Source organism: Calypte anna, chromosome Z (assembly GCF_003957555.1).
Source record: "Calypte anna isolate BGI_N300 chromosome Z, bCalAnn1_v1.p, whole genome shotgun sequence".
Taxonomy (NCBI): Eukaryota; Metazoa; Chordata; class Aves; order Apodiformes; family Trochilidae; genus Calypte; species Calypte anna.
In genome coordinates, this window is record NC_044274.1 from 3,138,314 (window position 1) to 3,249,645 (window position 111,332).

Sequence of the window (111,332 nt, forward strand, 5' to 3'; positions counted from 1 at the left end):
AGCCTTCCCCTACACCATTTGCACCATCTCACCCTTTCCCCCAACTTCTCCATGGAGATGGATGATGGATGGTGGATGATGATGGATGCAGGTGTTGTCTCTCCTATAGGACAAGGGGGAAGGGTTTCAAGCTTCCATAGGAAAGATTTAGATAAGATCTTTGGAAAAACTTTTCCTGTGAGGGTGCTGAGCCCCTGTGCCAGGTTTCCCAGAGAAGCTGTGGCTGCCCCATCCCTGGCAGTGTCTCAGGTCAGGTTGGATGGGGCTTGGAGCAACCTGGGCTGGTGGGAGGTGTCCCTGACCATGGAAAGGGGTTGGGAATGGATCAGCTTTGAGGTCCCTTCCAACCCATTCAATGATTCTACAGTAGGAAAACTTTAATCCAGACTCAACCCTGTCCTCTGCATCAGCACAGGACCCCTTTGCAGGGTTATGAAGTACCCCATGGTAGCCATGCAGCTGGAACAGTTCCTATTTTGAGCTCACCTCCCCTAAATGAAAGGGTCCCAATGGGAATTCTGCGTTCCACACCTGGGTGTAGAGAGAAGCAGAGTCTCTGCAGCACTGTGAACATGGACCCACCAGCCCTGCCCATCTGAGACCCAAAATCCATCCATGGAAGCCTTGAGCTCAGCCCAAGAAAAAAGAGCTGGAGTTTTCTCTGCTGGTCCAGGAGCAGAGCTCAAGAGGATCTGCATGTACATCTTCTCCTCTGGCATCTTCATAACTCATCATGCTGTGTCTGGGAGCAGCTTCCAGCAATGTGTTTTTGCTACTGCCCTGAAAATAAGATGCAGAAGGAAAGGTTTATGGGAGATAATTCATTTCCTTGGCTCTTCTGCACCAGAATTAATTGCAGCCATATTTATTGCTCAGGCAAGTAGAGATGAGGTAGATAAGGGAATGTCTTTGTTTAGGGCAATGAATAATTTATGTCATAAATTCACCAGAACCTTGAAATTCGAAGGACTGATTTTGCTTCCTTCCTCATCCGGGGAGGGAGGTTGAGCTTTAACCCTTGTGTGTGACTGATGTTTTATGACTTTCCTGGCACTGTGGTCATCTGCTTAACTCTTCTGTAATGGGAAAAGTAAAATTTCCCCATCTCAGGTGTCTTGGGCTGCCCACAGGGTTGGTTTCCAGGCTGATGTTGGGTACAGTAGTGAGAGGGGTATCCAAGGAGTCACTCATCCTGTCCTGTGACAAATGTCTAACATAGAATAAAGCAGAAAACTGACTACAGGAGCATCTTTGACAAACAGCTTTGATGGCTTATTTCCCATCTGCCAAGGCAGAGGTTAAGTGTCAAACCCATAACTTCCAGCTGAGGGGGAAGAGGTGGTTTCAGAAAGGCACCCTTGGAGAACATGGACTAAAAAAACCTCCCAAACATTACTAGAAAATCTTTTTTTTTTTTTTTTTTTTAAGTGACCTTCCTCCAGGCTCTTGATGAATAACAGGATTTGCATCCCCAGGAAATCCCTGATATCTGTGATATTTGTTTTTCTGCTGTTGAGACCTCTTCCTCCTGGGGTGGGCACCACCTCCCTAACAGATGACACGTGCCCTGCTCCCTGGAAATTGGACCTTTTTCTAGGCTTTTGCCATGGAATGGAGGGCAAATGTTGGTTTGACCTTCTTTCTGGTGCTCTGGAGCAGAGCTGGAGGGTTCCTGTGCATGTCTTGGTGTCCTTTGGATGATCTCTGGCTTCAAAGCAAGGGAAGGGGCTGGAGGGAAAGATGGTGAAAGTCAGAAAATGCAACTTCAAAGCCAAGCTGGGGTGAGAGCCCATGCCAGCTTGTGAGAGGGAAAACAGGGATGTTTTTGATTAGGGAGAAGGTAAAACATATGGTTAGACTGAATAGCCATGTCCTTTCACAGCTTGCTTCTGCTCGAGGAAAAGAGGACAACTGAGGAGGGGGACACACTGGCATTTTCAGTGGAAACTATTATGTCTTGGAAATAATAGAAATAAAAAAAAATAATAGAAAAAATATTAGAAATAATATTATTCTATTATTAGAAATAATAGAAATAAAAAAACCTCAGTTAATTTTAATTAACTGAGAAATAGGGCTATAAACCCTTCTGAGGCATGCCAGTTGCATCCTTTAAATGCCCCAGCACTGTGACCACTTCCACAAACAACTGTGGTATCAAAGTCGGGGTTAAAAACCTAAAAGGAGTGGGGGGAAAAACATTCTGTGGCCTAATCCTGCCTCCAGAAAAGCTCAAGCAACCCTAAAAAAGCCCCCCAGCAGCTGAGTGGTGGTCCAGGTTTCCCAGTCTGAAGGGAGGTCACCAGCAGATCTCAGCTGGACCTTGTACATTTTGATGGAGGTAAAAAAAAGTCCCTTCAGAGCCTAAAAAAGAATCTGGGCAGGAATCTGGAAGCAATGTGGATTTTTTCCAGAGGAGCTGAATGCCAAGAGCAGCAGAGGGCTCGTGGTGTAAAGTGAGAAGGCCACAGGATGGCAGATGGAACTCAGGCTTGGGAGAAGGCAAGTGCTGAACGTGGCAGTGGGGGAAATGATGCTGCTGCAGGGACTTGGGTGCTTGGGCTGGGGCCCCAGGGATGATGACAAACATCAACAGTGGCTGAAAATGGATATTCAGGGTTTGGATCTTGGATGTGGCCACCTAAATGGGGACTTTGTTTTCATAGAATCTTTCAGCCTGGCAAAGACCCTTGGGGTCACTGAGCCAAATCTTCATCCCTACTCTATAAAGTTCTCCCCTATTTCAGTCTCTGCATTTTTTTTTCTGTGAAAGCTTTTTTTCTACAGTCCCAGCTCCCTAACTCATTCTCCATAAGATTTATTCTCCAGGCCCTTCCCCAGCTTGGTTGCCCTCCTCTGCACTCACCCCAGCACCTCAAGATCTCTCTTTCACTGAAACACCCCAAACTGGACCCAGTACTCAAGGTGTGGTCTCACCAGTGCTGAGTACAGGGGGACAGTCACCTCCTTACTTCTGCTGGCCACACTATTGCTGACACAAGCCATTGGCTTTCTTGGCTACCTGGGCACACTGCTGGCTCATCTTCAGCCTCTTCTCAATTAGAACCCTCAGAGCCCTTTCTGCCTGGCAGCTTTCTAGCCACACTTCCCCAAGCCTGGAGCATCCCATGGGGTTGTTGTGACCCCAAGTGTTGTGACCTGGCATCCTTGCTGAAGCTCATTGTGTTGACACCTCGAGGTTCACACCTCGAGTCCTGTGTCCAGTTCTGGGCCCCTCAGTTCAGGAAGGAGATTGAGGTCCTGGAGCAGGTCCAAAGGAGGCAACCAGGCTGGTGAAGGGACTCGAGCACAGACCCTATGAGGAGAGGCTGAGGGAGCTGGGGGTGTTGAGGCTGGAGAAGAGGAGGCTCAGGGGAGACCTCATCACTCTCTCCAACTCCCCGAAAGGAGGTTGGAGCCAGGGGGGGGTTGGGCTCTTTTCCCAGGCAACTCTCAGCAAGACAAGAGGGCACAAAGGGTCTCAAGTTGTGCCAGGGGAGGTTTAGGTTGGAGATGAGAAAGAATTTCTTTCTGGAGAGGGTGATCAGCCCTTGGAATGGGCTGCCCAGGGAAGTAGTGGATTCTCCGTGTCTGGAGCTCTTTCCAAAGAGCCTGGATGTGGCACTGAGTGCCATGGGCTGGGAACCACGGGGGGAGTGGATCAAGGGTTGGACTTGATGAGCTCTGAGCTCCCTTCCAACCCAGCCAATTCTATGATTCTGTGATTCTATGATGTTGGCCCATCCATCCTGTCTGCCCAAGTCTCTCTGTAGAGCCTAAACCATTATATCCTATAACCAAAGAGGCTAATTCACCTAAAAGGGTGAGATGCTCTACTATCAAGAGATATCTCTCTATCAGGAGATGCCCTACGTGTGGCCCCTCTGATGCCAGCCCAGCAACTCAGGCTCCTCTGTCTCCTGCTGCATGTTGCCCTTTCTCTGATAGAGCCTGAACGATGTCCTGAAGCCCTCAGAGGTCTCTGCATCTGATGCCCAAGATACAAAACACAATAATCAATGGGGGAATGAAAAAGGACCTTGTTGTTTTCCACTTGATTATTTTATTTTTCAAGTACCAGCTTGCTGTCCTTCCCTGGGGATGCAAGGATGGCACAAACTTGGTCCCCCTCCTTCCTGAGCCCTCTCTTCAATTTGCAGATGAAAATTCATCCAGCAGTTGCATTTTCAGCTGTCACAGAGGGAGAGGGGAGGGAACAAGAAAACAAAACCCATCACAAAGCCTGGTGACTAAAAAGGACACCTGTGGATCATTCCCTAACCAGACAGCCCAGAGGTGGATAATTTTCACTGGCAGAAGTGAGCAAACAGTGGGAAGCATTTTCCCTGGCTCAGTGTTGAGGCCAGATGTTGAGGTGGTCTTGAGCTTGTGCTGGAAATTTTGGGGAGAAAAGAGGTAATTCATCAGCTGCTGGAGTGTGTCAGTCCTCAGTTTCTCTTCTGTTTTTTTGGACATGGCCCTGAAACTCATTTTCTGTGCTGCTCTGTTGCTCAGAGCCTCACCTTGAATATCCCCAGGGATGAGACCTCAATCACCCCCCTGGGCAACCTGGGACATTTTTCCCCTTATCCTCATGGCAAAGAACTTTTTCCTAACATCAGTGCTTTTCATCCATGCTTTCCACTCTCCTTCCCTACCTCAGGTTCTCCTTCGGTGTTTTTAATTCTCTTCAAACCCAGCATCTCCTTGGCTACAAGAGCAGCCAAGATTGGGGTATGTGGGTTAGAAATCTGTAGGCCACTATTTCTTGAGCCAGATGGGAGATGTGGGAACCAGGGGAAGGTCTGGGCAGTGTTTGGTATAACCTTTAGGCTTCAGGTCACCAAGGTCTGCCTGCAGCTGGAGAGGGGTCAGGAGGAGGAAGAAACTGTCACAGGTAAAAGGGTGAAAATCTCTCTTGAGCTCATCTCAGCAGACTCAGGTTCAGGCTAGTAGAAGGATGAGCATACCAGCTTACTGCAGGCTTGGATTTTTGGTGATTTGCCTCCTGAATTATTTCAAGCTTGGGTATTAAAAAAAGAAATTAAAAAAAAGAATTAAAAAAAGAAATCATAATTTTTGGTGTAGAGGGGACAGTCCACAGCAGGCATTGGCCACCAGCATGCTGCCTGGAGTCATCATCACTCCTTGGGGTTATGCTTTCTTGTTTTTAAAAAGAAATTTTTTTTTATGATTTCTTTTTTTTAAAAAAAGAAAAACTCTGCCAAGGAGATGAAGGTCCATGAAGGCTTCCACTTGTTTGCATCCACCTGAGATTCTTCAAGCTAATTTAGAGGAAAAGGCAAGAGCTGAGCCCATCTGTGCTCCAGGACTGAACTGAGTGGAAGACAAGGCTGCAGCCCCTACCACCAAGGTGGTCACATCCTGGCTGGACATCTTGGCTGGTGGGCTGGAATAAAAACCTAAAGGTGGTAAAGTCATTAAGGAAAAAAAAAATTAAAATGGAGTTGCAGATTTGTTGTGTGTCAGCAGTAACTTCATACTCATGGCCAAGTGCGCAGCTTTGGTCCAACCACAGCTTAGCCTTGGGGATAAAGAACATGGTCCATGTGACTAGAGTCCTAGAATGCTTTGGGTTAGAAGGGACCTTCAAGATAATCCAGTTCCAACTAAGCCCCTGCCATGGTCAGGGACACCTCCCACCAGCCCAGGTTGCTCCAAGCCCCATCCAACCTGACCTGAGACACTGCCAGGGATGGGGCAGCCACAGCTTCTCTGGGAAACCTGGCACAGGGGCTCAGCACCCTCATTTCTTCCTCATGTCTAACCCAAATCTCCCCCTTCTCATCTTAAAAACACTTCTTCTCATCCTATCTCAATGCCCTTGTTAAAAGTACAGCCAGGCCATATGAACTTTGGGTTCCTCTTCAGATCTGCTCTGATTCCCCTCCTCCTGGTGACTCCAGAACATGGTGTGAGTTTACACCCAAGCTTAAGCAACCTCAGTCTCCTGTTTGACCACAAAATATCATCTTGTTCCTTTTGTTTTGCTGCCCTGGTCCTCGTCTGGGTTCCCAATGTGCTGGCCCTGTGCTTTAACAGCTTATCTGGACTCAGTGTTAGAACAGATTTTGGTGTGTCCATCAGCAAAGGCTACAACCTCTGTCACGAATATCTGTGTCCATCTGCTTCAATACTCAGCGCCCACCTGGAATCCTCTGGAGAGAATTCACACACCAGGGGTTTTGCAAGGAGGTTGTGGGGGTTACATTAGCACCAAGCTGCACAGTGTGTGTGGGGGGGGGGTTGGTTTTTGTTTTCGTTTTTGTTTTTTTTTTAGAACACTGAAATGGAAAAATAGAGACTGAATTTGATTTTGATGAACCAAGAGAACAGATAGTCTCTCTCTTTCTCTCTCTCTCAAAATTCAATAGTTAAAATGAAAGTTAACGGAAGATAAACCCATTTTGAACAATACAGAGGGAAAAAAAAAAAAAAAAGAAAAAAGGGACTAATTACTCAGCCAAGCCATAATTTCATTCGTTGTTATTAGGTGGATTTAGATTACTTGCTCACTCGAGATTAGAGATCTGAAGTACACAGCTGAAATCCTCTTTCTAATCCAGAATTGCTAAATCCTTGGATATTTCTCCATTATTACACTTTGATTTGCATTTCTACTCATGTTCAGGCCATAGTTTTAATTCTCTGTCAAACATTCATTTCCATTTTTCTCCTGGAACATCATTTCTAACCCCTTCCCCCCTTTCCCTGATGGCAAATGCTGTGGACAGACCCAGAGCACCAGCTCCTCCCTTATACCTTATACCTCAGCGGGGTGCTGTAATTATAAATCTCAATTTAAATGAGAATTAATTTTATTGAAACAAAAGATGTCAACAACATGAAGCCACTTGGGAAAAAAAAAAAAAAAAAAAAGAAGAGGGTTGTTTGGATTTGGTTTTTTGGTGGTTTTTATGTTTGGATTTGGTTTTTTGGTGGTTTTTATTTTTGAAGAGATTTGCACACAGACTTGACAAACCTTCTTGTTTGGATTGCTGCTACCAGAAATTGAATTTGTGCTTTGTTGCTCAGTCCCTTGGGTCCTGTCTGGCCCAGAGCTTCTGCTGGATGTGGTGGATGGGGTCAAGGAGAGAGGGACCAGACAGAACTGGCACTCTAAGAACTCACAGCTAAGCCTCAACTGGAGAGGCCCTGATGGTCTCAGCAGAATTATGCCAACTTATGGCAGGGAAAGACTTGGTCCTCCATATTTTGGAAGAGGTTTTTTAGACTCTGTTCCTACCAGTTTTTATATAACTTGTTTCCCTGGGTGGCACAGGTGCCTGGGGAACTCCATGAGGTGCTGTCTGCCCTTTCCCATCACCCTAAAGGAGTGAATTATCACTAAAGGTGGAGTAGCTGGTGATTTCACTTGGCAGAGTCAAGGGAAAAGCATTGTGTCCCCTGATTCTGCTGGCTGATGTTCTGTCCAGGGACAACTTTGGGTCAGCAGGATGTCACTTGGTGCTCATTGCCACATCCCAGCACCAAGACAGGGAGAAGGGAGTTCACAAAGCCTTGTCCCCAGCTGTGGGGGACAGTTTTGAGGCAACTGGGATCCTTACTAACCCCATGAGTCCTGCTGGAAAAGATATCCAGATTTTCCTGTGTCAAGTGAAATAAAATCAGGGACTGTGTGTGGGAAAACCCAAACCACGTTTCACAAAACCAGCCCAGGGGAGATCTTTACTCCATCCATCCCTCTTGGGTTTTTTGTTTTTTTTCTCACCTTTTGGAACAGTTGGGGTGAAATGGGAGTGGTTGGGTGCTGCCTGGAGTGGTAACCACGCTGGTTAATGTTTCAGTGCTCAGTCACACCTGGTTTCTAGCTGGTACCTGCTCTCACTCGACTGCTTTTTAACCCACTTGGTATTTTCCGTGCGTGCGAGATGTTGGGTTAGATCCCTCCTGCTGCCTGTGTGGAAATAAAAGGCCAGCTAAGAACAGACAAGAGATTAGGCATTAGGTGAGGTATAATCCTCCCTAATCACATTTCTAAACCTGGTAGTTGGAGGTAGGATTAGAGTTATTAACATGCGGACACTTAAAGCGTATAATTTATTTAACAATTACTGGCTCTTTGGGCAGGGGGTTGTACACAAGCTGCAACTGCACACTGGCTCCTCCATCTCCTGAAGGATGAAGATGCTGTCCCAGCAAGGTAAGCAGAGGTGGCTGGCTGTTTGTTGGCACAAATGGCAGCAAAATAGGGGTTTCCTTGAGTAGAAAAAGAAGGAAATCAGAAATCCCCTCACACAGTCCTCCAGGAGCATACCTGACATGTAGAGATTGATCTGTATAGATATAGAATACCATAGGGTGAACATTTTTAGCCAGTGTTTCTTTGTCTTCTCTTTCCCTGAACATGGTGGAGAATCATGGAATGGTTTGGGTTGGAAGGGAGCTTAAAGCTCATCCATTCCCAACCCCTTTCCATGGTCAGGAACACCTTCCACCCAGCCCAGGTTGCTCCAAGCCCCATCCAACCTGACCTGAGACACTGCCAGGGATGGGGAAAATATAACTTATGTAGTTGTCTCATAGTTGAAAAAGCTGGAACTTGTAGGCTGAAGGCAAAGGCAACAAGTAGGGATGTTGTGCAAGAGCAACAGGGAAGGGGATTTCAGAGCTCCTGGACCAAACCCTTTCCTGGCCATGCCATAGAGTTTTTCCAGCCCAGCTGAGCACTCTGGTGTTACACTAGAGATTTACATGCCAGATAGACATCCTGGTAGTCAACAGGTTTCTATTTGAGTTCTTCAGTCTGTCATTCCAGCATACATGTCTGCCTTGGGAGAACTGAGGTTTGATCTTGGGGTTGCACTTTTTGGAATGTTTTGGATGTTTGGAACAGCAGAACTGATTTGTGAACTCAAACTCTGTGCCCCAGCCTGGTGCATGGTATGCATTAACCATAGTTAAGGTTGGTTTCAAGTCTAAGAAGGATGTCAGGTCTGCTTGGAGGCAGAAAAATAGGATGTCAAAGCCCAAGGGGCAGCTCAGTCTCATCCCAGGACCAGACAGGTGAAGATGGGAAGTCCCAGGAGAAATCCAACACATGCAGCTCTATTGTCTGTGCTCTTCAGCTCCTCTAGTCCCTGGCAAAGGCTTGGCCATGGGCCAGCTGCACTTTTCCAGACAAGTCTTGGGCATGGTTGGGGATTTAGGTCAGGCTAAGGAAGGGACAATTTGCAACAACATTTTTTTTCATGTGCCCGCCCTGTTTTGAAAGCTGAAAGTCTGGTCCTCTGGGTGTTGTTCATTCCACATCAGCTGGGATCTCTGTCTGGGTCCAGTTGGGATCTCTGTCTGGGTCCAGTTGGCATGGTGGGTGCCCCATGCACTGCTCCTCACTGGTGTACCAGGTGTGCTCATTGGTGCTGCATGAATGAGAAAATGATAATGTGAGGGTCAAGTTTAGCTCAGGTTCCAGGTGTAAATCCCACATCCTCTGTAGGATGCCTGAGGTCAGGCTTCTGGATTGGAAACCTCCTGAGCTATTAAAAAAAGAAAAAAGAGGTTCACTTTCTAGCCAGTGAAGAATAACAGGGACTCCAGGGGGTTATTCATCCTAGTCTAAGGAACAAGGGATGGGAGAAGAGGAATGGCCTCAAGTTGTGCCAGGGGAGGTTTAGATTGGAGCTTGGGAAGAATTTCTCCCTGGCAAGGGTTGTCAGGGCCTGGCCCAGGCTGCCCAGGGCAGGGCTGGAGTCCCCATCATTCCTGGAGGGATTTCCAAGCCCTGGAGATGTGGTGCTGAGGGACATGGGGCAGTGGTAGTGCTGAGTTAACAGTTGGATTTGATGATCTAAATGATCTTTTCCAGCCCAAATGATCACATGATTCTGAAACAGGCTCTGAGATAGGCCAGATGATCAGTCTTCTAGAGAGTCCTCTTTTCCTTATGACTGTAGAAAGTTTAGGGTGACCAACTTGGACTTTGACATCAAAGGTTTGGGGGAGCTCATCCAACCACCTGGATGCAAGGATGAGAGGCTGGTGCTGGAGGCAGCCTCAGGGCACCCCTCAAAAGACATTATTAGCCTGGAAATCCCATAATTTATTTTTTTTTTCTTGTGTATATTGTAGAGCAAAACCGTGTCTCAAATACTCCTTTCTAGGAATTGAAGCATCCCAGTATGGCCCCACTTCTCTGACCTTCCTTATCCAGGCTTTGTTCTTGCCCCAGTCAGTGGCCATGCAGTTCAGCCTTGCCAATGCTTCCAGCTGAGTCTGTAAATCTATCTGACATGTCACAGATTTGAGCCATATCAGCTGCTGTGAAGTTCTTGTGCTTAAAAAAAAAAAAAAAAAAAAAAAAGGGCAAAACCAAAAACTGGGAATGGCAGGATCCAATCTTATCTGTCTGGAATTGTAAGCTCTGCTGGGGTGATTCTCCTGCTCCTTCACCCGTTTACTGAGGAGCCAGCTTAGAAGAGAAACTGCTGATTTGTTTCAAAATAAATGATAAATGTCTTGAGCCAGTATGAGCCTTAATTTTTAAATGCATGCCAAGTGTGAAGTGTCATGGCTTTTCTTCTGGCTTTATCTAGCAGCAGGAGACCACAATGTACCCCCATTATCTGCTAAATAAGTGCAAACTACCTGTAACTGCAGCACTACATGTGCCTGGGGAATTGATGTGAGCTGGTATCAGGGATGTACTTTGGAGAGAAAAAAGAAAAAAAAAAAAAAAAAAAAAAAAAAAAAAGAAAAAAAAAAAAAAAAAAAAGGAAAAAACCCACACCAACCAAGCCAGACCATTTGAAAGAGGTAGAGCTGGCTAATCACATCTTCACCTGAAAATGTTGTGCCTGCTGCTGCCAGAAATAACCTCCCAGGGAAGGAGTGAAGGAAGATTCATGGGGAAAAGATTCTCCCCCCCCCCCCCATTTTGTTCACTTTGTGCCTTTTGACAGGGTGTCGTGGTGTCTAGACAGCTTCATGGGTAGGCTGACAATCAGCTGTCTGGCACTGACAAGTGGTGGGGGAGATGCTACGCAGGCTCTTCCTCAACTAGAGGAGGAATATCAAGAGCATCAGTTGAAAGGGGAGAAGGTAGAAGCCAGCAGTGCAGGCTCAGAAAGAAGGCCAAGCATTTCTTGGGTTTCCTGGCATTTCCCTTCTCCCAAGCATTTCCAGGAGGGGATGGTTCAGATGTCACAGAACCCCAGTCCTAGAGGATTGAAGGGACCTCAAGAGATCCCAACCCCCCTTCCAGAGCAGGGTCACCTAAACTCTGTGACACAGGAACACATCCAGGTGGCTTTTGAACATCTCCAGAGAAGGGCTGTAGAAGAATCATCAGGATTTATGCTGGGCACTTTCCTTGGGCAGAGTGGATTCCAAACCTGCTGGAGGTGTTTCCTCTGTGGTTTTTCAGGGTGGACAGAGTCCAGACTGACATTCCCCAATACCTCCTCCCCAGACAGTGTAGAGTCACCTGTAACCCCACGTTTGGCACATTGCAAAATCCCCCCCAGGACCTGGGGTAAACAGCCAGCCCTCCTGTTTCTCTGGAGACAGCAAAACCTGAGCTATTGAGCTCAACTCTGATTGAATTACAGCCACTGGAAAGGGCTTTTCAGATGAGTCCTCCTTTAACTTCATCAGGGCTTTCTCTTCACTGGTGGGCCAGAGGCAAGATGAGTTCCAGGCACAACATTTAACAGTAATAATTGCCCCCCCAGTTCATGGTCCTTCAAGGCTTTGCATTTTGATAATGTCACCTACCAAGGGGGCTTCTCCAAGACACCTCCTGGAGCTTCACGGGGCCAAAATGATCAGTCAGTCACTAAAAGCATCTGTCACCTGTGCTCACTAAGGTGACACTCGACACAGTTAAGGTCAAAGCTCCACACAGTGGGTCCCTTGACTCCAAAAATAATTGCCAAAACTTGCCTTAAATCCTTATGACCAGATTTAGCTTTTAAGTTTGTGCAAGATACTTGGATTCATTCTGGAAAGGAAGACACGATGTCCTTGGAACATCTTGAATATCGTGTCTTGCTTGAGGTGCAACACCCTTTTTTTTTTTTTTCTTATTTTTTTTTCCTTTAATCTTCGAGCCAGTGGATGGAGAACAAGACATTGCTTCTGAGAGAGGTTTCTGTTTGTCTTCAGCTGCTCTAGATGACAAATTGCTGCAAATTACTGTTTGTATAGACTTGGAAAGCAATTTATTTTGGAAGGAACACATCCACACAAGGCTATTATTGGACATTGGCCTCTTCCATTTGTTTCTTGCTCTTTGCAGAGATTTTCCTTCTATTTCAGTCACTGCTTCCATTTTTGTTTGTGCATAGCACAAGCTTCCACGTTTTTTCCTCAGGTTTTCATCTTCTGTAGCTTTTCCCTTCCCTGCGACATGGATCAACAGGTAGATGAAGTTCTGAATCTGACTTTTGCAGCCTGTGTGCTCTTTTTTTTTTGTTTTTTCCTCCCTTATCTCAGGTGTTTCAGACTGTGTGATCTCTAATTTCCTTCTTTTAAAGTTGTGCCAAACCCACGTGGAGAAGCTCACTCAGCCAGACCACAGCTCCAGATTTCATTTGCTGGAGTCTCTCAGAAGGCACACTCCTCTATTTCCATTTTCCCTGGCAAAACTGCTGTAAAGCTTTTTTAAGATCTCATCATGGCCTGACCTTTCCTCACCTGCAAATGCTAAGGGCTGAGAAATCCAAAGCTGTCCTTGCCTGTGGCTGTAAGCTGGGAGTCTTTTCCTACTGCCATGTTTCATAAATACTGACAAATGACTTTTGTAGAGCAATCTGCACAGCACAGTAAATGAAGTCCCTGAGATGTTTTTCTGGGGGGGGGGGGAAGGTTTAAGACACTGTTTTGAGGAATCAGGGCTGCACATCTCAACTTTTAAGAGCTGGGAATGCTTTTTTTTTTTTTTTTTTTTTTTTTTTTAAAAGCAGTGGCTTTAAAAAGGATTTACAGGTCACTGTTGAACACGCTGTGAGTGTATATTCCCAGTTTTACATAGCAGAGAAAATGGGGCCTTTAAATCCACGAGCAGAAGGCAACTGAAGTGTTGCAGAGAAGGGTTTTAATGGTGTAAATGGCTTAAAGGAGCACTCATTTTTTCAGTCTCCAGGCTTCAAAAAGGAAGCTGCAGAAGTAAAGAGGATTTGGGATAAGAGCTGAAGCTTGGAAACCTTCCTTGTGGTGAAAGACCAAAGTAAAACTCACTCAAGTTCATTTATTTAAGAAAACCACTGAGGTGCAACGTGCTCCAAGTCACCCAGTACTTACCTGCAATGAAGATTTCTATGTAAAAACCATCAGCCTAGCAAAACAAAACCAACAAAAAGGTCTCAGGAGGTCTTGGGGGCATGAAGTTGAAGCCAAACAGATCCCTCAGAGATAAAAGAGAGGCTCTTGTTTCCACCAGACCAGGTTTGTAATTGAAGGCAAGCAGCCTTTTCCATGGCTGATATGCAACAGCTGAGAGCTGCAAAGGTTATGAGCTCAAAACAAGGATTCTGGAAGGGGAAATTATTTGCTCTTTGAAAAATATAACCTAGAGGAGATGGCTGTAATGGTCCATCTCAGTCATAAATTCAAAGAGTCTGGTAAAATACTGAATTTCAACCTCTCAATGCCTTAAATCCTGCATCCAGAGCATGGCATCAGAGCTGTACTCACCCACACCTTGGCATGAAGTTGGTCTGTGTTGCAAGAAGGGACCTTCTGAAGTCCAAAGGGACAGAAATTCTTTTTATAGGGAGTAGCTTTTGCTGTGCTGGGAGAGGAAATGTGCCCAGCATCAGCTTCTTCAGCTTGATCCCAGGCTGGGGGAGGTCAAACCCAGCTGATTCTTACACCAAAAGGCAGTGGCAAAGATGATTCCTTGAGTTCTCCCCAACACCCTCTGTCAATCTGAGGGCTGTCACTGTGTCACACCATGGCTGCCCAGAGCAAAGAGCTCCTGTGGTTGAACACAAGAGGAAGATTTTTCCCCCTGAGGACAGTCAGACATTGGGATGGTCTCCCAGGGGAAGGGGTGGATTCCCCCACTTGGGAAAGTTTGAAGTCTCAGCTCTACAGGGTGCTGAGGTATCTCATATAAATAATCATTTTAGAAGGGTTGGACCAGATGATCCTTGAGGTCCCTTCCATCCTGAGATTCTGTGATTCTTTTGTCAGCCCCAGTGGAAGAAATCAGCCAGATTCCCTGGCAATGTGGAGCAACAGGGATGGGAGCTCCAGCACAGAATTTCTTCCCTGTCAGTTCCACAGAAAAAAGCTACCTGTGGGCTTCAAGCACTGTGAGAAGGATAGAGGAGTTGGTTTTTTTAATGTATTTCCTTTTTTTTTTTTCATGTTATTCACCATGATAAATGCCAAGAGCTGAAATAAACAACATGACAGCTGTGTTATGATAAAGCCCCTGTATTATTTGAAGGCCTGATAGTTTTTACTGTGGCAACATTTATATCTGGTGATAGCTTCACCTGCAGAACAGTAATATGCATTTCATATCTCTAAGTAAAACTAAGCTAGAAAGGATATTTCAGGTTCTTTGAATTCTTCCTGGATCTATTCCATCCATCAGCATAACAATGACTTTTAAAATGATAGGGTTGTAAATCACCAGTTTGTGAAAGCAGGAAGAGTCTGTTCCAAAAAATCTGTAAGTAGAGCTTTGGGAGACCACTAACAACATCAAACTTTTACCTCAGAGGCTTCTAAACACTCCATCAACTAATCCAGACAATGTACACAGAGATGACTTCCAGCTCAGCTCCCAGTCTTGCACAGATGGTGTAGAAAACTGGGGTAAATCTCATTGAGACTAATCTATACAAACATATGCTTAATTAGCATAGTGCATCTTACACAGAGTAAAACAGAAACAGACTGTATTGCAATAACTGATCACAGACTAAATTGGTTTATTTTGATCCTTCCTAAGGAGGCACCAACTATTTATTTGATTTTTTTTTTTATTATTATTATTTTGCAGTTTTCACTGTAATGAATGCTAGGGGGGGGGGGGAAGGGGGGAGAGAGCAAGCAGAAAAAGGAAATAAGGATGACAGGAAAATTTAAACATACCAAGGAAAAATTAATCATGCCAGGCTGAATTTTATTCCTGTGGCTGAGCCCACTGCCTTCAGCTGGCTTATTCTCTGCATAGGTTTAAACATGTACACAAATCCTTGCTGGACCAGGGCCTGCCATTAATTCAGAAACAAAGCTATTGTCCCCCAGGCCCCCTCACGAATTACACTTGCTTATTTAAAGTCAATAAAGACAAAGTTGTGTAAATCTCTCTGTAAACAAGGCTGTTGCACTTTAATGATGGCTTATCGGGGGTGAGCAGAAACCTGTTTCTCATCAGCCTCAAGGAATCCAAAATAAAGGATGCAGGCAGATGAAGGGGGCAGCATTTGGAAAAATCAGCAAGGACAGAGGGACAGCCCAAGGAAAAACAAAGGGGAATGGTGACAACACAAATGGCTTCACAGAATGGTTTAGGTTGGAAGAGACCTCCAAGATCACCCAGTCCAAACTTTGACCGAATCTATGAAAATCAGGCAAAGGGGAAAGAAAAGCCAGTTCCAGGGAAGGGACATCTCCTAGCCAGCAGGGAATGGTGGGGGTATATCCCAAGGGATCCTCAGGGAGTTTGGGTGGGGAGCTCCTGCCCCTCCTCATCTTTGCAGGGAGCAGTGAAGTGCTGCTGGACCTCAGGGAGGTCCTGCCAAACCATCCTGGAGGCTGCGTGGTCTGCCCAGCTGCAACCAGTCAGCCCAATAGAATTAGCAACTGGTTGGAGTTGAAGCAGTGGGAGACACATCTGGCTGCCCACCCCTAAAATCAGCCAGGGGATGGGATGAAATCAAGGTCACTCGGATGATGGAAATTGTCCCTGATGGCATCTGAGCCACCAGGCTCCCCAGGTGGATCCAGGCCTCCAGGATTTTCCTGTGGGAAGATCGTGCTGAAAGCTCCCCATCCATCTCAGCTCAAAGCCAAGCAAGTTTTTGCCCCTGTGCTCAGCCCTGGGGAGGCCACACCTCGAATCCTGTGTCCAGTTCTGGGCCCCTCAGCTCAGGAAGGAGATTGAGGTGCTGGAGTAGGTCCAAAGGAGGGCAACCAGGCTGGTGAAGGGACTCGAGCACAGACCCTATGAAGAGAGGCTGAGAGAGCTGGGGGTGTTGAGGCTGGAGAAGAGGAGGCTCAGGGGAGACCTCATCACTCTCTCCAACTCCCTGAAAGGAGGTTGGAGCCAGGGGGGGGTTGGGCTCTTTTCCCAGGCAACTCTCAGCAAGACAAGAGGGCACAAAGGGTCTCAAGTTGTGCCAGGGGAGGTTTAGGTTGGAGCTGAGAAAGAATTTCTTTCTGGAGAGGGTGATCAGCCCTTGGAATGGGCTGCCCAGGGAAGTAGTGGATTCTCCGTGTCTGGAGATCTTTCCAAAGAGCCTGGATGTGGCACTCAGTGCCATGGGCTGGGAACCACGGGGGGAGTGGATCAAGGGTTGGACTTGGTGAGCTCTGAGCTCCCTTCCAACCCGACCCATTCTATGATTCTGTGATTCTATGAAGTTAACACAGCCTCAGAAGAACCCCAAATTCAAGTTTGGCTGTGCCAAAGTTGTCCTCCCTCAACTCACTCTGCAGTTTGGCTAGGGGATGGCAACTGGGTTTGTGTGCAGGCAGGCAGTAGGGATGAAGATAAGGCAGTTAAATCATTTACTCATCAGAATTATACAGGGTAAATAAGGAATATGAGCAGACACAGAGATCTTCTCCCTGTGCTATGAATTTCTTCCAGGAGATATCACTCCTAAGGATTACTGTCTAACTCCATTCCATCTGAGAAATGTAATCTGCTTTATAACACAACCACCAACCAGTTTGTGCTGCAACGAGTCAGAAAGGCAAATCTTTGCTTTTAGCACATTATTTGGAATTTGTTTTTTCTCAAGTCCCCATTGACAAGGGGATAACACAGACACAGCAGCCTTGCATCAAGGGCTTCCACATTTTTATTTTTATTTTTTGCACTGTGGGACTGTTTCCCCTTTTTTTAAATTTTTTTTTTTTTTTTTTTTTTGCTTTGCTTTGAAATCTCCCAACAGCTCAGTCTGAGATGACAGTGATTTATGTAATATTGGAAACATGCTTCTGCTTTTTGGGGGAGGTAGTGAACGGATTTGAGTTTCAGCATCTCAGGGAAATTTCGTTATTGAAAAAGACAAATGGAAGAGCAAAAAAATATGAAATGCCATTTTTACATATTTTGCCATAATTCACAGTTGTTTTTTTTTGGTTTTTTTTGTTTTTTCAAGTGGCCCCTTGCACATATTTAATCTGCCAGTTGCTGGTGTGACTGAGTAGATGTTACTATTCATCTGGGGGATGTTTATGCCTCCTGAAATAGCTTCCTTTTCATTTATGATGTTAAAGCTGTTCTCCAGTCACTTCACTGTTATGGCTGCTTGGGCTCTACACCAGCTCTGAAGTCATCTGGAAAAAGGATGGGAAAGGCAGAGTGTGGTGTTGGCTTCATCCCTCTTCATCCTGCCCCAAGAAGTGATGTGATGTGGAGCTGCTTACAAGCTCCATGGGGTACCAGGAGAAGTGGTTAAAGCCCATGTTTAACTCTCTGAGGTTGAGGGAGATACAAGCTCCATCCTAAAGGAGCTGTTTTATGCTGTTAATTACATAGGGAAAGTGGCCAGCAGGGTCAGGGAGGGGATTGTCCCCCTCTGCTCCACTCTGGGGAGACCCCCCTGGGGTGCTGGGTCCAGTTCTGGGGTCAGGTTGAAAAATAAGCTGGCAAGTGGCTCTCTTGGAAGCACCCTCAGATCTTCAGGAGACAGCTCATCCCATGGAGTAGAAAATGAGAAGCTCAATATTGACCAAAAATGAGAGCTGACAGCCCAGAAACCAGCCCTGTCCTGGGCTGCATCCCCAGCAGGGTCAGGGAGGGAATTGTCCCCCTCTGCTCCACTCTGGGGAGACCCCCCTGGGGTGCTGGGTCCAGTTCTGGGGTCCCCAAGCCCAGAAGGAGATGGAGCTGTTGGAGTGAGTCCAGAGGAGGCCCTGGAGATGCTGGGAGGGCTGGAGCAGCTCTGGAGCCAGGCTGAGAGAGTTGGGGTTGTTGAGGCTGGAGAAGAGAAGGCTGCAGGGAGAGCTTAGAGCACCTTCCAGTGCCTGAAGGGGCTCCAGGAAAGCTGGGGAGGGACTTGGGACAAGGGCAGGGAGGGATGGGATGAGGGGGAACAGTTTTAAGCTGGAAGAGGAGAGACTGAGATGTGACATGAGGAAGAAATTGTTGTGAGGGTGCTGATCCCCTGTGCCAGGTTTCCCAGAGAAGCTGTGGCTGCCCCATCCCTGGCAGTGTCTCAGGTCAGGTTGGATGGGGCTTGGAGCAACCTGGGCTGGTGGGAAGTGTCCCTGACCATGGAAAGGGGTTGGGAATGGAGGAGCTTTAAGCTCCCTTCAACTCAAACCATTCCATGATTCTATGATGCCATTCCATAGATTTTTAAGACCACTTTCTGAGCTTTCCTATAGTTGAACTATTAGTACCAAGGCAGCAACGTGATATGGAGCAGAAAACAGGACTGGGGGGGTTGGAACTGGGTGAACTTTATGGTCCCTTCTAACCCAAATCAGTCCTTGATTCTATCTGTCGTCTTGCAAGTGTAGCACTGCTGGTCCCTGTGGGAGTCAGGGACACACCAAGGTGACTCTCCTCCCACTTGGCAATGAAATAATGTGGCATGAAAGTCAATCTGCCCCCTCTGACACTCCCCAGGATCAGCTCCTCCATGTGCCGTGCTCTCGATCTTTCGCAGATTGGTAGAAGATGAAAGCTGCCTTTTGCCTAAGTTTAGAGAGAAAATAACAGCCTCAAGTGGCCTTTGCAGTCAGCAGGGGAGCTGTGCTGCAGTCCCTGATGTGAGAGACAAAGCACTTACTGAGGAGCTTCATCTGAATGACCTCAGAAATCTGGGAGCACTTAGCAGTGGTTCTCCATGGATTTATGGTCATTTTGGTCATACATTATTTCCTGTCTTGAACGTGCTGCCTGATCTTTTTGTACCACAACTCTTCCTTTGTTGGTGAGGTTTTTTTTTTTTTTGATGGGGTTTTTTTTCAGTTTAAAAGATCATTTTGACATCTGGGTAATAATGACCTCAACACAGAACTGGAGGCTCTGCCTCCGAGCTCTGCCCTTCCTGGCACTGGGCTTCACACTTGTCTCCACCTTCACACTGAGATGCATGGATCATGTCAGACCACTTACAAAATCCTGGGTGTCTTTGAAGCCATCAGATCTTGGGGGTGTCTTTAACCTCATCAGGGATTTGGTCCCAGCCTTTGGGAAGTCCCCACGTAGCCTCTGCTGTAGCACAGTGAAGCCATTTCATCACATCCCCTGTAGTTCTGAGATTATTATTCTCTGCTCCCTAGCAGGCAAGGTGGCAGTGAGATATCCTTGTGGTGCTTCTCTCTGCACAAGAACACTGTTTGTGAGGGTGTTGATCCCTCTGCCCCACGTGAAACACACCTTGGGAGAGATGCTGACCCTCTCCCACTGCAGGTCCAAAGACAAACGGGACTGTCAGCCATCAGCCACTGATGTCCAGAACGTGCTGAGCTGATCATACCCAGCTTTGGTGTTCAGTTTTGCTGTTTCTGGTTGTTACCAAGCTGCAGGTGCCCTTTTTTAGAGCAGTGTTTAAATTGCAGATGCACATCTTCCATGGCTTTTCCATGGGAAAGGGTGGGTGAGGTGGTGACTTCTGGGAGGGTGACTTCTGGGCTCTGTGCTTTGCAGGTCCCCCCCCCCCCCTCCCCCCATGCCACTAATTTTCCATTTATTTCTCCCCCTGCTTGCAATGCCCTTTCCTAGAGAAAGGAGCTCTCTAAAATCACCTTTTCCTCAGTCCCTTGATAACAGCTCGGCAACTTTCTGACCTCCTCCAGCCTCGTGGGGATGCAGAGCTTCTGGAAACCCCAGGTCTGTCAAGGTTGGTGGGGAAGAGTGGCTGCGTCAAGAAAGAAAACCCAAACCCAAACAAACCTTGTTTAGTGCTCTGCCAGGGAGGAAGGCAGAGAAAGCTCAGCCCTTATCAGCACTGTTTGGCTTCTTTGCCAGCAGAGAAAGGGTGGGCAGCTGGCCAGGCAGCTCACGCATAGCCCTGAACCAGCCAGAGCATGTGCTGCTCCTGTGCCCAGATGGGAAGCCAATAGCAGAAGGTTGGGAATACAGAAGAAAGCTTTGGCTACCTCTAAGGTCATCACCAGGGACAGGAGGGGCAAGGGGGCTGTGGGTTTTCTGCAGGGGAGAAGTGAAGGGAATGGCTGATAGAGAGAGAAACTGATTTTAATGAACTTGCTGTTCACAGTAAAAAAAAAATTAAATTAATCCACTCCAAAGGCAGTGGAAAACTCCAGAGAGCAAGTGGTGGGCTGGCTGGATAGCCTGGAGCTGTTTCCAGGTACTACACCTCCTTATCTTTCAAAAAGATGATGGTAATCTGGTGGCATTGTCTGCCGTAGGGATATTTCCCATTTTCTGTGTTTATTTCATGAGCAGCTTCAATCTCAGACTGATGGAACTGGGGAGGGTGTGTGTGTGTGTGTGTGTGTGTGTGTGTGTGAGGGGAGGGCAATACTACCAAAAAGCAGTAAAAATACCCTGAATAAGCTGCATGTCTACTTCAAGCAGGGAAAATCCAAGGGTGGATGAGGCAAGAGGGAGATTCCACATCTCTCCCATCTATCAAAAGGGCTAAAATGTTGGGAGAGGTGGCTCCTGAGAAAAACTGAGCCTGCTGAGATGGGCTCCGTGCCCAAGATGCTGAATCATGGCACCTACATCACCAAGCAGAGAAAACCCTTTCAGTCTGGGAAAAGAAGGTATCCAAGGTGTTAGGCTGGTGAGGTGGGAGCTCGGGTGTAAGGAAGGTGCCTGCAGCTGAGATCCGTGGGGAGAAAAACAAGGAAAAGTGCCCAAAAGTGGAAGCACAAAACCCAGAATTACTCCAGCAGACCTGGAGGGGAGCAGAAACGGACCTTTCCACCTAGAAGAACCTCGTTGTGTCTCATGTTTTCCTAGGGAGAAACCAGGGGAACACAGGGGAAGCAGCCAACCAGCCAGCCATGTGGATTTTTACAGATGAAGCAGTGATGTTTTTCACTGATTTTTCTTTTATTTTGAATGTCCATGTGTCTCCTGCTGCAGAGCTGTGGGCAAACAGCCTCCAGTTGACTCCTGGTGAGCTGGGGTAGAGGATAAAGGTGGATAAAGCTGTGAAAGAGTATACTGAAGGCTAAAAAAAACAAAACCCAAACCCCCCCCCCCCCCCCAAAAAAAAAAAAAAAAAAACCACAAAACAACCCAACAACATTAGGAGGGGAAAAGGGCCACCAAGAGGGAGTGAGGGGACACTGAGAGACAGGATAAGAGAGTTGGGGTTGTTCAGGCTGGAGAAGAGAAGGCTGCAGGGAGAGCTTAGAGCACCTTCCAGTGCCTGAAGGGGCTCCAGGAAAGCTGGGGAGGGACTTGGGACAAGGGCAGGGAGGGATGGGATGAGGGGAAAGGGTTTCAAACTTAAAAGAGGGGAGATTGAGGTGAGATTTTATGGTGAAATTCTGTGCTGTGAGACATTGGGAAAGATTTCCCAGAGAAGCTGTGGCTGCCCCATCCCTGGCAGTGTCTCAGGTCAGGTTGGATGGGGCTTGGAGCAACCTGGGCTGCTGGGAGGTGTCCCTGACCATGGAAAGAAAGGGGTTGGGAATGGAGGAGCTTTAAGGTCTTTTTCCAGTTCAGATCCACCTGCAAGACTGTCTTGCTGTGACATCTTTCTCCTCTTTCCCCTGGTGCAAATCCAGAAGACCATCAGTCAAATAAATCCCTGGGGACAATCCCTGACTGCCCCAGGACAGAGAGGGACTTCTGACAAAGGCATGGAGTGATAGGACAAGAAGGAGGAGTTTAATGCTGAAAGAGTGGAGATTGAGATGAGATTTTAGGAAGAAATTGTTGAATGTGAGGGTGCTGAGCCCCTGTGCCAGGTTTCCCAGAGAAGCTGTGGCTGCCCCATCCCTGGCAGTGTCTCAGGTCAGGCTGGATGGGGCTTGGAGCAACCTGGGCTGGTTGTATTTAAAAATGTATTAAAAAAATTAAAAATGTATTAAACCACCCCCCAAATATCCTGTGGAGTCAGGCTGAGGGAATTAGAATTGTTCAGCCTGGAGAAGAGAAGGCTGCAGGGAGACCTTAGAGCACCTTCCAGTGCCTGAAGGGGCTCCAGGAAAGCTGGGGAGGGACTTGGGATAAGGACATGGAGGGATGGGATGAAGGGGAACAGTTTTAAACTGGAAGAGGGGAGATTGAGATGAGATCTTAGGAAGAAATTGCGGAATGTGAGGGTGCTGAGCCCCTGTGCCAGGTTTCCCAGAGAAGCTGTGGCTGCCCCATCCCTGGCAGTGTCTCAGGTCAGGTTGGATGGGGCTTGGAGCAACCTGGGCTGGTGGGAGGTGTCCCTGACCATGGAAAAGGTTGGATCTAGATGATTTTGGAGGTCCCTTCCAACCCAAACCACTCTAAAATTTATGACTCTGTGGTAAATCTCTCCCAGGTCAGGAGCGGGGACACAGGTCCTGCTGTCACACATCTCCCCCTCTCCACCATGGTGCCCTCAGGAGCTCCCACCCCACTTTCCCTTGGTCCAGAGGAGCGTTTACATTTCTGTTTATTCACGGCCTCACTGGGTACCCCGGGGGTGCACTGGGTGTCCCTGAGGTGATTTCATTTTGGCGGGAAGCGCCGCACTACTTTTTCTCAGCTTCACCCCCCTCAACCCGTTCTCCTCCCCCTCACCCCGCGGAAGGTTACAGCGCATCCCCCGCCGCCTCACTGCGCCTGCGCCAGCTCCCCCAACCCTGCCGTGCTCGGGGGGGGAAGGGGGGGAGGCGTGACTGACAGCCGCACCGACCAATCACCGCCGCCCTCTTTCCCCGCCCACCCAACCGCGTCTCCCTTCCCTTCTCCTCTTTTTTATTTGCCCCACCCCCCTCTCTGCCGGCAAGCGACTTGCTGCTCGATCCGCCAATCATCCCGCGGGCCGAGCCCCTCCTCCCTTTACCCAATCACCGCACGCGGTTTGTGAAACGACGGGCGGCGCGGCCAATAGCGAGGCTCCCTGCCAAGAGCCGGGGGGGCGGGGCATGGAGGCGGTAACCAATGGGACGCGGCGGGGGGCGGGCGCGCAGGGGCAGGCAGCGCTGAGGGAGGAGGAGGAGGAGGAGGAGGAGGGCGGCCGCGCAGCTCTCGGAGGAGGAGGAGGAGGAGGAGGAGGAGGCGGAGGTTGGTCCCGGGGCGGTTTCGGCGGGCGGTTCGGCCCGGTTAAAAGAGGGAGGGGGACAACCGCTGACCTGTCCCTGCCCGGCGAGGGGAAGCCCAACAGCTGGGGAAGGGTTGGAGAAGGACGGAACAGGGCCTGGTCCCGGCACGGGAGCCTCCCCACGCCCTCATCCCCCTTTGTTGTGGTGGGACGCGGCCGGCACTGAGGGCGGTGGGGCCCGGAGGAAGGGACGGGGACGGGGAGGTTTGGGAGAGGGTTGGAAAGGAGGCAGCGAGGGGCGAGGGGGTGGCTGATGCCGGGAAGGGAAAGGGAGGTGGCGGTCGTGGTCGCTGTCACCCCTGCTTCCCGCACCCCGGCTTCCATCATCTCCCTTTCCTCCCCGGCTTCCTGCACCCCGGCTTCCCGCACCCCGGCTTCCCGCACCCCGGCTTCCCTCGCCCCGGCTTCCCTCGCCCCGGCTTCCCTCGCCCCGGCTTCCCTCGCCCCGGCTTCCCTCGCCCCGGCTTCCCGCACCCCTGCTTCCCTCATCTCCCTTTCCTCCCCGGCTTCCCGCACCCCGGCTTCCCGCACCCCGGCTTCCCGCACCCCTGCTTCCCGCACCCCTGCTTCCCGCACCCCGGCTTCCCGCACCCCGGCTTCCCGCACCCCTGCTTCCCGCACCCCTGCTTCCCTCATCTCCCTTCCCGCACCCCGGCTTCCCGCACCCCTGCTCCCCTCATCTCCCTTCCCGCACCCCTGCTTCCCGCACCCCTGCTCCCCTCATCTCCCTTCCCGCACCCCGGCTTCCCGCACCCCTGCTCCCCTCATCTCCCTTCCCGCTCCCCGGCTTCCCGCACCCCTGCTCCCCTCATCTCCCTTCCCGCACCCCTGCTCCCCTCATCTCCCTTCCCGCACCCCTGTTTCCCTCATCTCCCTTTCCTCCCCGGCTTCCCGCACCCTCCTCTTTCCCCGACCCTGCAGTAGCCCCCGGTGGTGAGGTGGGGAGGGCCGGGTTGTGCCTCTCTTGTGTGTGTCTGGGGGGGGTGAGGGGAAGGGAAAAAAAATCCTCCAAAGTTCTGCTTCTCCTGTCTTCACCCTCTCTCTCTTTCGTCTCCCCACCCCCGACCCCGCAATAGCCCCCGGGGGTGAGGTGTGGAGGGCCGGGTTGTTCCTCCCTGTGTGTGTCTGGGGGGTGAGGGGAAGGAGAAAAAAAAAAAAAAATCCCCCAAAGTTCTGCTTCTCCTTTCTTTATTCCTTCCCCCTTCCATCTCTGTCCCGGCGTTTTGTTGTTTTGATTTTTTTATTTTATTTTTATTTTACCAGGTGCTGGGGGTGAGTGGAGAAAGGTAGGAGGTAACTGTAAAGAAGTGTGTAGGTTTGCAGGCTTGGCCCCTGCCCGTTTGTCTGTTCTTCTGTTGGTCCAAAGCTATGGGTGTGAAACTCTCTCTTCCTACATGAGACAACTCCATGGGAGTGGAGATGAATAGGTTTTCTTGGTGGCATTTGTTTTAAGGCTGCAGCTCTCTGTGCATTGTGAGATGTAAACAAACATAATCTGTTAAGTGTTTCATCTACCTAGATAAGCGCATGGGAGAAGTTGTCTTGTGGTTAAGTCCAAGTAGCTGGTGTTCCTGCAGGGCTGTAGAGTTCCTATTTGTAATTTTGTTGTTGTGGGGAGTGGGGGGGAAAAAGGTGATCCAGTACTGTCTTTACTCTGAGGAAGTAAAAGAAAGGATGGGGGGGAAAATTGGTGGGTGGGTGAAGAGCCCTTGTGATAGTCTTGGAGAGCTGCTGAGTTGGACAGCTGGGTTTCAGCTTGTCTGTCAGAGTGTTTTGCCTAAAAAAAAACAAGCCCCAAATGTGTGTTGTGCTCTGTTCAAATACTTCAAAAAAGAAGTGGAGAGCACGTTAAAAAAAGGTTTTCCTTCCTGGGTTAGTTCTGAAAATGAGTGCTGTAACCTGTGTGTGTGTTGCACCTTGAGCTGGTGTTATCCCAGCTCCTGGTTATAAACAAGCCAGGTTCTGTAGGAAGAGGTTTATAAAGACAAGAAGTTTGTAGAGGCAGCTGCTGGGGAGCCTTGCATATAACAGCAGGTTTGTCTGTTCTGAAGTGCTCCTCTCTTAGCCTGGAGAGCTGTACTTTCCAACTGATTCATGATATTATTTCTAGAGGGGTTGGATTCTGGAGGGAGAGGCTTTGCTCTGTTCTCCAGCCTGAAAAAAAAAACAACCCTCTTGTTGTTAAAGCAAAAGGCTTCTCTTAGTAGAATAAGACTGTTTAGACTTTCCTAGAATTTATCACAGTGGTGGTGGAGTTTGCATGGTCCATGAATAGATTATTTTTGTGTGTGTGTTCTGAGGCATAGCTTTAAAATCTTAGCATTTACAAACTGTAGTGAATTAGAGGGGAAGAACTTAAAGGAGAGGTTTTTGAAGTCCCTCCCACCCGTTTGCTTAGCACCCCCCTGATAAAAGATAGGGTGAGTTACAGATGCCTTTGAAAAGAGGAAAGGGGGAGGATCTCATTTCAGAGCACTTAAACTGAACTCCTAGAGGAGTCCAAGAACAGATTTAAAAACATATTTAATGCTAATAGAGTAACCTGGTAGCTGGCTGTCATTTCATGGCTCTTTGGGTCAGGCTCAAACTGCACCTGGAGCCACTGAAATGAACAAAGCTGAAGATGTGCTGGTGTTTGTGGAAGGTGCTGTGTGTGTGTGCAACACAATCTCAGAAGAATTCGTCACCTTTCTTGAGGTTCTGTTGATGATAAAAAGGAGGGGAAAAAAAAAGATGAAGTTAAAAAAAAATAATTGATCTCTCCACTGATTTTTTTTTCTTCTACCCAGAAGCTAGATTTAGGAACAGAATCAAATAGTTTGATTTACACAGTGACTCTCCAAGTGAAAGGTGCTCTTGGGTCCTCCTCCAGCTTCCTGTTCCACTTGATCTTTCAGAAGTGTTGAGCACCAGTTGATATAATTGAGTTTATTGGAGCTCAAAAAAAAAAAAAGTCTCTGGTACTGCGAGCAACTTTAAAAAACAAAACTTGTTTCCATCTCTCTAATCCCTTTCCCACAAAAGTACTGGGAGAACAGGCTTTGTAGTAGGTTCTGGGTGAGAAGGAATCTGGGCTCTGCTTGCGACTGAGGAGAATTCCTGAGTTTTGTTTGTATAAAGAACTGTACGCAAAGTTTTAATTATTATCAAAAGTGTTCTGGAGTTTTCAAATGGATTCAACACTGCCTTAATGATTGTGCATGTAAATGCCCTATAATTGAAAGCATCTATTTATGGGCCTGACTTGCTAAGTGAGCTGTAAATTCTGCTTTTCAGATTGGATTTAATGACTTTTTATCATAAAGCCACAAACTGGTTGTGAACTGTGCTGAGAGGCAAACAATACCTAAGCTTACTTTGCCAAAATATTTGTAATTGTTGATTTGTTAAACTGAATTGCTGCAGGTCATGCGATGGGATTAGGTTTTTTTTGGGGGGTTGGTGTTTTTTTTTTTTTTTTTTTTGTTTGTTTTTTTTTGGTAATAGAATGGAGAGTCCAGGCAGCCCAGTGCTCAATATTCTCTGGGCTAGACGAAGTTGTCTGCTGGAGAAAACCTCCCTCAACATTTCACTCCACTTCCAGGAAACTCAGTTAACAAACAGCAAAGCTTAACTCCAGGTGACATTTTATTATCCTTGTGTGTTTTGCCATAGTTTGAAGTCAGACCAGGAAGAGGCTACAAAAGAGCAGTTCCTGGGTCAGCTCTCAGTTTAGTCTGGGATTCAAACTTGATTTAATTACACTGGAGCAATTGGAGCTTAACATAAGATGCTCTTGTGTGCAGAGTGAGCTCTGCTTATCAGGGGGGGCTGGGGAGGTGCTGGCCTGATGGAGAACATTTGGGAAAGTGAACTTGCATTAAGCAGTCATGAAATGCAGTTGTTTATGGTTTAACAAAGGGGAGAGACTACTAAGCTCTACAGATAAAAGCTGGAACAGGTACCTGATAATCAGTTCATTGAATATTCTGGTCAAATTTAGGCCATCGTTTTCTAAAATAACAAAGCACTTGCCTGTTACACGTGGAGAAACTTAGGCAAATGAGGTGAGAAGGGCTTAAAGTGCTGTGGTTCTGAGTGGTTGCTCACTGGAACTGTTAAGATCTTTTTTCAAGGAGCAGTACCTTGAGGATGTTAATAATCCTGAGTATGTGGAAGAAGTTTGGTGCTTTGCAGGGACAGGTTTATTGGCTGACTAGTGCTATGGTAATTTTCCTCTTTTGTAGTTCTAGGAGAGTTGCTGAAAAACATTGATCTCTTCTTTCTTGTGTCCTCTGTTGCAATTTTACTGTGCTGTGAATGCACGTGTTAATACTGCATGATAATTTTCTAATACCAGTGAGCTTTTAATTATTATATTTGCCTGTAATTTGCAGGAGTCCTTAATGATTGAGGGAAAATTCAGCTACTGAAGCTTTCAAAAAATCATGGATGTACTTCTTTTAATTCTGTTCATGAGAAACATGAAGTTTCTCATTTGATTTGTAATCTAACATCATGAGTGAGGGGGGGAGGAAAGTCTGCTTCAAAGTAGGTAACTCTCTTTTGAGCTATATAAAGATAAAAGTTAGGCACTTTCAAGATTCCGTGCAATCTTGGACCATAATAAACTCAAAAATCAATGTGCAGTTTAAACCTACCAATAGGCATGTTCCAAAATCCTCATTCTAAAGCTGAGGAAGATTTTTTTTTTTTTTTCCTTCACTCCTGTCCCTCAGATCTCAGGCAGCTCACCTTGAACTTTGTCAGCTGCTGTCAGAGCTGACCCAGGAGCTTTGGCCTGGGAGCCAAATGGAGCCCCTTGGGAGGGACCTCTTTAGAACCCCTCCCTTCACCCATCTCTCCAGCTTTCCCAAAGCAAAAAGACCCCAAACACCCAAAAACTAGGAAGGGAAAACTTGAAGGTGTCTTACTCTGACTTGAATATGAGAAGGAGGGGGGGCAACATCTCACTTCTTGGTGTAGTTGTTCTTCAGTCAAGTATGTATGTGGCAGCTTCTCCAGAATGACAGAGCCAGGTGTCTTTAATATGTCTTTTGTAGGTGAAGAAATAAGAATTAGTCCTTTTGGAATCTCAAAAAGCAGCTTTGGAGGAGGGGTTGTGGGTGCAGTCGAAGTGAATTGTCTTCTCTTGTTCCCCAGAGTGCTTTTACTAGAGTGTGTTCTGTCTGTGAAAGGCAGAAGGCTGGCTTTGATTTTTAGCTTCAACTTCATAAAGAATTCAGATTTTCTGCAAGCTGAGGTAATTGGGGAAAAGGTTTTTTTTTAATTCAGTTTCCAACGAGAATAAACTCTCTCCTTGTTGTTTGGAATAGCACAGCCTCACGGATCCAGAAGCAGATCATAAATTAGTTTTGTTTTGCTTCTGTTCGGTGTGAGATTAAATACTTGTTTTATCATTTCTCTAAGCCTTAATGGCTTCTGATTAATATAATAAACAAGCAGTACTGCATAAACTTTAAAGCTTCAGTACTTGGTTTTGTTTAACCTACTGTGAGGTCTTGCTGCCCCCTGAAATGGTTGATACTGCAGTTATTTTGAAGTGGATCTCAGGGGTGCAGTGTGGGTATTCCCCCCTCATCTGAAAGATTCTGCACTTGGTGGAATTCTGTGAGAATCTTGTCCAAATTCCTGGATTAATGAGAAAAAAAACACCCTACCACATCAACTTCATAAAGAAAAATTAATGAAAATGGAACAAAAATAGGGAGGAAATGAACTTGTAGCCTCTCTCAAATGCCACAGATGATTTTCCTCGATCTATCTTCCTCAGCAGCTTCTGTCTTTACTCTAGAAGAGCTCTGGCAAATGGAATTCCTCAAAGCCAGAATGCTTCTAGTAAACCCAGGAGAGATCAGATTTTTTGATTTCAAGTTTAAGATGAATAAGCAGACTGATATGAAATATGTTACGTAAGGCTTGAGAATAAATTAGCCAGAAATCACTTTATTTTTGGTAGCACCAGTGTGTTTATAGCATGTTCCAGACACTCAGGGAAGGAAAATTTCCCTTGAAAATTTTAGACAGCTAGCAGGCTGCCCTTAAGGTTTTCTTCATCTTTTATGCTTAGTTATTGCTGGGATCATGGGCTTAATATTTAATACTTGTTCCAGAGAACCACAGAATGGAATAATAGCAGACATGACTCAAACTGTGATTTTAAAAGTTGCCAACCATGACACTGTTTGACCAACTATAGAAACATGTGTGCATCAGGAGACAGAGATACACCACGGGGGCAGAGATGAAACAAATACCACCAAAGTTAGGCAATTTGTAAATTTTCCAGGGTTAATCTGTTGGGAATAACAACATGTGCAATCCAAAGAAACACTCGTACCTCTCTGAGCAGCACTCAAAGCTGTGGTTGTAAGGCACAATTCAGAGAAGAGAGAAAAGATTAAAATAGTTCTGTTTTCTGTTCTGTGTTACATCCCTGCCTTGGTACTAATAGTTCAACTATAGGATAGCTCAGAAAGTGGTCTTAAAAATCTATGGAATGGTATCATAGAATCAAAGAATGGTTTGAGTTGAAAGGAGCTTAAAGCTCATCCATTCCCAGCTCCTTTCTTTCCATGGGCAGGGACACCTCCCAGCAGCCCAGGTTGCTCCAAGCCCCATCCAACCTGACCTGAGACACTGCCAGGGATGGGGCAGCCACAGCTTCTCTGGGAAACCTGGCACAGGGGCTCAGCACCCTCACAACAAGGAATTTATTCCTAATATCCAAATTAAATCTCCCCTCTTTCAGCTTGAATCCATTTCCCCTTTTCCTCATTCCATGGTGTGATATCCCTCCCCAGATTTCTTCTAGGGCCAGTGCAGGTAGTGAAGGGCTACAAGAAGGTGTCCCCACAACCTTCTCTTCCCCTGGCTGAACAACCCCAACTCACCCTGGCTCCAGAGCTGCTTCATCCTTATCATAATCTCCAGGGCCTCCTCTGGACTCACCCCAACAGCTCCATCTCCTTCTGGTGTTTGTTGGGGACCCCAGAACTGGACCCAGCACCCCAGGGGGGTCTCCCCAGAGTGGAGCAGAGGGGGACAATCCCCTCCCTGACCCTGCTGGGGATGCAGCCCAGGACAGGGCTGGTTTCTGCGCTGCCAGCACATGTTGACCTTCTTATCAACCAACACCCCCAAGTCCTTCTCTTCAGGGCTTCTCTCAGCCCGTTCTCTCCCCAACCTGGATTTATCCTTGGAACTGACCTTACCCAGGCTGCTCAGAGTCCCAGTATTTTGGTTTGTTGTGGTGGGAATAGTACCCAGGATGGTGAAAGATCAGATATGAGCTGTGATGTTGGTCCTTGGGTAAAGTGAGGGAGGAAGGGAGAGGCAGTGCAAAGAAAAAAAGCAATCAAAGTATATTTAAGGTCCTTAAAAGCAAAGGCTATAAATGAACACTTTGTTTTTGGCTGTAGACTATGAGAGAATTGGGAAAACTGTATCCCAAGAAAGAAGGGATGCTGAATTTTTAGGACACATTTAATCTGCAAGCCATTTTATCAGCATGGAAATGATCTGTGCAGTGTTGGATGGGACTGTGCATTTGGGAAAAAAACAGCCAAACATCTTGTGGGGTTTTTTGTGGATAAGGAAATCTTACAGGGAAAAAGACTTAGAGGAATGTTTTTAGCAAGGGTCTGGTGTTTGTCTTCAGTGGCAGCCTGTGAGGATGATCCTTGAGGAACAAAGATAAAAACTCCTTAAAGTACTGTATCAGTTTGGAGCCAAACTTTACAGGCTCTGAATTGAAATGGGATTTACTGCAACAGTGACTCCTAAAACTTCAGCATAAACACAGTTGCTAGAGACACAGGTAGGGACCCAATACAAATGTCAAGCTCCTCATTTTTTATTGTGACTTCTTCCAGATGTTCAGCAGCAGATATGTCTTATCTCCACAGGTGCAGTTTTCTGTCTTAGTACTTCTAATTTTAATTACAATGTTGAGAGCTTGTAGGATAATATGACCAAAAAAAGAGAGAAGTTAAAAGATCACCACAGACTGATAAAATTTCTCTGTGATCTTTAGATGAGTTCTTAGGCAGTGTCTTCAAGCAGTTGAAATGTAATTGGAGTAGTAAAGCTTTCAGGCTTGGCATCTCTCCAGAGGAGCTTCCAAAGCTGTGTGAGCTGTGTTCAGAGACTTGTGCTTTGTGACAGGAGGCTGATAGCCATCTCTTTGAGTCCCTCCCTCTTTTTGGGATGTGATTCAAACATACAGAATCCTGGAACTTGCGGAGGAGATGGATACAAAGTTCTTCAGCAGAGCTTGGTTGAACAAGAACACTTTCTGATGCTAGAAAGAGATAAAATTAAAACATCTACAAGTACTTAGTTAAACTCTGGTGCTCTCTGCCACAGGAGGTTGTGGAGGCAGATTCAGAAAGTGGTTGAGATGAGTTTGAGGACAAGAGGTCCATAAATGTCTGCTAAAGGGAGTAGGTAGGAATGTAGCCTTTAATTTAGGGTCTCAAGATGTGCCAGGGGAGGTTCAGATTGGATATTGGGAAAATTTTCTTCGTTGAAGAAGTGGTCAGGCATTGGAACAAGCTGCCCAGGAAAGTGTTGGAGCCCCTACTCCTGGAGGTGTCCAGAGAATTTGTGGACATGGTACTTCAGCTCCTGGTTCAGTTGGCATGGTGGTGGTGGGTTGATGGTTGGACTTAATGATCTAAAAGGTCATTTCCAATAATTTCCTACTGGAAGAGTTTTAAGATGCTGAAGAATTATGAGGAGCACAGGTTACAGAAACCAGGTTCGTGTGTTTCCTTGAGTAGCTTTTCCTTTTGTTACCTTTGGAGACAGAGTGCTTAGCAGGATGCTTCCATCTTCTGACCCAGTCAGCTGTTTTCCTTGCATAATTTACATTTATCCAGATTTCTTAAAATTCAGCCTAACCAAGTCTTAGAATTTTGCAGTGCCTCCTCTAGGCTTGGAGCAGAGTGCTGCTTTGGCATAAATTAAGCTGAATTTAAGCAGAAATATTCTCCAAAGGAATACTCGTCCCCATCAGTTGAAGTATGAAGCTGGATGAAGGTCCTGTCCTACTTGTGTCACATTCTCTCTGCTCAGCCTCTGAAAAGAGACAGGGCCACTACTGGAATAACTCAGTGAGATTCTTGTTGATACTCCTGGCAAATCCCTGACCTGCCAAAACAATGGCTAGAAGGAAGAAGTTAGTTTAAGCCTTCCAGACTCTTAGGCTGCAGCTGTGGTGCATGTTGTGTGGGGTTTTTTTATTATTATTTTAAATAGCTGCTAAGCTGCAATGATTATCAGTATTATAAGGGCCTTTTAAAGGATGTCCCTTTGTGTTGTTTTTGTAAAAAAACCCCCTAATCTAATTTTCAAAGGGTTAGCAGATCAACTTGTGCTTCTGCTGAAGCTGGATAAGCAAACATCTGTAAGGCAACTGGTTAAAAATAAGTATACTCTCTGGAAATCTCCTGATTAGTGAGGTCTGAGCTGACAGTTCTTTTGGAAATAAGAAAAGATAGCTTTATTTATTTTTTTTTTTGCCTCTGAGTATGACAAAATAGTATGAGAGTTCAAATATAAAGAAAACCTGAAATGCCCACTTTTCTAAATTCTTTCCAACTGCAAGGCTTAAATCACTCAATGTGCATTTGAAGCAGAAAGGCAAATCTTTAAGTTGTTTTGTTTTTTTTTTTTTTTTTTTAAAAAAAACAAACGTACACACCAGAGAATACAGAAAATGAGATATAGATCAGTGTTATGTCTTGAGGGAGAGAATAGTGCAAAATTGGACACCTCATCACAAAGGAGTATTGTAAAGCTGAAAAATCAGATAAAAGCAAGGGGTATGTTTAGAGAGCCTGGAAGAAAAGGCAATCTACCTGTGGTGGTAAATGAGACCCTGCTGAAGTGTGTGTGTTTTCTAAGGCTGGCAATCAAAGGAGTTATTCTGTGGCATTGCAAGGTGTCAAACTAGAAGCTAAAGAAGAGGGAACATGACCATGATGTGTCAGTGAGCTCCATAAATGGGAGAAGAATCCACGTGTGGAAGCAGTGACACTGGTACTTGGTTGCCTACATCTGCCAGCATTTTAACCATCCATTGCTGGTGTTTAAAATAAAATCTTGGCAGCCAAAGGCACCCAGCACTTTGGTTTGGGCCTCTTTTGAATTTCTTGCATGTGCCTCTGAACCATCTAGCCCTGTCCTCACTCAAAAGGGGAAGGCTTTTTATGAAGCTCCAGGTGACAGAAGCTTGATGTATATGTTTCTCCAAACAGCAGAGGCCACCCAAGCCTCCTGATTCAGCTCTGGGGCTACTCAGGGTACTGTGTTTGAATCCTGAACAGTTCAGGATGTGTAGGGAAGGGGTGTACAAAATCTGAATTGGGCTTTGCCACTAAAACAAATGATCTAAATGAAAGTACATTCCCTGGGCTGTGTTTCCAGCAGCTCAGTCAACCCTAACACCACTGCTGAAGGCTGGACTCCTTCATCCACATTCCTGCAACTCTCCTTTCATCAGCATGAATACTTACAGAACCTGAAAGCAAGCAAAAAAACCCCAACAAACCAAACACCCCCCCCCCCCAAACTTTGTAAGTTTTTACTTGGTGGTCTGGCTGAGTCTTTGTAGGAAGGTGTTAAGCCAAGGTGGTGGAGGTGTCCCTGAAAAGAAAGGAATTTCTTGTCATGGGGGGAAGCTGTTGGCTTGGCTCCCAGTGGAACTGTGCCTTAGTCAGCATTCAACTGGAAAGTGTTGGATATTAAGTTTATTTTTCTGGTGTTTGCTGCAAGCAGGTCTCCAGTGCAATGCTTTAGCAGTCTGCAAAACCTGCAGTCAGAAAGACTGGGGACAATTCTGTAATAATTTCTTGTAACTGAAAGAATACAAGTGCTTTTTGTATCGCTCTTGTGTGAAAAGGAATACTCTGAGTTTTTCACCAAAGCCTCTACAGACAGGACAAGGAGCCACTGGAAAAGTAAATTCAAAATGGGTTTAAAGCAGAATTTTTTTTGCAATGTGGGTGGCAGGGCACTGGAACCCAGAGATGCTGTGTGTTCCTCATCCCTGGAAGTGTTGAAGGTCAGGTTGGATGGGACTTGGAGCAACCTGATCTAGTGAAAAATGTCCCTGTCTGTAGAGGGTTTGATTAGATGTTTTTTAAGGGTCCTCATCAACCCAAACCTTCTGTGGTTCTCTGGGATAGATTCTTTTGAATGCCTTGCATAATGTCAGCTGTGTTCATCTTGACTCCCTGTTAATTGTATCTCCTGGCCCCAGAAAGCTACACTTGTTGCTTCAGTCATATTTCTAGGTGCTCTCAAGGGCTGGTTTGGGAGGCAGAATGTAGCTGAAGCTGAGAGCTTCAGCCCTGCTCAGTGTTCTGTTGTGTGGAAGTTGAAAAGGAACTATTTAAAGTTACCGTGTGGAATACAATGTAGCACTTGTTGCACCATCCTCTGCAACCGCAAAGACATGAGAAGGCATAAATTAACCTTAAAACTGGACCCTGAAGTATCCCAAATCGACCACTCTGCTCGGTGGGTGGGAAGTATCAGTAAGATGATTTTTGGGTAGAAGTGAGGATGGAGAGATGTAGCCTTGAAAGCTCATCTTGAGTAGCCTGAAGGTAGTGCTAGCTCTTAGGTAAAACAAGATATTTTCAGCTGTCTGGACTCACTCAGACAGCTTGGAAATAACTTTCTGGGGATCAAATACCCATTTGCTGCTTGGAGATAAGTTTTTTTTGTTTGTTTGGTTTTGTTTTTTTTTTTTTAAACTTGAACCTTACTTCTATCTCTAGGACCATTATGTCCTCAAGCAATTTCTGACAGCTGGCTGCATGAAATACTATAGTTGATTTGGGGCTTATGATTTAATACCTAAAGCTAGCCTAATAGAAGCTGCCAAAACCAAGATGTTTTTTTCTGAATGGCTCATTTTTAAATCATTTGAAGTACCAGTGGATGCTAAGCAAGTTTCAGTATCCCTTCTAATCTTCTGTTTGATATAAACATCCTGATCAGGTAGTTGATACTGAATGAAAGGCTATCAAAATTGAAAACAGGTCCACTACTCAGGTGCTTGCAAAGTTAGGCTTTAAATCTTATTTAATGAATTTTGAAGGCCTAGATGATTTAAGTATTGCCAGGTGAGTAGATTGATTATTTGTGAGCCAGTGAGTGAAAGATGGGCATAAGCTTATTGCCAAACTTTTAAATTCCAGATTAGTTTCTGCAGTGGAACAAAATCTGAAAGCTCTTTAAAACATGGCAAATAAAATGAGTACAGGCTGGTGAACTGGCTTGCTTTTGGAAGACTTCTGTCAAGCTGTAATGATGAAATGACATTTCACATGCAGTTTTGCTTCCTAACTTGATTTAGAGATGGGCAGAGCATGCATCCACGTGTGTGCAATTTGTCAGTCACTTGTGGAAAATGTTAATGAATTAACATCCAGCCAGCCAAGATGCAAAGCTAGAGTCAAGTTAACTTCTGTGTTTTTCTGGGGTTGATTTGAGCCAGGGAAGCTTGAGGAAAAATTACAGGTCTAATTCAACAGTAACCTCATTCTGCTTTAAGTGTCGGAGAGTCTGCAACAAACTTGCATTTTAACTTTACTGGTACCTAACCCTAATTCTCATTCTTTACACCTGATTTCTTCTGGGATTTAGTGTCCTCTGGCATTCAGTGATGAAGGGCCTTAGCAAAATATTTGTTTCCTGAAATCTCAGGGGTAATGTGTCTGTTTTGGTTTGTGTTTTTAGGGCTCGGAAAGGAACCTAATTTGTTGCTTGCCGAGTGTTGTGTCTGGTGGAAGTCATGTCAGCCATACTGCCATTCACTCCACCAGTTGTGAAGAGACTCCTGGGGTGGAAAAAATCTGCTGGTGGCTCTGGAGGGGCTGGTGGTGGTGAGCAGAATGGGCAGGAGGAAAAGTGGTGTGAGAAAGCAGTGAAAAGCTTGGTCAAGAAGCTAAAGAAAACCGGACAGCTGGATGAGCTGGAGAAGGCCATAACCACTCAGAACTGCAATACAAAATGTGTGACTATACCAAGGTAAGTGCTGTTGTTGTTTGAAATCATTGCAGCTACTTAAGAAATTACTAAACGTTTATGTAGGCTGTGAGCAAATAACTAAAAAAAAAAAACCAAAACCCAAACCAAAAACCCCACAAACCAACAGTTGCATGCTTTTAAATCTTTTAAAAAAAATGTATTAAAACCTAGTTTGTTTTTTATGTAGTGCTTGCTTACTGAATGACATGCATTGTGAAGTCTCACTTTCTAATGATAACTTTACATTTTTCCTTGACTACATAGATCCCAGTTTGTGTCCTGGTGGTGCCTAGCACAGCTCTTCGTTTCTAGCACTGACTGATGCTTTTATCTAATAACCCTGCTGTTACTCAGAAGGGCATACTTGAACCTCCACTTCAAAGCAAAACCCCAAACAACTAGTTTTTCCTTGGTCAACACTTCAGTCATATGATTATTTTCAGTTGTATTTGGTATCTTTGTTTCAATTTTTCAAGCTGCATCCATTTTCCCTTTGGAAAGGAAGTGTTTTTCTCTTGGGAGGCAGCTTGTCTGAAGACCAGTTTATTTACTGTAAATTGTTATTGGTTATTGAAAGTGCTTTTCATTTAACAACTTGGAGTATTTCTGGAATTGCTCTTTTGCTCCTGACCTGTATATACATTTCGGTGAACGACTTGTATTTGACTTTCTCAACTTAATTCATAGCAACTGCTGTGCAAGAGGCAAGGGTGATATTTGTAAGTATGTTGCAGTCTGCTCTCCAATTAATCTGCAGAAACTCAGATGCATGTGTAAGCTCATGATGTGCAACACAAGTATCGAATCGCTTCAGAGGTGTGTTTTTCTAGGAAAAAGTGGGAGGATTTGGCAACACAGGGAATTTCTGGGCACTTAGCCCCCTCTTCCACATTTAAAATCATGTCTAGGGGGGAGAAACTGCATCTGGTTTAGGACCTTAGTTCCTGTATTAGCACATTCATCTCAGCTGCTTTTAAACTTTGTATTAATCATAGCACAAACTAGATTTGACTGGTGTCAGTAATGGTTTCCATATATCAAGTGTGCTCTAGGTGTTATCTGGTAATGGGTTTAGAATTCTCTTTTACGTTTGACATATCTTGCTGGGAAACTCTGAATGACTGACTGCTTTAATTCTGTTCTCTCTCTTTTCTATTCTCCTTTTGATTCTAACACTGCCCTCTGCTTGGATTTCCTTCCTTGAGCACACCCCAGATTCTTAGGGTTTCCCTTCTGCATTCTGCCTTTTGCCAGCTGGAAAACAATCAGAAAATATTAGAGCGTTCTGATCCTAGTGTATGCCTGTAGACTAAGCTTGGAACATATGATATGGACATGAGATAACTGTATTTGGCAAGTCTTTACCATGATAAAGCTGAAACACCTAATTGGATGGCCTTTCACTTTACCATGATAAAGCTGAAACAATCGGAAGGTCTTTCATACAACACAAACTAAATGCATTTCATAAATTTACTTGATGCAAGATGTGTATCTTAACTTTCAGAGCTCTTAGACTTCCTGGAGCTCTCCTGCAGGGGTGCTGGGGCAGTAAATGTTGCTGCTTTAGAAGAATAACCATCTACATTTAATTTTGCAGATTATGTTAGGAGGTACAAACAGCATGCTAATTTATAATTATTTCCCTAGTCTACTTGTTGTCTGTATTTGGGTATTTCCTCCAGCTTGCATGACCTTTTGTGTTGGACATAGTAGATAATTCTTGCAAACAAGAATAGGAAGCTCTGTTTTACTCTATGTAGCCTCCAAGGTGAGATGAGAAGTTCTTGCTGGGTTGTGGGGTTCTCAGCTCTCTTCCAGTCAGCAGTGCAAAGGACTGGACCAAGGTTTTACTTTTCTTGACTACCTCAGGAGCAAGCTGGTAGCTAGAGAGCTCTTCAAGTGCTGGTGGCTATTATACAAGGTATAAAATTAAGAAATAGCTTTGGTATTAAGGAATGAGATGGTATCAAGGTTGCCAGCAGTGCTGTACAGAATTGTTGAGTTTCATGGTTGGCTTTTGGACTGTTGATATTTCACTTTGACAGGAGTAGACTGGGTTTCCAGGAAAGAAGAAATGTCAACTCAGTAGTGTAATGACTTCTGGAGATTCTGGTTCTTGGGTTTAGTAAGTTAATGAAGCTGCTGCTTGAGACCCACTTTTAATGAGTGTCTCAAAGATCTGCAGATCAGCAGAGATAAATAATAAAATGCTGAATTTCTGAATTTGGAACTTTTTTTTTTTTCCTCCTACTCAGCAGGAAGTTTGAGGTGCTAAGCTGCTGAGATGCAGTTCTGATGTGACAGCTGGGCTAACTTTCCAAGCCTTCTGAGTGGGGAAGGGCTTTGTTTTGTGTGGTTTGTTTTTCTTTTTTTTTTTCCTAAGTGGCTTTAGATTTAGTTCTTATTACTGTTTAACTCAAGTGTAGAGGGGTTGCAGGATGCTTCTGTTTGCAGCTGTTGCATCATTCCCTCAGCAGAGGTTTCAGTTGCCCTTTCCTAAGTTTCTGCTCCCCATAAAGATTCCCAGTTTGATGCAATAGTTCAGAACACCTAAAGCAGCTCTGCACCTACAAGCTCCTCCCAGAACCAACAGCAGCTTGGACCAAAGTTGAGCTCAGCTGCCCCTTCAGGAGCCTGCAAGACACTTTGTCATCCAGTGATGCCTCATTTCTGTTGCTGTGCTGTTTTTGCCAAGGTGCCTGTCTGCTGGGGGAGGCTGGTGCTGTGTGCATGATGCAAAAGCTGCTCATGTGGTAATTAACACAACTTCTTAGGCTGCCTAAGAGAGCTACTGAGAAAGCAGAAGCAAACAGATGGGGTGGGTGTTGGCCTTGCAATAGCAGGGGTGCTTAGCTCTTCATAAGTGGGTCAGTAATCTAGAGCAGAGGCTAAATAAGTACAGTGGTCCTTTTGACACTAGCCCTTTAAATAATTTGTAGTTATCTTGCTGAATCCTCCCTGCAAGCCAGTGGGATTCTAATCCCATAATCCCTGTGTATCCTGAAACTAAACGTTGGCACGCGAGTTCACTTTTCTGAAACACCCCATGAATTTGCTCAGAGTTTAAGGTCCCTTCTTCAGGCTCTCCCTTGCAGATTTGACACAAATGGAGCACAAGAAGCAGCCAGGGAAGTAACAGAGCATGAGCACACATTTATCTGTCTGCTCTTGGAGCAGTCTCTCACTGACTAGCATGGATTGTTCTGTTGAAATAAATACTTCTTAACAAGCTAAAATCAAAGCCTTTCACAAACCAAACCTTGCCATGTAGTGAATAGTCAACTGGCAAATTCCTAGTCTGGCCTCATTATTTAAAAAAGTCATCTCAGTGGTGACAGAGTAGTGGGATCCAAAGCAGAGGAAGGGAAATCAGTGGTTTCAGTGTCCCAGTATTGTGGTGTGATCAGCTGTGTGGTTTTTCTCCTTTAGAAAGAGTTACAGATACACTTTTTGCTTCTTTTAAGTCCAAAATGGAGTTGCTTTTGTAAAAATACCTGATAATATACTAGTAACATAGGTTAGTTGGGGCAGGTTTGGGATAATGTTGAGCTGAGCTGCTCTAACTGCTGAGTTTTTAAGATTAAAAAAAAAAAGCAAGGGGAAGGGAAACGTCGAGTTCAGGCTCCTCTGTGATGTTTTAAGTTCCTCCAGAGCTTTCCTATCTGCAAACTGATGTCTGGAGCTTTCATATCTGCAAACTGATGCAGAATGTGTCCTTCCTCAGCTGTAGCTGGGTACATCCCTATCACATGTTGAGTTCTGCTTCCATGCCAACATTTGGGTACTGGGACAATTAATCAGGGCCTCATCTTATAAGAAAGATGAGAAGTAATGGAGAGAGCTCCAACTGTACTCCTCATTTTGATTGCTAACTTCACAAACTTTTTCTTCTTGAGCAGCTCATAGTGCAGAATTTCCTCTCAATATTTCATCTGAATCTCCCCTCTTCAAGTTTTAAACCATCACCCCTTGTCCTCTCACCACACACCCCTGCAAAAAGTCACTCCCCAGCTTTCTTCTAGGCTCCTTTCAAGTACTTGGACTATGAGGTCACCTCAGAGCCTCCTCTTCTCCAGGCTGGAGAACCCCAACCTCCTCAGCCTGGCTTCCTAAGGGATGTGGAGCATTTCCTTCCAGCTAAGAGAGGGGCTGATCCTCCTGCTCACCTTGGCTTTTCTTGCCATTTGTTGAGTTTGAGAAGGTGCTATCTGAAAAAATGTTGGTTTTCCTTGCTTAACAGCTCAATATGTCTGTAAAAAATGTAGCCTTATCTGTGCCCTCTGCCCTCTTTGCTTAACACAGGCACAGCATCCTTGAGCTGTGTTTGCTGCTTTTCCTTATTTCTGCTTTGTTTTCAGCCTGTCCTAACTCAAGTGCTAAGAGGGGCTCAAATCCTGCTGCTGCTTTTTGAGGAGTGCAGCTATTTGCAGAACTCAACAGTTAGACTTCTGAAGCACCTGGCTTCTGCTTCAAACATGAAATAAATACTGCACTTATTCTTTATTTATTTTTTCACCCTCCAGAGGCAAAGAGGAAACCCCTTCTATGGTTTTTGGAATATAGAAGTTTGCTGAGGGAGTGCTTGGGAACGCAGAGCAGACAGCTGCAAGTGAAGTGGTTGTTTGGCATTGAAATTAGGAGCTACTTATTTACAACTTCACTAACACTGATTTTTCTTTGAGCTTGTTAGGATGAAGTAATAATAGTTGAAAGCTATTCCTGTTGCATGCATTTCAGTTCAACCAATTGTGATGGTTGGTAACTGTTTAAGCTGCTGTCATGGAACCAATCACACCCTTATCCTCTTGGGTAAAGGGAGTATTTAAGCATTGCATTCAGAATACCTTTTGAATATTTGTTTTTTCTTTGAGAAACTAAATATACAGTAATATGTATTGGCTGATTCTGAAGGCTGATGTTTTCAGTGGGTTTAGTGTAGCAAAAATCTACATATCCTGGATTTTGTCACATGTGACTTTTTCTTACAGTTCCTTACAGTGACCTGGAAAAAAATCCAGTGCATTTTAATTTTGTTGCATTTCCAATGTATTCTGCAAGGATACAGATACTTAAAACTGCAGAGGCTGAAAATTCATCACGTATGACAGCAAGACCACTTGATACAGGGAAAAATTCTCTAAAAACCTGATTTTCTCTGTTCTGCTGCTGTTATTCCTTCACTTGCTTGTCCTGCACCCCTTTTATTCACTCCCTGCAGTGAGTTGGTGCTGTGGAGAAGAGAAGCAGCTTGGCCATAACTTACAGCACATATTAAAATTATTTTCACAAGGCTGACCCTCTTTAGTAGTTAGGATGAGCCTCCATACCTGGAACTTACTAGTTAAAGGAGTTAACAGCAGAAGCAAACTGTGCAAAGACCAAAGATGGGATAAGTAGTTTGAAACTGCTGTTGGAGAGCAAACTGCTCTTTTAAAATGATGATCATTTGGTGCCTTTTTCTTCGTGTAACTGAGAAAAAAGTAATTTCAAACTGAAGCGTGAAGGGCACGTTTTTTCTGGAGTATAACCTCTGCTGTGTGCAAAGATGAGCCTGGTGTGACACACTTAAAAAGCCCCAAGAACTTCCTTTTGTCTTTCCCAGAGAATGCAGAGACAAGTTTCAAGTCCCAGCATAACTTTGGGACTGAGAAGAACAAGGGCAGTTTCTGAATTCTGGGGGAATATTTGTCAGGAAAGTGATCACATAGCTGCATGTAGTAACCTAGTTTTAGGGATGCTTTTGATCACCCATGGAGCAGAGTTGTCAAGATAATGTGCCTTCTAGAATAAGACTGTTTTCAAGCTTGGAGATTTTTCCCCAAAATAGGTTAGTTCAGAGGATAGCAATACAGAAATTCTTTTGTTCCTCCTGAGGTCCAAGTCATAGGAAAGGGGGGATTTCAGCAATTTACACTGCAGGGGGGGAGGTTCCTCTGGAAACTGTTTTAGGGGAGAGTTCCCAACATCTGCTGCTAAGATATGAGGGAGTTAGCTAAGAGGACAACAGCAGGCAGTTGGATTAGCACAGTAGATCCTAAAATAACATTGCTATCCAGACAGGGGTGAAGTCTGTATTTTTTTTTTTTCCCAGAAACAGAACTTGGCACTGCCTGTTGGTCTGCAGCAGAACTGGGATAATTCAGTGTCCAACTTTTGGGGGTGGACATTGACTCTTAACCATAGCCCACAAGTTGAGAACTCGAACGGTTTGAGGATGTTCTTTACCCATAGATCTTATTTCAGTCTGGATGCATTCACTTGGATGTAAATTGGGTCTATAAATGGTTGAAGGCTGTAGTCCAGCATCTTAAGCTTTCTAAAATAAATATAGATATTTAAGACAGTACATCAGAATGCACTAAAGCACCATTTTTATTGCTGAGATTACAGGAAGGAGCATGCCTGTAAATTGTTTGTTTGATAAGATGACTCCTTTTTCTCCTGACAGGATTATTGAGGATGAAGCAGAGCCCCCTGTACTTTTGTTGGAATTTCAATTTAAAAAAAAAAAAAAAAAAAAAGCCTTAGAACAAAGCCAGGGAGATCTTTTCTGGAAGTATGGCAAGAGGTGGCTGAGATTTTGAGGGGTGCTGGCCAAAATAAGCTTCCAAATCCTCTAATCCTCCATGTGATAGCTGGTGCTGTGAAGGCTTTGAATGTATTCACTAGGCAGGTGTAGCAAGAGGGTCAAATGGCCCTTCTCAGTCCCATAATTATGATGGGACTTCAATCTTGGCTCTGGAAAAGCCTAAAGGAAGTTCTTGGGGTTTTTTAAGTGCATCATGCCAGGCTCTGGGCTTGGCAAGGCAGTGAGGACAGAGCACTGATCATCTTTTGAATCACTAAAAGATTAAGGAGCTGCTTTCACTAATTTTATGCTGGTGGCTTTGGGCTGGGACATGTGCTGTAGTGCTGTATTGAGCAGGGAGAGAAAAGAAGAGTGCTCAGAGATTGCATCATTTTCCTTGGGGTTTCACTTGGAGCTGGCAGCTGGTTTTTCAAGACCATCTCCTAGGACTGCACCTTGGGTGCTGTGTTCAGTTCTGGAACCCCCACCACAAAAAGGAGTGGAGTGAGTCCAGAGAAGGTGAAGTGTCTGGAGACCAAGTCCTGTGAGGAGAGGCTGAGGGAATTTGGGAATGTTGAGTTTGGAGAAGAGGAGGCTGAGAGGAGACCTCCTTGCTCTGCACAACTCCCTCCAAGGAGGTTGTAGGGAGGTGGGTGCTGGGCTCCTCTCTCAAGTGCACAATGCCAGGAGCAGAGGCTGAAGTTGCACCAGGGGAGGTTTAGCCCAGCTCTGAGGATGAATTTCCTGCCTGAGAGAGCAGTCAGGTGTAGGAATGGGCTGCCCAGGGAGGTGGTGGAGTCCCCATCCCTGGAGGGATTGAAAACCCATGTGGGTGAAGCACTGCAGGACGTGCTCCAGTGGTGATACAGATATTGATCAATATATTTTACTTATTTTATTGGGAGGGGGTGTTGATGGTTGGAAGAGGTGATCTTCAAGGTCTTTTTCAACTGTGACAGTTCTGTGATTTTTTGATTCATAGTTTCCAAGTGTTGAGGATAGTCTCATTGTAGGCAGAAGGATGCTGACCCTGATTACATGGATGTAAAATGACATCCTGACATTGAAGGTTGCAGAACACCTTTAGGTGCTGCATGGACATAAAATGGGAAATAAAAATTCATGTCAAGTTTGACTTCAGGCCTCTCTGAAATTTAATTTCTAAACCTGAGGTAAGCAATCAGTAAAACAGAGTTGCTGACACTACCTTCATTTCCTTTAACTACAAACTATCTAAAATTTATTTGCAATTCTAGGGTAGGATGCAGGATTAATATGAGCCTAAGAAACTTTTTTTTTCTAATAGCATCTTTTTTCCTCTACCAACAGTCCTGCTCAATGACCACTTAGCAGCACAACCTTTATTCCTTATATTTGTCTACAAAGGGAGGGTGTATGTGGATAAGTAGGGCACTGTCCAGACACTGGACCCAGGCAGGGCCTTCCTCTAGCATAAGTAATTCTAATTCTTCAGAAAAGAAAAATTAAGTTTTCAAACCTTCTACCACAGTGCTAATTGCAATTAGTGACAGCATTCAAGTATAATTAAGGGAGGTTTTCTTAAAAATACTAAGCCATCATGGTTAACTGGGTTTGTTTTAGAGCTGTGTCTGATGTTGAGGTCTGCAATGCTGTGTCTAAGGTTAAGCTTTAGTGTAGCCATAGTTCAAGTTACATCATCTTATTATATTGATGTCAGCCTGAAAAAGGAAGTCTTAAGAGTATTAAACAAAGAAACTTAGGGCTGCCAGTTTTAGGCTCGTGCAATTCAGGAAGTCATGTGGCTTACCCACAGAATTTGTTGGAGTTGGCATGCCAAGCAGAAAATATTGGCATGTTATTTGAGGCAGGTCACCATGGAAAAACATAAATGTGCAAGATAGAATAATAAATGACAAACCCCTGCATCATTCAAAGGAGCTTGACTCTGGAGGCAGGAGGAAAAAATGGTAAATTTGGGGGCCTGTTAGTTGTATACTACCTGGAGTACTGGGATGTGAATTCTGTCCTTGGCTCTGCTGCTTTTTCCCAGTAGTCTTGCAAAATTTTAATTTGCTGTCATTTTTCAGGCTATAAATTGAGATAAGTATTTGTGTGATGGTGTTACCTCTTCACCTCCCTTATACAAAGAGCATTGTGTGGTTAGGAAGTGTGAATTTAAGGCATTGTTCCCAGTGGAGTGGCAGTGATGTGGAAAGCATATTTGGGGGTGATGAGTTGTTGGAGTTGGTGAAAATTCTTTATTTTCAAGTTCCTGTTGCTCCCCATTTGGATTGCTTTAAGAAGCAGGAAGAGTCAGAATAAAAATAGTAAGTGCTAAAGCTTGCATGATTCTTATAAGCCATTAATTATCAGGTTAACAGCTGATGCAGGGGCTGTTGGATTTTAAGCAAATGAAAAATAGTTACCTGGGATTACCTTAGTGATTTAACTAGCTTAGGGCATCTTGGTACCAAGCTCCAACCAGGAGGAGTAATGTCTGTCTCATTCATGCTATCGTTAAGGTGACATGTTAGTCACTGAAGAAAAAGATGTTGATGGTGCTTTATTGTTAACATTGAGCCCCAAGTTATGTCATAAAAAAGTATTTATTTTTTCCTCTAATAAAGGAATCTGGGCTTTAGTCAGCCCAAGTCAGTGCTAAGCAATTCCCTGGCTTACTCTGGTAATTAGTGTCATTTTATCAGGCCAGCTATTCAGCATAGCAAAGATTCCTCCCCTCATTATATTCTTCTGTAAAATTCAGACAATTTAGTTTTCTTGGTACAGGAACAGAACACCTGAGCACTGTTTTTACCTGTGCAAATGTTTAATGAGAAGCAGAGTGATTTTATAGGGGGGAAGATAAAAACCTTTCCAATTGTGTAGCTCTGGCTGTTAGAAGAATTTATAGGCTAAACAGCATACTGCAGTTCTTTTACTGCTGCAGCTTTGAAAGCAAAATAACTGCTTAACAGCTTCCCCCCTGATTTAATCCTGCTTGTAATCTACACCTGCTAATTTAATAAAAGTAATTTCCCCTGTCTTGTTTACTACTTCTTTCTGTTCCCTTCCTCTGGCTCTGTTGCAGTGCTGATTGGTGGAAAACTTCTCAAATTTAGTGTATACAGTGCTGTAGTCTCATCATGGGCAGCTTTGGTTGGCTTCTGTTGTGCTGCATTGTTTGAAGCAGACCAGCAGGATCCAAGAGAACAATTGGGAGCTGGAGTAAGTTCACATCTCACTGCATATGCTTCAAAATTGGCAGAAGAACAATGAGATTGGGGAAATCCCCTTGAACCAAGTGCTGCACAGTAATCTGACTTCAGCCTTTGTTCAGAAAAGATCCTCCCCAAATTGTGGCTGTGTAATGCAAAATGCCCAACCAAGTTTCAAGAGGTCAAGAACTTAAAGGTTGCATTTAGAATTCTTGCCTGTAATGGTGGTTAAAGTGATTATTTCTTCAGGTGCTCAGGTTATAATTTCTTAGGTACTGGAGTGAGAAAAGTCTGATGTAAAAGCTCTTGAGTTTTGCTCAAATGCAGAATTCCAAAGTTACCATTTAGTGAGTTACATCCCAGAAGTGATCTTCACATCCTCCTGATTTTGTGGAAGGCTCCCAAGTCCTGTTCCTCTGTTGTTGGAAATAATCTCAACTCGTGGTGTAGTTTTGAAATGTTGAAGGTGAAGAAGGGCTGATGCCAGCTGATGTGGAGTCCTACAGCTTTGTTTCCTGGGCAGGTGTGTTCAAAAGAGTGTTTGACTATCAGGTGTTTGGTTGAAGAAGTCTTTTTTCCTTTTTTGTTTTTTCCCCCCCAACTCCATTTGCCAAGAGTGCCTTATGAGCATCACTGTGTGTCTAAGCCTCCAGTCACCAAAGTTTATTGATAGGTTTTTCCTGTCTGTATAGTAAATCTCTCCTTTTACAGTGTGAGGAGCTTTAAACTTCACAGCCATATCAGGGAAAGAATTCAGGTGTGTCCATTCTGATGTATTCCACCACACTAACAATGAAAATCCCTTTTTACCCCCTTTGTATTTAAATTTTAGGTATCTAAGGTTCTGCTTGTGTCCCACAGTCTTGCAGACTTTAAGTGGTAGGAACACAATTTTACAGGAGCCCAGAAGTCAGCATGTTGGCTCATCATCTGGGAACCCTGCAACATTTTGGTCAATAACCTCAGACATCCAAGAAGGACTGAAGCATCTCTCCTTGCAGTGAGAAGCCACATAACAGTTTTCTTGAATGCTTCTGTTTCTCAAACCTTTGGAACTCATCTTTCCAGCAGCAAAAGGATGAAAGAGAGCAGGACAAGTGCCACCTCAGCAGAGGGCAGAAGGTGGTAGCTGAGGCTTGACTCCTCTTAGGTGGAGTGAGGGAAGAAGCAGTCCTGGGAAAGTGTTTTAACTGTTTTATTAAGCAATTACACATGAGGCAAGAGTACTTTTGGGCATTATCTTCAGATTCATGCTCTGGGTGTGGATTGTGAGCAAGATGCTGAAGGCTTCAGGACTGCTCTGTGATCTCAGCACTTCCTTTCTGGTTTAGCTCTGGGCAGCAAAGCTCAGGAAACAGATTTTGATTTGTGTTCTCAGAGTGTTCCCTGCATACTCAGATTTTTCTATCGACAGTCTCTAACAGGGGGTCCCATATTCTGTCCTGGGCCTGAGGAGAGCAGAGGTTTGTAGTTGGGCAGCTTGGCTATTAGTTCCTTGCTTGATTTTTGCCTTTGCTAACCCCATAAGGCAACAAAATATCTCAGCAGACACACCCCCTTAAGCTTTAAAATCAAATATTGCTTTCTTGTATCTGATCATTGAGGCTCTTCAAGCCTTTCTTTGGCTTCCTTGCTAGCTGTGAATTTTCTTTCATGTTTGTCAGAAAAAATGGGCATTGCTGTGAGGGACAACATCCATTGTCAGGCTTAATTTTTGCATTTGCATGTATATCAGAGTGGTGCAAGTCACAGCACGAGCACCGTTCGGTTCTCCTCTTCAAACATGTTGCTTGAGGAAGGTTCCTCCATGGCTCAAGCCTTGACTTCTTGTGAAATAACTGATAGGAAACACCAAGTGCCTGACTTCTGTAATCACAGACTCACAGAATGTCATTGGGAGAGACCTTCAGGATTATCCAGTCCAATCTTTGACTTGCTGCTGCTTTGAATTTTCATATCCCTCATCTTTAGGCAGAGTCTCTTGAAGGCATGAATCAACTTCAGTTAATTCTCTGTTTCACCAGTTTACTACTGGGTGTACATGGCTCGGGCTGTAAGGAAGGTTATCCTGGCTGTAGTGGCTTCCCTGCACTGAGAATTTCAAGCATCCTGCCTTCATTTGTCTTCCTGGATTTCTTAAGGTGTGCATTTTGTTGGGGAAGCTGTCTTCAGTTTGAAACAAGGTCTTAAATGACCCCGTCACCTGTGTCCTGCGAGTAATCTTTTTGCCAACTTTGCATTTTTTTTTTCTGTGGACAAGACAAATGGCTTGCAGAGCTAATCCCTCCCTCTCACTACTCTGAATACCCTTGAGTTGGAGAAGGTTAATCAAAATGTCACCTCTTTTTTCAGCTGCTCATCACTTGCCAACCAACCCACTCACGCGTTATCATTGCACTTGGAGGCTGATGGGCTGCTTGAGCAAAGGGATTTGACTTAGCCCTGGCTAGCTGTGCCTGTTAGCTGGTGGGGAAAGCTTTCACCCCACGTACTTTGACTAGTAGTGGTTAGAGAGCTTGAGAGAAAGGTTTTTCTTTTTGTTTTTTTAATTTATTTTTTTTAATGTGTGTCTGGTGCTGCTTCTATAAATGGGCTGCCCAGGGAGGGGGTGGATTCTCCATCCCTGGAGGTTTTAAAAAAAGAGACAATGTGGCACTCAGAGCCATGGTCTGGGAACCACAGTGGTAGTGGATCAAGGGTTGGACTTTGTCTCTGAGGTCCTTTCCAACCCGGATGATTCTGTAATTCTGAAATAGTATGCTGAGCTCTGTTTATGTCTTTTGAATATTCTGATTGCTATCTGCTGTTAACAAACCACTTTGTTGGGGATAGATCAGCCAGTATTGTGATGGATACATCTTTCTATAAAGATGCTTTGATACTTCTGGTTATGGTTAGGTCTGTTAAGGATGATACAGAACTCTAATCTGTGAAAGTTCCACCTCAACATGAGGAAAAAGTTCTTCCCTTTAAGGGACCTCTGGCCCAGGCTGCCCAGAGAGGTTGTGGAATCTCCTTCTCTGGAGGCTTCCAAACCCCACTTGGATGCTAATCATCTGTCCCTTTAGTTTGAAGCCCTTCAGTGGTGATAGTCAATATTAGAAAGGAATTGTTGGATCAGCTGTTTTCATAGGCATGGTGTAATGAAAGTGGAGGACAGGTGGTGTTTTCTCAGCTCAACTGAGTTGATGAACACACTTGCTTCATAGCTGCCTGCTCCATGGTGTGGTGCAACATCTCATCAGCCACACAAAGCTCCAGTTCATTTCCTAAGTGGACGTTTTTGGAGCCTGTGTTGCTGATTATGTTTCCTTTATCCTAATAATAGAGTTCTGATCTTTTTATTTCTCTCAGGGAGGCAGTAGTCCTGTGTTCTCTGGAAAGGTCTTGTTAGAAAGCCTGAAGAAGCTTTCCAGTGTGGTGTTCTCAGATAAAATATAGATAATATCTTCAGCATTAGTGTGCTCAGACACTTAATTAATGCTTTCAGCTACGTGGGTTTCAGACTTGGAAACTTGTCTCCCAACTGAAGCCCTCTGTTTGTGCTTCTGAAGATGCTGTGAAAACTGCAGAATAATCAATCAGAAAGCTTGGTTTTGGTATCATACTGTACCCCCTTATGAAAGCAGTGGAGGAATCCCAAGCTGTCATTTCAAGAGTGCCATCTTAAAGTACTAACATCCACATCCCTCAGAGCTTGTGGGTCCACATGATATCTTTTTTTTTTTTTTTCTTGGTTGTTGTTGGTTTGGCTTTTCTTCCTTCCTGCCTGGTTAGTCCCTGGGGAGCTGCCATCAGCCTTCACTAGATGCAGGGCATCACAAATTTGCTGGTTTTGATGAGCTTTTTTTTTTTTTTTTTTAATTGAACATATGATGGCAGGGGAGGGGAGAGTAAATCTGTGTTGTGGTTCAACTCATCTCCAGTAAAGACTGCTTTGGAGTTCATGAGATACAGACTGCAGCTGCTGAAAGCTGGGATGGTATGTTGAGAGCAGGGAACTGCAGGGCAAGTTTCCCAGCAAAGCTGTTAGCTCATGATTTCCATCAGCTGCTTTTGCAAGCTCCCTGTCTCTGAGCATAAGTCTTGTGGCCAGCTTCCTGCTGACTCTTTGAGTCAGGCCAAGCACCTTTTATTTTTCAGTCCCCATATCTCTGCCCTCCTTGACCTTGCCATTCAGATGCTTACAAGTTTGCAGGCTGGTCTGCACTTTGAGCAGAGAGTAAAGACTTCTTTTGGCAGGATCTGCATCTGAACAGGCCACATAGCCAACAAGCAAATAAATAAATATTTTTACTTCTTCGTTTCCATGGCATCCCAGAAGAATTGCTCTTGAACTTTGGGGTGCTATCCTTCCAGCATCTATCTCATGGCACAGAGAGAAAAATAAAGGTACAACTGATTAGTCCTGGCTTCTTAATTTTGTCTGAGTGCTGGACTAGCAGGTCAGGAGTTGGGAGAAGGGAGGGGGATGAAGTGTTCTGAAGAGTTCTGCCTCATAGCTGTATTTCTGCCTGTGCAGGTAGTTGGTTGCACATGTGATGAGGAAGAAGTTGTGCCTTTAGAAAAGGCAACAGAAGCATATACTGTTCACCAGGGAGGCAGGCACTCTGAAAAACTGGAAGAATTTAGCTACTGGCCCTGCAGTGAGCACTGAGCAGCTCAGATGTGAGGCTTGAACAGAGCATCTTTTGTACCTCACGTTCCACTTTTGCATCCCCTGTGGACATCCTTCAGGTTTCAGCTGAAGTCAATGGGAGTTGTTCCCTGACTCTCTGCTTTTCCCACAGTGCTGAGGTTAATTGTATCCTGTGCCTCCTGCTTTTCTGCCTATTTTGATGTGTTAATTTTTTTAGCATACATCCATTTCTAAGGAAGGTTACTTCAGTCCTTTTCCTCGGTTCAGGTGCTGGGTTCTGTATTTGATGGAAGGATTTGGAATGTATTTTGTAAAATTCTATGTAAACTTTATTCGTAAAAGGCTTCTTGATTATGAGAAGTTGTCTGATGGTTCCTGCTTTATATTCCTCTAAATATGCACATACATAAACATTTCTTGCTTGGATGTAGTATGTCTTGAATGTGTTTGTGTGGGGAGGAGGGAGGCAGGGAGAGGAGGTACAGTTATTACTGTCTTGAGCAAGTAATATTTTTGTGTTGCATATATTTGGAAAAAAAGTCTGCTTTTGGATTTTTGGGGGAAGAGGCTCCAAGAAAGGAACCTCCAAGAAAGGCTCCATAAGGCTTTTTTTTTTTTTTTTTTGGTGGTTGGTTGGTTTTTTTTGTTTTGTTACATATAGAGGACCAGTTGCTGAAATAATGGTACATCCAAGGGGCTGAAGGCACCTGGGGAAGCACTCATAAATATGGGAGCCCCAGCTGCCAGTTTTATTACAGTTTTGTTAAGTTTGTGCTGAGAAAGAAACCAGTGCTTTCAGTCCTATTAGAGCTTTCTTTTTTTGGAGGCCAGGTCTCTCTTAGACATTACTTAATATCCTCTTCCTAGACTTCACAGTGTTTCTCCTTTGAAAAACTGGGAGAACCTCTTGGGAAAATTAACTGCCCACCTGTGCTTACAGCATACGTAAACACCCATTTATTCCAGTTCATAATGCCTTCCTCAAAAAGAACTTTCCCAGTGGTCTGCTTTTCTACCTCAGTGTCTATCAGGGAATGGCCTCTGTGGAAGAATCTTGTCCAGCTCCTCCTAGGGGTGAGTGACACTTCAATCTGAGCACAAGTTTGAAGAGGAATTCACACCTCTGCTTTTCATTTGGCCTCAGTCAAGGTATCAGAGCATCTCTCTAGCAGGTGTTTAGAAGAAAGCTCATGAAATCCCACTGAATTACTGAATCTCTGTGTTTTCTCTTCTCAGGAAATGACATCAGGACCTCTCTGTTACTTCAGAGAACTGTAGGTTTGGGTTGTGCCATGTGATAAATATCCCTGCCTGCTTATTATGTGCAGTTCAGTGAGCAGATGACACTTTGGCCATGTAATGTGAGGTGCAAGTGAAAGGACTGGTCAGTTCTGCAGGGATGCAAAATGTTGGACTCTTAAGAGGAGCAGGATAGAGAGATCTCCCCAAAAAACTTTAACATTTGCATTGTTATTGCAGTTCTCTCATGTCTTCTAAGTGAGCACAGGGCAAATGACCTTTTTCCTGCCACCCCCATGGGGAAAATAAACCATGAGCATCATAGCTTTCTGTAGCTGAGAACTTAGGTGAACCAAACTATGTTTTCTGTAAGCTTCTGGCAACTGTCTGGACACGTAGTAAAGTTAGGGTTGCTCCTAACACAGACTTCTTAGGCTGTAGAAGGGAGTGATGCTAATTGGAGGTGGGCAGAAAGGACTGTCAGGTCAGAATATAAAAGCAGTTGCAGATGTGCAGGGAACTGCAGAGTGAAGAAAACCATGATCATGCAGCTTTGGTAGGAACTGCTGTCTGCTGAATACAATGCTGTATGTGAGCTAATGAACTTTAATTGCTGACTGCTTCATCTGTTATACATGAGCCTTTCAAATCAGTCTTTCCTTTTACTGTTGCCTTCAAGACCCCCTCTGAGCTAGTTCCAAAGGTCTGATATATCTCCCAGTTTTATGTGGACTTGAACCACAATTGCATCAGGGATAAAGTTGTGAAAGGAAGGGTTCTGTTGTTTAATCCATCAGTCCTTTTGTCATATTTGTATCAGTAATGGACAAGTGTCTTCACAAGAGTGAGACTTCAATCCATCTACACCAGTGATGATCCAGAGTGCTGTTCCCACCTTGGTGTCCTACTCAGTGGTTTCTTGTATAAAGTCCTGGATCTGACATCTTAAATAGCAAGGTGGAAAACAGAACAGCAAAAACAGCTTCCCAAAAGTTTGTATGCCAGGTAGAGATCTTTAGTCTGTTGGCTGTAATCTGTTTTCTCAGGCAAATGGTACAGAAGCAGCCATGAGTGATGCTGAAGCAATGCTATTTGCCCATTTGTTAGGAGGAAATGAAATTCCATAAATCCAGTAGCCTTTTCCTACTGCTCCCTTGGGATTCCTAGGTGTAGCTCTTGAAGCACATTCTGTACCTCTTTTCTTATCCCTTGACAAAACAAGAATCAAGGTAGGAAGTCTGAAAGTGAGGCTGGTGTAAAGGTGTAAAAGTGTGCTTGTGCTAGTAAGTGCCCAGATTCAGGTGAAAACCTCAGCATTGCATCCTGGCTTGTGTCAGTACTGTGTGGGCAGCAGGAGCAGGGCAGGGATTGTCCCCCTGTGAGGCTGCACCTGGAATCCTGGGGTCAGTTCTGGGCCCCTGAGGAAAAGAAGGAGATTGAGGGGTTGGAGTGTGTCCAGAGAAGGGCAAGGGAGCTGGGGAAGGGTCTGGAGCAGAAGTCTGCCCAGGAGCAGCTGAGGGAGCTGGGGGTGTTGATCCTGGAGCAAAGGAGGCTGAGGGGAGACCTTGTGGCTCTCTGCAAGCCCCTGAGAGGAGGTTGGAGCCAGGGGGGGTCGGGCTCTGCTCCCAAGGAAGAAGGGATGGGAGAAGAGGAATTGAGCTGGAGGTTTAGATTGGAGCTTGGGAAGAATTTCTCCCTGGCAAGGGTTGTCAGGGCCTGGCCCAGGCTGCCCAGGGCAGGGCTGGAGTCCCCATCATTCCTGGAGGGATTTCCAAGGCCTGGAGATGTGGTGCTGAGGGCCATGGGGCAGTGGTGGCCTTGGCAGTGCTGGGTTAAGGGTTGGACTGGGTGATCTTCAGGGTCTTTTCCAACAAAAATGATTCTGTGATTTTCATCTGACACTTTAAAATGGATAAATAGGGTGCTGTCACAGTTTACTGAAGTTATTTTTCATTTTATTCACAGCCTCAGAAAATGTAGGGGCAGGCAAATTAGATTCAGTGGCAGAAAGGCTCATGATTATAAGATGCAGGAAAAAGACAAATGGAGAAGATTGCCTTGTGCATGGACTGCAGACTTGCTGGTAGCTGTGGATTCTAAAAGATTAAGGGAAATTGTTAGGGATTCTATGTAATACTTCAGAAACAAGCAAGTGCAATGTCCAAGGCCATTCTATGATGATTCCTGTAGAACATGAGATTTGACTTGTTTGATCCTATTTGCATTTCAGGCTTGTTTTATTGTTTTTCTAGTGCTGCTGCTTCTTTAGGTAAAGAGGAGGCGGTCAGCTGAACTTTCTGCTTTTTTGCTCCTTTAGAGCTTTTCCACTTTGCAAGACTTTGAAGAAGAAAGTAGAACTATGGTTGTGTGCAAGTTGTGACAATATTTAACAACGTCTGTGTAGAGACTTTTGTACTTCACATGAAAATATCTTTGAAGTGGTTCTTCCTACTTTAATCTGATGTGCTTATTGTAGGCACTTCATTTCATACAAAAAGCACCTGGAATATGCAGCATTGCCAGCACTGTAAATAGTGTTAGGGTAGGATAGTTGCTGTGTTCATTCTGTCTCTCTAAAACTGGTAATAAATTCATAGTAGGAACAAAACGTAATATACAGGCAGCATCCTGAGCATGTGTGTTTTATGTTGGGTGCTGCTTAAAACTCTCTGGATTTGGGTTTTTACAGCTAGAAATAAAAAAGCATCTGTGTCTAATAGTATTGTTGACAAGACCCTACCACCCTTGTCTCTCCCCTCTTTTATTTTGCAAGTGTGCTTGAGGAAATTACATGAGTGTCTTGGAGCATGTGCAGGTTCTGCCTTCTTTGCTGCAGTAGTTACTGTCTGCATAAGACTTGCACATCCTTGGTGGAACCTGCAAATCAGCCCATCTGACTTTTAATTGTGCTGAGAAAATGAACCTAATTAAGTGGCCTGGGTCAAATACCAGCCTGAGGTGGCTTTATCAGTTGGCACCTGGATTATCAGTGAGGGGGTTGGGGATTGTTTTTTGTAGCAGCATCTCCAGAGAGTGAAGTTTCTTATTACTCAGGATTACTGCTTTATCTGTTTATATATTCACAGAATGTTAGGGGCTGGAAGGGACCTCTGGAGGTCGTGTAGTCCCAACCCCAGAGTTGGTGGGACATTTCACTTTGAGCAGTTTGCATGGGATGGCATCCAGGCAGGCTTTGAGTATCTCCAGAGACACTCCACCACCTCTGGACAGCCTGTCTCAGTGCTCTGCTGCCTTCAAAGCCAAGAAGTTCCTCCTCATGTTTAGGTGGAACTTCCTGTGTTCATTTTGTGACCATTACCTCTTGTCCTATTGCTGGGCACCACTGAAAAAAAGACTAGCCCTGTTCTCTGACACCTACCCTTTAAATACTTGTCAGTGTTGGTAAGATTCCCCCTCAATCTTCTCCAAATTAATAAGACCCAAATTCTTGAGCCTTCCTTTAGGAGATGTTCCAATCCCCTTCTTACTCTCACTTCTTGAACCAGGGAGCCCAAAACTGCTGTGGATGTGGCCTCACCAGGGCAGAGCAGAATCAGTCACCAAGATGAGGTCACATTGTCACAGGCTAAAGTTAATATTCTGCTTGGCAAAGGTCACCTTATCCTGTTTAGCCTTAGCCTGTTCCCTTTTTTCACCTAGATGGGTCAGAATCCTTCACCACCTAATCCTATTGCAAATACAGGAATCTATTTTGGGGGCAGAGTGTTCCAGTTGGGGTGATGTCCATCTGTCTCTTGAATGTGACTACACCACGTTACTTCAGACTGTTTCAACTCATGTTATTTATACCTGGGATTTTTTTTAATGGATTTTATTAGGGACTTGGATTCTTCCAGTATTCAAGCAAGCAATCATATTGCTTTCTTATGTGTTGCACAAACTGTGTTTGCCCATCTTCGTTCTTCAATAATTATCTGTATTTTAACTAGGATTTGACAATCCAGTTCTCTAACAGACTTCTAGATACTGTTATTCTAACTGGGGTATTTTCCACTATTAATGCTGATTGGGAACACCACCTCTGTGATGCTAGGCAATAGTTATCTGATAGATTGGTTATCTTGAATATTTAGGTTTTTCCTGTGTCTGCATTTTTCTTGCATGCATCAGTATTTTCTGTCTTAGTAAAAAAGAAGGCCGTTTTGGCACTTTGTCTCAAAATTATGAAGCATTGCTACAGCTCTTTGCTGTTTAGGTAATTTCTTGCCCAGAGCAGGGTTTTTTTGGAAGTCAGATTTTCCTGTTAAAGGAAATGATGACATGGAAGAAGTGAAGGCATACTGTGTGCTGTTGCATGCTGATAGCCACATTAAAGATTTTTCTTGCCAGAATTTGTACAGTATCATCTCAGATGCTGCTGCTCATAAGGAGATGAAAAGTTTGTTTCAAACATGAACTCTTGCACTGTCAAAAGTAGCTCTGATTCCACCAATAACTTCTCTGACCCTTTGTTCCCCATGTCCATCCTCTGGTCAGTCCTTAGGTAAGAATTTTCAGGACTGTGTTGTCCCAGGTTTTAGTGTGTAGCAGCTTAACCAGTTGTCTGCTAAAATTTGATTCCTTTTTTCCCTAAAGATCCCCGGGTCTTGGAGTACTTGTTATTCCTTGCAAGTATCCTTTGAGCATTTCTTCTTTCCCTAGGAAATATTTTTCTTTTGTTAGAACTTCAAAACACCTGTGAGGCTGAGCCAGTTTGATGCTTTGTGTCCCTGAAGTCCTTTATAAATCAGCTTATTTTGTGGGGGTCTGCAAAAGCAGCAATCTGGTATCAAAGCAAGCTTGCTCTGAGAGTGTTAGAGGCCACAGAACACGGTGATTTGCTTATCTAAGCTAGCGTTGAAAAGATAAAAATATTAGCTTTTTTTATAGCTGACCTCCTTTCTGTCAACAGGCAAATTGTTTTGAGAACAGCAATGAAAATGCTCCTTGGAATGAAAGTGTCCGCTCTGGTGGGAAGAAGTATATTAACTTCAAGCTTGTATTTTGGACTATATTTAAATGCTGTCTTACCCAGGAAAGATTTTAAGTGCAGCTTGGATTGCAGGAGCCAGGTGATATTTTGGGAACCCTCCTGGCTTACTGGTGCTGCAGTAGGCAGTTGGGTTCAAAGCCCCTGTTTGGTAAAACACAAAAGCCCCTGAGTGTTCTCCTAGATTTCAGTTTGAGGGCAGCCTGCTTCCTAAAGGTGAAATGGTGATATGTCTTGGCAGCATCCCTCCTAATAAATTAAATGTGCCTGGGAATGTTCCCAGGCACCCTGGCCAAGTGGCTCAGAGCTGCCTTGGCCATACTTTAATTAAGCTTTTAGCTCCCAGGGCAGGGTGGCTACATCTGAACTGCCCCATTGTGAGTGGTCCCGATGGTGTCCTAACTCACAAACCTGGGAATTGTGTGGGAGAAAAGGAATTGGCAAGACCCAATGCTGGAGAATGTCTTAGCTGCTTTCTAGCCTACATGGTCATGTTCCAGTGCCTGGGAATGTATCCAGACATGATTTAACTTACTGGTACAGATGTTAAGTCTTTGATTCTTCCAAATTCTTTACGGACTAAAGCACAGAAGGACTTTTCACATCACCAAGGGTTTAGGGCTGTTCAGACAGGTAGGTTTAGAATTCCTTCTCTTTATTTTGGGGTGGTAATTCTGCACGGCTAAAAAGTCTCTACCTCCTGTCTCCCTTTTATCTGCTTTTAGTGGTTGTTGTTTAAATGTTTTTCAGAATTCAGTCACCTTCTTTCAAGCCACCACCACCTCTCTGGGATGGGCAGGAGTGTCTGTCCTCTTGTCACACTATTGCTTTTGGATGAATGAACATACTGTAGCTTTCCATCAAGGTGCTGGGTGGGAAGGATGTTTGTTTTTTGGTGTGGTTTTGGGGTTTTGTTTTTTTTTTTGTTGTTGTTTTTTGTTGGGTTTTTTTTTTTTTTTTTGGTGGTTGTCAGGAATTTCATTCTGATTTGATGTGCATGTGTGTGAATATGAAGAGCTTTAGTTTTCTGTTCTGGTGATGTGTGTGTGTGTGTGTGTGTGTGGGGGGGGGGGTTGGTCTTGTATTTTGCAGGCAGTGGAACCTTTATGTGAGCAGGGGAGTGAGGAGATGGCTGTTTCCTCAGGTATTTCTTCCAGTGAACAGTAAAAGCTGTGTTGAGCTGACTTGATTGATTGTACAGGATGGTTTCCTGCAGGCTCTTCAGTGTTTGATCATGGATTATTGGAACTGGAGTATAGCCCTGGTGTAGATGAGCCAGTAAAACATTGATATTAATCCCAGCGCTAAGCAGATAGACATCCTGGGAGGTAGCCTGTCATGTGAGCTGCTGAATATCAGAGCAGTTTTGCTCTTTTTCTGGACCTCCTGGCATGTCCTCCCTCCATGGTGTCCTGAGTCTCATTGCAAGCTACAGCTCAGTCACAGAGTCACTTCAGGATGCTGTTTGTCTTTTTGTAGATTCAGGACTATGCTGTCAGCTTTGGTAGCTTGAATACTTACAGGGAAGATATTAGCAATATGAAATACTGTTCCTGTTCATCTTGCTTTGTCAAGGGGCTGAGAAATTTTATTTTTTGCACGTGCTGTCTTACACCACCCCCCCATTCCCATCCCCAATTTTGGGAGCGTGTAATCTGTGTGACAGCATCAGCTTTGGAGCACTGCTTTGTACAATGGATCCATTGCTCAAAGGTAGTAAGCTGTCAGAGCTGGTTGTGTCAATTAATATGCAGAAGGCTTTGTGTCTGCTGATTGTTCTTCTAATTTAATGTGCTTGATGATCTGTCTCACCAGCAGTGCAGTGTTTTAAGGACACAGTGCAGGGATGCTCCCTGGTGTCCCACAGGCTCCCTGTGTATTTTCAGGACACCTATTTTGGTCCTTCTGCAGCTTCTGGCAGCCCAGGGTCCTGGAGGCATCTTAGGAATATGAAAAAGAGAGGTTGCAGGCTCTACTCATGCAATGATAGTCAGTGTCCCTCCTCCTCTATTTAGCTCCTTTTTAATTTTTTAGGGGTTTTGTTTTGGGTTTTTTTTTTTGGAGAGCTGTGATGCTGCAGCTGTCTGAGATGGATTTAACTTGTTCAGGACTTTTGAAGAGCTGGGTGGATATTAGGGAATGGTGTGTGCCTCTTCACTGCTCTCAGCTAAACAAATAGTCATCTAGTACAGTAAAATATTAAAGACCATGTTTTCTGTAACATCTTTATTGGTGAAAAATGCAGGCTGCTACCCAAAATTCCACTTTTGCTTCTCCTTTGCTGTGCTTGTGGAGCTCCACAGTGAACAGAAGAACTGCTCTGCCTGACAAGTAACTCTCAAAATATGAATTTTCAGCTCTGTATGTTTTGTGGACAAAGAACCAGTTCATTGATCTGAGTTGCATCTCAATTCCATGAATGTTTTGGACTCCTTGGGGTGACACGAGACATGTCATAGCCAAGAAGGGGACAAGAACCAAACCTACACTTCTCTTTTATTCAAATCACCATGGAATTGAGGTGGATATGAGGTCTGAAAGTGGTTTTAAGTGCAGTGCTGCTCTCTCTGCCTTTCTTCTTTTGTAATACTCATGAATTTTCTCTGTGTAGGGGTGGGAAATAAAAATATTGGCTTCACTTTTCCTCCCTTGAACACTTGATTCAAACTTGAGTATCTTAGTAGCTTAAGTTTAAATGGAAAAACCTGAACTTAAAACCTGGAGCTAGGTAAACTTCTGAACTTAGCAACTTCTCAGGGGCTGTAAAGGTAATGTCAGACTTCAGGCTTTGTAATGGGGGAATGGATTTGTAAGTCACTCATCAACCAGATTCTCTGTTTGTGAGGTGCAAAGTCTTTATTTTACTTCTGTAAAACTAATTTTCAGTGGTCACAGAGCAAGCCTGTGATAGAGTTGAGCTTGATTTATGGTTCTGAAAATATGCTGCCCATTTACAAGCCCTGTTACGAGTCTGTTTTCCTGCTTTACTTAAATGCTGCTGCTTTAAGCCTATCAATAGAGGCTTCTTTTTTACTGTTGTAATCTTATAAATGAACCAGTTTGGTAAAGAAATAGCTGTCTTTCCTCCCACTTGTTTTAGCACTTTAAGTTTTATTATTCTATAGTGAAGACTTGAAATATTGTGCTGTATAAGTGTGTTAAATACTGTGTTTTGTGTACAGAGGAAAAGAATATTTAGGTTTTTTTTTTAACAAGGGGAGTACAGAAAACAGAAGTATCAGCTACACTGTGCTTGTCTTCAGAGTCCCAAATTTTCCTGTTTTGGGAAAAGCAGCAAATTAGTATGTGGATGGAGAATTGAGTTTAATGCTGAAGTGAAGCCTGGATGAAGGAGTGTGATGGTCAGTCTCAGATGCACATGGCTTTTGTTTGAAATCTTAGGGCAGTTTATGTTTAAAACCAGACAAAACCAAAAACCCCCAAGCCAGAAACTACCCATGAAAACTGAAGCTTGAAGAGCTAGGCTGAGGAAGTTTTGCCTGGTTTAAGGAACATTACAACTGTATTGACTACTTAAAACCAGAGGACTTGTTCACCCTTTGAAAACATTATCATTTACCTTGAATCACGTGTTCCATTTTGATATCCTCCTTCATATAGAAAATATAGCATGAGATGTCAGTTTGAAGTGCAAGCCTAACGATGCTCTATCTTCTATGTGAAAGGAACTATTTCTGTGCATTTTCCCATGTTTTGACATCATGGTGTTTTGAATAACCATGTTCCATATTCATATCGATTTTTTTTGTTTTTTGTTTTTGTTTTCAATTTATGCACAGCACTTGCTCTGAAATTTGGGGACTGAGTACACCAAACACGATAGATCAGTGGGATACCACAGGCCTTTACAGCTTCTCTGAACAAACCAGGTGAATATTCTGCCCTCTCTCGCATCACAGACATCTTGTGGGAGGGATTGGCTTTGGAGGGTCTGTAATGGGATGCTTTAGCTGGAAAAGAGACTAAAATGCTTCCTAGGCCTCTCATGGTACAGCATTTTAAAATAATTTGCTTGCCAGTGTAGAAATCTTTAAACTGTTCTCAGCTGATGTTTTGACCAATGAAACTCTAATTCTGGAATATTCCTTTTTCACGCCAGTGCTATTGAAAGAATGGGATGACTTGTTAAATGCAAGCTCTAATGTGATTTGGTATTTATATTAACAAAGTTGGGAAACTTAATTCTTGAGACCTAATCTTACAAAGTGTTTAAACTGCTTTGTATGCCACAAGCTTTCAGTTAAGTCTTGCTAATTGGCTCAGATAAGAGCTACTCGAGAATTGTTTGTAAATTCTTCAGTAGTTAACAGTGGGCAAATTTTAACACAGGGCCTTTTTTTTTTTTGCCTTTTTTTTTTTTTCATGTCACATTGCTTAATTTGTCTATTGAGGTTTGTCTCCCATCTCCCATAACAGCCATAAACATCTGCATTTTTGTAAGCATATGCAGCCTGTCTTAAAACCAGCAAAACGTTTTCAGCGGGTAGCGAGGCAGATGAAGCCGAGAAGATAAAAAAACCTCTGCAGCCCTCACGAGATGTGCATTCATGCTTCTTGCATTACACTTATACTGCCATGTGGATCACTTGGGCAGCTGACTGCTTAGAGGCTTATTTGCAGCCCTGTGGGAATTCTTATGCTTAAAGCCATAAAGCATCCATGCCACAGCAAAGCCTTGAGGTTTAGCAGCGAAAGGGGCTGTTAAGTGTGATTTTGTTTTCTGTTTTTTTTTTTTTTTAACAACTGTCTTCTGCTTTTAAAAAAAAAAAAAGTATACGAAGCAATCATCCTAAATGCTTGGTTGGAGGTAAAGTGGCTTTTAATGAACTCTAAATTCACTGGCAATAATTTGAGCAGCTCAGAACTAAGTTAAGACACTGCTTGATTCCGGCGTTTTTAGCACATTTGAAGCCTTTTTTAACTCTGCTTGCGGTGTCAATCCACTGAACTCTGAAAATAATAAATTAACCACCCGTCCCTTGAGTTGTACACTGTTGCTTGAGTGGTCAGGAGACGCAGCATGTAAACATTTTTCCCATTTTTCCCCTCCAGATCTCTTGATGGCCGCCTGCAGGTCTCTCACCGTAAAGGATTACCCCACGTTATTTACTGCCGCTTGTGGCGCTGGCCAGACCTTCACAGTCACCATGAACTTAAAGCCATTGAAAACTGTGAATATGCTTTTAATCTTAAAAAGGATGAAGTATGTGTAAACCCTTACCACTACCAGAGAGTGGAGACACCAGGTAGGAAGACTTCTTCTGACCTTTCTCTCCCAGCATCTGTACTTAGTTGCTCTGCGTCATGTTTTGAATGAAGAAAAAAAAAAAAAAGAGAAAGGTGATGCTTTCTCTTGCACAAGATTCTGAGAGGTACAGCTTTTCAGAATACCGTCCCCTGAAAGGTTTTAATAATGAGTTCTATTTCATGTTCTGTTGAAACATAAAACCTTTTTTGCTATGAGGGTGCACTGGCACAGGCTGCCAGGGAGGATGTGGAGTCCCCTACTCGGGAGTTACTCAAAACCCACCTGGATGCAGCCATGGGTAATGTGCTCTGGGTGATCCTGCTGTAGTGGGAGGGTTGGATTCCAAGATCTCTAGAGGCCCCTTCCAACTCTGACAGTTCTGTGATTTCCTGAAGTTACTGAAAAAATGTTTTGGATGTGTTGAATACCCCTGATAACTACTTGCAGTACTGCCAGCACTTTCCAGCTGGCTGGCTACAATCTGGGCTGAAAAAGAAACAGAAATGACTTACCTTTGCTGCTGTGGAATAGTCGTACTGAAGAGGCACCTCAGGAAGCTGTTTACATCCAGTATTCTTCCAGCATTACGGAGAATCAGAAAATTCTAAAACATCGGAAGAAATCACTAGATATCAGAATTGTTAATTGTTAATTAGTTAACTAAGAGTTAATTAATTAACTACTAGAATTTTTGATTTGTGTTTTCCTTTTAGCTCACAGAAGGCTGGGTTTTGAGGGTCTTACTGATGGTTTGAATCTGGCTTTTTCCAGTGTTGCCTCCAGTCCTCGTGCCGCGGCACACCGAGATCCTCACGGAGCTTCCGCCTCTCGACGACTATACCCATTCCATTCCTGAAAACACTAACTTTCCAGCTGGAATTGAACCACAGAGCAATTACATACCAGGTATTTCCTCAACTCCCTCTGCATACAATGCATTTACCATTCTACTGAAGGTGGCAGATGCACCTATAAGTCAGATATAATTCATTTCATCTATCCATTCCAGTGGAAATACCTTAACACTGCTGTTTACACAACACCAGGCTGTGTGAGACCATATTGCTGTGGCTTCACAATAGCTCACTTGGTTTCAGTAGTAGCTTATTTAAGATTCAGAATGTTAGTGAGTACAAAGCAGACCTTTACCTTATGCTTTAAGCCCATTTTACAAATGTATAGGGGTTGCCAAATGCTGCGTATTGGAAATTGAGTAGTAAACTGCCACCTCATCTCACCACCTGTAGCATGTGGAGGAAACTTAAGTTGCAAAACAGTGACTTGGAGTGTTTTCATCTGTAGTTCACAATTTATCAAGGTCTGCTTTGGGTATTTGTCACTGTTGTGTGTGTTTTTGTCTTTCTACTATGAATTACCAGCCAAACAATATTGAACTCTTAAAGGATTGTTCCTCCTCTTTGCTTCATTCCTACCCCAAAACAAATACTAAGAGTAGTCTGCTATGGTGCACCTGAAAGGCTGTACCCTTATGGAAACATAAAATAAGTGACCTTTGTTTCCTGCCCCAGCTTCCTCTTTCCTGTCTCTTCAGGAAGTTGCCTGGAGTGTAAAAACCAGGCAAAGCTGAAGTTTTCTTGTAAATCTTTCATGCAGCTATGTTCTAAACAAGCTGAAAAATGCAGATCTGGACTCTCATCAAGAATAAGAGGACTTCCTTGAAACCCTGATATGTACAATGCCCAAATTGTCTCCATGTCTTAAACAGGATGTGAGCAAGAATTAAAATGGCACCAACAAAATGTCAATGAATTTGATCTCATCAATTCAATTTGTTGGCACACAGGGACAGCAGATCTTTAAAGAGCAAGTTAAGGTGCTAGATGGAAGTTGGTGATTGCTTTTTTTGCCCTATACTTTTTTGACTCTACCTGAGGGCTTTTGGTAGCATTTGCAAACAGCTTACTGGAAAAACCCCCATTTGAAAATCTCAGTGCTGTGGAAAGGAATGAAAGCAACTCCAGGTAGTCATTTCCAGGAAGTTTGTTCAAGGTGATTGTGAGTGTTCACCTGATTCTCCAGTGTTTATGCAGCTAACCACACCTTACCCCCCTTCCTTTTGTCACTGACACCCTCCTGTTGTGTTGATATCATGACATCTTATTTTATTTGACCTTGCTCACTTCATCTTGAACACTTAGCTAGGTTCTGTCATATGTGTCTTGCTTCAGAGAGCTCTTTCCTTTAGCAGTAAGCCAGGCTGACAGCTCTGCTGGTTTTGGGCTGCAAAGGCCTCTCATTACTTATTTGGTACCACTGGGAAGCTTCACTTCAGCTGGGAAGATGGTGGTTGTGAAGGTGCAGGGTGAGCTTTGGATGCTCCCTTTCCAGTCACAGATGTGCTGAGCTGCATTGTCCAAAACATTCTGCAAATGTCCAAAAAATTTTGCCCCTCTACTCAACGCTGGTGAGGCCACAGCTTAAGTCCTGTGTCCAGTTCTGGGCCCCTCAGCTCAGGAAGGAGATTGAGGTGCTGGAGCAGGTGCAGAGAAGAGCAAGGAGGCTGGGAAGGGATCCAGCAGAATTCCTGGGAGGAAGGAAGGGCTGAGGGAGCTGGGGGTGTTGAGGCTGGAGAAGAGGAGGCTCAGGGGAGACCTCATCACTCTCTGCAACTCCCTGAAAGGAGGTTGGAGCCAGGGGGGGGTTGGGCTCTTTTCCCAGGCAACTCTCAGCAAGACAAGAGGGCACAAAGGGTCTCAAGTTGTGCCAGGGGAGGTTTAGGTTGGAGCTGAGAAAGAATTTCTTTCTGGAGAGGGTGATCAAGCATTGGAATGGGCTGCCCAGGGAAGTAGTGGATTCTCCGTGTCTGGAGATCTTTCCAAAGAGCCTGGATGTGGCACTCAGTGCCATGGGCTGGGAACCACGGGGGGAGTGGATCAAGGGTTGGACTTGATGAGCTCTGAGCTCCCTTCCAACCCAGCCCATTCTATGATTCTATGATTCTATGAATCCTGGCAGCATTCAAGCTCTGCTAAAAAATTTTAATGTCACTCTTTTGAGTGTTCCTTTCCAGCTGTGGTAGTGCTCAACCTCTGACTCTAAAGCAGTATTAATAGTATTAGGTGGAGGAAATCTCCTCAGTTCAGACAGGGAGAAGATCCGGAAAATGATCCGTGCCAAAGAGCCAGGATTAGCAACTGGAAACACAGGAGGTGTGGGTTGGATTGGAGAGGGCTGTTGACCTCTTAACATGGCTCTGGGCTTAACTGTGAGGAATGATTTGGAGATGGGTGGAGTCCACTTTATGAATCCTATAAAAACATTCAAAACAAAGTGATTTTTTTAATTTTTTTTTTATCGTTGTACTTCTTGCTGGCAAAAGATTTCCCTTAATCTTTCTTAAAAATTCTCACTTGAGTTTTGTCACCTCTATATTTAGCAGGCTACTTTTGCAGAATGAGCCAGAGATACAGTTCTTTCAGTTCATTTTCATTTAGGCAACTGGCTTAATCTAGTTTTACAGAATCATATCCCAGGTTCTGGTTTCCTCTCTCTGACTCCCCTCTGATCTTAATACATTGCTGTCAACTTCAGCCACAATTTTTGATGTAATTTGATTTTAATTCTTAAGCAGAAGGCTTTATCTTTCAATTTCTGCTGTTTGGTAGTGATGTAATTAAATGTGTTTAATCTCTTAGATGCCTTGGAGAATTCTAACTTGATTGTTGAGATAGCTTCAAACACTTTCACTGAAGAAATCCAGGTTTTGCCTGTAATATATAGGAAGAGACATTTGCCCAGTTCAAAGAAAATTATTTCCTGAGAGGCAGTTGGTTAACTCATTATCTGGATTACAAAGTACATTTTGACTGGAGAAAAGGAGCAACCAAAACTCTCTTGGGTTTTGAAGCTATTTCTGAGGAATTAGACACAGCTTCTGGTATCAGAACTCTTCAGACTTGGTACTGAGTTTACTGTGGGCTCTGAAACTCCTTTAAATAAAGCTAGTTAAAAGAATAGATGATCATTTTGATAGAAGTTTGCAGTAATAACAATGATGATGATAATACAGCTTATGCAGCATAACTAGTAAGATAATAATTATCATTAGTGAGTGAAATCAACTGATGGGTATTGAAGAGTGGAAATGAAAAATAACCTTTAAATCTTCCAACTTCTATAAGGCGTGGGAGGGTGTCTGATCTGATGGTTATACTACATAAAGACAGCTCACATTTTATTTATTTTCTTTTTTTTTGGTAGAAGTCACCAGATGGGGTTTTTTTCTTTTCATTTGTAATTCTACTGAATGTGAAAGCTGTTGATCACAATTGCAAAATTATTACTCATTGTGGTTTAAGTGTCTTGTATTAAATGGAACAAACAAGGATTATCTGTTAATTATAAAACATTTTTGAGCAGTTGACTGGCATACAAGAAATCATGTATTTTCAATAGGCAATAAGGCAGGTAATGGGGTTGATTGTCCTACTGGAAGGCAAAAAGGACAGCAAAATGACAGTCCAGTTGAGTATTCAGCTATTAAATGAAGCTCTTGAATACCTGAGTACAAAACCCCCTAATGCAAAACCTTAGAAACATCCCCAGTCACTGAACCAGCAGGTGGATTTTCTTGTCTCTTTTTTTTTTTTTTTTTTTTTTTTTTTTTTTTTTTTTTTTTTTAATTTTATTTGACAGAAACACCACCTCCAGGATACATCAGTGAAGATGGAGAAACGAGTGACCAGCAGTTGAACCAAAGCATGGATACAGGTAACAATTTATTTTTCATTGTTTTTAAGACCTGGGGTACCTAGCTGTGATCCCTATAGTGGCTGGATGCAGTGTGAAGGATGATAGCAGCAGCCCTCTGTTCAGCCTGGTGTTTGCAGTTTAAAATACCACTTTGTGAACAAAATGGGTTTTGTTTTTGCTCAGGGAATGCTTTGAAAACATTCTGTACCATGTGAAGTACGTTTCATTTGTTTCATAACAAAAGCATACAGGTCTAAGACTTCATCAGAAAAACTTAAAATAGATATATATATATTTTTTTTGTAGCTCACTGTGTTTTTAACTTACCCCTGACTTTACCTTCTGAAGCAGGATGTCTGTTTAGCCTAAACAACTTACAGAAAGGCTTTATTTGAGAACCTGTGTCCTGATTTATCACGCTTCCCATGTTTCAAATTACTTCTCCTACGGCAGGCTTTACTGTAAGAGTAGGAGAAACATGAAACATTTGTACCTTGTTGTTGAAAGGGTTGCTAGATAATCTGGTTGTCCTTCAGCTTGGACAAAGCCCAGTTAAAGTGCTGGGTAAGAACCTCCTGCTATGTGCGGGCAGACTGCAGGGTGTGTTTGGTCAGCTAATGTTAGCAACCTTTTCCAGTTAATTGGAATCAACTGGACCAGTTTCTTGAAGAACTGCAATATTTTCCCCACTCTGTAACAACAGGTACTTTAATTGAAAAAAGGCTGACATCAGCAATCATGGTCTGTGCAAAGCCTCAACTTCATTTTGCCTACCAGAGCACAAATTGTGTTTTGAGTGTTGATGTTTATCTGAGGTTTGTTTCCTTCCTCCTTCCAGGAAAAAAATAATTTCCTCAAATGAGGAAATCCAGCTTCTAGTTTTCTAGAGATAAACCCTCTCCTTTGAGGGTGGAGATGGAGTAGCTTGATTATCTCGTCCACTTTTTCTTAGCTTTTTTTCACTGAATTTGGGAAGAAGTCACTACCGTCTCACTGGAGAAATGCATAAATAAAATGATATTCACAGAGTGTGCATGAAGTGAGAGCTGCTGAATGCCACACAGCGATGCTAATTGAGTCTTTATGAGAAAAGGAGTAGGTCCCCAAGAGTCTGGAAAATAAAAATGTAATCCTAATTCAGAATAAACATGTGACATGCTGGAAAACTGTTGTAGGGTTTCTGAAGTTTCTTGTTCCAAAGCTTTTAAATATAAAACTCTAGATAATGGTCATAACCCACCCATCTGAAATAACAAAATTCATTTGCTCTGAAACGATCTGTATTGCTTCTACAGGATCTCCAGCAGAGCTGTCTCCTAGTACTCTTTCCCCAGTCAATCATAGCCTGGGTAAGCTGGAAATGGTTCTGATTGTTTCTTTGTGTGTGTGATGACTCCTCTTTACATTAAAAATGAAAATGCACTTTAAAAAAAATAATTAAGAGCTGTGTTAGAGACTTGGGTTGGCTTCCTGATGATAAGCATGATAGGGCTGGGTTAATTTTTTTAACAACTACTGTATTTCTGTAACTGAGCTTCTAGCAAAGAGGAAGAAGAAGATAATTGAGTGTGCAGGAAAAACTTTTATAAAACAAGTAGTTGAAAGGCCTGTAGCCTATCCACAGTGCTCCTCAGACTTGCTGTCTCCCTCCTGAGTGTGTTCTGCTGCTCTTTTACTCTTTCACCTGTGACCACAACCCCATAGCTACTCCCACAGGAGTTGCCCACCTGCTTTGATCAGGTGCCACTGCTGTGTTGTCTGTATAAATGCCTCAGGAAGATCAGATTCCCTCGGGTTTGTTTAGGGAATGGTGACAGAATGTAAGAGGAAAATGCTGTGCAGAACACTCAGCAAGTGATTAGGGTAAGGTGAAAAAAGGGGAAGTGGCACAGGAAAAGCTGGGAAGATCCTGAGCTTTAAGTAAAAGGAGCTCAGAGCTGCCTTGAGCTAGGACACAGTGGAGCATATGGTGTCATACAAGAAAACATAATTTTCATATTAATATTTTTTGCCTTGGTATGGTTCAGTGTTTGATAGTTTAATCTTTGCTTTAACGTTGCCAAAATGTTTGCAAGTTTTAGGAAGGCAACAGGAATGTCTCAGCTTCTGGCATTCACACTAACATCAGCTTAATATTTATTTTTTTTTTCTTTTTTGAGCAAAATGCAAGTACTGAACTAGATGAGATGTGGCTGGATTAGATCACCCCTTCTCCCCCTCCTCTTTCCCTTGTGTGGAATATTAAATTCCATTCTGTTTACTGTGCTGGGTAAAAATGACAGCAAGCAAAATAGAACTTGAGGAGTTTGAGGAGACTGCCACTTTTGTGGAAAGGGAAGCAGAGCAGGGCAGATAAAGTTCTTTTTGGCATAGTTCTGTGTTAAGCATGTTTTTTAACTTTTTAAATTTTTTTTTTCAGACCTGCAACCGGTTACTTATTCAGAGCCTGCATTTTGGTGTTCAATAGCATATTATGAACTGAACCAGAGAGTGGGAGAAACCTTCCATGCCTCCCAGCCTTCCCTGACTGTAGATGGCTTTACAGATCCATCAAATTCAGAACGGTTTTGTTTAGGTCTGCTTTCCAATGTAAACAGAAATGCTACAGTGGAAATGACCAGGAGACACATAGGTAAAAAAAAAAAAAATCTTGTTGCCTTCTCACTGTTTTCATTTTGGTGTAACCATTGAATTATCTGGAATGATCCAGGCAGGTCTGTCTCCTGGGATCTTCTCACCCTTGTGCAATCAACCATTCTCTCTCTCAAAAAAACAACTTGTAAAGGGGAGCTTGGTCTCTCTTGCTAAAGACAGAAGTGGAAAGGCCCACAAGAATCCTTCCTTCAGTCTGTAGTCACAGAGTGGGTGGCAGCAGCAGTCACACAGCTGCCAGGTCCAGGAGGAAGCCCCTCAATAGGATGGGATTCCTGCTTTTCCTTGTGGAAAAAGACAATCCACCAAAGCATCCCAAGGGGGAAAGTTTTTGGCTCATCAGACCACTCAGCCCTGGGGGTGTAGCATTCGTGTTCAGAGTTGCTCACAATTAAAATTTAAGCTTTAAAGCCACAATATTCACATGTTGCTTAGTTTATTCTGGTGTACAACATGCAGAGTGGACACTGGTAAAACTTCCTGAATTTTTTTCTGAAATGGGAAAAGCTGCTATGGAGATAACACACTGTTTTGACATGATAAAGATTTTTTTGGTAATTACTGAAGATTTGTTTTCTGCAATGCAGCATCTTGCCTTTAAGTTCATTAAACTGCTGATTTTTTTTTTTAAGGCTTCCTAGCAACATTTATGAGATTTTCTTTGATTTTTTTTTTTTTTTACTAAAAGTTCAGCCTCTTGAGTAAAACCTTCTGAGTCCCTCTCTGCCAAATCCAAATGCTTGTCTTATAAAATTTTAGCCATGCAGAAAGCCAGGCTGTGCCTGTGCTAGCTTATCAAAATGGTCAATGATAAGGCAAAACTACAAGAAAATAATTTTTTGATAGAGCAGCTTTGTTTTTCTTGGAAAAGAAACATAGAAGAACTATGCCCTTTAAAAAGGACATGTTCATTATAAACAGCTTGCTTTGGGAGTTTAATTATACATTTTTTTTCTCTTGTGCTGCAAAAAACCATACAGATTTATTTTTTTTTTTCTCCTCAGGTAGAGAGAACATGATCAGAAAAGTGAGTGATAGGATTTCTTGAGGGTATTTCTTTGAAATAAGCCCAAATGAAGTCCTGGCTCTTTTTTCACAGGAGTGCAGAGAAGGGGCATGGAGTGGGTTGTGAAACCGTGTGGGCGAATGTAAGCAGAGAATGTTGAAGTGGTATACTTGTGTTTTCCTTTTTTTGCCATGGTGCCCTCTTGTCACTTCCCATCCAGCACTTAATAGCAGCAGGAGTTTTAATTAGCTGGTGTTTTGATTTCAGTTTTTGGTATTTCAATTTGGCATTTCAAGTGGAAAATTAATTGCTAGGGAGCACCGCTGCTTCCTGACTTGGATTTGGTTACAAGCCTTTAGGTGACAAAAAAATTCTCTCTTGCTCTTGACCAAAAAAATTATTCAGCTTCTCCTTCAAATATTGTGTGTTGGTAGGAAAAAAAAAAAAAGCAGGTTAATTGTGTGGAAAAAAAAAGGTTAATTGTAAGAAAAAGCCCAGGTTAATTGTATCCTGCTCCAGCTGTGTGGTCCTGTAAAGAACCGATTTTTTTGTTTCTGTTGTCAAGCAAAACCTTGGCCTTCTCTGAAACAAAATCCTCCTTTGTTTGTTAAGCTTTTTGGGTCCATATCATAATTGAGTTCCCTTGAACCTTGCCTGCAGGTAGGGGAGTACGTCTCTACTACATTGGGGGAGAAGTTTTTGCTGAGTGCCTAAGCGATAGCGCGATCTTTGTGCAGAGCCCCAACTGTAATCAAAGATATGGTTGGCATCCTGCAACTGTCTGCAAAATTCCACCAGGTTAGTAGCCCCACAAAGGTCCTGTGCAAAAACTTCCACTGAACGTGTTCACAGGATGACACTTTTGTTGCCTTCTGAGGGTTTTTCTTTTCATAGTTTGGGGCTTCTCTCTAGCAAACACAAGACTTTGTTGGTTGTATCCTTTTGACCTGTTTTGTTTTTTTTTTTTTTTCCTTTATAGGATGCAATCTAAAAATCTTTAATAACCAAGAATTTGCTGCTCTTCTGGCTCAATCTGTGAATCAGGGTTTTGAAGCAGTTTATCAGCTTACTAGAATGTGCACCATAAGAATGAGTTTTGTTAAAGGTTGGGGAGCTGAATACAGGTAAGAAAAAACATTGCTTTTAAGTTTAAGTGTTAATATTTTTTTCTTTCACTTGTATACTATTTCTGCCTGGCCTTGAAAGCCGTATGTCATAGAATCACAGGATGGCTGAGGCTGGAAGGGAGCTCAGAGCTCATCTCCTCCAAGCTCCCTGCCATGCCCAGGGACACCTCTCATCCAGACAAGGATGCTCCAAGCCTCATCCAACCTGGCCTTGAACACCTCCAGGGAGGGGGCAGCCACAGCTTCTCTGGGCAATCTCTTCCAGAGTCTCAGCACCCTCCTGCTGAAGAACTTCTTCCTCAGATCCAGCCTCAACCTCTTCTCCTGCACTTTCAAACCATTTCCCCTTCTCCTCTGGCTGGACACTCTTGGGAAAAGTCCCTCTGCAGCCTTCCTGGAGGTTCCCTTCAGGAACTGGAAGGCAGCTCTGAGGTCCCCATGGAGTCTTCTCTTCTCCAGGCTGAACAATCCCAGCTCCCTCAGCCTCTCCTCACAGCAGAGCTGCTCCAGCCCCTGGAGCATCTTTGGGGCCTCCTCTGGACTTACGGAACTCTGTCCTTAAGTACAGACTTCTTACCTCTACTACAGATTGGGTGTCTGCAAGTTGAACCTGTATTTTCTTCCTTCTTCCCCTCAGCTATTAAGGTTCTAAAAGAGCAGTAACTGATTTCAGTCTCACCTTGAAGTCAGCTACTGAGGAAGGAATGCTGTTCAAGTTTGTGTTCCTCCCTTGGTCCTGCTTCCTTGCTTATCATAGAATCCCAGACTGGTTTGGGTTGGAAGGAATCTTCAAGCTCATCCATTCCCAAGCCCTTTCCATGGTCAGGGACACCTCCCAGCAGCCCAGGTTGCTCCAAGCCCCATCCAACCTGACCTGAGACACTGCCAGGGATGGGGCAGCCACAGCTTCTCTGGGAAACCTGGCACAGGGGCTCAGCACCCTCACATTCAACAATTTCTTCCTCATCTCCAACCTCAATCTCCCCTTTCTCTCCAAGTTTTAACCCATTTCCCTTCTCCTCTCCCTACCCCCCCGTCTCCAAAGCCCTCCCCCAGCTTTCTTGGAGCCCCTTCAGATATTGGAAGGTTGCTCTGAGCTCACCTGGGAGCCTCCTCTTCTCCAGGCTGAACAAGCCCAATCCCTCAGCCTGGCTTCCCAGGGAGGTGCTCAGCCCTCTGAGCATTTGAGTGCCTCTCCTCTGGACACCTTCCAGGAGCTCTGTGTCCTTCTGATCTTGGGGACTCCAGAACTGGACCCAGCACTGCAGAGGGAGTCTCAGCAGAGCAGAGGGGCAGAATCCCCTCCCTTGACCTCTGTCTGTGCTTCTGCTGATGCAGCCCAGGACATGGTTGGCTTAAATATGGTGCTGAAATCACTGACACCATCTAGAAGTTTGATAGTTTGTGCCATGAGATTATTTTATGTTTTGACTGTAAGCTGTGCAGTCATTTTGCTCCTCGTCCTGTGTTAGAAGGAGCAGAATGAGTTGGTTGTGTTGTTCTTTGGGATGCAGTTCATGGTACCCAATGGAAATGAATTGGAGACACTTGGACTGTGTTCTGCAGGATAAAGCAGCTGGAAAATACACATTTTAAAGGATGGCAAATATTTTAGAAGTTGTAGTTGGTGAAAAAACTTTGCAGGGGTGAGATGGCTGTGTTTGCATAGTAAAACCACTAAAACCTGTTTTTTGATTGAAAAGAAGTCTTATCTGCTTCTGAATATATTGCAATTGTATTTTCTGTTAGCACAAAATAAGAGCTATAGTTAGGGACAGTGCCTGTTTGTATATGGGAATCAGAGAATAAAAAGAATGGACTGAGCAATATTAAAGCTTCCCTTAGTTTGGAAAGCTAGAGATGTGGTTTTAAACAAATCCCTTTAACTTCTCCAGAAACTTTCCACTGAAAGAGTGAAGCCTGGTGTATCAATAACCCATTGCAGTACCTAATGATAATTTTTTTTTTTCTTTAAATCTAAAATTTCATTCCTGAAATTGAGTCATGGAGTGGAGGTTCCCCTGTGAATCCTGGGGTTTGGATCCTTTTGTCTACTCTTGAAGTATAGACATGTAAATAGTGGTGTCAGTCAGTGAGGGGAGGCTTCTCAGCTAAATGAAGGCAGTTTTGTAACAGCCTAATTAGATGAAATGAGAAATTTGAGTAATGGAATAAATTGGTACCTCTTTGTTAGTGAGAGGGGCACAGAAAAAGAATCTGGCTGAAGTTTAAAGAGCTGTTGGATTTGGCTCAGGAGGAGTTATGTCTACACTTGGGCATAATTAAATACAACATTCAAATCAGAAGAGAAGAAAGGCTTAATCAGTCAGATTATGGGGAGACAACTTGAAGTGAATGGAGTTGGAAGTGCTGGGTTAAAGCAGCAGGGAGGGGGTTTTGTCAGGTTCTTTCTGAGGAAGGAGAATGTTGTTGGTTGTTAGCAGTCCATAAACCCTTCAGAGATTGTAGGGTTGGAGAAGTGGCAACAGCACAGGAACTGATTACTGACAGAATGCTGAAGTAATTTCTGTTGAAGGTGGTGCTAATAAATTATAGATACACAAAACTTGTAAGCTATGCTACAGCTGCTCCCACAAACACAACCTTGAATTTCAGTGATTGTAATCTAAATGTTCAAACTAGACCAGGAAGCACTCTAAAACCCATCATCCTTGTTAAAACTTCTTTAATATATCAGAAATGTTTTTCATAGAAGAGCCTTTGGCAAAGCCAAAACATTCTTTCATTTCAGTGCATACACATGCAAGGTGATAGATTCTACAAGCTTGGCAGCCAGAGTAGCTTTTTGTTTAATACACGTTGGCTTTGAATTGAAGAGGGGTGGTAAAAACTTCAGAAGTCAAGTGTTAGCCCAGCAACTTTCCAGGTGTAGGATCACCTTCTAAAGAAAGTTCAGTGGAGGGAATTCTGGCAAAGAAAAACTCAGTGATAGGAGAGAGCTGGAAATCTGTAAGTGGGAGGCTGAGCTTTAGCTCTGGGGCAGCTGCTAAGTGATTGTCACTGTTTTATTGACTTTGCCAGTGCAGTGCAAAGCTGTTGAACAGTAAAATTTGGAGGAAGTGTGTTGTGGAACACATTGTAGGGGAGTTGACAGGGGTGGAATAATGAACTTCCTTCTCTGGGAGAGGATTTGAGACAAAATGGAATTACATTTCCTCTGGTTCGTTCTTTTCTTGTTTTGGCAGAGGCATGGGATAACTTCTAGAGTGCTGAGAGAGCACAGACCCCACTCTCTGCTCCTTGAAAATGTGAAATGAATGACTGAATCCTGCTGCCTGTTCAGTTCCTCTGTTTATATAAACAGTTTTCCCTTAAAGCAAAAGGGCTGCAGCACCAACAGTGAAAATGAAGGGGCTGGGTTTGTGCCTGGCTAATCTGTTGCCTTTGAATCTTAATGCCTCCTTGCTTTGACTTGGGGATAGTTAGAATTAAAAGGAAAAACTGGCTTAGCAACAGTAGTCTTGCCAGTCTTGTTTGGGAAAACTCCCATGCCTGGAGTGGGTAGAGTGAAATAACAGGATTTCTCAAGCAGAGGATATCCAGTAGTGATTTCCTGACTTTGGAGATGAGAAGAAAGAGTTTTGGATAACAGATCCCTGAAACAAGGCTGTACAGGAGAGTGAATGAAGCTTTTCTCAAATCCTTCAGCTTTATTGAGGCTTTCTACATGCTGTTTAATTAAGAGCTTCTGTTGTGGAAAGTTTTAAGTTTATATAGAAGAACAAGGGAGGAGTTGGGGGGGGGGGGTAAAACCAACTAACCCAAAACATTTTTACTTAAGTTTTTTTATGTGAGGCTGTCACAGTCCACAGCACATGCAAGCAGTGTGAGATTACAGGAAATCAGAGATAAAGTTTGGTGTTCCTTAGAGATAGCATCAGTTAGCACACTACAACCACACACTGTGTTTTGACATAGTATTGCTGACAACATCTGGCAGTTCCCTTCTACATTTATTTACCCAACTGGTGCCAAAACCCCAGACTTCAGGACTGCAAGTTTTGAATTTCTTTCTAGAAATAAGGCTTTTGGTGTAGCACCTGGAGCAAGTGCTGCAGTTCTTATCCTCTGGAGCAGAATATTTTTGATGTGTTATGGACAAGCATGTAATTATTGGTGTGTCCTATAGATATTTGGTGTTTTGGGGTTTTTATTATTTAGGTTTTGGGGTGTGGTTTGTTTTTTTTTTTTTTGTTTTCTTCAACATCTGTCTGAATAAGGCTTAGTAACAGTATATCATGATGTCAGGGGTTGGAAGGGACCCCTGGAAATGATCCAGTCCAACCCCCTGTCACAGCAGGATCCCCCAGGAACAGATCCAGGGGGGTTTGGAAGCCTCCAGAGCAGGAGACTCCACAACCTCTCTGGGCAGCCATGGCCAGGGCTCCCTCACCCTCACAGGAAAGAAGTTTCTCCTCATGGTGAGCTGGAACTTCCCATGTTCTACCTTCACCCCATTATTCCTTGTCCTGTTCCTGGGCACCACTGAACAGAGATTGGCCCCTTCCTCTTGCCCCCCACCCCTCAGATATTGATGGACATTCAGAGATCCCCTCTCAGCCTTCTTTTCTCCAGGGCTCTCACTCTTTCTCCCCAGCAGAGATGCTCAGGTCCCTTCATCATCCCCATAGCTCTCCTTTGGACTCTTTCCAGTAGATCCCTGAACTGGGAAGCCCAAAACTGGATCCAGTATTCCAGGTGTGGTCTCCCCAGGGCAGAGCAGAGGAGAGGGGTAGGAGAACATCCCTGGATGTGCTGGACACTTTTCCTGATGCCCACCAGGACACCATTGGCTTCTTGGCCTCCAGGGCACCTTATTGACCCATGGAGAATAATGTAAATGGTAATAATTGCTGTTTTTTACCTTTCTGTCTTGTAGGTAGGGATGGAAATCGAGTTGTTCATATGACAGAGGAATTTCTGGCAGCCAAAAGAGTGCTTTCTGCTTCTCTCTTTCTTCTCTGACACTGCTTTTCTTTCTTTTGTAGGAGGCAAACAGTAACAAGCACTCCTTGCTGGATTGAACTTCATCTGAATGGACCTCTGCAGTGGCTGGACAAAGTATTGACTCAGATGGGCTCCCCTTCAGTACGCTGCTCCAGCATGTCCTAAAACTCCTCCTTCCCTCACCACTGGGCTGAAAATCAAGTCCAATCAACAGACTTAATATAACAGCTCGTCTGTCGTAGTATTTGTGTGTGGTCCCCATGAACTGTTTACTATCCAAAAGAAAAAAAAAAATTAAAAAAAAAAAAAAAATTAAAAAAAAAAAGTTTTTAGAAAAAAAAAAAAAAGAAAAAAGGAAAAAAAAAAAAAAAAAAAACCACTTGAGGTCTCATCAATTAAAGCACCTTGTGGATTCTGTTTCCTATACTCTTGATACTAGATGAAAATTTAGTGTATAGAAATGCCTTCTTCAGAAAGAAGGGAAAATTCTAAAGACTCTTAATGGTGTTTTTATTGGGTATATAAATGAGTGTCCTAATGGTTTATCAATAACATGAATAGCTAAGTATATGTACAAGTAATGTATCATGATCTCAAATATCACAGTATTGTGCTGTTCTACATTTTAGTTCCCATAAATAGTTGTTTGGGTTTTTTTTTTGATTGGGGCAAATCTCTCATAAAATTCCAAGACTCTTCTCCTTTATTCTTTTATATTTTTTTTTATATAAGCTGGTTTTTTTGAGTTGTCCTAAGCATAAAAAGCAGACTTAGCTTGTAGAAAAGCTTAATTTTTTTGCTGCCTTCTTAAAGAAAAAAAAATAAATCCCTCCATTGGAAGGGAAAGAAATGTCTTGAGATGCATCTGTGATATCTTTAGACGCTTTATATGCTTAATGGGGCCTAAAATGAATTCATATTATAAATTCTGAGTATCCATCACACTATGAGTCTACTTTTCCCTACCCATCCACACTGGTGCTTCTGTTTCCAGCAGTGATGCTGGCACTGGTGTAACTGGGACTGTTTTGTACCCTGAATCATTTAAATCAGTGTTTTTTTTTTCTTATGAATTGAGAATTTACCATAGCATTATATACTGGATTAAGTACACGAGGTTATTGGCTCACCCCTTACATCTGTAATTTCCTTTAATTTTTTTTCCATGAAACAGATGGTACTAAAAATGATAGGTTGGGTTTCTTGGGGTTTTTTTTTTTTTTGGAGCCAAACACCTTGAAATTCTTTCCCAGGTAGACTTCTTCGTCTAGTTTTGAAATAGATGCAGCTTCTTAACATATTTCAGGATCAAAATTTAAATTTCTGATCCGAGTGGCTTTCTTACAGCTTCCTTCCATACCAGATCATCAGCATTCATTATGTCATTAAAAAAAGGGCCTTGTTATTAAAAGTAGTTGCTTCTGCAAAACCTCTAGGGTAGTGGTTGCTGAGGTATGACCAGCAAAGAGGGGGGGGGGGAGACACACTTCTGAGTTCTTCATGACAGTGCATGTTATTGTGAACCCTTGGACACTACAGCTGCACCATATAAAACAAACTAAACAAACAAAAATTATCCTGAAATATATTCTACAAATAAGCCTGGGGTTGGGGAAGGGTTGGGAAACTGTATAGAAGGGTTATTCTGACTTGGAAAAAAAAAAAAAAAAAAAAAAAAAAAAGAGAGAAAAAAAGAAAAAAACAAACCAACATCTTACTAACAATCTTGTGATCTAGCTGTCTGTCATTCTTTTGTTCTTGTGGCAGTAGCAGGATTGCCTTTGTCTGTTTTTCCTGTTGTCTCATCCATTACACTAGCACTGTGCTTTGTAAGTGCAGCTCTAGTGATAACTTAGCTTTGAGAACAAAACGAGAAATAAAAACGTGGCCAGTGTTACAGCTTTTTAATCAGTTGACTGAAATCGGTGATAGCAATGGATATTTTTTTTGTGCCGTAACGACTTGGGCATAGAAGCAATACCAAAAATCAAGCCTTGACAAAGCGGGCCAGACACCTTTATAAAAACCATTCAGAAATTGGCAAAGCAGTTACCAGTTTGTGCTAGTTTTACCAGTAGACTAATGTATTGGTAGAACTTGTGAACCTAAGAAATAAGCTTCATGCGTGTTGCGTTTGCCTAATATGTGAATACACTAATAAAAGTTTTAATTCTCATGATGGTTGCTCTCTTCATTAATTGCTCTATTTGCTACATTATTGAAGGTTAGGAATCATTCTAACCAAGCCAAATAAGTGGCACAACTCTCCTGCATGTTCTGGCTGGGAAGTGAGAGTTCAGATGTTAAAAACACTTCTTGGGTGTCCAGAGCAGAGCCACTCAAATGCTCAGAGGGCTGAGCACCTCCCTGGGAAGCCAGGCTGAGGGATTGGGCTTGTTCAGCCTGGAGAAGAGGAGGCTCCCAGGTGAGCTCAGAGCAACCTTCTAATATCTGAAGGGGCTTCAAGAAAGCTGGGGGAGGGCTTTGGACACGGGGGGGTAGGGAGAGGAGAAGGGAAATGGGTTAAAACTTGGAGAGAAAGGGGAGATTGAGGTTGGAGATGAGGAAGAAATTGTTGAATGTGAGGGTGCTGAGCCCCTGTGCCAGGTTTCCCAGAGAAGCTGTGGCTGCCCCATCCCTGGCAGTGTCTCAGGTCAGGTTGGATGGGGCTTGGAGCAACCTGGGCTGGTGGGAGGTGTCCCTGACCATGGAGAGGGGTTGGGAATGGATGAGCTTTAAGGTCCCTTCCAACCCAAACCATTCCATGATCTGTGTGTGTTCAGTGGCCCAGGCTTCTCCTTCAGATGGACCTGATAGAAGCCATCACTTTTCCACAACCAAATGACATCCTGCAGGCTCAGATGTTGACTTTCACTTGGGAAAGTGAGATAAACAGGAGGGGGGGAGGGGGGGGAAACCATTGCATTTATGAGCAGGTGGCAACTGGAATCATTCTGGATTCTCCTCCCTGTGGATTTCTCTCCTTGCTTCTTCAGCCTCACTGATACCACTCGTTTCACCTTGAACATTTCAGCACTGCCTGAACCCTTCTCTTGTTGTGCCCCAAGCTGTGTGCAAGGACACTGCAGGCATTATCTGTGCACTTGTGGTGCAAGGCCATCTCAGTCTGGTCAGAAGTCACTTTGTTTTGGCTTTGACCACTAAAATATTCTCTCCTCCTATCACTGTTTCAGTCCCAGCTTAGTGGAACTTACCTGCATTTGAAATGTTTTCTTGTCTCTGTTTCATTACATTGCCCTTGGCAGTTCTTGAGTAACTGTAACCTGCTCCTGTTTCTCAGTCCTTAATGCCTTTCTGACTTATCCTCTGTTCTCTTTCCTCAACCTGTGCCTGCTAAAGCATCTTAATGTGGAATGGTGAGGAGTGTGAGGTCATCCCTCTTCTGCCCAAGTGCTGGTGTCCAAAGCACAAATGAAAAGTAAAATTTTTCTCCCAGGAGGCTGTTTTGTTGAATGAGATCTTTATAAGCAGGGAGCACTCCAGCTGAAGGTGCTTTAATAGGGGTAACCAGCAGCTTCCTTGTAGCACAGAGCTGAAAACACTCAGTGTCTACCTCAGATTTGGGCTTGGATTCCCTGTGCCTGGGTTCTCATCTCTTTCTTGTCACCAAGCCCTGCCTGAGCTGGATTTTCATAGGGCTGCTGGAGCCAAGTAATAAAAAAAAAAAATCAGTACTTGATGGAAACACCTGAGCCTGGAAATGATTTTTGAGTTGCCTTTTAGCAGCTTGGATGCCATTTCAGAACCCTCCCCCCTCCAAAGACAAACCCAGTTTTGCTTAGAAGTTCTTCTAGGGCTGAGGGTTTGTGAAAAAAGTCAAGTGCTTGGGCTCTTGGCACGTTTGAGCTCTGAGAAGCAGGAGTGGAGCAACATCTCTGTGATTTCCACCTTCCTTTTGTGCCTGTCTCCTATCCAGGTGTTAAACTCTCTGCAGCAGAAATTCTCTGCTATTTCTCGAGCATTTTGCACTGAGTGTCCCCAGGACAAATCCAGAACTTGGTGGGAACCCCCTGGCCTTTTATTGCTCTTCTCCAGCACTCAAATCAGAACTAAAACCTCTTGAACTCCATCATCAGGGACAGGTGGAATCTGGGGCTCTGAGTTGCTTTCTGGTAGAGAGCTGAGGCTGCTAAGCATGAAGAAGCTGCCAAAAATTGGGCACTATCAAAGGGGTCAGCTGAGGTGTTGAGGAGGAAAAGATTTCATGTGCACAGTAAAAAAAACCTCAAAATCCCAGCTACCCTGTTCCACAGAGCTTTTTATTTTCATGTCTCCCAACTTTTCCTGTCGGAGTGGGGAGGGTGTGAAGTTTTGGGGGGTTTGATAATCATCTACAGCTCCTGAAACTGCTGGCGCAGGGGACTGTTAAGTGTTTTGTTTTACCCTTCAAGCTTGTCATGCTGCGTTGTGGTTGCAGCTTTTTTTAGCCCTGCAAGCTGAAGTTTTGCTGCAGCTGGGTTTTGAGTTAAAATATTGTGAAATACAGGATTTCACTATACTCCACCCACACAGTATTTTACTTGTGGATGAAGCAGTTTTCCTTTCACCAAAACAAGTTTGACTATAACCTAATTTAGTTGTTTTTTTTGTTGATTGGGTTTTTTTTTTTTTTTTTTTGGGAGGGGGGGGGAGACACTGAAGCTTAATATTGATCTCTGAAGCATCAGCGTGGCATTGCCTTAGTGAGAAAAATTACACTTCCAGCAAGTAATACACCAGCTGGATTAGAAAGTGCTTCTAGAAGGACCTGTGCAGGGAATTAAAATTGCAACTGGTCTGAAAGTTTATTCTTGTTAAGAAAATATTAAGGAAATGTGTGGTTTTCTTGAGTACTTAGGCTTGGGTAGTGAATAACCATCACACACTGTCAAGGGAGGTCTTTTAAAAATAATCTCCAGCCAGGCTGCTCCTCTTTTTCACCTCCCCTGTAAAAATTCCTCAAAGTAAGGTTTCTGTTTCTTCTCACAGTTTATGGGGTAAGTTTCTAAGGTACTAGGCTGTCACAGCTACAGAAATGAGACTCCAGGCTTCAAAGCTGAGAACAGTCTTTGATGTTGCATTAGCTGTTGTTTCATTAACTGTAATCAGCCTTAAATCTCTTCAGCTGGCAGATGGAAAATGGATGGGAAATAATGGATATGTGAAGGTGGCTTGATCCTTTTCCCCCATGTGGGAGATGGAGTCATTCAGTGTACAGCCCTGTTCATTTTGGAATAGGATCCAAAGTGGCAGTGGACATCTATGTCCCAGTCCTAAATTTTCTTTACATTTTCAGCCCTGAAAGTTGAAACAGAGCTTCTATCACACTTGATTTTTCTGTTAATGGCACCCAGCTATTCACTCACGTGTCTAAAGCTGTAGTTGAGGTACCATAAAAAAATCTATGTATGCCTCATGAATTAATTGAGCTTGTGAGCAATGTGTACCTAAGGCTGTGAATTCCATGGGGTTTTAAAACTTATCTGTGCTTTAAAGTCTTCCTTACTTGCCTTTTCATTTTGTAGGAAAATGGCAGGAATTGTTGTAGCAGCCAGCATAGAAAATCATTTAAACTTTGCTTGCAGTTTGTCTTCAGGTGAAGGGGTGGGTGCTGCCCTTCCGTTTGTGTTTCAACTTGGGAAGGAGTTGTCTGGGTGTTTGGTCACCTGTGACCAAGGAATAAGAGGACAGGGATGCTGGAGCCTCAGGGATGCATGCAGCCAGTTTTACAAGGAAGCTGGAGCAGAGGCTCCAGGGCAGAGCCATCCTCTGGACCAGGGAACTGGAAACTTCCCAGGGCTGTCATCTGCTCCAAACTCTTCCTAGACATGGAACAGTTGGACTGGGAATGGGTAAGCTGAGCTTGCCTAGGTGCCTGGCTTACTTTGAAATCTAATTAATGCATAATGAATTTTTAAAAGACTTCAGAAGTCCCATCCCTTCTGTTTGTGTTGCCTGTCCTGGAAGAGTTGATCTGTAGGATTCCTGAAGTGAAGCTGAGAAAAAAAAAAAAAAAAAAAAAAAAGTTGTCCTTGAGCTGCTGAGATTTGGGTGGGGGTTATTCAGCATGGACTCCTCAGGGCTTTCACAGCTGGGTGTTGGCAGATTTTTTTTTTTTTTTTTTTTTTTTTTTTTTATTTTCCTGTGGAATCACTGATGGAGCCTGTGGTTTTAAAAAAAAAAAAAAAAAAAAAAAAAAAAAAAAGCCTCAGGCAGCAAAAGCAGACTTCTCAGGAGAGGAGCAAGATTTGGTCCTGCTGAAGCTCTGAGAAGAGCAAAATTTATCTCAGCTGAGAGCTGAGTGAGTGTTCACTACCCGGACTGCTGTCAAGGCATGGAGGAAGGACTTCAAAATGAGTTGTGGATACTTTTGAGAAGTCTGCTGAACAGCAAAGAGGCTTTGGTAGGGGAGGAACTGGAAAAAACCTGGATTTATCGTGGGGAACAAATGGAATTGTCTTTTGGATGAGGAGCTATCAGGCATCAGAGGGAGCCAAGCAGGCTCAGAAGTAGGGAAGGAGTGTTGGAGTGTGGGTTGGGAAGGAGTGGGATTGCTCTGGAAAGCATCCACCCTCCAGGCTGGACATATAGCAGGATGATGCGTATAAAAGCACTGAGGTGTCCATTCATATGCCAAGATAAACCTCCTCTCTTTCTTTTTGTACTTAAGCCTTGTAAATAGTATCATTAATTTAGGAACAATAATCCCCTTCCAGACAAGTACACTTATCTTTTCTTCTACTGCTTCAGAAGTCTGGGAGACCAATGGGAGGGAAAAACCACAGCTATTAGCAAGGCTGATGCTGGTGTGAGGGGAAAATATCTTCATAATGTACTCAGACTTTGAGGTTTGTGCAATGTTGGAAATTAAAATGGGCGAAGAGCCAGGGCTGAGAAATCCTGAGGTTTGGTAGAGCAGGAAAAGTGGTGGAGCTGAAAAAAAAATATAAAATAATAGAGTGGCTGATGCTCAGCTGCAGCACGTCTAGATGGTCACAGAAGCACCCTTACCAATTATCTGAGTGCTCTTGATGTGGATCTTCTAGTTAAAAATCATAAAACTAGTTTTCCATCTGCAACAGCACTGAAAGAGTTGTTGGAGCACAGGAATTCATGGAAATCAGGCTGAGGGGAGCACAGATGTAGTTTTGCATCTGTTCTTGTCCAAGCTGAGGCTTAACAGTTTGAAGGCTACAGAGGAACTGCAAGAGTGTCCAGCCATAGGAGAAGGGGAAATGGTTTGAAAGTGCAGGAGAAGAGGTTGAGGCTGGATCTGAGGAAGAAGTTCTTCAGCAGGAGGGTGCTGAGACTCTGGAAGAGATTGCCCAGAGAAGCTGTGGCTGCCCCCTCCCTGGAGGTGTTGAAGGCCAGGTTGGATGAGGCTTGGAGCATCCTTGTCTGGATGAGAGGTGTCCCTGGGCATGGCAGGGAGCTTGGAGGAGATGAGCTCTGAGCTCCCTTCCAGCCTCAGCCATCCTGGGATTAACACAGTCCCTTCAGGAGCAGCTTGAGCTCAAGCCTGAAGAACCATCACAACTTTCCCTGCATCCTGGCACTGGGTGGAAGAGACTGCTACCTGACCACAGGGAGAATCAGTCTTAGAAAAGAAATAAAAAAATAGCAATAAGAAGCACACAGCCTCTGTGGGAAGAGGTTTACTTGCAGCATCTAAATTAATTGTCTTTCTGGAGACCAGAATTTTGCTTTCATTAGAATGCTTGGACAATCCTTTGGGGTGCTTGGGTGCTCCTCAGCATCTCACCCAGTGAAGTGTGGGTGTTTTTTGGTGGGTTTTTGGAGAGGGGGAGTTTATTTATTATTTTTTTAGGGACTTAGTCTGACTTCCTGAAACTCTGCAAGACTTCTTTGTCTCCTAATTTTGTTCTTAAAGCACTTGAATCCAAAATTAGTGGATTTTTTTGCATGGCAAACAGCTGTGCTTGCTCAATGTGGAGAAGACACTCTGCTCTTCTGAGGTCCTGAGGAAGAGTATTAGGGAGGATTGTTTTGTTTTTTTTTTTTTTCAAAATGCTTATTTTCTCATAGCAGGAAGTTATATTGAGAGTGAGGAGGAAAAAACAGCTTCAAAGTTAAAAAAGGGAGGTGGGTAGGAGAGGAATTAGAGTGCGAGTAACAGTCTAAATATTTTAATTACCTTTGGATTGAGAGTACTAGGTTGAAACTTGCCTGGTGGATGGACTGAAACCTCCTTGAAGTTAAGCTCAGAGAAGCTTAATTTCAAGTGTAGAAAACTTGATCATAAATGGATTTATAATTTACTGCATCCACAGGCACTGTTGCTTGGTGTAGTTTTGTTTGGCTGAGATCCAGTGTCACAAAGGTGCCAAGCATGAAGATGCTTGACAACAGTCAGCCATTGGTTGGATTATTAATCTTGTTTGATGCCAGGATGAGTCTGGGGTATCTGGGAAGGCAGTTCTGACCTTGCTGCCATCCCAAGGGCACAAACCTGATGCTCATTTATCCCGTTTCTCTTTCACAAGGCGTTTTTTCAGGATCTGCCTCCAAGGAGGTTGTAGGGAGGTGGGTGCTGGGCTCCTCTCTCAAGTGCACAATGCCAGGAGCAGAGGCAATGGGCTGAAGTTGCACCAGGGGAGGTTTAGCCCAGCTCTGAGGATGAATTTCCTGCCTGAGAGAGCAGTCAGGTGTAGGAATGGGCTGCCCAGGGAGGTGGTGGAGTCCCCATCCCTGGAGGGATTGAAAACCCATGTGGGTGAAGCACTGCAGGACGTGCTCCAGTGGGTGACACAGATATTGATACACATATTTTATTTATTTTACTGGGGGGGGTGGGGATGTTAACAATTGAGAGAGACCCGAGACACTGAAATAATTTTTTCTGCTCATTTTTTATGATGCTGGGAGGATGAGCAGGGTTTGGGGACATCAAATCTCTGATGTGGTGCTAGTGAAGATGCTTCCCACCCCCTCACTGCCTTCCTCCAACACGCCCCCCATGTTGCTGCTGTCAGAAGAGTTGGGTTCATTTAGAAGAAGCAATATGCTGTTAATTAGCAGTAGGCAGCACTGGCCACACTAATTGCTAATGGGGGGACTGTTAGGTCCAGCTAGGGGGGGGGGGGTAAAAAAAAGGGGACAGATGGCAAAGGATTAACTGATTTCTTTGTGATTTAGATGCTGGCTTGAAGAGCTCCAGTCTGCTTGCAGAGGCTGCTGGAGGTTAAATTTGTTAGGACTGTGCTTAAAGCTGACTTTCATGAGTTATTTAGGTGTTGAAATGCTTTTGTATTTCTTTAATGTGAGGTCCAGCCATTGAAAGACCCAATGATGGTTCCAGATCAACCAAAAATTCATGTATTGGGTGGTAATATTGTTGTGGCTGCAGCCACGGAGCTCTGGGTATGAGATTTCTCCCCAGCCACGACTGAGCAAATTGCCAAAGCAATCAGTTTGAAAATCAGCTTTATGAGGTCTATTCCTCCTATTTTGAGGAGCTGTTCCTCCTCTCCTGGTGTTCCTAAGTGTCCTCTGCTCCAGGTGCCATTGATGCAACCTTTGCCTTTTCAGTGAGCAGTCTGGGGTCTTTTTTTTTTTGTAATTTCACCTTCTCCTTGCCCCACGTGGTCATGACAATGTCAGCTCTGTCACAAGCCAAATCCCCTTAGAGCCTCTTTCCCCCAGGAAAGATTTAATTAAGTGTGAAGATGAAAAAAAGGGATGAAACGCTGATACTAAATACGCTGGTGGTCACAGGGCCATAATTGCTGAAGTTAAAAAAAAAAAAAAAAAAAAAAAAAAGTAGGAGATCTCATTTCTCAGCCTCCCTCCCTTAAAAGGTGGTTGGGTGGGTTGCTTTGGAGAGCAGAGGCATCAGGTTCTCTCCACGTGGGCATCAAACCTCCAGAAGTATGGAGGAGTAAGGGGAAAATGATCTGATAAATGTTTGTGTGGAGGCAGAGCTGGAAGCATGGTATGAGGTTACAGCTGGAAAGGAGATTAGTAAACCCAGTGGGCAGTAATTTACACCCTTCTTTTGCTGGAGTCCTCAGGTGTGTGTCAGTCCCTGGGGGGAACTTTCAAAGAAATTTAAACTCTTGGGGAAGTTCTTGGTTGCCTTTTCCAGGCTGGGGTAGCAGCTGAGCCACCTCACATCTTGGGGTGGGATGGGGCTTGGCACAACCTGGGCTGGTGGGAGGTGTCTGCCCATGGCAGGGGGGTGGGACTGGGTGATTTTTAAGTCCCTTCCAACCATTCTGTGATTCTATCTTCATGCCTTCCAGCCTCAGGATGATTTCCCTGAGCCAGAGGACTTTTTGATGGGAACCACGGTTGGCTTCCCACAGCTCTGAGCCACAGAAATGTTGAAGTCATTTGTGGATGGCTACAGGGATGTGTTTTGCTTTGTCTACCCCTTCTGAAAGTGGTCTGGTTTCAGACCCATCAGGGTGACTCCTCTGTCCCCAGTTAGTGGGGCCGTGGTGGTGGCCCTGTAACTCAAGCTGGGGTTGGCCTTCTGAGCAGCTGAGAGAGGAAAGTATCTCCTTCAAAGAGGCAAAGTGACAAGAAACAGGTGTTGATATCTGTGAGGCTACTTGCACATCAGTTGACTGACTATTTTAGTTCTTGGGAGTCTTGGAATTTGCAGATGTGACACTCCCAGAAGGTGCCCTTGCTGGTTGTAAGGGTGAAGCTGCTTTGCAGAAGGTCTCAGGTCCCTCACTGACCTTGGTTCCTCCTGGAAGCTCAGCAAGTGTGGCCTTAGGCACCAACCCAAAGCAATCTGCTAAGCATCCTGTGCATTTCTCACCTCCCAGAGAAGGTGGGTGAGGGTGACACATGCTAGCAGGGCTGTAAATATAACCTGGCACTTGGAAGAGGGAAGAAGTTGGAAAGATGAAAAGCAAACTGGCACTTTGGATGGAGTGTGGAGTGTGACACCATCCTTTGGAAATTACTACACTTAAAAAAAAAAAACAAAAACCACCAGAAAGAGGAGTTGTTTGCTGATGACAGTGCTTCTGAGGAACCTGAAGCATCAAGAAAGCCTTAGATGCACAGTGTTAGGTCATAATTTTCATGAGGTCACTGAATTTTGTTAGCTTTGGTTTGTTTATTGACTGGCTGGAGAAGTGGGCTCATGCATGAAGTTCAGCAAGGCCAAATGCAAGGTTCTGCACCGGGGTGGAGGCAATTCCATGGATCGATACAGGTTGGGAAGAGAAAGGGTTGAGGACAGCTCTGAGGAGAAGGACTTAGGGGGGATGATGGCCCAGAAGCTCAAAATGAGCCATCAATGTGTGATTGCAGCACAGAAACCAACCATGTCCTGGGCTGCATCAGCAGAAGCACAGACAGAGGTCAAGGGAGGGGATTCTGCCCCTCTGCTCTGCTGAGACCCCCACTGCAGTGCTGGGTCCAGCTCTGGAGTCCCCAAGATCAGAAGGACACAGAGCTCCTGGAAGGTGTCCAGAGGAGAGGCACTCAAATGCTCAGAGGGCTGAGCACCTCCCTGGGAAGCCAGGCTGAGGGATTGGGGTTTTTCAGCCTGGAGAAGAGGAGGCTCCCAGGTGAGCTCAGAGCAACCTTCCAATATCTGAAGGGGCTCCAAGAAAGCTGGGGGAGGGCTTTGGACACGGGGGGGTAGGGAGAGGAGAAGGGAAATGGGTTAAAAGTTGGAGAGAAAGGGGAGATTGAGGTTGGAGATGAGGAAGAAATTGTTTACTGTGAGGGTGCTGAGCCCCTGTGCCAGGTTTCCCAGGGAAGCTGTGGCTGCCCCATCCCTGGCAGTGTCTCAGGTCAGGTTGGATGGGGCTTGGAGCAACCTGGGCTGATGGGAGGTGTCCCTGCCCATGGAAAGGGTTGGGAATGGGTGAGCTTGAAGGTCTCTTCCAACCCAGCTCTGTGATTTTTCTTTTTTTGAAGAGCTAGACACTTCTGACAGAGCTGAAATGTGACATGGAAAAGTGTTGATTTACATGGGACTGTTGAATGAAACCAGACAAGTCAGTCATCCCTTCCAGCCAAGCAACCTCTGTGAGTTCATGCCTCTGTGTCTCCAGCTATTTCAAAATGAAATTTTTTCTGACAGATCTGCTGCTGAATATTTCTCACTTGGATTTTTTCCTTTCCTACTTAATGTGAAAAGGATCTGACTGTCCCCACAGAGGGTGGGCATTCAGCTCCAGGATTTCTCCAGCCCCTTGTCAGATCCAGCACAGCAACTTCTGGTTGGATGTGAGTATTCTTCTTCCTCAAAGCTTGAATCTGACCACAGACCCATGGTTCAGAGACATCCTAAAGTGGTGGCAGGCAAGATTTTTGTACCCTTAGATGTCAAGCTTGGTTGGAATCATGTATTATTGTGGGAATGGTGTTTCTTAGACAATCTCATTACTCCCTAACAAGACAAAAGGTTGGACCAGATGACCTTTAGATGTCCCTTCCAACCCAAATTATTTCTATGATTCTTTCCAAGGTTTCCACTATGCTCAGCTCAATTAAGCAGTTGGCTTCCCAGCCAACCACTGTGGTCAGATGGTGTCTATGGCTCTTGGGCACATGGTCTTTGTTCTTCACAATATATAATCTTCCCCTCAGGTCTTCCCAGATGTCTTTATTCTCCTGCCAGACTTTCCCACAACAACCTGGTCACCCTTGGTGCTGTGGCAGGACCCGTTCCGTGGTTGGGAACTGTCTTCTCCTCAGGTTAGTGTCAGCAATCCCCATCTTTTCTGGTTGGAGTAGCTCACACAGGCAACCTCAGCAGCCTTGCTTCTGCTCCTGGTAGACAGAGAAATTTCCCATTCATGCCCTGAAGCTCTGGGCTCTTCTCAAAAGCACTCATGCAAAGCTTTCTGGTCTGTCAACCACAGTTTGCTCTCTCCTGAAGATTCCCTTCTCCTCTGTCAGGCAGTCCCTGAGTTCCCTTTGGGTTTGGTGTGAAGACAACAGGATTTGCTTGTCTCAGCAGCTCCCCTCCTGCTTATCCTTCAAGGCTTTTGGAGATGAACTGAGTAGAGTTTGTCTTCTCCACTTCCCTCTCCAACTCCCCCCCAAGACAGGAGATGTAGGAATGATCTCAAGGACATGTGATGTAGGGTTAGCTCCATGGAAATAAACCCAACCTGCTTACTTCCCATGTGACCATGGAAAAACTTTGATGCTTCTGCTTTTGAGTAGGTTCTGGCCCAAGGTCTTCCTGAGATGTTTCAGGTGGAATGGCTCAAACTCTCCTGGAGCTGAACACCTCCTCCTGAGCTTTGCGATTTCCCTGTGAAGCTCTGAAGAAGACATGATGTTCTGATGATGCTGGTCAGTGCAGCAGTTTGGAGATAGCCTGCAGATCACACTTTGGTGAAGACTTGAGGTCTCTGGAATCCATATGGGACAATCCCTTGACTTCCTGAGCCAGAGATGGGCCCTCCTGGTTCATCCTGAATCTGAAAGGCTGTTCCTCACACCTGGGATGTCCTGCAGGTCTTCTTGCTTGCTAACTCCTCTTCCCCTGGAGTACCAGAGGTCAGAAATAGGAAAGGGATTTTTCCTAAGAGCAGCTTTCCCTTCTCTCAGCTTCTGACTGTTTTGGGAGTGGGGTCAGAAGCCTGGGTTTCAAATATTGCTCTTTTAAGATCCATTTTGTCCTCATGGCTTGGACATCTGTTTGGAAGAACATCCTTTTGGAGTTTTTTTTTTCCCCTCTAAAACTCTTGTCTAATTCAACCAATAGATGAATCTTGTTTCCTTCCTCAGGTCTCACACCTCTGGGGCTCTCTCACCCCCTTCATGTCAGAGAAGTTTTCCCTCTCAAGGCTCTTTCTGGTGGGTCACTGGCAACTGTTGCTACAAGATTTGGGAATTCCAAGCAAAGGTGAGAAGGGGGGGATTGATTCTTGCTGCCATGGGAAGGGTGCTGAGCCCCTGTGCCAGGTTTCCCAGAGAAGCTGTGGCTGCCCCATCCCTGGCAGTGTCTCAGGTCAGGTTGGATGGGGCTTGGAGCATCCTGGGCTGCTGGGAGGTGTCCCTGCCCATGGAAAAGGGCTGGAACTACATGATTTTTAAGGTCCTTTTCCAGCTCATATCCACCTGCAAGACTGTCCTGCAGTCTACTGTGACATCTTTCTCCTTTTCCCCTGATGCAAATCCAGAAGAGCATCAGTTAAATCCCTGGAAACAATCCCTGACTGCCCCAGGACAGAGAGGGATTTTTGACAAAGGCATGGAGTGATAGGACAAGGAGGAGGAGTTTAATGCTGAAAGAGTGGAGATTGAGATGAGATTTTAGGAAGAAATTCTTTGTTGTGAGGGTGCTGAGCCCCTGTGCCAGGTTTGCCAGAGAAGCTGTGGCTGCCCCATCCCTGGCAGTGTCTCAGGTCAGGTTGGATGGGGCTTGGAGCAACCTGGGCTGGTGGGAGGTGTCCCTGACCATGGAAAGGGGTTGGATCCAGATAGTTTTTAAGGTCCCTTCCAACCCAAACCAGTCCATGATTCCATCTGCCAGCTTCAGCTGCAGGGTCCTTTTCTGGAAGTTGAAGGAGCCAAGGTGTTTTCCTTCTCTTCCATGCACTGTGGGTCATCTTCCATGTCTTCTCCAAGCATCACAATTTATCTGAAGCCTTGGGTGCAGATGCATCATTGAGCTGAGCAGCTTCATGATTGGACTTGGTGCGGAGGGCTGACCCTTTGCCCTCTAATTAACACCATGAGGAGACTGCCAGGATTAAGTGGGAGTTGTCACTCCCACTGGAGATAAAATCCCGTGTGGGTGAAACACTTGGGCACAGGGAACATGGGTGCTGTTTGACCTTTTCCCAGCTCCTTGCATGGAGTCTTCTGGAGCTGTATTTCTGCATGACAGAGAAAAAAAAATAAATGGTGTGATGGACCTTCACCCATCCATGCACTGAGCTGTGGGGAGCTCAGGGACTGGTCCAGACTCTGCAGATTTTTCCACACCATTTCCACATCCCCAGAGCTGCACTGGGGCTGTGGCAGGGAAACACTGAGCTTGTGTTACAAATCCTCTGCACAGCCCATGAGTACAAATATAAAATATTGAATAGTAAGTGTTATCTAATATTGAAAATATAATAATATAAAAAAAGAAATTATTATTAAGAACAGCGTTTTTATCACCTAACGACACGGTTCAGCTCAATGATTACAGATGGGGGGGGGGGGAAAAAAAAAAAGGAAAGGAAAAGGTTTGTAAAAATGCTTCCAAATTACCAAGTAGCAAAGGCCACCACACCCCACCAGGCATTTATGGAAATGATGCACACTAAAAACCCCTCTATAAAAGGGATCTGGATCATGTTTGGGTCTTGTATTATGTTTTCTGTTCTTGGTATTTAAATGCATTTTAATGGGGGGAAAAATCTGTGGCAGCCTCAAGCCATGAAAATTCAGCTTTTATTTATTTTTCTTTCTTTATATATATATATATATATATATATATATATATAAAGAATGCACACAGCAAAACTTGAAATGAAAAAGCTTAATGAAACCCATATCCTGCAGAGCACTCACGCTGAAACTTTGGAAACATGAAAGAAAATATTCCTAAGTAAGCTAAAACTCATTCAAAGAGAGAGACTTTTCTGTCATCCATTCTGGCAGGGCTTTGCACCAGGCAGTCGAGAAGATAATGAGATTTTTATGTCAAATTATATTTTTCATATGTAGTACTTAAAGCAGTTCATTCCAGGCATCCAAAGTTGGTTTTCTCAGGCACTGCAGCAGTTTTCTACTCTCTGTAAGGATCCGTCCTCCAAAATTGGTAGGATTTGGGGTTGTTTTGGGATATTTTTTTTCTTTGCACTGATATGTGATTTTTATTTATCTACCAGGCAGTGTTTTCATCACAAATGGACAGGTAGAGATGTGAAGGTCTCCCAGGAAATCTACTATGCTGCAGACATGCAGAAGCCACCCACCAGAAAAACAACCAAAAACCACACAAAAAATTAAATTTTAAATTAAATTAGAATTAAAAATATTAAAAAAATTAATTTTTTTGTATGTGGAAGGTGCTCCCATTCAGGGGTGTTGGAACCAGATGATCTTGAAGTTCCTTTCTAACCCAAACCTCTCTATGGATCTGTGATTCAATGATTCTCTGTGCAGATATTGTGGGGTAGAGGTATGGATAGGAGGAGAATCAGACATTGGCTAAATGCTGGTTTGGAGAATTAATTGTCCAAATTCTTGTCAGCTTGGACAAAGTGATCTCTGAGCTCCTCATGGCCTTCACCATCCTGTAAGAACCCCTGGAGATCCCATCCGTGTGGCAGAGCTCTTGGAAAGTGGGAAAGTATATTAAAGGAACAGGTTTTGTCATAAAGCTCCTGGAAAAGAGATGAGGATATCAAAGCTGGCTGGGTAATTAGCATAATTACATCATAGAGTATGCAAAGGAGATCATCTGAAGGGGGTATTGTGTTGTGGGAGCTTGGCTTCGACTGGTTGTGCATGTTGAACAACAGCCTAATGGACTGCTCCAGGGAATGGAGCAGTAAAATCTTGTTATGAATTTGTTTATCAAGAATGCAGAGATAGGAAGGAGCAACCATGGCAGTTAACTGGCTGAATTATTGCTTTTTTAACCTTGCTTTCTGCAAGCATTTTGTCAATGCCATTGGCTTTGAGGAGAAACAGGAGCTGGCAGAGGGCTTTAAGGCCATCAGCACTGTTTATCCCTGGAGAATAGGAGCCAGATCCCCTGGTTGCTTTTCTCTTTCTTTCTGCTCTTGCCTTTGCCGCGCTCTGTTTGATGTTGATTTTTGGATCAATGGGCCAAGTTCAACAGTATGAGGTTCAACCAAGCCAAGTGTTGGGTCCTGCACTTGGGAGACCCCAACCCCAGGCAATGCTCCAGGCTTGGGGCTGGGAAGTGCCCAGAGGGAAAGGAGCTGGGGGTGTTGGTTGATTCAGCTGAACATGAGCCAGGGTGTGCCCAGGTGGCCAAGAAGGCCACCAGCATCCTGGCTTGTGCCAGCACTGTGTGGGCAGCAGGAGCAGAGCAGGGATTGTCCCCCTGTGAGGCTGTACCTGGAATCCTGGGGTCAGTTCTGGACCTGCTTACCAGAGGATGTTCTGTCTGGATGGACATTTAAGATGTCCATTGCTTTTCTTTCCTCTGCCAGCAGCTTCACTTCCAGAAATTCAGCCCCCAGAAGATGTCCCAAATTCCGTGGTGCCCTTCTCAACATGAACCCTCCCCTGGGTTGTCTTGGGCATCCATGGTGACTCTTGAAAGCCTGTGCATAAAACCTCCTGGCCCTGGAGGGAGGTGGGTGCTACTAAACCCTGCCACTGCTTAACATCTTTCCTCTTCTGGATTGGGATTGTCAAAGTAAGAGAAGGCAAAGAGGAGTAATAAATAATGTCCATCTGCCAGGTGAGGTGGGATTCTGACTTAGACACAAGACCCAGCAAATGAACTGTGTACATTTATGGGAACCTCAGGAAAAAGAAGGAGATTGAGGGGTTGGAGTGTGTCCAGAGAAGAGCAAGGGAGCTGGGGAAGGGTCTGGAGCAGAAATCTGCCCAGGAGCAGCTGAGGGAGCTGGGGGTGTTGATCCTGGAGCAAAGGAGGCTGAGGGGAGACCTTGTGGCTCTCTGCAAGCCCCTGAGAGGAGGTTGGAGCCAGGGGGGGTCGGGCTCTGCTCCCAAGGAAGAAGGGATGGGAGAAGAGGAATTGAGCTGGAGGTTTAGATTGGAGCTTGGGAAGAATTTCTCCCTGGCAAGGGTTGTCAGGGCCTGGCCCAGGCTGCCCAGGGCAGGGCTGGAGTCCCCATCATTCCTGGAGGGATTTCCAAGGCCTGGAGATGTGGTGCTGAGGGCCATGGGGCAGTGGTGGCCTTGGCAGTGCTGGGTTAAGGATTGGACTGGGTGATCTTCAGGGTCTTTTCCAACAAAAATGAGTCTCTGATCCTGTGATAATGCAGCACTTTGGAGTCTAACCAGCTTGTCCAAACCCAGCTTATTGTCTGGAAAGGGGAAAAACCTGAGACATGTGTGTCCAGGTTGCGTGGCTTTCTCCCAGTGACCAAAATCCAGGGAATAAATTGCCCATGGCCAAAATAACACAAGAAAACCAGATTTTATAGCTTTAACCTGAATAAAACCAAACATCCACCTGATGGCAGCAGAGAACGGGGAATGGTGAGCGCGGCTGTCGGACCGCATCGGGGGTTTCGGGAATGTGGCTGAGTTCAAATCCCTGGGGGGAATTTCAAGGATGTGCAGACGCGGTGCTGAGGACCATGGGTTTGTGGTGGCCTTTGCAGTGCTGGGTTGCCAGTTAAAAGACGTGTGTCCTTTAATGTTCCATGGAGCCACAACCATCTGTAGCGTTTTGCTTTCAAGGAAACTCTGGGGTAACTTTTTTGGCTGAAACTCGTGTGGAGAAATAACCCAGATGCTGTGATTTGTAGCAAACAGATTGGGTCACAGGAGGTGGATTTAAGAGAAGCTTTAGTGAATATCTCAACAAAAACACTCTCCAATAAAATAACTTTCTATTCAAAAGATTTTTCAATTTCAAATTTAATCCTGTTGGGGAAAAATATACTTTTAAATCCTTCAGCTGTGGAAAGTATCTGACCCCCAACTTAACTCTTAAATTTATTGATACTTTTGGCTGTTATGCCCCCAGTTGACTTCTCTCTCTCTCTTTTTTTTTTTTTTTTTTTTTTTTTTTAATTGCAGACCAGTGGAAAAATCTGCTGTTCATCTGTGGTGCTCAGCATTGTTGTTGGGACTTCTTGGCATATTTGACACTGAGCAAATGGACACAGTGGCAGGAGGTGAGATGAAGTTACAGGAAAAAGGAGAGATGGGAGGAGCACAGAATGATTTTATTGGTTTTGTTTTTTTCTTCTGAGAACATTTCCCCTCTTCTCTTCTCTTCTCTTCTCTTCTCTTCTCTTCTCTTCTCTTCTCTTCTCTTCTCTTCTCTTCTCTTCTCTTCTCTTCTCTTCTCTTCTCTTCTCTTCTCTTCTCTTCTCTTCTCTTCTCTTCTCTTCTCTTCTTTCTCTTCTCTTCTCTTCTCTTCTCTTCTCTTCTCTTCTCTTCTCTTCTCTTCTCTTCTCTTCTCTTCTCTTCTCTTCTCTTCTCTTCTCTCTCTTCTCTTTCTCTTTCTCTTTCTCTTTCTCTTTCTCTTCTCTTTCTCTTTTCTTTCTCTTCTCACCCTGTGCAGGTCCCTCATGCAGAAATGGCATCAAGGCAGCAGTGGGGAGATTTTCCATCTTTTCCCAGCTTTTCCAGCTTTTTCCAGCATGAGAAAGGTCCTTGAGGCAGGGGCTGGACGCCAGACCTGCTCTTTCTGTCCCCTTCCCACCCAGTTTCTCTCACAAGGTGCTATGACGATGGCAGAAGCTCTCAAATGGGAACTGACAGCATCTTCACCAACCTGTTACATGTAACATTCTTCTGTAAGTACTTTAAATTCTCAAATGTCTTTGCACAGGTACAAGGGATTGTAGAATCATAGAATCCTAAAATGGTTTGGGTTAGAAGGGACTTTCAAGCCTTTCCATGGTCAGGGACACCTCCCACCAGCCCAGGTTGCTCCAAGCCCCATCCAACCTGACCTGAGACACTGCCAGGGATGGGGCAGCCACAGCTTCTCTGGGAAACCTGGCACAGGGGCTCAGCACCCTCAAATTCAAGAATTTCCTCCTCATCTCCAACCTCAATCTCCCCTCTTTCAGCTTGAAACCATTGTTTCTCTTTGTTCCATCACTCCATGCTCTTACAGAAATTCCCTCCCCAGTGCTGCCACATTGCTTGGTGCAAAGCCCCTCTTGTCCCTTCCCTCTCCAAATCCCTTAGGATGTCCTCACTGTTGGTATCAGCTCAGGTCATCATCCAGGAGGGGTTAGTGCTGTGAAAACAGGGTGACACTTCCACCCAAAGCCCTTTGCAAAACCAACCAAGAGGTGGAAACTTTTCATCATCCCGAGGTGGAAGCTTTTCATCATCCCAAAGGCCAATGCTATGTCTGCATCCCAGTGAGGGCTCTCCTTTTGATGTCTTTCAAAGGACCAAATGAGAAAAAAAAAAAAAGGGGGAAACTAAAAAAAAAAAAAGCCAATGTGATCTTTTGAAAGCCATTTCATGCTGGCAGAGGAACACAGATGTTGTAGGAACTTGGAAAGCTAAATTTAGATGGTGATCTTGTCTTGAAAGGGCTGGCTGGTCTTTGTTTGGCTACTTGCTCATTTATTGGAATAAATGGAAAACAGTATTTATATCCAGGTGACCTTTTAGTGACCAAGTAATCAGAGCAACAGCACATCAATGATTTGGTGTCAGGTGAAAAGCTGCCGTGCCACCGATTGGCTTGGGGAACGTGGCGGTGAGGGCGGCCTCGTGGGAAGACCAAGGGAAAGTGGGCAAGTTGATTTCAAAGTTAAAACCTCATTCTGGATTCAGAGCAAACCTTTAGCTAGTAATATTAAATGCCAACAAAAGAGACTATGGTCAGTTACGGGTAATAAACTATTAATTAGAGCTTTGTTGTAAATGATTCTCAACCTTTGAGCCGAGACAATAAGCAATTGGGGATCCTTTGTTTCCCTGCCCTTGACTCCAGTAGTGTCAAATGTTGGACACAGGTGAGTTATGTTGTTCTCTCCCTTTGGGAAAGGTGATGCCCCGTAATTTGAGGATATTGGGCAACTTAGAAACTAATTAGTTGAAAATTAAATTTTCCACTCTGCCAGCCCAAACACAATAAGATAGGTCTTAAGACACAGGAGACCACTTTGGAAAGGAGCAAAGGGTGAATGAGCCTGCATGCATCTCAGGCAGATCCAGCCACCCTAATTAGGTGGAACACAAAACCAAGCCCCAGGTCCTGCAGACCTGAGCTGCTCTCAGCATTTGTGGGGTCTCAGAGCCCTGAATGCTGCCAACATCAACTGGGGATGATGTTGGGATGATCAGGGAAAGTCTCTGTGGTCCCTGTGTGGTACCTAAATCCTCCCTGTCCACCTCCTTGCTATGGGATGGTCTCTGCCCACCTGTACATTCTGGTTTGTTTTAGAAACTTACTTAGAATTGTTTTGGTTGCAAAAGACCCTTAAGGTCCTCAAGTCCAACCCTTAACCCACCACTGCCCCATGTCCCTCAGCACCACCTCTCCAGGGCTTGGAAATCCCTCCAGGAATGATGGGGACGCCAGCCCTGCCCTGGGCAGCCTGGGCCAGGCCCTGACAACCCTTGCCAGGGAGAAATTCTTCCCAAGCTCCAATCTAAACCTCCCCTGGCACAACCTGAAGCTGTTTCCTGTTGTCCCATCCCTTCTTTCTTGGGAGAAGAGACATCTTCTAGTAGAGGAAATCCTAGCAGGTAGAAATCCCCTCTTGAGTGTGATCAGGTTGCAATTAATTTGGGTTCCTACAAAAGGTTCTATTAGAAATAAATAAAAAAGGCCCTTCTGAATGCCTTCAAAATCTTTTTTTTTTTTTTTTTTTTTTTTTTTAAATACACACAATAAGAAGGTTCCATTAAACATTGCTAAAATCCCTTCCCCATACCCCAAAAAGGCCCCAGGCCCCTACTTCACTCTGCAGTCCTCTTCCTTGTGGTTACCATCACCAAACGCTGGGGAAACTGTAATTGTTCCTAAGCAAAGTAGCACTTCCCAAAGTACAGTATTTGCTTAATGGATCATTAAACCAATATAAATAACACTGAAGCATGCATGGAAGAGATGAGGATTTAAATGTAATTACACGGGGAAACTTGGAGCGTGACTTTCCGAGGCTGCAGAGCAGCATGAAGAGCATCACTCTAATAAGGGGATTCAACCAACCTCAGGAGGGGTTTGGCTCTCCAAGGCACTGTTTTAAGTTTCTGCTTAGGGGAAAAAATTGGGGAGGGGTTCTAAGAGTCTTATTTTATTCCTGGAATAGTTTATTCTGTAACGGCTCCAGCAAGATCAATGAAATGAAATTAAAGAGCCCAACCCAACCGTGTCTTCTACAGCCATGGGAGGTGCTGGAAGTGAATTGAGGTATTGTGGCACTTGGGACCACTTTTGGAGAACATTTTGGAGTTGTCCTTGTGTGTCTGCCATCCACAGGCTCAAGCTCCAAACAGAAACTCAATGATTACTTCAGCCTACCCACCTACCTGGGACTTTGCTGCTCTGTTCAGCCTGGAGAAGAGGAGGCTCTGAGGTGACCTTATAGCAACCTTCCTATATGTAAAGGGGCTACAGGAAAGCTGGGGGAGGGCTTTGGACACAGGGGAGCAGGGACAGGACAAGGGGAAAGGGGATAAAACTTGAAGAGGGGAGATTGAGGTTGGAGATGAGGAGGAAATTCCTGAATTTGAGGGTGCTGAGCCCCTGTGCCAGGTTTCCCAGAGAAGCTGTGGCTGCCCCATCCCTGGCAGTGTCTCAGGTCAGGTTGGATGGGGCTTGGAGCAACCTGGGCTGGTGGGAGGTGTCCGTGACCATGGAAAGGGGTTAGGAATGGAGGAGCTTTAAGATCCCTTCCAACCCAAACCATTTTATGATCCCTCCTGCCAGCTTGGAAACCCCTCATCATGAGGACCTCAGCCCACCTTTTTATTTACAAATTGTTTTGCAACATGAAGACCCAATGCAGATTTATTTGGGAACACTACTCCAGCCATAAAGTAATGTAAAATTAAAATACTCATTAATATAAGAAAAAAGCCAGTCCTGCTGCCTGGAAGCTCTGTGCAACACAAGCGAAGCACACATGGGAGAACACCAAGATGTGAGTGGCCTTTGCAGAGCAAAATGAAGATTCAGACCACAACCAGTGGAGAATAAGTTTCCAGGGCTGTTTTCCCAGCCTGCCATTGGTGAGCAGGAACTTGGGAATTGGTCTGATTTGAGTCAGCCCCCCTGGAACCTGCACAGCAATCACCTGGGGTTGACCTGGCACCAAGAAAAGCAAAGCTCCTGGGTGAAGGTCACAGAATGCTCCAAGAGGGGAATATTTTTTATTTTATCAATTAATAGCTGCATGACACTGGGTGACAGCTGCACTGTCATTGGATTAAATTAATCTCTGCTACTCAGGCGGGTAAGACCAGGAGGCCCCACAGGATAATTTGTTTTCAAAGCACCAATTCAAGGGTGGTTTTGACTAATGGCAGGTTGGTAGCCCAGAGCAGGGCTTCTGGGTTTACAGATTTTTGAGGAAAGAAGAGTTCAGCCTTGCATCTGGAAGAAAGAACTGAGGTTGAGCTAAAGCCCCAGCTGCAAACTTGGCCATCTCCAGGCACTCTGAGCTTATATTTTAACTTCTTCTCTGCATGGGGAGGTCATTTAATGCTCTGAAAAAGCCAATTTTCAGGCAGCCCTAGGGAAGCCTGGATGGCTGGCCCAGCCCTACACTCAAAGTTTCTTATTCTGGTTGTTGTTACTTAAAAGCAGCATAAATAGCTTTGCCAATAATAAAAAGCAGTGTGCAGGAGAAGTGCCATTGCTCTGATAACTTCAGTGCTCTGCCCACAGGATGGGAGCAGTCAGGAGCTGCAAAGTGTCCAAGCTGTCGCCTGACCCATGGAAAACCCAATATCTTCCCTGTCCTCACCTTGAGTTTGGAAATAAAAAGCTGGGTTTCCCCTGCAGGGGAAGGGCCAATCCAGTTCTCAGTAAGTGGACCGAGAGGACACGAGTTCTTCATGATATTCCTGGTTTTAAATCTGGAGCTGAGCTCTGGCTTCTCAAAAGTGGAGTCTGAGGGATGTGGGTTTCACCCCTTCTCTGTGTCCTCGGGTCCTGTTGTCTCCTCAGGGAGATGTGGGGAGAAGGGGGTCCCAAGGACTGTGTGCCCCTGACCCAGTGTCCTGGTTTGGGCCAGGATAAAGGTGATTTTCTGTCTTGTACTTTTGCTTTCAGCTCAGTCTCTTGTAAGGAGCTGCACTTGCTGAAATGAACAGCAAGTTTCTCAGGCAGTGTCTGCTGCTGGGACTGATCCCACTCCATGGTTATAGTTACTGCTGGAGACTGGTGTGCAGAGCCAAGGGCACTGCTCAGCTCTGAGGAACATTTTGCCCTCCAGAAGGAGAAAAGGAGTAAAGAGGTCACACCTGGAACCCTCCTTTGGGGAGGAACAGACAAGATAACTGACCAAAATTGACCAAACAGAGGATTCCATCCCATACACCTCATACTCAGGATAAATTGGAGGGATCACCAGGGTCAAACCCCTTCCTGCTTCCCCTTCTTCTCCTGTCCCTGTTTGCTTCAGCAATTCCATCCCTTCCTCTGCCTGTGCTCCTGATCCATGCCAGCCTCAATCTGTGTGTTCCTGCCTCCAGCTCCCAACTGCTGCTGACCCCAGGATTCCAGCCTGGACTTTCCCAGGGCTGCCCTGCAGCCTCGGTGGTGATGTGAGAGTTATTGGGGGCAAAGGAGGGAGGAACATGGGATCAATTTTCCTGTATATTTGTATATATTTAGTCATTTTTTCCCTTTTTATCATTACCGTTTCATTAAAGCTGTGTAGTTTAGTTTCCAACCCCTAAGTCTCTCTCCCTTATTCTCTCTCCTTTATCAGGGAAGGGGATTAATACAGAGCATCTCTCTCTCATGGTTTAACACTGTCCCAGCAATCAAACCAAGTAACACCACGTTTCACCACCCAGACTCCAAGCAAAACCTCTGCAGCTCTCTCCTGTCCAAACCACTGTGCTCTTATTTCTATTTGGGCAGATAAATCAGCAGCTGGATGTCCGAAGCACCTACCCACCCTCCTTACTTCTCAGCCAACCCTCACCCCAGTTTTGGAACCCAGTGCTGTGTTTTCCACACCCAGGTGATGCCAGCGGTGACCTCAGGTTGGTTGGGACACCCGAGGGGTTTGGGATTTCCCTCTGCTTTTTCCCGGACTTGTCAGAGGTGACATTTCTTCCACCTTCTCGGACCTAGAGAGGGCAGCAGAGAAAAGCAGAGCATCCTTGGCCACGAGTGCCTGGATGGAGCAGGAGCAGCTGCGTTTCTGTATCCAAACACACTTCTCTGCGAGGAGGGTAATTTAGAGCAATTACACCGATTATTATTGCTTTTCTAATTAGTGCTTTTCCTACAGAATTAGCTGAGTGTTTATTAGGAGCCGCTTGTTGCCAATAGCTTAACTGCTTCAGCACCAGTTTTTATCAAACGTCAGAGGGCTTCGTTTTATTTTATTTATTTATATTTATACTTATTTATTTATCCTTCCCCCCCCCACTCCCCCTCCCTGGCGTGTAACTGGTTTTGTTATCTGGTTTCACATAAAAGCCCCAATTAAATATTCATTTTGCTTTGTTACAGATGGCATTAAAGTTTCATGAGCTGTATGTTCTTGAAATTTGGGGGGGGAGGAAGGGAGGGAGTAGAGGGCTGAAGTAACCTGGACTCTCCTAAAGTCAGGGGCAGGTTCACCGGGGTTTGCTTTAGTAATAGGGAGGGGTTCCAGGGGATTAAAAAAAAAAAAAAGGAAAAAAATTATAAAACAACAGGAAAAAACCTTTTCTCATATACTGTTGAGATTCAGCCCTCAACCCACCAGTGGAAGGGAAAAAATTGCCAGGCAGGTGGAGTTTCAGTCCTGTCCCTCTTGAGTTGCAGCATCGAGGTTGGTTCTGGGGGAAAAGGGTTTTCTTGGGGGTGAAAAGATGGGTTTTTTTCACTATCAGCCCTTTTCCCAGCAAGTTTTCTGTGCCAGTAGCCCGTGGAAACTGGGCTGTAAACTGGGGTGTAAATTCCCTGCTGTATTCCTGGGATGTGGTCACCTGCTAGCCACACCTCCGGGAAGTGTTGGGATCAATGGTGCTTTGAGCTGGGGATTTTAAAAACAAAATAAATTAAAAAAAAAAATGAAGCAGCAACAATTAAATCCTTACCCTCCTCTCTGGCACAGGGTATGGATATAAAGAGCTTGCATTTACCTTCACCAGTGCATGAAATTTTAATTTACCAGTGCTCAAGATACCTCATTTTCCCTCCCAGCTTTGCTCTGGGGACCCCCAGAAATCTATTTCTCAAAGGAAGAGAAAAAAACATTTATGGTAAAAGTACAACTTTCTAAAAATTAGGTTGTACTGTAAAATGAAAAAAGAGGAAAAATGCAACATTCTGACTTTTTTTTTTTTTTTTTAACTTTTTTTAAGGCAGGAAATTTAAACCATAACAGCAAAGACAAAACTGTGTTTGAAGCAAATGTCTTTCAATGCATCCTATGAAAATCCATTCAAATACTTTCTCTGAAGTTGCTCTTAAGAGGTCTGAGGTGGTTTTGGGTATGTTTTGTTTAGTTTTCAAGGTGAAAGGATGGTTCTGCTTAATTTTTGTATCAATTCTCTTTGGTCATCTCTCATGCCGTGTCGTGACTTTGGTAGAAATTGAGCACAGAAAACAACAATGCTTCCACTTGTAGTTGGAATTTAAAAGAAAAATGGAAAAAAATGAGGACACAGTACCCAGAAAAATGAGGACAAAGTACCCTATTTAATTTTTCTTCCCCTTCCCTCCCTTTCAGAGTGAAGATGGGGATGGTGGGACATGGAGAGCCAGAAAGGAGTTGCCACCTTTTTGCTCCTTCTCCTTCTCTGGAGACTTTCAAGACATCCATCTGGATGCATTTCTGAGGGACCTGCCCCAGTTTTGGTCCTTCTCTGGCAGGAGGGTTGGACTTGATGATCTTCAGAGGTCCCTTCCAACCCTTGACATTCCGTGGTAATCCAGTTGTTTTCAAAAAGCTCGGATATAAAAACATCTGAGGACATTTAATAGTGATGTATTGGGGTTTAATATAAGGTACAGGAGAATTCCCACCTTCCATCAGCTGCAGCCGGTGTTGGGATGAGCATGTGGGCTCTTATAAAAGGGTAGAAATTATTATTCATAATAAAAAGTTTTTAAATGGCAACATTTCTGTCCAACCTGGGTGACACACCTGTGCCTGGCTTCCCTTCCATCAGCTGCCTCAAACCTGTTTGTGCCTGTTTTAGGGTAAAATTGTCTAAAAATGCTTCTCTTGCACAAGTAGGCAAACAAAAATGCCCCAAGTGTTTCTGGATATTTTTATTTTGTGTGGCTCTGACTTTAATATATATATATACACTTATAAGTAAATTTATATAAGTAGGTAGATTTAAGGACATTTTTCTCCAGGATACCAAGGCTTGCAGAGTAACTACTTGACAAAACATTGAGCAGAACATCAAATCCTCCAAATTATGTCCTACTTATGGGTTTCCAAAAGTGAGCTTTAGAATAAATTCCTGGGGATAAGTAGGATGGGAAATACACAGTCTAATGTGTGTACACACATCACAAGTGATGCTGTTGCAACTGTTCCAACCCAGGAAAGTGGGAAGATAAATGAAATTCATAGTCAATAGATCATTTCTTATCCCCCTCTTGGGGCAACGGGTTCAGGTTTTGCTTGGTTTGGATTTATTTTTATTTTTATTTTGCCTGTATTCAGCAGTGAGTTCTCTGCAGCTATCCCTGAATTGGGAGCAGGAGCAAAGGGACTTTGGGATACCCAGTGGGACCATCCCAGCCTTCCCAGGGTCTCCAGTCTCATCCATGCTGCTTGGGGATGGGGTCCCCCTGGATACCAAAATTCCAATTAATAGAGAGTGTAATGAATTTTAACATTTGTTGTTGTTTTCTTGTTGTTGTTGCAGACACAAATGACTCATTCCTCTCTTGGGTCAAAATGGGGAATTTTAAAGCAAGCTGAATGGAAAGGAAGCTACAAGGAATATGAGAAGTGAATGAAGCCTGGGGGGGGAAGATAAATCACTGCCCTAGCAAAAAGTGGACTTTGGGGTGAACAAAACTGTTCAAAAAAAAAAAAAACAAAAAACCACCCAAAAAAAAAAAAAAAAATCTAAAATCCCAAAAATCACCTTGGGGAAAAAAGAGAAAAAAAAAGAGAAAAAGAAAGAAAAAAGAAAGAAAAAGAAAAGAGAAAAAAAGAAGAGGAAAAAAAAAAGAAAAAAGAAGAAAAAAAGAAGGGAAAAAAAAGAAGAAAAATAAGGGGAAAAACCAAGGAAAAAACCCAAATGCCCCCCAAAATTTAGAAGTAGAGCATTATTATAAGTTAGTCCAAATATACATCTCAAAATATCATTTTGAGACTGTCTAAAACTGATTTAAAAACATCATGCTCTTGGTCCCACTGCTATCTTGATACTAAAAAAAAAAAAAAAAAGGGTGGGGGTGTGTGTGAAATTAAGTGTTTCTTTAACCTAAAATAAATATTCTTAACTAAGAGGAAAGGGTAAAAAACCGTGCTGATGAATCAGACTTTTTCCTCCAAAATTTTGTAAGGGTGAGAAAATAGGAGAACGTGGATCAACTTTTCCCGTGGGATCCTGTGGAGGGAGGACAGGGCGACTCCTGGGCAGGATGGGGACTGGGTGACTCTGATCTGTGCCTGGAAAAGGGGTTTTGCTGCCCTGGTTTTCTCTCCTTATTGGGTTAAATGCAGCTTTTTGGGGGGCTATGAGGGCAGGAATATTGTGCTTGGAATGTTAATCCAGTTTTGGCATTTATATTTTTCTCTTCTATCACAACTCATCCATTTCTAGCTTAATTTTTGGTTAATTATCCTAGAATAGAATAGAATAGAATTAGCCGGGTTGGAAGGGACCTCAGAGATCATCTAGTCCAACCCTTGACCCACCGGAGCAGTTGCTAGACCATGGCACTGAGTGCCACATCCAGTCTTTTTTTAAATGTCTCCAGGGACGGAGAATCTACCACCTCACCGGGCAGTCCATTCCATAGCCTGATCACCCTCTCCGTGAAGAAATTCTTTCTAATATCTAACCTAAACCTCCCCTGGCACAACTTAAGACTGTGTCCTCTTGTCTTGTTGAAGGTCGTCTGTGAAAAGAGTCCAGTTCCCACCTCGCTACAGCCTCCTTTCAGGTAGTTGTAGACAGCAATGAGGTCTCCCCTGAGCCTCCTCTTCTTCAGGCTGAACAGCCCCAGCTCTCTCAGCCTCTCCTCATAGGGCCTGTGCTCAAGTCCCTTCACCAGCCTGGTTGCCCTCCTTTGGACCTGCTCCAGGACCTCTACATCCTTCTTAAACTGAGGGGCCCAGAACTGGACACAGTACTCGAGGTGTGGCCTCCCCAGGGCTGAGTACAGGGGCAGAATCACCTCCCTGGACCTGCTGGTGACGCTGTTTCTGATCCAGGCCAGGATGCCATTGGCCTTCTTGGCCACCTGGGCACACTGCTGGCTCATGTTCAGTTTCTTGTCGATGCAGACTCCCAGGTCCCTTTCTGCCTGGCTGCTCTCCAACCACTCTGTCCCCAGCCTGGAGCTCCTCATGGGGTTGTTGTGGCCAAAGTGCAGGACCCAGCCCTTGGAATCTTGAACCTCATCCCCTTGGGATCAGCCCAACTCTCCAGTCTGTCCAGGTCCCTCTGCAGAGCCCTCCTGCCTTCCAGCTGATCCACACTTCCCCCCAGCTTAGTGTCATCTGCGAATTTGCTGATGATGGACTCAATCCCTTCGTCTAAGTCGTCGATAAAGATATTGAATAGAACTGGGCCCAATACTGATCCCTGGGGGACACCACTAGTGACCGGCCGCCAACTGGATGCAGCCCCGTTCAGCACCACTCTCTGGGCCCGGCCCTCCAGCCAGTTCCTAACCCAGCACAGGGTGCTCCTGTCCAAGCTGTGGGCTGACAGCTTTTTCAGGAGAATGCTATGGGGGACGGTGTCAAAGGCTTTGCTGAAATCCAGGCAGACCACATCCACAGCCTTCCCCTCATCCCCCAGGCAGTCACCCGATGATAAAAGGAGCTCAGGTTGGTCAGGCAGGACCTGCCCTTCCTAACCCCGTGCTGGCTGGGTCTGATCCCTTGCCCATCCTGCAGGTGCTGTGTGATTGCACTGAGGATGATCTGTTCCATAACCCTGCCAGACACTGAGGTCAGGCTGACGGGCCTGGAGTTTCCCGGGTCCTCCTTCCGGCCCTTTTTGTGGATTGGCATGACATTCCCCAACTTCCAATCATCTGGGATGTCCCCCGTGTCCTAAAGTCACCCTCACCCTTCCAATCCTGCTTCCATTAAAAGGTGAGAGGTCTTTTCTGTCTGGACAAGCCATTTTCCAGAGGAATTTTTTCCAGAGGAATTTGTGCAGCCCTGCACCTCAAAGCAGGTGAGATAAATGATGCTGGAGCCCCACAAAAAGGCATAGGAGGAGGATGGAATTCCTTGAAACAAAGGGATTGTAATTTTATTTTTCTTTTTTTTTTTTTTTTTGAAGTGGGAAAGATAGAATCCATTTTTCTGCCTCTTCTCAGTAATATTTAGGCCCCTTAGGGTTTTGCTTCAGAGAGGAAGAAGCACACAAACCCCAGCTGTGGATGTGTTCGTCACTCTGAAAAGCCAGTCACAGCTTTTTGTTTGAATGGTTTCCATGAAATTCAGAAATCATAGAAAGTTAGGGGTTGGAAAGGACCTCAAAAAAATCATCTAGTTCAACAAATCAGGTGAGTAAGAATTTGAAAAGTAATTCTGGGCACTTTGTCATGCAGATGGCATCAGGTTTTCTATTGCTGTTGCAAATACAGGGACCTGGCCCAAGAAACCTGAGCATCCCCCAAAAAACACATTTAGGAGCCACCCATAGGGTCAAAGCTTTGAATTTTGTGTTTTTTACCATTTATTTTCATTCCCTTGAAATTCTTTCTCTGGTGTATTGTTGTCCTGCAAGTTTAAAGATGGTTGTGTGGGGAGAAGAGTGAGAGGCAGATTCCATTGAGCCTGGGAAAAGCAAAACAAAAATCCCACAACTCCATTTGAACCAGTTAAAAAGCAGAATTTAGCAGGGTTTTTGGTTGGATTCTTTTTTTTTTTCCAACTTAAAATTTAAAATGTCGTTGATTAAAGGAAAAAGCTGATTTTGAAGCAACCAGATTTTTTTGTGAAGCTAAAAACTTCCAAAGTTAATGATTCAAGGAGAGAATCTCATGGTTTAGAAATGAAGCCTGAAAACCTTGGGGTCTCCGAAATCCAGCTTGAGAGTAAATTCCTGGGGATTAGTGGGATCAAAAATTACACAAGCTAATACATGTACACACACACACACACACACACAGAGGGAGAAAAGCTGTTTTCCTAACAGTTTCAATCATGCAAGGCAGACAGGGGTGAATTAAGTCCAGGTTGGATGGGTCTTGGGTGACATCCCTGCCCATGGCAGAAGGTTGGAACCAGGTGGTCCTTAAAGTCCCTTCCAACCCAAACCAGTCTGGGATTTGCCGTTCCTATGAGTTTTGGTTGCTGCAGTTTTCCAGCTTAACTTTAGTCCTAACCTAGTCCTAGGTTAGGTTAACCCTAACCTAATTTTCCAGCCCCAAGGCAAGTCCATGGCAGTGCAGTACTAACTTGCAAGTAGCATCCTGCATGAAGGACTCAAGTTCTTCAGCCAAATTTTGGCTGGGGAACAATTAACTTCATATCCAGGTCATCCCCATCTTCTTGCCAAAACAGATGAGGGCTTCCTGCTCCATTGCTTTTTCTGGCTTTCACCAAAATGACTTTTTCTCACATCTTGCACTCAGGAGGAGCCGTGACTCTTTCCTTTCCTCTGGCAGGGATGCCAGGTGTGGGGAGCACCTTGTCTCCTGGAAAACCCCACTTTGGAAGACTGGGAAGCAGTCAGGAATGGTGAGGGATCTCTACAAAACAGTTATAGGCTACATTTGGACTATCCCAGCCCTGCCAGGGAGAGAAAACCCCAGCAAAGCAAGGGCAGGAGACCTCCCAACCTCTTGGTGTGAAGATCCGACCAGTTCCCCACAGGTTTTGGGCTGGAGGTTGGAAATTGAGTTGGGGTTCCTGGAAACAGAGCATGGAAACAGCAATGCTCCAGCAGGTTAAGGAAAGGCTCCTCCACCTAAAGGATGAAAAGAAAAAGAGATGGGGGTGGGGAGGAGAAAGGGAGAGAGAGAAAAAAAAAAAAGAAAGAGAGAAAAGAGCTGCTGCCATTGAATAATTGATGAGTTTCAGACCAATCAATGCGACAGCAGAGCAGGGCTAATTAAAGGTTTCTAAGGAATCCCTGTAGTAATTTACTCGAATGTAAGAAGTTCATTCTCTCTCTCCCTTTTTTCCTCCCCCCTCCCTGTTCCTAGGAATTCCAGTTTTAGGCTTCGGCGGTCTCTAACCACCGCTTACTTTTCGCCTCCAGGGGTGTGTTTGCTATGGAAATATGCAATTAATATTGCAGCCATCATAATTGCTAATTATTAAAACAATACTAGCCTCCCTCCCCCTCCATCCCCCCCCCCTTTTTTTTTTTTTTTCTTTTTTTTTCCTGGCCTACTTTCTTGCTCAAAATCATTTAAATAACAGGGAAAAAAAAAAAAAAAAAAAAAAAGAGACATAAGGTGGTTGGGGCTGAGCTGAGCCAGGATGAAGAGTGGAGCATGGGTGGGTTTGGCTCTGATTTGATGCCTTCCCTGGAAACTCAGGGCAAGGGGATGCTGTCAGCTGCCACAGCCTTGGACCATGCCAAGAAAATTCCCTGTGATGCTGGAGTGACCCTCACCCATTTAGTGATGAAGCCACCTGGATGGTCCCATGTTTCTGAAGCTGCCTCCATGGTTGGTGTCCCAGTGCTGGCTGCAGCTATGAAATACTAATAATTGGTGATGAGGAATTAACTCTCAGAGGTGTAGGTTGTCAGGAGAAAGGAGAATCATGCAAGGGACCTGGTCCCTAGAGGGATGGGGATTCCCTCAGCCAGGACCTGCCATCCCTCTAAAGAAAGATGGGAGTTTTTGCTTAACCCAGATGTCGGGATCCTGGAAGAGCAGAGGAGAGCATGGCCAGCTCATGGTGCTTTCTGCAGGAGTTAAACCTGCTGAAAAGGTTTTTCTGTTCATACCCTGAGCAAGAGTTAAAATATCTTGGGCTGAGCTTCCAGAGGAACACTAGAACTGGTTCTGGTTTCTCACCATGTTTTCCATCCCAACTCTTTCCTGCCCCATGGCTTGAATCACATCATGAGGGACCTGGATGAGGCTGGGATGAGATGGGATGGGATTGAGGAAGCATGCACAAGGTTTCACGTGAGGTTGCAGGGATTGGGAACCAGCAAGAAGATGTGGTAAGAGCTGCTGGTGTGTGGGGAACTCTCCTGGAGCTCCTTGCCTTGGTAGCTGCTGCTGGTCACAGAATCAGAGAACCATAAAATGTCAGGGGTTGGAAGGAACCTCTGGAAATGATCCAGTCCAACCCCCCTGTCTCAGCAGGATCCCCCAGGAACAGATCCAGGGGGGTTTGGAAACCTCCAGAGCAGGAGACTCCACAACCTCTCTGGGCAGCCTGGGCCAGGGCTCCCTCACCCTCACAGGAAAGAAGTTTCTCCTCATGGTGAGCTGGAACTTCCTCTGTTCCAGCTTAAGGTTGAGAAGGTAGGAAACTTAAATAACAGACTGGGCTCAAAACCAGCACAACCAATATCACTAATGATGGCAAAGATCTCTGAGACCAAGTCCAACCATCAACCCAACACCACCATGCCAACCAAACCACGTCCTGAAGTGCTATGTCCACCTAATTTTTTTTTTTTTTTTTTTGACCCTCTTCCCAGATGTGAAAACTACTTGGCATGGTTTTCTTGGTCCAAGTGAGGAAGGATGAAATCCCTGTTCCTCATGGTGCTGGTGGCCTCTGGCACTCAGCTGTGTTTGCACAGAGCATCATTCCCCCAGGAATCCAGAGGGCATCTGCTGGGGGGCTTAAGGAAGCAATGTATGTGGAAATAAGGCTTAAAAAAAGAAAAAGTCTCCTCCTGTGTTGAGGTTAGCAAAGCAACCCTTTTCTCCTGCATGTAAGTGAAAGCAAAAGAAAAAAAAAAAAAATCAGCAGGGTTATAATAAAACATGAAAGGCTTATGTGTAAGCTGGGAAGCAAGGCTCTGAATGGCTTCTTGGTGGTCTCAGGTGGTTGAAGGTGTAGCCATAATGCAGCAAGCAATTAGAAACAGGTTTTCTATTAACCAGCTTACTTTGCTGACTGCTTTGATGGAGCTGACCTTTCCCTCCCAGCCCATCCTGCAGCAGGTGACAGGTTGGAGACTGCCTGGCCCTCAGCCCTCAGCATTAAGCACAGGTTTGGGTCCCATGTATCTTCTTTTTCTTCTCTTTTCCTGCCAGAGTTTTGCTGTCTGCAGAGCTGAGATGGGGGGTGAGGACTGAGTTGTGGCTTTCACCACTGCACGGTGCAAAGCTGGGATGGGGAAAGCAGGAGGAAGGGGCTGGGGTCCTCTTCACTCCTTAAAAGCAAAAAAAAAAAAAAAACAAACCAAATTCCAAACCCCCAAACCCTGGTGGGTGTGGGATAGTTTTAGGAACTTTTTATTTATTTATTTATTTTTCTTTCTTTCTCTCATGACAGTGGATGCTTCACCTTTAAAACTCCATATTTATTTTGTAGCACTGTCAAAGAATCATTACAGATGTTACCAGTGACTTCCCTGGAATTGCTCCCATTTATCCTGGAGTGAACT

The 111,332-nt window shown here is 44.4% G+C and overlaps 1 protein-coding gene across 2 annotated transcripts; it reads left to right on the top strand.

Moving 5' to 3' along the window:
* The first annotated feature begins 23,390 nt into the window (after positions 1–23,390).
* SMAD2 (SMAD family member 2) lies at positions 23,391–78,996 on the top strand. 2 transcript variants are annotated; one of them, XM_030467315.1, is made up of 11 exons: positions 23,391–23,576; positions 36,159–36,449; positions 60,886–60,975; positions 62,159–62,352; positions 63,126–63,260; positions 67,011–67,085; positions 68,363–68,416; positions 69,487–69,699; positions 71,386–71,523; positions 71,705–71,849; positions 76,862–78,996. In XM_030467315.1, the coding sequence occupies exons 2-11, from the start codon at positions 36,214–36,216 to the stop codon at positions 76,983–76,985; spliced, it is 1,404 nt and encodes a 467-aa protein (XP_030323175.1). In that variant the 5' UTR covers positions 23,391–23,576; positions 36,159–36,213; the 3' UTR covers positions 76,986–78,996. The 2 variants fall into 2 exon arrangements, with proteins under 2 accessions (XP_030323175.1, XP_030323176.1); XM_030467316.1 differs by lacking the exon at positions 60,886–60,975 and having other exon boundaries at positions 23,391–23,550.
* Positions 78,997–111,332: the final 32,336 nt, after the last annotated feature.

Coding starts and splice junctions, on each gene's coding strand:
- SMAD2 (XM_030467315.1), top strand. CDS start 36,214: ATGTCAGCCATACTGCCATTCACTCCACCAGTTGTGAAGAGACTCCTG. Junction 60,976..62,158: donor AGCTTCTCTGAACAAACCAG/GTGAATATTCTG, acceptor TTTCCCCTCCAG/ATCTCTTGATGGCCGCCTGC. Junction 71,524..71,704: donor TGTCTGCAAAATTCCACCAG/GTTAGTAGCCCC, acceptor TTTCCTTTATAG/GATGCAATCTAAAAATCTTT.